This window comes from Quercus lobata, chromosome 6 (assembly GCF_001633185.2).
Source record: "Quercus lobata isolate SW786 chromosome 6, ValleyOak3.0 Primary Assembly, whole genome shotgun sequence".
In the NCBI taxonomy this organism is placed as follows: domain Eukaryota; kingdom Viridiplantae; phylum Streptophyta; class Magnoliopsida; order Fagales; family Fagaceae; genus Quercus; species Quercus lobata.
In genome coordinates, this window is record NC_044909.1 from 15,732,930 (window position 1) to 15,877,108 (window position 144,179).

The window sequence follows — 144,179 nt, forward strand, 5'->3', positions numbered from 1 at the left end:
AGACCAAAATATCAAACAATCAAAACAGAGAGAGAGAGAGTTACCTGGCATTGGCAAGATGAGGATGACGATGAGTTGTTGAACAAAAAACGACGATGGTGATTGGCTATGGAGAGAGGAGAGATGGAGACCCAGAGGACAAAGACATTGACAGTGAGAAATGAGAAAAATATAGAATATTTAGACCTTAGCACTCCCAAATGGCGCCAATGCCTTGTAGCTCAATTAATTAACACCTCCAAGTGTTTTTAAGATATTCTAAGGTTCAAATCTTTCCTCCCTATTGTAATCGTCGCATTGAAAAGAATATAAATAAATAAAATAATTCTCAAATGGAAATCAAAACTCGTTTTAAGTATGCATAAATACGATGATGGTTTTCTTCGAAACTCCAGTTGTCTATAGAATTCAAAAACTCTAACCGAGCACCAAATCAGTTGATGTTGGTTTTGCCCAAATTCCGTTAGCAGTGAAACTGAGAACCATCAGCAGCCATCTGAGGCTATCCTTTCCGATCGGCTACTGAACGCCCTAAATTGTTGTGTGTGAAATGATGGTCACTATGGCAGAAAGCAATTCTTTTATCCACTTAAAAATATAGGCTAATCACGCTTAAAAAGATTCCTCCTTCACATGTTCAAGATGACATTCAAAATAGAATTTCCTACTTTCAACTAGACATTCATGTTTCACATATACAATGTTGCAAACATAATTTTTTTTTTTTTTTTTTTTTAAATTTTTACATATGCTACGTAAGAATGCTCGTTAACTGTCTCACTTCTCACTTTGCATTTGTGTGAGCTAGAATTTGAATTGCCGACACTAACAAAGATATGATGTCTGAAATCAGGAGATTCCTAGAAGCCTAAAACTTTTCTCTTTTTGACTTTCAATCTTAAATCTTCTTCAGATGGGATCTGGGCACTGTCACTTGAGGTTGCACTCCACCATGCCATAAGCTCATCCTGCAAAATGTGATGGCAATTTAACCACTTCACATTGAATGGGTAACAAGCAAGATTCAGAATATTGTCAATCTCACTACTAGGATAGAACCTTGCTAATCACCATCCCTCAACTTTGTGTACAGTAATTGACCCAATTGATCTAAACATTAAGAGTGACCATAAAGGTGAAATGTAATAAAAATTAGCAGTTGATATTATACTATATAATAATCCATTAAGAGATTTACATGATATGTAGCATTTTCAAAGAATTATGTCATCCAGTTCTTGAACTGATCATCATGAGGCATTTTTGACATTATACCGTTAGAATTTGCCAAGTTTGAGAGACAACGCCTGAACTAGCTTTAAGTTGTGACTCCCATGATTTTGAGATTCCATAATCGCTTCCAGTTCAAATGTTAAATTGAGCATTTATGGGTCAAGTTATACCATTTTTTAGGGAAAAAAACAATTTTAGTCCTTAAAAGTTTGGTCCATTTTCTAATTGGTCCCTAGAATTTCAAAAGTAACAATTAAACCCTTAAAATTTTGTAATATGATTCAATTTGGTCAGTAAAGTCTTTCACCGTTTTCCAATTTAGTCAATAAAGTTTCAAAAGTTTGTAAAATGATTACTCCCATTTTTTCCCCTTTTATATTCTTATATTTTCCTCACATATTCTCATAAACCAAACATGGAAATATGGAATAGACAATTATTAAGCAGATTCATATTCAGAAAGTGAAAATTATTATTCTATTTTATTTTATCGTAAATTCCACGTGGTAATAATGAGCCATCATGGTTGCTACATGGCAATTTCTATACACTTGGACTATTAGCATGTAATTTCTAAGCTACATAAACTTTTTTTTATTACATGACACATTAATGTCCAACTTAGAGTGTGGACCAAATTGGATAATTTTATAAACTTCAAGGATTTGATTGCTACTTTTAGACCTCTAGAGATCAAATTGGAAAATGGAGCTAACTTTAAGGACCAAATATGGTGTTTGCCCTCCCCCCACCCTTTTTTTTTTTTTTTAAATGTATACATCTATACCATATTTGACTGAAGGAATCCAAAACATTGCTTTGTTGCAGATATATATATATATGAGATGCTTCTCAAAAATAAAAATAATAATCAGATACATATGAGATGGTTAATACACGCAAAATCAAATATACAAAGAGAATTCCAGATGGATGGTATTTTTGGTGTCATCAATGAACTGGATAAAATGATAACTAAAACTTTAGAAACTGTCGTACACAATGTTCCCTGACTTGGAAACAATGTGCCACTTTAAAAGTACTTCGGAAGGGGGATGAGAAGTAAAAGATAAAACATAACTATTATTTGACTTAGTCATACCATCATGCATTCTAAACACGTGAATGGATGTGTCAATAAGGGAAGAAAACCTCAAGTAGCCATATAAATTTTATGTAATGCTGTTAAATATTTCAAGCTTGAAAGATCTAGAGAATAATAAGTGAATTGAGCTTGAAACTGAATACTAGTAGCTTAGAAGCATATAGACAAATATAGTGTGAGGAAAAACTGATATGCTGTCAGATTATTACTTACCTCAAGGAAATCATGGTTGGAGACATATTGACTCTCAACCAAACCTTTGATTCCCCCTAAGTTTACATAGATAGAATTTTTTGCATTTTGTGGCGCTTTCTCTCTTTGCTTCCCTGTGCGTCCAGAAAAATAAAAACGAGTCAATTATAAAAGTAGGTCTTAAAGAAGTGCATTATGATGATCCACAAATTTGTTAACAAGTATGCAAATTATCTCCCTATCAAATTGATTAGTTATACAACACGATAACAAAATAAAGAATTAGTTCAACTTATACCAGTTATGTAAGCCACATGGTACCTAGTTCCACCTAGTCCTTCTTGCCACTTCCGAAGCCGTAGACGCAAGAAAAAACCATCAAGAGGTGATAGTGACATATGGGAATTCATCCATCTGGTGGCCATGCAACATAGAAAAAATCATTTTTTTTTTTCATTGCACATAGAGAATATCAATTACAGAGACGATGTACTACAGCAAGAATTAAGTTTCAAAGTCAGCCCTTGCAAGTGCAGTACTCTAAACTATGCATCTACTAGAAGAACGAGTTCTACCACAATAAACCAAAATTCAAGATTGAAGAAAGAGGCAATTTGTAATTTGGTTGATACCAAAAAGGTATTTTTGGAAGACAAGCATTTCATTAAAATTGAAGAGTAGCAATTAAAATTAATCCTCCCACTGATAATGGGGTTTCTGATGTCCCTTTTTGTCATGTAGACATGCAACAGTTTTTCTAGACAGCTAGCATTACTATGTCATCCCAACCATAAAAATAGGCTTAATTTATGTAAAACGAAAAAAGAAAAGAAAAAAGTGCTCCAGAAAAATAGGAAAACTCTATTGCCTACCATATACAAAGAATGACACACAAGCACAGGTGTACTCATGCCACAGATGAAAACTGAGGATCCTGAGGACTCAAAAGAATTGAGAAAAGATCAGATCAAAAGCACAAAAAAGACCACCATATCTGTTTAGCTTGAATTTACATGTTTGTAAATCTCCTATGCATCAAACATACATTTATAGGCTGACTACTGTATGGCGTTCATATCATAAAGGGATACTTAAGCAAATTGTTAATTTTGCTGTATCCTTGAAATGCATGTGCAAACTGTCAGGGTTAATATCAACTGTAATTGAACATACTACTTGCCATATATAAACGGAAATTCCAATCAAACGAGCAATTAATAATGTGAGTTTACCAATGACAGGTTAATTAGTATGATCTACTTACTTTAGGATATCTGAGCGAGACAAACGAAGGCTTTTTATGGCGTTAAAGATTCCTTTTGGTACATCAGAAAGTTTCCTATTGATAGGCATGATCTGATTTTCTTTTGAATAGTTTTCCACAGGACTTGAAGCAATGTACTTCTTCAATGAATTTGCATTAGATCCTATTTCTTCAGGGGCTATCATTTCATTTGGTTTCCAATTAAAATTATGGTCTGATATTCTTAGAGCACTCCCATTACAAGCAGCTTGAAATTGACTCTTCCAACCAGTTAGCAGCTTTGAGTTTTCTTTACCTTCCGTTTTATGCTGCATTTCTCTAGTACCAACCAAAGAAGTACCACATCTTGTTTGATGTTGCCCTCTTGAGGATGTACTGGGACATGCAACAGCCCAATGACTGAACTGGAAACATCTAATGCACAAGCAAGGCGATTCTTCTGCCCCAATATAGGAATCGATATTCCTTAGAAGATCCTCAATCTCACTTTCTGTTATCTCAGAACACTCTTGTAAATGGTGACCCTTTATGCCACAATAGAAACAGGTTACAGTATCTTTTACATCTGATGGTATGATGTGTTTTAAGGCATCCAATCTTCTTGCAAAGATAGAAGCCATTGCCTCTGAACTTTTAAACTTTGGAGAAGGCAATTTAGGGTTCAATTTATTTACAGATTTCTGATCATTGTGGCCTTTGATCCAATTAAAACCAACAACTTCATCAGTATCAGCAGGACACTTCTGTGATTCCTTGCCCAAAGCAAGCATTGGACCTTCAGCAGAGAGCTCCCTTACTGCCACACTTTTGTGGTTTTTGGAAAAGCCAACATAATTCTCAGGACAAGGAAGAGGTCTTGTGCAATCGGTGGAGCACTCAAGACCGACACCAATACTCTGGATGCGATCATCCACGTTTAACACAGGGCCAGAAGTTTTTGCACAAAACCGAGTTATCCACAAGCTATTTCTGTAATCATTAGTTGTCTTCCCTTCAGCTAGCAGATCAGAATCAATGTTCTCAGCACTGATAGTTCTACGTTTACCAAGAGAAGAATTGGAGCTTATTCCATCTTTCTCATTTCCAAAGTCCAAGTTGCATGACTTTTTATTCTCCCCGGAGTTAATCTTGCTATCTTCCTTACTGGAAACAGATGTCACTGGAAATGTTTTAGGCTGGTTTAATGAATCTGCTCCATCTCCAGAGGTTGATTCATCAAGCTTATCATTTGGCAGCAGAATTTGTCTGCATATTTTATCACCATCCCCACAAATGGATATTGGAGTAGCATTAATGTTGCACATCTTGTTATCCAGCTCATGCTCCTTAGATCCTTCTCCAGTTTGATAATTGGCATTAAACAACGTTGTTTCTCCTCCTGCCTTTGGACAATATAAGGACTGAAAAATTGACTGAAAACCATTATTTTTGAATCCTGGATCATGATTCTTGTTGCATGTGAGAAGATTCTGATGTCCATGATCAGGATGTGCAATAGCAAGAGCACGAGCAGGTGCCTCACCTTGCATTGGTTTTGAGAAACCCTTCATCATGTTCGATATCCAATTCATAAAGGAGCTATCTTGTTTTACATAGGATGTTGAACCGGGTGTATCTTGAATTTGGCTTTTGATTCTTTTACTCCCAACAATCATGTGTCCTTCAACGCTCCACCTCTTCTTGCCTGTTGAAAACAACCCACTGTTGCAGCTTTCAACACTCTCATGGCTATCATCTTCCTCTTTTGACAATCTTCGATCAATATCTCCATTAGATAAAGCCTTTTCCTTGCCTTTCCTTCGAGGCATACGGATTCTGCTGTTAGTTAAGAAGACTTCAATCGGAACAGCCTTGTTTATGTGAAGTACAACTTTGTGTGGCTGAAAGCCAGTTTTACCTTCATTGAACTCTGATTCTACAATCTTATTCGCTGCACCACAAGCGCTATCACCAGTCAGAGTTCGTAAATCATTCTCAGCAGTGAACTCCAGCATTTCCAAAGGTCTTTTGCCTGGGGAACTAAGATTCTGGACTGAAGTTTCAGAAGCTTTGCATTTATCCACAGGGAGAACATCAGAAGCCAAATTGATATTCTTTCCCAATATTTGATTGCCACTTCCAAAATCTCTGCCTCCACCTCTAGAGTCCTCAGAAAATGGTTCATTTGCCACCATGTCAGGTTTAGGTTCAACTATTTCGGTTGGTATAATATCAGATGTTCCTCCATACCCCAGACCTGTTGGTAAATCAGCAGGTTAAATCATGTCAGATGTCAAGAAAATAATGAATGCTCCATCAACTTTGAGAAAAGTAAGATATAAATAAAATGTCCACTTAACATGGAAGGAAAAACAGTTTGCATGGCTTGTGCGTTTGAGGCGAAATAGGAAGTGCCAAATATTTTGATGGCTCTTGCAGAAAGCATATGACCCATTCCTTTTGTAAAAATAGAAATAAGAAAATAAAGAGATGTACAAGGAGAGAAGGTAGAACTGTAGAAGCAAGGAGAATTAATGTGGTTTAGCCTAATGGTACGTCCTTTGTGGAAAACCCATAGCAGCTACATTTTTGCCATTTAGAATTGTGTATTACAAGAATCCAATATAGGGTATATACACACAATGGTTGACTTAGGGCCATTGATTATGCCTGGGATCAAGGAACTAAGGTACGTACATAGTAAAACGTAGAGAGTCAAACAAAGCATGTGCACATACTAACACCCACCTCAAACTCAAGGGGAATTATAATCTCACTAGCCGCGAACCAACGCGTTGCGCGTGATAATTATTTTTATGGTGGTTTTATTAAATTTTTTTTTTACAATTTAAACTAATCTAATAATGAGTAATGTATTTCGTAATTATATTTTTATTTATTATAGGAACAATCCAAAACACCAAAAAAACGTAAACTAAAAAAAATTAATACAACTTAACAATGATTAATTGAACCAATATTAGGATAAAATTTTGTTTTTGATAATCTATTAAGGTTATTTTTTTGTAGAAATTATAATTTCGGCTGCCCAAAACATATTATCAAATAAACAATTATTAGCAAAATCTAAGAATTAAATTTCTATACATGCATTGTTATAAAATAATAATAATAAAAATAAAATTGCAAAAGTTAAAATTTGTCAACTATCCGATTATTTTCGTTTGGCTAACCTTTGCTTTTCTTTAAATAAATGGTATTATAGAGTACTTCTAATACAACTATTAAGAGTACTTTGTCCACCACAAAGGATTAAAAAATAAACAAAAATTAGTAAAGTCTCATAATTTAACATCTAAATTGAGCACTATAAAAAACCATGCTATGTAATAGCATATTATTATTTTTTTATATGCTATATTTAATTCTTTAGAATGCAATAGGATAACATTTAACAATCAAAGAGAATTAAAAAAAAAAAAAAACAACAACCAACAACAACAACAACAATAGCAATTTAAAAAACAAAACAAAATCATATTAACCCAAAATAGAGTTTTAAAGAATATAAAAAATTATCAATCTAAAGTAGAGATGCAAGAAAAATAAAAAAATCCACCAAAATATTTAGAGAGAGAGAGAGAGAGGGAACCTTTTTTTTTGTGGGGGAAAACTATACATAGAATAAAAGAGATAGTAACAAATTTATAGTAAGAAGGTGTGAATAAGAAGAGACAAAAATAAAGGAAGATGAAGGAAAAAAGGAAGAATGATATTAATGTAGAAGGTAGTGAGGAGATGAAAAGGTAAGGGTGGAAGAAAGATTGAAGAAATAGTGGGGAGATGAAATGGTAAGGGAGAGAAAAAGGTTGAAGAAGTGTAAATATTAAAAAAAATAAATGTTAAAAACAATTATAAGAAAATTGGAAAAAAAACAAAAAAACCCAAAAGCTTGAAAGGCTTCAACATTTTGTTTGTTTGTTTGTTTTTGTTTTTTTTTTTTTTTCCTTCCTTCCTTTAAGCTGAAAATGCTCACACTAAACCCTAAAGCTAAACTGAAAAGGTTTTGGGTTGGGCTTGATAGTGGAACTAAATAAATAAAAAGTGGGTTGGATTATTTATACAGATTTATTATAGGGTGATAGTGGAAGTAAATAAATAAATAGTGGGCTGGATTTATTATAGGGTGATAGTGGAAGTAAATAAATAAGTAGTGGGCTGAATTTATTATAGAGTGATGGGCTGAATTTATTATAGAGTGATAGTGGAAGTAAATAAATAAATAGTGGACTGCATTTATAAGGCTGAAAATTGTAAAAATCATTTTAAAATTGTAAGACAAATTATATTTAAAAAAAAAAAAAAAAAAAGAATGACGTGGCAGCTGATGTGGCGCAACGTGAGTGCAGCAACATTAAATGTTACGCTTCAACTTTTAGTAATATATAGATATAGATGAGGAAAACCATGACCATGAATGACCGGATTTGATATAGAATGGACCAGGCATAATGTGGAATGAATGTGCGAAATGCTGACAATAGTTGATGGCAACTACCAATGACAATCGGCAACCAGAGAACAGTTGCACCAGTGACCAAAAAGTAGCTCCTATGGTCGAAGAATGGCTACACTGGTGGCCTGAGGAATATCAACAGAGGATAACATTGTGGTGAAGCATGTGAGCAATTTGGTGGGTTTCACATAGATTGAACCTAAAAAGAATGAGTGATATACCAATTAGTGTGACTTTGGAGCCTCAAATGGGGAGATAGAACCCAAAATCGGAATCTATGTGAAAAATGGACTAGGAAGGAGGTTGGGACAGTGGCTGGCAATGACTGGTCCAAATGATGATCAGCAGTGCTATCTGAGCGATGGTCGGCAGTGGACTACTTGAATCTTATTTAAGGCCACAGAAAAGTGCCTCTCATACCATGCTAAAATAGAAATAAGAAAATGAGGTGATGTAAAAAGCAAGAAAGTGGAACCAAAGAGAATTAACATAATTCAGCCTAACAACCTACATCCAAAGCCAAAACTCTTAGCAGCTACATTGCTATTCAGAATTGTGTATTACAAAAACCCAATACAGAATAAATATACACATAATGGTTGACCTATAGGGGCCATTGATTATGCATAGATCAAGGATAATTGATATATCTTGATTCAAGGTATAATAAAAGGCCATGATGAAGGTACATACACAATAAAACACAGAGAGCAGATACATTAAGTCGTATAAAATAAGTGCATATACTACCATGTTTCTAGAACAATAGAAATAGATCGGTTGTAGACCAAAGACCAGAGTAACTTGAAAGGACTACCTAGAACTATCTTCTGGGAAAAAAGAGTCAAAAGATACGGGCATGCACCTGGCACACTAGGAGAATTGTTTTCTCTGGTCTCAGATATTTCAGCCATTTGAATATCGATTGGGGCACAAATATCATCACCTTCACTCTTTCTTAGATCCTCCTTTCGAGTAACTTGTAGAACAGATGATCCTACCATGGTGTTCACTTCCTCCATATTACGAACAGGTCCTGCCAAACAAGAGTCCTCAGGTTTTGTTAAACCGGTTTCGAGGGGAAAACATGAAACAATACATATAAAAGATTGATCTTGATAGGTCCACATTCATCAGTATACAACTTAATACCTATTCATAAACTTTTTCTCCATTACTAAGAAAAATTTAGACCAAATATCTAGCCCAACCCCACGTACCCTACAATTTAACATAAAAAATAATTTACCTAACCTGTCTTATGTTCATGATTTGGCTGACATTCTGGCATGCCACCACCAGCACTTGTAAGAGATGCATTTGAAGTAATTGCACCAGCAAAATCATCCTTTGTATGACTTGCCACTTGTGGTGTAATGACTTCATCTACAGGTTTGTCAGTTGTAGAACTCCCGCCCATAAAGCTTTGAGGTGCTGGAAAATCCACATCGCTTGGTCCTGCACCCCACAGAAGTGAGGGTTTTTTATCGGCAAAGCTGGAATCAGCACGTTTGAGACTCAAACCTTTATGAGGAGACCAAACTAGTTCAGAAAGGGGACCAGAGGCCACAAATGTCATGTCTATCCTTGAACCTGCATTTGCACCTGCACCTGCACCTGAATCAATGTTCATTGGTCTCTGAATACACTGATTAGAATAACTCGGTGCAAGTCCTGATTCAGTCACTGGTTCTATGTTCTCATTGTCCACATTCATGTTTGGTTGGATGGATTAATAGGCAATCCTGAAATGCCAACAGGGACCAATTAGTCTGCTAAACATGTGAATCATTAACAATCACATCAATCGCCTTTTTTTTTCTCTCTCTCTCTAGTTTTTAAATGGGGAATGCAAATATCACAATATAAGGTGAATAATTGGAGTTTCCAGATTAAACATACTGTAGCAGCATTGCTTTGAAATGTGTCTCGCAAGTATAGGAGATGAATTAATCTTAATCTGTTTGTAAACCTTTTAGACAGAAGGTTAATAAGATTACAAAGACCCTACTAAAGAGAGGTGAAACTTATAATCCAATTTATGGAAGGAGATGCCTTAGTAACTTTCTCTTCCTTCTCTTAAGAGAGAAGAGCCAGAAAATAAACAGGACCTATATAGCACATCAAAAAAACAAAACCTCATTAAATGCATCTTCGACTGTGAGAATTTGATATGCCAGGCGAACGTGTTGAAAGTATGAAAATCAAATGTAAATGACATTTGACAAAGATGTTATCTTAGAATATTATAATGGCAGGAATTGGCATATTGACAACGTATTGAGTTTGTACAGTGAAAACAAAAACCCGTTTCAAGAAAAAACTTTGATTGAGACATAGATTAGCGTATCAATCACTAGATTGCATCCATAAATAGAGAGAGAGTGAATAGTCATATTAACAGCCATTGAGGATAATCATGATACTAATTTCTAATAAATGAAAACCCATTAAGTCAACCCACAGTTTTCTACTATTCTGTTGCTCTCATGCATATAAGCAATAATCCAAATTGCTTATGCAATCATTTTCCATTTTACCTTCTCATTCAATAGAAGAAGCATTTCAGAGAAAAATGTTTTGAATAAATATGAAGAGAGTAATTATGATTTAGCATGTAGTACGGTGAGGAATCCTTAAGATAGTAGAGAAAGGCATAACTTTGAATTCGCACAGTGACATTACGATATCAAAATACTGCAGGACAAATAATTCAAAAAATAACATGGAGCATCTTTTGCAGACAGAAGTAAAAATTAAATTTAAATAAAAAAATTACAGACAAACATTAGGGGAAGTACGAAGGTCCTTTGAGGGTACACATTATCCTTTGAATAACAAAACATAGGACTAAAATAAATTAATACTGAGGAAATTCATAGGGAAAGTTCGAAGATTTCAACAAAAGTATAAAAAGATTGTCTGAAAATTTTGGAATTAAATTAAAATAGCAAACATAGGAAAGGAAAAGGGATTGTGGCCATGCAACTTGATTCAGAAGAGAAAGCCATTCTTATATTAGTTAAGATATCCTTCAAACTTCAAAGGATACTATAAGTATTACTTACAAGTAATTTAATTGTTGGGAAATTTAGGGGAAATCAAATGAAAGAACACAAGAACAAACAGGCCTACAGGCACGGACGAATAATTATCTTGAAGAAATTATTTTCCCCCACTTGAATGAGTTTCCTAATGGGTTGCAGGCAAATTGTCCTTAGTATACAATACGCCAAGATTTCTACCACAGCAAACTTGGAGAATCCTATGAATTTCTCTCTAATAGTGTGCAAAATCTGTAAAATCTTAAAATTTCTTTTTCAAAATTATGTAAATAAATAAATAAATATAAATGCTTATTTATAACTAATGAAGAGTTGCCAATAAAAAGTCACCTTTGAAATGTCACCCACGATAGGAATGAAGAGTTTCCAAAGAAAAGTCACATTTAAATGTCATTTAATAATGGGTTTAGCACCCTAAAACGTTGCCGATGCTATTACTAGCTGTTAGGAACTCAAACAGGTTCATTTTCCTTATTTTTCCACATAATTATGCTGAAAACATACTTTCTGCAACTATTGCGCTCAAGCAAGATGAAGTGAAAATGCACTTCGCTCGGGCAAGCTGCCCTGCTTGCTTGAGTGAACGCTTCAGTAACCAAAATAAAACTCTAACAAAAAGTTTCGCTTGTCCCTTGCTTATCTCTTGCCTGTCCCTCGCTTGGGCGAACTTCAATCTTGCTCAAGGGAGATTCTTAAAACCAGTTTTTTATTACCTTTAATCTTTTGCCATTCTTCTACTTTTCTAGTAGAATCTTCTCATGTATAACAACCTACATGTGAATATCTATATATACAAGTACAACAATCCCCCACTAGGTTGTAATATCCATATCCAACTTAGGTTGACACTATGTCACGCATAAAGGTGTTTTTCAACTTAAACCTCCCACTAGTTTAGTGCTCTCATGACTCCAAGAAGACTCATAGAAGTTAATGATGGTCAAAGCTCAAAGCAAAACTATTTGCCTCAAAGCAAGAGAAAACATGCATATGAAAGCATCCTTTACACCAAAAACTCACATCTTGTTAACACTATTATGGCTATGTGCTACTCCATGGAATCCTAACTCCAGTTTAAAAATGGCACTTTATGCTCACATAAGTGGAATGTCCTATGATGTCCCTGTTACACAAAAATTTAAATGTATATTGACCTTCATTAAGAGTATAAAGTCACCCTCTATAACGTAACAGTAAGCATTAATCTATTTTGAATGTGACTTCAAAATTTTAGTTCTCAACTAACCACTTATGAACATGCTGTTGCTACCCTTTAAACCTCTTTAGATTGGATCTATTTGAGGTTCATTTCTTGCTATTGGTAGTTCTATTCAAAGGATTTTGGTCCCATTCAAATGGATATGGTATACCAATTCTCAAGACACAATTGATAGATGGGTCTATTAAGTTGCTTTTAGATTTTACATAGACAACGGATAATCCCATTAACTATTACTTTTCTAGTTATTCTTGTCTGAGATTCATATGTCTAAAGTTCATTCATTTAACTATAGTGGATGACTACACTAAATGCACATATATTTACTTAATGAAACATTAATCAAATACCTATTCGGCTATTCCCTTTTATAATCTTTTGTCCAACTCATTGAGTTGTCAAAATCATCCATAGCGATAACAGACCAAAATTTGACATTCCTTTATATCATTCCTCTAAAGGCAATATACATGAAACTAGTTGCACTACTCTTTCAGGGCCACCTACCTAAATATTTTTGGTATTTGATCAATAGGACATGCATAGCCCTCCTAAAATTGTTTTAGGTCCAGCCCTCTTATAACCACTTAAAAGTTTATAGTTGCCTTGGTTTCGCCTCCACCCACTTCCAAAAACCCTCAAAATTGATGCATGTGCTACGCAGTGCATTCTCCTTGGTTATCTTGTGGCCAAAAGAGAAATTACCTTTGTCTCTCGGGATGTCCTCTTTTTTGAAGACCATTTTCCCTTCTCTCTTACAACTTCCCCCTCATTATCACTTCCATTGTCCTTCCCTTTTGACAATCCCGACATCACCCACCCCACTAAGCACCATACTCATGACATCTTTACCCCTATCCCTGCCCCTCCCTGAAAATCATCATAATCCACCAAGCTTCCTACTTACTTGCACGTAGGGGTGACAATTCATGTTCGCATTGTCGGGTTTGTGTTGTGTCGAGCCATGAGTATTCGACTATATGGGTTGACCTGAACCCAACTTTTTTTAGTAAACGTGTCAGAAATCCTCAATCCTAACACAACCTGTCTATTAAACAAGTCAATTCTACATAACACGTTTAACCCGTTTAATTAACAAGTCATGTAAAGGTCAATACAAATGACCTGTTTAATAACCTATTGGATTAATAGGCCATATCTAATCCAAATAACATGTTATCAATTCTCTAATATCTAAAATTAAAATACAATACAACAATAAATATAGTAATAAAAATATAATTACATCCATAAATTAAGCAATAATAACAAAATAATAATAACAAAAACTAATATATTTACACGCTAAATAGATCAAACGGGTTCGCATGTTGAACATAAACATGACTCGTTTATTAAACGGGTCAGCCATGTCAACCCAAATATGACCCGAATCCATTTAACCTTAACCCATGACTTGTTTATAAATGGGTTAGTCGTGTCGGGTTTACTGGTCATGTCGGATTTTCCCACCCCTACTTGCACAATTTCCACCTTGGTCAATCTCTCTTGACTCGGCCCACTCCCTCATCCGACTTAGCTTTAATTAGCTCCTCTGGTATTTCTTACCCCTCCTCTCTCATATGATGATTTATTGCTCTCACCAGGCTTTCACATTTTATCTCTCTCTAGAAAAAACCTAAGTTTTTCTTGCAAGCTATGCAAGATCCAAAGTGAAAAAATGCCATGTGCGCCGAAATTGATGCCCTTAAAGCCAACAACACAAGGACTCTCACTGATTCTCCACCCAAAAAAAAGCCCAATGACTGCAAATGAGTTACAAGATCAAGTACCATCCTTATGGCTCTATGGAACGTTATAAGGCTCTCTTGATTGCTAAAGGATACAATCAACAAGAGGTCCTTGCGTACTTTGAGACTTTCACCCCAGTTGCCAAGTTAGTCACTATCTGTGTCTTCCTTGTCCTAGCCACCACACACAATTGGCACCTTCACTAGCCAGATGTCAAAAATGACTTTCTATACGACGATCTTGATGAGAATGTCTATGTGCACCTTCCTCCTAGTTCTGAACAAAAGTGGAGATAAGAGTATGTAAACTCAATAAATCTCCAAATGGTCACAAACAAGCTTCCCAACAATGGTTTGCAAAGGTTTTTTCAACTATTCTGGATTACAAGAAATCCAAAGCAGATTAATTGTTAGTTCGATCCTACTAACATGAGTTTACCTTGCCCTTATTTATGTTAATGACATCATTCTAACAAGGAACATTTTGGAGCATATAAGACTCAAGAAACAAGAAATCCAAAGCAGATTACTCATTGTTAGTTCGATCCTACTAACATGAGTTTACCTCTGCCCTTATTTATGTTAATGACATCATTCTACATCAAGGAACATTTTGGGAGCTAAATATTATGGGGAAGACCAAGAAATAAACAAATGTTTAACCTTCATCAGCTGAGGTAGAATACAAATCCATGGAGACTTCTTGTTGTAGGAAACAACTCTTGGTAGACCCAATGTCTCACACCTAAAACCATCTAAGTTATACTACGATAACAACCCCGTCATTCATTTAGCTTCAAACCAAGCCTTTCATGAATGCACAAAACATATCTAGAGAAATCGTCATGTGATGATAGAAAACTCCAAGTTGGCTCATCCAAATTGCACATGTCTCTACAAATCAACGGCTAGCAAATTTGTTCACTAAAGCACTTGAGCATTTACAAGCTGAATTTCTACTTTGCAAGTTGGGTGTCCTGAATTTTCACTTCAACTTGATGGGGAGTGTTGAAGATCAAACATATAAGCAAAACTCACCCACCAAATTTGTTAAGGAAGGCTAGATCAGTATGGAAAGTTCACCAACCACATCAACATCTCCATGTAATTAGCAAAATCAAGCTTATATGGAAACTAACGGCAATATCAATCAAAGTAGATTTCACAAGAGTAGGGATTTTGTTTGTAAGAAACATGTATATATAGAAACCTATAGAATAGAACAAAGCATTGCAAAATAGAAAATAACACTAACTTTGTGGATGTAGGCTTGGCTTTCATAGCCGAATTACGTGCTCCCTTTCTTCATAGTCATATATGTTTTACAGCTTCACCATTATTGTACCAGGAAAATGGCTCAGAAAGGTCATGACCACAACTCTATAGATCGGAATGAAAAAGTCCTATTTTATGGTTCTCTTAAGATAACCAAGAATTCTATTGATCGATTTCCAATGATCAACACTAGGATTATTGTACTTTGAAAGTTTGCATGCTGTGAAGACTATGAATAGGAGCATCCACAATAGTGGTGCTAAAAAGCTAAAAAGCTATTTTTAGCACCACTATACACAAAAAAGGCACTATAATAGTGGTGCTATAGGTAAATATTTTACCTATCTTGCTACAATGCACAACTATATATGGTTGTGCACTATAGTTGAAAGCTAAAAAAAAAAAAACTTAATTTTTTATTCTACCTTTGATTAAAATATTATTATTTTTTTTTTTTTTCAAAACTCTCACAACTCTCAACTTTCAGACCTCTCACGCCGCCGCCGCCCCTAACCCACGCCACCAACTCACACCGCTACAAACCCAGCTCGCCTGCCCAGCTTCGACCCACCCCTTCCGCTGCCCAGCTCGCCGACCCAAGCCCCAAGTCCCAAGCCGAGAGAGAGATGTGCAAGTAGAGCAATGAGATCGAAGATTGTGTTAGCATATTCGGAAACCAAAGCATCGGCGAGGGTGTTGACAGCATGGGCAGCATCGATGCGGGGTTGATTCTCCACTGAACCCACAGTAACATTAGCTCCAGCTCGTCGCAGAACATCAATGGTAATTTTGTTTGTAATTGGTGATTTTGTTTGTGATTGGTGATTTTTGATGGTCTGGGTTGAGGAAAAAGATTGGGGATTTAGGTTGGTGGTTTTTTTTTTCCTACTGTGGACTAGTGGTGGTGGTGGTGGTGGTTGTGGGTGTGGTTGTGGCTGATGGTGGAGGTGGTTGTGGTTGGTTACTGAAGTTTGCTATGGATGTTTTTATTATTATTCTAATGAGTTATTTGTATTATTTTAATCAAATAGCTAAAAATATAGATCCACTGATGTTGGGTGTAAAGAGGTAAAATAGATAAAGTGGCTTTTATAGGTGCCAAATAGCTAAATTTTTAACTCCACTGCTGTGGATGCTCTAATATAGTACAATGCATAGCATACACCATGCTACCTATAGCACTAGCATACTTGAGATTTACTATAACCCTCCAACGATTCTCACTTAACTTACTTTATGCTGGAATCAAAAGGTGTATTCACCTCTTTTATCTTGAGATATTCAGATCTAGTAAGCACTTTCTCAATATAATGAGATTGATATAGCGAAAAACCTCCACCATATTTCTTTACTTTAATTCCCATAATAGTATCCACTTCAGTAAGATCTTTCATCTTAAACATAGAAGTCAAACATTTAGGTCTGTTTAGGAATAGCTAATTTAGTTGAAACTGAAAACTTTTTGTTGAAAGTACTATAGATAAAACTAAAAATTAGCTGAGATAGTACAATGAAACCCATAATAGTACCAAAAAGTGCAATAAAGCCTATAAGCAGTAGCAAAAATAAGCTAAATGGTAAGAGAAGCTGTCCAATATAAGCTATCCCAAACATGACCTTATAGTTTCACATCCATCTTCAAAGTCAGTTCCAAATATAAGCATATTATCGTATCATTAACATAAAAGACACAATGAACTTGTAAGCTTTATGGTATTTAAACTTGGAAACTTAGGGCTAAACTAGCTTATTGTCCTTAAACCTATTCCTGATTACATTTTAATTAGTGGTAAAAGAACAAGATGATTGCAAGTAGAGTCAGAAAACCTGACCTTTACTACTAACAAAAATTTTCTGAAACACTGAGAGCACAACCATGACTTAAAAAGGCAAGATACTACAATTGATTTGCTAATGCTAATGGGCTGCATTAATTTAGCGTAAGATTATACTTGGACCTTATAAAATGAAAATCTATGATCTAAGTCTAACCCCTACTTTCATAGCTAAAATTTGAACTTCATGAATAATAGTACACAAAACCTCACACACACATAAACTATACATTGATTATTTATATATAATTTATTAATTTAGCGGTCGGGTGAATCTAGCGTAGGTTCTCTTGCTTCTTGTTCAGAATTAAAGCCCTGACTTAGAAATAAGGGAAAGATCATACAAGAAAACCATTGTTATTTGAAGAAATGGAAGTTTCAGAAGCTATACAGGATCAAAGCAATGCACTTGTGGCAAAAGCAACAGAATTAAGGAATATCCATTAAGTAAAGCATGATTTTTGGATACCCACATACCTGTTTTTCCTTAAATCAATGGAACTTGCTTTCCTTCTGTCACTTCTTTGTGCTGCTTATGCAGGATACTATAAATACGCTGCACTCCAGAAGGCTTAGTACAAACTATAAGAAGAAAAAATATATATGAAAGATTGTAGGAGAACAAAGAGTGAGTGAGAGAGAGAGAATGTGAATCTTTTTTCTTTAGAGAGAAAGAGAAAGAGATGAGACCAAACCAGTCACATTAGTCTTCGCAAATGCCATGCGTCATGATAGCGAAGTTACATGAAGCTCACAGCCTTTTCCTTAAGATTCTGAGGTATAAGGTTAACAAAATGCCACGCGGCTCATTGTCTGCCAATATTGTTTATTCTGTAGTAACATATTTAATAATTAATATATTATTACTAAGTGAGTACTGTCTACTGTGTATAATATTATCAGCTGTCAAAAGTTCGCGTTTCCATTTTTAGTATATATATATATATATATATATGTGGGTCCAATTAATGTGTGCTGTAAGAAGCACACGTTAACAAATTTATTTTTGAAAATGTTTTATTGAGAATTTAAAGAGTTATCAAAAAATTTTCAGTTTCTAATAAAATTTTTTTAAAATTAATTTATTATTATGTACTTTAAGAACACACATTAGTAAAATCTTATATATATAATTAATATATGTGACTCGTATGCATATTGCATTCTCTCAATTAACAAACCATCTCGGGAATGCCATCTTTTTAACGTTATTTGACTCTAGGCTCAAAAGCAAGCAAGTAGTTTTTATTTTTTGGTTACAACTATCATTACCTCCGAATCTAAAGTACAGATTTTGTCATTAACAAAATGATGGTGATTGTCAAAATAATTAATATATATATATATATAGGGAGTTCTTTTTAGATACCACTTATTTTGTTAAAATTGAAAATTTATTGTTTAAAGTAATGTAGATAAATGTAAAAATTATTTGAAATTGTACAATAAGGCTATGAATAATATCAAAAAATATAATAAAACCTATAAATAATAACAAAAATAAACTAAATAGTAAAATAGTTTTCATTTTTAAGGGGTTTTCAAAAGGGGAAAAATGATTGAAATATTTAGAGAATCATCTAAACAGGATTTTGGTTTCGGGATGGGAAATTATTTTAGTTTTTAGTTTTGGACATCCATGTTAAAATATATATATATATATATATATATTAGTTTTTATTTAAAGGGTAAATTACCCTTCTAAGAAAAAAAAATCATGGATAAATTATCATTTTGGTCATGTATTAATTTAGTTTCTAATGTTATAAGGGCCATGTTAACAGTGTTCTTAGGACAATTGTGGGAAGACTTTCGTCTCGGCCCCTAATCAGGTATTGTCCTCTTTGGAAATGGCGTTGAGCCTTAATCCTCAAGGATTTGCTCAATCCCATATCGGGGAAAGACGCCTCCCACTCATGCCTTATAAGCCTTTGACCTAAGGATAAGGATACCACTACTACACATGCGAAGTAGAGCAAGTCTCAAAAACTGTTAGCTCATGCTGTGGTAGTGCACTCCTTCGGGTCACACATAAACCTACGAAGGGGGAAGGTGGGGGTTTCCCCATAAACCCCAAAAGACGCCTTTTTGTGGGAGGACTTTCATAAAACTCCCTCTTGGAGACTTGAACCGCGGCCTTTACCCCCTACACCCCATAAACACTTATACTTGTAGAGTGACTATCGCACCAAGGATATGCAGTGGTGTCTATTTGTCTATTTGAGACATCTACAACACTAAAACTGATAAATTCTCTTAAAAGCAGCTCCAAGGACATTATCTAACCCATCCAAATTGTTATAGATGTCACCAACTACAACGCTTGAGCTGAAAGCATGTTTCTGTCTCTTTGCGGTCAAAATTTTTGAGATTATGTCACTTGGGTAGAAAAGTTCTTGGTTTTTACCTCTGATCAATGGCAGGTTTAGAAAATTTTTCCATATAAAATCTTATAATTTCCTTCTACTATTTTTTTTTTTTTGAAATTATTGCATAATAGTTTCACATTATCAATGTTGCAAGTTACATTTTTTTCAAAATTTTAGTTCAATAAAATTTTTCTTGGACTTTACCTATTTGTTTGTAAGGGTTTAATATATTATTAAGTAAATTAAAGTTTAATGACAAAGTTTGGTATAAACTTAGTTATAACCTAAGGCTACAACTCTCACTAAAAAAATTAACATGACTACATATTATGAAGATCTAATCGTTACATTGCATGTTCTTTATGTTTTTAAAACACAACTAAATTTCTTGCCAATCGGATGTTGTTTACTATTTTATCCATAAACTTATTCTATATGTATAATTTTAGACTACGAAAACTAGAAATTTAAACATTTGATTGATGATATAGCTATTGATTTTTGATTTTATTAAAATTTTGCAAGTATGCAGGATTCAAGAAGAAAATGTAATTCAATGGTGAATTTGTCAAAATTCACAATCAATAAAAAAAATTAAAAAAAAAAATTAAGTTGAGTTGTAGTCTTAGTCTAAACCAAATTTGTTGCAAGATTTTGTTCAAAGTTTAATTATGTTGGGCCTAAAAAAATTATAAAAATTTTAAGTTTATATATAATAATCATTTTTTCCCCAGTCAGGGTGGTCCTATGACAATGTGGAGCCGCCCTTACCTTTAATGAATTTGAAAGTTCCAACTCATTTGTGTTTGTAGTTGAAAAGTTATGGGTGAGTTTGGCTATAGATTTTTGCTTTTTGTCAAAGTTTCATTTCAAATAATCTGATTTTTAGTTTTTTATAAATAAATTAAATTTTTATTTATTATATTTTTATCTCATATTATGTAAAATAAGCTGCCAGAAGTAAATTGTTTCCAAATAGACATATATTACTAAATAATCTCTTGATTTGCTAATACCTCTATTATTTTCGTTGGTATCACTTTTGGCAGCTTCCACGCCTCCAATGATACACCAGAGTTCGGAGTCTTTTGGCTAAAAATTGCAAAAAATGGAGTTTATTGTTGTTATAAGTACTGTTCAAAGTTATTTGGCAAAATGAGGAGAGAGACTGAATTTCAACAACGATGTTGCCGAAATTGCAAGAAAAAGTACAATGTGTCAGGGGAGAGAGAAAATTGAATTTCAGTAATGAGATTACCGAAATTCTTGTCCAGTCCGCACTACTCGAAATGGAAACCAATTGTGGCAATGGCATTGCCGAAAATGGGAGAAAAAAAAAAAAGAATTGTGGCAACTAAGTTGCCGAAAATGGAGGGGAAAAAAAAAAATGCTACGTCCACGACATTTTTCACAACAAATTACAGGTGGTTAGTTGTTATTAGTTCAAATTTGAATCTAACATTAAGATTACTTTTTTGCCCCCAACAATAATATTCAGTAACAATCTGCCACTTAGGATTTGTTGTAAAAATGTTGTGGACGTATTATTTCTTTAAAAAAAATTGTTGTGTCGAAATAGAAGGAAAAAAAAAAAAGTGGCAAATTGTTTTTTTTTTCCCTCTATTTCAGCAATGACATTGCCACAAAATAATTTGCCACTTTTTTTTTTCCATCTCTTTCGGCACCATAATTTTTTTTAGAAATGATACGTCCACAACGTTTTCATAACATTTTTACAACAAATTCTAAGTGGTAGGTTGTTACTGATTGTTATTATTGGGGCAAAAAAGTAATTTCAGTGTTAGGTTCAAATTTGAACCAATAACAACTAATCATCTGTAATTTGTTGTGAAAATGTTGTGAACGTAGCATCTTTTTTTTCCCCCTCCATTTTCGGCAACTTAGTTGCCACAATTCTTTTTTTTTTTTTCCCATTTTTGGCAATGCCATTGCCACAATTGGTTTCTATTTCAGGCAGTGTAGGACAAGAATCTCATTACCGAAATTCAATTTTTTCTCTCCCCTAACACATTGTACTTTTTCTTGCAATTTCGGCAACACCGTTGCCGAAATTCAGTCTCTCTCCTCATTTTGTCAAATAACTTTGAACAGTACCTATAACAACAATAAACTTCATTTTTTGCAATTTTTAGCCAAAAGACTCTCAGAGTTTGTGATGTTTGAAGGAAAATGGAAATGAAAAATTTTCTTTATTTTTTAATTTTAATTTTATTTTGACTGGCTTTTGTTTTTTAATTAATCTGACTGTGGCAGTCTATGGGGCATCCTATATGACATAAGAATTATTTTTTATGCATCTTATATGACATAATAATAATTTTTTATTTTGATTGTTATTCATATTAGCATTTTACTATTCATTATTTAATGCAGAAACCATTTGCACATAATACAAAAATGTTAGAGAATAGATTGATACATTTAAAATATAGAAATTATTAACAGGTGTACTAAAAACATTGGTTTATTCCTATCAAAAAAAAAAAAAAAAAAACATTGGTTTATAATATATTTATAAAAAAATTATGAGAAAAGAGATAATATTTAATTTTTTTAATAATTTTTTATATTTATCATGAAAATGATGTCAAAATTTTCTTAAAATAATTTATTAATAATTGTTGTGGGAGGACTTTCGTCTCGGCCCCCAATCAGGTATGATCACACACACTACGGTACACCCTTCCTTAGGCCAAAGGCTTATAAGACAAGGGTGGGAGGCGTGGGATTGAGAAAATTCATGCGGGTGGGACGTAGGTCGATCCTTGCCCATCCCAAAGCGAACAATACCTGATTGGGGGCCAAGAGGAAAGTCCTCCCACATTTATATATATGGAAAATTTTACAATAAGCTCACATGTGATCATTAGGCCTATTTTAATACTATCTACATGTGGTTTGATCTTTATCACTTTATTCACCTGAGGTATCCTCCATAACCCACCTCAACTTCTCATTGTTTAAAAAAAAAAAAAACCCATAAATAAATAAAGATCAAATAGGTAGGGGCAATTTGGAGGATTGGAGATGGAAGAACGACTGAAATCTGGGGTGACAAGTGGCTACCAGTAAAACACTCACCAAAGATTGTGTCTCTACGGGTTAACATGCTAGCAAAATCAAAGGTTAGCAAATTGATAGACCAAGACAGATGCTGCTAGAACAGGGAGGTTATCAAGGCAACACAGCTACCTTTTGAGGCTGAGTTTGTTCAAAAAATTCCCCTTTGCAATATGGACCAACCTGATACACTCACATGGCCTTTCAATCCCATTGGAGAGTATACCGTCAAGTCGGGGTACAAATTTCTACAGACTAAACTCTAGAACACACGACCAGGGCAGTTTGATGGCTCTTGGCTAAGCCCCCTGTGGCAGACAGTGTGGAGTCTCACAGTACCGAGTAAGGTTCGAAATTTAACTTGGAGAGCAGCAACGAATTCTTTACCTATTGAGTAGAATTTGGTCAAGAGAAAAATAATGGGGCTAGCTGTGATATATGTCATAACAGTCGAGAGGATGTGCAACATGCTTTATACAAATACCCAAAACTGGAAGCTCTGTGGCATAAGGTTCCCATCTAGAATCATAGCAGCATGAGACAGTCCACTTCCTTTATAGACTTGTTGGGGTGTGTTTTTGCAAAAAATAGGGAACCTGCATTGTTCTCAATGGTCATCTGGGCTTTGTGGACTCGACGGAATAACCTTAGACTGGGAAAGAGTGTTGGCACGCTGGATCAGCTCCTGAATCAAGCCCGAGACAAGTTGCATGAGTTCCAAATGCACAACATGGTAACTAGGGGTGTCAAATGGGTGAGTTTTGGTGGGTTTGGGGTGGGCATAATTGGGTTGGGTATATAAAACCCATTTACCCATTAAAACTCATTTAACTAATTGCTTCTAACCCAAATCTAGTCCAGCCCAATTATTATGGGTAAACCCCAACTCACCCAATTACCCAATTATTTAAATTACCAAAATGCCATTAAAATGAAAACCCTAACACTTTCTTGGATTTTCTTTTCTACTCTCTCTAGTCTCCATTCTTGGGATTTAAAAATTCCACATAAGCACGTCCACATCAGCAATTATATTAAAAATCTAAACAAAAAATATTTTCTTTTCTTTTCTATTTTCTCTCACTTTCTTGGCAACCAAACAGTGCAACAAATACAAAGAAATATCATTTCAAGCTCAAAACTTTCTACTGAAAATGACGCAGTGTTGGACAGGATCAGTAATCTACTAGAATGTCTACTCATTTCACATCCTATATTTCTTCCAACCAAAGAGTCAATGGCCACTAGCATCTTGTTAAAGAGGTGGAAGCTCCTTTGGAGTTTGGTACCAAAACTCGAAATCAACAAATTCTGTGAATCTGCAGATCATTTTTCCAGATTTTTCAATCTACACAAAGCACCATACCTCCGGACTTGTCGCATTACATATGACTTTGCTGATTGCTGTTTCAATCTTGTTGATACATGGGTTAATAATGTTGCTGCGCGTGAAGGTCTCCGATGACGTACGAATCAGCAATTACAGTGACATGTACGAAAACGGCGTTGTTTTGAGTGGCGGAGGATTAGGATACAGTGTTGGTTACGATGCGGTGGAGAAGAAAGTGATGGACGACGGTGATGATAGGGTTAAGGTGGTGGCGTCGAGGCCGGTAGAGAGGAAAGATTCAATGGAGCTTTTGTTTTTGAATAATGAGAATGAGAAACCGCCGATTTCTGTGAGATTCGCTCACCAAAAAGCTGTGAAAGCTAGTCCTGAAGGTTCTAATTGCTTTAATCATGAGTTCCATTAGATTAAAGCAATCTCTAAAGCTTTTGAGCTGCTGGGTTTCCGATTATTATTATTTTTTTTTGGAGAGGTTGGGTTTCCTTTTAAAACATGATTAAAGGCCAAGAAAATGAAAGAAAATTTGAAAATCCTAGTGAAATCGTCTGAGGGCTGGGTTTTTTTTTATTATTATTTTTTTTATGGGAAGGGTTGGGTTGGATTTGAGTATATTGTTTTTGGGTTAAATGGCCCCCAATGGGTTTAGAGTTAAAACCTAATAATTACTGGGTCTGATTGGGTTGATGTCCATTTAACCCAAATAATAATTGGGTGGGTTTGGGTTTAATTAGAATGGGTGGGTTTGGGTGGGCAAATGGGTTTGGGCTTATTTTGCCACCCCTAATGGTAACGAGTACCCCACCGAGACATCCTTCTCCAAAGTGGCATCCACCAGGAAAACTCCAATACAAAATAAATTTCGACAGCGCCCTGTTTCAAGCAGAAAACTGTGCTGGCATAAGGGTGGTTATTAGGAACGAATGTGGACAGGTAATGGTATCTCTTTCTCAAAACATTCCCCTGCCATTTACTACTGTTGAAGTGGAAGCTCTGGCAGCACGTAGGGGTCTTGAACCAGCATTAGAAACGGGGTTAGGAAAGTAGTCCTCGAGGGTGATTCAAAGATCCTTATCACAGCACTCAAAGAACACACACACAGCTTAGCAAATTTTGGTCACATTGCACATGACATTCAGTACCTTGCCTCACATTTTTCATCGATAGAGTATACACATGTCCGTAGGCAATGTGATAACGTAGCTCATTTGTTAGCAAGATCAGCAGTTTCTTATTCACAATTCCAAGTCTGGATGGAAGATGTACCACCAGATATCTCTCACGTACTACAGGCTGATGTTAACGGCCTTCATTAATAATATTCAAGTTCTTGTTTCTCAAAAAAAAAAAAAACTAGGGTTAGGTAAAAATCAAGAACAAACCCATTTTCTTTCAAGAAAAAAATTGAATCTCAAGCACATACTCAAGATTCATTTCATTCCCTGAGGCAGTAACTCTCTCACTCACTATTTCATTTCATCAAACACCACTCAAACAAAAGATACGTTTGTCTTCTATCAAAATTTATTTCATTTGTCTTCTAACAAACCCAAAGGTTCATCCATTCATTCAAATCCATTTTATAATTCTTCTAGGGTATATATCCAATCCTTTTTTCTTTCTAATTTTTGGAGTTTGATTTAATTCCAAATTTCCTTCTAATTTTTTAAATTATCATTGATATATGATCAAATTTATTACTCTATTTATTTCAGCAATGCATTATTTATTTTGCTTGTAGAAAATTGCTTCCAAAAATTTGAGAAATCCAACAAGAAACCAAACCCACAAAGAAAAAGTGAGAGAAATTGAAAGAGAAAAAGTCTGAGATGAAATTGGTGGTGGAAAAGACTGTGAAGTTTGGAACCCAGGAGGAATATAGCAATACCAATGCTGCTCTAAACCCAAACCCAACACCACAACCATGAGGGTGATAGCAGTGGCAAGTGATTGAGGTGGATGGTGAGGGCTTGGGACTTTCAGCCGTGGAGGCCCAGTTTGATTCTTGAGAGAGAGAGAGTTCCAAAGACCGATTTGCATTTTTTGGTTGGCCTTTCTATAATAGTCAATTTTGTGATGTCTTGGAGGTGGATTTGGCCGGTTGTGGATGAAGGTTGGTGGCAGAGATTAGGGATTAAGGTTCTTCTTGTATGGGTGGAGGAGAGAGACATAAAAGGTGAGTAAAATGATATATTTACCCCTCGCTATTAACAGTAAGAAGTTGAGATTGGTTACAGAGGTGTGAGAAGTTAAGATTAGTTACAGAGGCATAACGAAGGATATTAGGACATCACAAGTGGGTAAAATGTTAAAGTCTAAATCATGGATAGAACATCACAAGTGGGTAAAATGTTAAAGTCTAAATCATGGGTAGACACTATTAAAATAGGCTTAACCACATGTGGGTTTATAGTAACTTCCCCTATATATAATGATGAAATATGAACATATAATGAGATTTATAATCTCAAATGACCAATAGTTAGTGGGTTCCTATTAACTCAAGTGGTAAAATCTTTGATGATTGAATAAGAGATCTAAGGTTCAATCCTCACCTACACCAAAAACTGATTTAAAGAGTGCAATAATCATAAGAGGACCTAATAGGCTGAAACTCTATAAAAATAAAAATAAAAAACACACGGTTAACTATTAGTGTTGAAAAAAAAAAAAACTTAAACTAGAAACAAATGTTAAACAAACTTTTAGTTAGACAATATCCATTCAAGATATAAATATTAGTAAATAGTTGGAAATTGGGAGGTCAAATGTGGATTCATGTTCAATGAAACTTAATTCATTATATGGTTTTCTTATTTATTTTATTTTTTTTTAAATAAAGCAAGTGTCTATTTTATTGTAAAACCCTCCATTTAGGGGAAACGTATTTTAGGTGGGCTTCCCACATTAAGGGATGTTAATCACGATCTCACCCACTCTCACACTATATAAGATCCAAAACCAAAAGTCATGTTTAGTAATTAGTTAATGCCAACTTATCATGTCCCTTCTAGTATGTTTTGGTCATTACCTAACAGCTTCAAACAATAATTGGTTGCCTGAATTTTTACGTTCAAGTTAGCCAACCTAATATTTAAATAAAACATTAAATACTTACATGCACTATTAAATAAAACAACCATGATAAGTACTTACATGCACTATTAAATACTTTAACACTAGATTACAAAGGTGGTCAATATCATTGACAACTTTCACAACCACCAAAATCCAAACCTTTTATGGCGAAAGAAACTTTGTATTGTGGATTATTCAACAACAACAGCAAATATACAGGTTCGTGCCTCACGCACTGTCTGAGTGGATAGAGTAGACAAAGCTTGAAAGAGACTATCGCACTGTCATACAAATAACATATGTAATGAACAAAGCATCTAAGTGGTAACACAATGGGTGTGGTAAGTAAAAAAAAAAAAAACACAATGGGTGTGGCTTGATAGTAGAGTCTTTGACCCAGTACCTAGAGATGAGCGGTTCGAGCGATAGTCCCAATCCACACATAATTTTAATCATTGCAAAAATATTAGCAAAAATAAACTGAATAGTAAAATAAGTTGACTTTTTAAGTTAGAGCTAAACATATACCAAGTGTGCGTTTGAAACGCACGTTTTTCATGTGTTCCCGTGTTTTGCTGAAAAACAGTGGGTTTCGTGCACTGTTCACGGGACCCACAAATACTTTTTTCAACAAAAAAAAACTTTAAAACTGAATCTAACGATACTATTTACACATTTAAAAATTATTTTGTTACAATATTTTTAGATTTCTGTAATAAATTGAATCATTAAAAAAGAAAAAAAAGAAAAGAAAAGGGAGGAGTAAAGTCTGGTGTTGAATGGACACACTCAGACAAGGTTGGCGGTCGATATTGGCTTGGGCCCCAAGACCCTAATCTTGAAAAAAATAATTGGGTTGGATTTCATTTCATTAGAAATGGGGGACCCACCTTGAGCATTATCTAAATTATTTGTAGAGATCAAATTCCTATTTCAAATTGCCAAATTGCTTGTCTTATCATTTCTTCTGGATCCCTCAATTACATCAAAGCTTTAAATGGACACGACGTTTAATATCTTTTTTTTTTTGGTAAACACGACGTTTAATATCCACTTTTTATGAAATGCTTCTTGTCTTCTTTTTTCCGTCATCAATAACTGACAAAGTAAGGGCAGGCCAGGGGCACATGACCCGTTTGACTATACACCCCTTCCTTACAATTCTTCTTCTTTAAACCAAAAATATTAATATTAATTACAATTAAATTGTTTGTGGGGGTTGTTCTCTTAAGTCTCAATACTTTTCAAAAATCTTCTTAGAAAAAAAATACTGATCCAAAAACAAGTGCTAGCTTCTTTATTTATTTATTTATTTATTTTTTGTTCCACTAATTATAATTTATTATGTATATATATATATATATATTTTTTTTTTTTTTTTATATAGTCCCAACTTTTCACTCGTAGACTCTGGTCGTGCTACCGGGGATGGGCTTGAGAAGGACTGGCCCATTTTCTTGAAGGGCTCTTACTGGGCCATCAGAAATGGTGTGTGAACATGTGAGTTTGGCAAGGATTCTCACAAAAGTTGTTTGGTAGGGGAATTTGAATAATGTTGTTTAAGTATTTTTGATATACGTGTGAGTAAAAAAATGTGTGAAAATGTGTTTTAATATGTTTAAAATACTCTAAAAATTGCTTGAAATGATCTATCAAACAGGCCTTTGTCCGAGTTTTACTACCCCAACAAGACAATTTGTACTTAAAGATCTCCTCCTGGGCCATTGACAAGTTGTGAGTTGGTTGTTCTCTTTATTCAGACAACCTTGGGTTTTGTGACCGGCCCAATGAAACAATTTGGCATGATTCCCCAAATGGAAAATTTGGGCTTAAATCAACTTATTTACTCTTTAAAAAAAAAAATTAATAATTATTGGAACTTATACTCGTTAGTTACATTAGTATTTCTAATGACGTTCCTTTAGTTGCCTATATTGGGACTTTTGTTTTGTTTTAGATATATTAACTATTGGGCTTACAATATACTCAGTTGGGCCATTAATTGTAAGTGAAATAAACCCATAAATATTTCTTCTCTTTTTGATTGGATTTCCTCCTTCCCCTCTCCCCTTACTTTTGATATATATATCCTTAATTATAAAAATATTAAAAAGTATGGACAACCTCTACAGGGAAGTTCTTTCTTTGGCTTCATCATGTACACAAATATCATGGTTGGGAAAGCCATAACTTCTAGAGGTCTGAATATATCTCCATTGTGTACACGGGGTGGCTGGGGTACAAAATTAGTTATTCATCTATTGAGTGATTGTTGCGTCTAGAACATTTTGGAACCAACTAGGATCCTGGGGCACAAGAGTATCTCCTTTTGAGCTTTCTCTTCTAGTGTGGTCGCAAGCTAATTGCAAGTCTGTGGCCCTTTTTCATTAGCACCAAGAGCCTCAGTAATCATTTGGACTTGTAAGTTAGCTTGTTGATAAATGATTTCACAAGACCTCTGCATTCTTTTCTGTTTCGGAATTATCTCTGAACCCCTATTGCCTAGAACCTACTGTTGTTATGGGACCTCACCTAGACGGGTTGGTCAAGTTAAATATTGAGGTAATCTAGGACTAACGAGTGGTGGTGACTGGTGAGGGTCATTAGTGATTGCTGTGGTCAATGGATTTGTGGATTCTTACGCTATATAGCCTATATTGCCACGAGTTCTAATGTCAATAGTGATGTTACATTAATATTAATATTAATCACAATCTGTCACCTCAATTGTTCTAAAATTTTTCGTGGGTGGTATTGTTGAAACTTTAAACCAGAGATTTGGAATTCATTATTGAAAAAATCCAAAACAAGTTGGCTGGTTGGACAGCCAACCTCCACCAGAGTTGGTATCTGGTATAATGGCATTTATTGACAAATTGAAAGTTATCCTAAAGAATCTAATACTGCCCTACTTGCTAAGCCCTGCTGGCGAGTGAATCAGAGGAAACTGAATCCCATTGGTTTGCTAAAATGATCATCCATAAAGTACTAGCAAATAGGTCCATTCGGGCCTTTATCTAACCAACGAGTAAAATCTTGCAATAATTAGGCTACGTTAAATTGCTTTCTGGAATGGTTTTTGGAATAAGCTTGGCATTTCTGCATATTGCATTCAATCCTTTGGAGAGTCTTTTCAGAAACGGGTTTGTTTCCATTGTCAATTTTTACTGCCTCCCATAACTTTGCCCAACCTTGTAAATTTGCCTTTTCCATTTGGCCTTGGTGGGTGTTGCTTAACCATAACAACAGAAATTTTCAACCTGATCAAATTAATCGTGGCCTGGTTGCCTCTCTTGCATTAATAGAGCTGTTGAAAAAATGTTCCTTAGCTAATTCGCTGCCTATACAAAAACCTATGATTGAGATAAGGTTGAAATGGAACAAACCACACCCTAGTTGGTCTAACCTCGTTACAGGTAGATCTTCCTAGGGAAACCAGGCTTGGCAAGGAGTAAGAGGGAGGGTACAAAATGAAAATACATGGTCTCTGGAAGCTTAGATGCTTTGAGATGATTGTCAAGCCAAGCCAAGCCAAGCCAATCAACCCCGGTAACATGTCATTCCTAACTCTCCAAATTGCCATGTACCTTGGGAAAGTGGTGCTAGCATCTCAATCTACAAGAGTAAATAAATGAACTATTGCAAGCAATTGATAGTAAAACCATAGCAAACTGAAGGGGCATATAACTCGGTCTGCATAACAATTTATGATTTATCCCAGCATACTTGCACAGTTAGCGCGCACACACCACGATAAAAGCCAAAAAAATTACTTAAAAAAAAAATTTATATAATCTCAATAAATAACAATCAATGTGTTAAAATGTAATTTTCATGATTCCTCAAAACAGATAGAAATACAATGTCTCTTCTCCTAGGTTAACTCTCACCTTCGTGCAACTCTCTGCCCTGCTCCAAGTAACAAGGCTTTCCCTATTGCACCAGAGTGAAGTCCAAGAACCAGAGCCACAGTTCCACCGACAGCTAACCATTTCCAATCAATGCCTTGATCTTTTTCTCTCCTATTGACCACGCCTAGATTTGTTTCCTCTTCATCAGAAGCTTGCTCTAAATAGTCCATGCTTCCGCCCAAAGAAATCTTTGTGGTGAATCCTGCCATCCGTGCACATCTAGACAAAGGAGCCCCAGACTTCCTCGCATTCTGGTATGCCCTCATGCCAGAGTGCAATTTCTTGACAGCTCCCCACATTCCATGACGGACCCCCAACTTTGCCACATCCTTGGGAATCCCCATGTCTTCGTAATGTAAAAGTGTAACCTCACATGCAGACAACTGTCCATCACCCTTACGAGATTCCACTGCATAGATTTTCCAAATTCAGCAAATGAGGCAGCAGCACTAATTTATCACTTAACTTTGCTCACCAACTTGTTGCAAGAACCAATTAATGATTAACAATTCTTACCAGCCCTAATAATCCAACTGGAGAAATAAAGCTCAACACGTCTAGGCTTGTCTTGCTTGGGCAAACCTGGAAAGGGCACCCCCTGCAATATTGTAGCTCACATATTAAAACACCGTCTGTATGCTGGAAACACAGCATGCATCAGCAACATCAACATCATGCATAAAAATGGGATTCAAGAATGTTTGTGAAGATTTAATACCAACAGGTGAATTATGGTTGGAGACTTGGAGCAAGGAGTCCAAACTAGGAAACACAGATACAGACAGAGGACACCGGTACAGTATGATACAGATAAGGCGAGATGGTAGGACATGACATAACAGGGATACAGTAATCAATACATATAATTTTAGGTAAATTTTATTTTAACTTTAGGTCTGAAGGATAAATTAGAATAATCAAAGTGTATGAAAACACACAATTGGCCGTTGCTTTATATATATATATATATATATATATATATTTAATGTTTAAATACATTAACTAGCACTAATAGCATCCTTTGTGGTGCCCCATGTCTATGATTTAAACCCCATCTCCCCCCTTCCCCACTATCAACCTATCAAAATGGCAGCTCCTCAATGATGGACTCCAACATCCAAGTCCAATACACTTCACGTAACTCCACCATCCACCTTTTCAACTGATCACTTAATGGTTGTCAAAAATGATCCAAATATGTGTAGAATGATCCAATCCTGTCCATAAAAATGATTCAAATCTGGGTATAATCTTTCATGAAGTAGGTCTGCATGGGATTGCAATCCTGGATGATGGAATGTAACATCCTAAAATCCTACTCTATAGAATCCTTATGATCTACCCCATAGAATCAATTTAGATCGGTATAGAATTTTTCTTAAAGCCTCTAAGCAACAAAACCGACATCCATTAAAATTATGTCTCTCTATGGTGAGATTAGGATTGTCCAGCCCAATTGATGAAGTTGTAATGGGTTTTGAAGGGCTTGGTATTTCTCATTATCTTAATACAATTAAAACATTTGCAAAATCTTTATAACTTTGGAATCGGGATGATTTTATTTTAGCAGTCAATGACAGATTTGTTAATTTAGAACATTATGTGTATTTTTTATATTAGAACTTGGAACTTGTAAGTTTGAAATTTAAAGTTGTCATTTATTCATGTATTGGTAATTTGGTATTAAGTAGTTAGTATCTTTTATGAGTAATTTGTGTCACATTTGCTTTTTTTCTTATGACTCTTTAACATATATTATCATTACTGATGACTTTTCATTAGGTTTTATTTTTTTATTTTATTTTACTTTATGGAAAGTAGAATCTTACAATTCTCGATCTGATCCTACAATCTGATCCATGAAACCCTCTCACCAATCACAGCAGGATCCCAATCCTGACTACTTTGATTCCTGTACCCTCCCTCAGCATGCTGACCCTCGATAAAACAGTTACTTATGTCAACTCCACCATCTCTCTCTCTCTAATATCTCTGCATGCTGGCACTAATTCCGCCAGTCACTTAAGTCAACTCCACCTCTCTCTGATTCATCCGTTTCAGGATAAGAAAAGAAAGCACCCAAATTAGAATGCAGCAGTATTGCTGCTGAGAATGATGTCGACAATGGCAGTGCTGCTTCTTGTGGGCCTATGATCAAAATCGCTGTATCCCACGGCTCAGTCAACCACAAGAGAGAGAGGGCTTTTGAGTTCTGAATGTTCAAACAAAAAAAAGCTATCCCTAAATCCCTCCTTGCATCCTGACCTTATCCACCCATATCTGAAATTAAAAACATTTTGTCACCTGAAACCGCTCAGACATGGAGATGCAAGGAGGTTGCTATGTCTGTTCTTCCTAGCCTCCACATAAGAACTATGTGCAGTATTTTCACCTCCAAAAGGAATAACAACAACAACAACAACAACCAAGCCTTAGTCCCAAATTTTGGGGTCAGTTATGATTCCCCAACAAGCTAGTCAGGGTCTCCCACATGACTTCTTTTCCACCATGCTATTATATAAAAAAGGCAATTATATGATAAAAAGAAGAAGGCTCTATGGGAGAAGGTCTTTAAAACTTGTCAACGGAACAAAATAAAAATTCCCTGATAATTAGTAAGACAAGTCCCAGTAACAAAATTATTCCATAGCTAGGCCAAGTGAGAAAAAACGCAAAATAAATAGTGAACGCAAGTTTCTGTAAAGAATGGCACAAAATAAGAAATTCCTTGACAAAGAAGGCCAACAAGGTCGACTCATAAACACTATATTAGGATAAATTGGTAAAGGCCAGTAGCTTAAAAATCGTTTTACAGGAACAAATCTGTTATAACTTATACGAGTTTATCTTCTTTGTCATATAATTGCCGCTGGTCCTTTCTCCTTATGGATGGATTTTAACCACCATTTGGGATCGGACATATAACATTTTATTCCCTATTGTAGATTTACTGATACGTTAGACTAAGGATAAAGAGGAGCAACCCAATCCTTATGGTCATAACATGCTACAAGGGCCCTTTCCCAAGTGGGAGGTAAAGAAGCAATAGAGGATAAAAATATCTATGTTCAAATGTAAATGATCAGAAGATGCAACCAATACCTTTGTCACGCAATAATACGTTTTCCCAGACTCCCATATTCTTCGACCAATGATATATTCTCGATCACTGCAGAAGAAAGGGAACTGCATAGAGGAGGGAAAAAAAATTAAGGTATTATATGCTGTCTGAACTAAAAAGTGGTATTATGAAACCAAGATACACAAACAATCGTGCAAATCCTGTGATCTACAAACCTTTTTTATCCAGTGAACAACTGATGTCCCTGTATGTGGACATTCATCCAATATTTTGAAGTATGCAAGCATGGTATCCCATTTAGGTCGAAACTCATCATCCCAGAAGAAATCTCTAACCACCTCTGGAGTTGCATCCTCAAAGACCGTTCTACTGCGGTAAACTGTTAGGCCTGTCTGATAACAAACTCACCATCAGATATTGATAGACTATTCAGTCAAACAACAAGAATGGGAAGGACACACAAAATTCTGAAGAGAATTACAATAAAGAGATTCATGATTATACATGGGATAGTATTATCAGACAAGAAACAAATAAATGTGGCAATGTTGGCACTGAAGCACCAAGCTTCTCAGGCATCATTGAACCTCACAAATTCACACGTTAAAATATGGATAAAGAAAGTAACATACGTATACCTTCTGCCAGACTAGAAGCCCAATGATTTCAATGAGAAACAAACACCATGCTTTTCATATGATCTCAGAATGAGTAGTCCCAGCATAAAGGAACATTTCACTAAATGCAAGCCATGCATGCAGAACACAAAGATCAACTGAAGATTGCAATGAAAATGAAAAAAGAAAAATAATAAAGAGGCAGATGAACAAATTAAGCATGCCTTTTATCATTAGCAAATTTCTCCATGACTTAAAAACATAGCCAATGTTCTTCTTGTTTACACTAGATTCAAAAAATACTAGTATGCATCATATCAGCACATTAAGGATGATTTTTCATGTATGTCAGTCAGAATCTACCTCTGGCTCATGGCGCCAAGCTTGGTATGACATGTTAGGAGTAGACCTCTCCATCATACTTTGCCATTCCATCTCTCCGTCCCTCCCAAAAAGATGCAATAGGTGTTCTAAATCATTCTCTGTGACAATGTCCTGCTCTCTCTCCTCAGCTGTTGTGCTTGGGCTGCAATAAATTTAAGGTATCATTAACCAATTAATCCAAGAATAAGAGACGTCATTACTCAAGCATTAATAAGTCATTCTGATAACAACAGTATTTTAAGGCAACTGAAAATTCATGATACTACTAAGACAGGAGGATCATGAATTGACTTACCTACCCTTAATGGTCAAAGCACACCCTTTCATTCTGAATTAAAGATTATTTTTTTAAGCATAGAATAAAAAAATAAAATGCAACAGGAACTGTTTAAGCTCCAATGGGAGCAAATGCTGGGTGCACTCTGGTTATATGTGTCTTCTGTCAATCCAATTCTCATACGAGATTGTAAATTCATGGAAGGTGAAAAACTGCAGAGCATACATTCACAAGAAGTTTCAAATGCATATCGTATTGCCTAATTCTGTGGCTTATCTCATTAGAAGATCCAATCTTTCCTTCACAAAAGTATCTTATTAACCAACGCAAAAACAAGATATACCAAACTTGCCAGCTGCTTACATGATTACCATATTAATCCAGAAAAATTACTAAATGAAATCTTCTTAATCCAGATGAACGATTAGCAACAAAATTGTGATTTTACTTTAAAGAAATATCTCAATTTTATTTTATATGTATGTTTCCTAGGGAAAAATGTCTCAAATCTTTTTTTTTTTTTACTAAACATCTACAAGGTATTGCCACTTGCTGCACCACACAGAACGCAATAGCATCACCTTCAATGGATCACAAATTAATTACGTATTGTTAAAAAGAGAGTGCATCCTCAGTCTATCGAATCATTGATTGTAGACCCAGTACACAGACAGTAACCATCAATTCTTACCACCGACCAATTCACATTCAAAACAAGTAAACTTAATTCCAAATTTCTCAGAAAGATAGAAGTAGCACAGTATCCATTTCATAAGGCACGAGTCATATTCCAAGATATTTCATTTAAGAGCCAGACAAGCCTTATCAGCAATATATCTCATATCTTTTTGTAGTCATATTTCTTTGAGAAGGTTCACATCTCAATCTTCCCAGGTCCTAATCTCTCATAGCATTATGCGTGAGCAACCTGACTGTGCGTTACATGTGCTAAATTAAAGCATTGGAAGCTCCCACACAGTAAACCTAGTGTCGTCATTGATAAAAAAAATATGTAGAATCCAATACACCAAGGCCAGCCCACAGTTCTATATATCAATACATCAACCGTACACATTCAATATACATCTTCCAAGCCAGGGTAACCATTGGATAGGAAATTCAAGCACCAAACTTTGACTTTAGCTCTAACTTTATACGACAAAGAAGCACCAACTATCCCCCATCTCCCACTTCCCACAAATAGACATTATCACACGCCCAAGCATTATACATATGTCTTGGTTACTAAACCCTGTCAATCTCAATAGCTTGTTAAAGCATTCGCGATTTCCCCCCAACTATGCGCAAAATTATCTGCTCTCAAAGCAGCCAATCCCCTCTCTTTTTTTCTTTTACTTTTTTTGATAATTCAATTGTCACAATGAGTAAGAGAGTTTGGATTTGAACCCTGGTTCTCATATAGAAGACCAGGCAATGCCACTGAGCCACAAGACTCTTAGCGCTAACTTTCGAAAACAGCTACCCCATTAAAGCTTTAACATAAATCCAATCTTCTACCCAAAAAAAAAAAAACCTTCCACAACCCAATCCCAGATATTAATTAACAACATTATTAGCTCAATTCTAATAGCAGACAATGATTCTCACTAAAGATCAAAATTTGCTTTATTTACTAAACAACCTTAAACAAACCCGGAATTGAATTACACAAAAAACACTCACCCAACAGAGTCGCCATCACCTTGGTTGTTGCAAACCTTGGAAGTCGCTTGTTGCGGCGAATCTTTTCTTCGTCTGTCATTGAAATTGGACCAAATGGTGCGGCAAACAGAAAAGGCAGAGAGAGCAGTAAAGGCGAGCCATAACCGCCGAGCTCCGAAACCCGGCGGAGCCGTCCACAGAAACCGGAATTTAGAACGCAAACCTAAGAAGACGAGGCCGGTCCACCTGGGGCGCCACGACCACCCAATAACCAGTCCAATCATGACAGCTAGCCATATGGGCACTGTGCAAAGCAAAATGTCGACGAATGTTTCAGCGATCCATGGCTTCTTTAAAAAATCCACCAGATCAAACAAAGGCTCCCCCATTAACATCGACTTTTTTGAAAAGCTTTCCCCTACCCTCCACGGCCCTCACAAGAAGAAACAAAAAGAGTTGATCCTGCGAAAGTGAGGGCTCTTATCTCGCCTTCTTCTAAGAATCGATCTACATGGATTATGGACAGATATCATATCAATACCAAGATCGTAGATTGATTGATAGATAGAGAGACTTTTGTTTAGGAGAGAGAGAGAAAGCTGTTGAGGGTGGGTTACGCGGCTGACGTGGACGTGGACGTGGACGTGGAAATAGTATGGCCGTCGAATGGGAATGATTTGATGGGAGGTGTAGTTCACGCAATTGGAGGGAGCGTTGGGCTGGGAGGGGTGGTTTTTTGTTTTTTTGGAGAATCAGGTGGTTTTTTAAATTAAGGAACAGTTAGTTTTGAGGATAAGGTTTACGTATGGTTTTGTTTTTTTACTAGTAGTAGATATTTTTTATACTTATCCGTATTTTTTAGGAAGATGTTTTTTCTGTTTTGAACAGTTGCTGTTGGAGTCGGAAGATATTTCTCTCTCTGTGTGTCGGATTTTTTTTAGATTGGGTGATATCTTGTGAATGGTCATTTTTAGGTGGTTTTACCACTTATATTTGCCACGTGGCAAGGAAGTATAACCATTTTTTTTTTTTTTGGTAAGTGGTATAAAATACAAAAAATTTATCCATTTTGGATTAATACTATGTAGTATTACCGAGACTTTTTCAAAAACTCTAATTCAAAGCACACTTTAACGAAATTTGAAAGTTAACTAGTGTCTAAACAGTCAATGTTGATAAATCAACTAAAAATTGAGAAGAAACTTGAAGTTTTCAAATACTGATAAGTGACACTTATGTTTAGAGAGATAAATTGGATATTTATAATAACATTTGGTAATAATATCTGTCATTAACTTAATGATAGTTTTTATATTTTATTCTTTCAATTTTTAAAAATATGTTCCTATACTTTTATTTAAGGGCTTTCAAGCTGTGGATTTCAAGCTCGTTTACAACCATGAATTCTAAAGTTGCTAAAAATTAGATCATTATCTATCTATTTTATGCTACTATTTAAGGATTTTCAAGCCATGTACTTTAAAGTTGCTAAAAATTAGGACATTATCTATTTGGTCCTAAATTTTAATTTTTCAAAAAGAAAACTATCAGCCTTATCCCTTAACTACAAAGAAACGAGCAATCCCACTAAATCAGCAATTTTTTTTTTACAAGACTTATCCTTTTTTTTTTTTTTTTTTTTTTTTTTTTTTTTTTTTTTTTAAAAAAAATCCTAGTCAACTAAACGGCTAAAATTTCCTATTAAAAAAAAACTAAAGAGTTAAAGCTTTTTTTTTTTTTTTTTTGGGCTAAAGCTAAACCACTACACTACCTACAAAATAGATCCACTCTCCCACTAATCCATGTCTTCAAAACAACATTACTTATCAAAAAAATCAAATTACTCAAAAAAAAAAGTCTATACTACTAATTTATGATTTATTGTTAAATACAACCAAACATGCATGTGAAGCTACTTAAAAAGAAAACACTTCGATTGCCAAGAGCTTTTGGTAAGCACCAAATGCCTTTTTATTTTACATTCTCTAAAAAAAAAAATTATTTTTAAATTGGGTAAAATACAAATATCATCCTAAGATTTTGGCTAATACTGAATACTAATAAGCCTTTTCAAAAATATTTAATTTACTTCTAAAATACAAATGACACATAACACTGTTGAAAGCTCCCTACTCCAATTCCCTTGCTTCCTGCCAATAGCTTGCCTTGATTGCATAGTGTCTGCATTATAAAAATGGGTTGTTGATGAGCACTATCTTTTTACCATTAGATCAAGACACTAATGGATTTTGTAGATAATATTGTATATATAGATATATACACGGATAAGTTGTAATAATGATGTTTGAGTTTGGAGAATATTGTTTCATAAAGTGGAAATTCAAGTTCAGAAATTTTCTAAGTGAAAATTCAAAATTCAGCATTTTCAATCAATTGACTCTTTGACTCGATCGATCGAAAAGGGTAAGAAAATAATCCTGGAGTCTTTGAATGTCTCGATCAATGTTTGATTCTTGTTTGATCGATTGAAGAGAGCACTCGATCAATCAAAAGGAACTTTCGATTGATCGAAAGTTGAAAATTAGGATTTTCTGCAAAATTTTATGACGACTGTTTAGAAAATGTTGAAAAGGACTCAAGCCTTGTAAACGGTTTCATGAAACATTTTAACTCTCTATACATGCCTTTTAATAAAATATAACCCTATGAGTATAAATAGAGACTTATATTCACTTGAAAAATAAATAACTCCACAAAATAGTAAGTTGGAGAGAAATATAAGAAATCCTGTGGTCATTCTCCAAAATTGCTATCTGTAGAACCCAACATCTTGGTTGTATCCTAGGGAAAATTTGTAATAACCCTTTAACAATAATAGTGTGAGGGGCAAATATTGTCTAAGGAAAACGATATTGTGTTTTCAAGTTATCTATTTTTTGTTTGTCTTTTGTGTTAACCTTGTTATTTCATTATTAATATGTGTAATATCCTCAACAATCTTAGACAATATTTCCTACAATGGAAGAAATAAGTGATATTTCAGCGTTGAAGATGTTGAATCATGAGTTGGTGAAATTGGATTGCTTTGATAGAACCAATTTCTCTCAATGGAAAGACAAGATGAAATTCCTACTTATTGCATTGAAATTTTTCTATGTCTTGGACCCGAATTTGATGTCATTTCCTATTGCGAGTAATGAAGACACTGATGAAATAAAGGTACAAAGAAAGAAACGAGAGGAAGATGAATTGATATACAGAGGGCACATTCTCAATACTCTTTCAGATCATCTTCATGATCTCTACACATCAATGAAGTCACCCAAGGAGATTTGGAATGCTTTGAAGGCAAAGTACAAAACTGAGAAAGTAGGTACGAAAAAGTTTATTATTCAAAAGTATTTTGATTATAAAATACTTGATAATATCTCAGTTTTGGATCAAGTGCATGATTTATAGATTTTGGTCAATAAACTCTGTGATTTGTCAATCAATATTCCTGAATCATTCCAAGTGAGTGCAATCATTGCGAAACTTTCACCAAGTTGGAATAGTTTTAAGAAGAAGCTTTTGCATATGTTGGAAAATCTCACTTTAGAACAATTTGGACAACATCTTCGAATTGAAGAAGAAAGTTAGGTTAGAGATGGGACTAACACTGATTCTAAAGTGAATGTGAACAATGTGAGCAATGTTTAAAGTGGGAGTTTGAGTAAGAAGGATAAGCACTTGAAAGTAAACAAAAGTGGGAGTAGTTTCAAGAAGAACAAATCCAAGAATCCCAACAAGGACAAGAAGAACCGTGCTTGTTTCCATTCTGGAAAGAAAGGCCATTACATTCGCGAATGTAAACTCTTAAAAAACATAAAAAATGATGAAGAAGGTAATGTCATTGAAACGAATGTCATTGAGGACATTGTTGCTATGGTAAGTGGCATACATATTGATATGATTACTAAAGTTTATATGGCTGTGATTGCAAATCCTTTTAATTGTTGGTTCGATTTGGGTGCAACGGTGCACGTGTGTAACAACGAGCAATTCAAGACTTATAATAAGTCTTCCATGGAACAACAAGTGCTGATGGGCAACCACAATAAAGCAAAGGTTCTTAGAAAGAGCACCGTTGAAGTGAAAACGTGTTCCTCCAAGATGTTGATCTTGACCAATGTTTTCCATGTACCCAATATCAAGAAGAATCTAGTTTCTGCTAATTTGTTATGTAAGAGTGGTAGCTGTACTTGAATAGGACAAGTTAATCTTGTCTAAGAATGAGATATTTGTAGGAAAATGATATGCTACTGATGACATGTACAAACTAAGTATAATTAATAAAGAAGTTTCTGGTTGTGCTTATATTGTTGATTCTTCATATTTGTGGCATGCTAGATTAGGACATTTAAATTTCAAATAGTTGAAGTTTATGTCAAAACATGGTGTGATTTCATATAAGCATGATGATAAAAAGAAATGTGAGATTTGTATTCAAGCAAAGATAACAAAGAAACCATTTTCTAAGTCAGATAGAAATTCTATTATGCTTGAACTTGTACATTCTGATGTATGTGAATTGAATAGTGTATTAACTAGATGAGGTAAAAGATACTTCATTACATTCATTGATGATTTCTCTAGATTTATATATGTGTTGAGAAATAAAGATGAATCATTTGACATGTTCAAACGCTATAAAACTGAAGTAGAAAATCAAAGGAATAGGAAAATAAAGATCCTACGAAGTGATAGAGGTAGTGAATATTTTCCTAATGAATTTTTTATGTTTTGTGAGTAACATGGTATAATACATCAAATTTTAGCTCCTTATACACCTCAACAAAATGGTTTAGCTGGAAAAAAAAAAAAAAAAGACTTTTGTAGACATGGTAAATGCTATGATCTTAAGTGCAGAGCTTTCTTTTAGTTTAGGGGGAGAACCATTGCTTACAGCATGTCATGTGCACAATAGAGTACCTTCCAAGAAGATTAAAGTATCTTCATATGAGTTATGGAATAGAAGGAAACCAAGCCTTGATTATATCAAAATGTGGGGGTGTTTAGCCTTTTATAGAGTGGTTGATCCAAAAAGAACAAAGTTAGGATCAAGAGCTATGAAAAGTGTGTTTGTAGGTTATGCTGAAAATTCAAAGGCATATAGATTATTAGACTTAAGCTCTAATACGGTGGTGGAATCAAGAGATGTTGAATTTATTAAGGATAAATTTAGTACAGATTCCATGGATGCTTTGATACCTACTCAAACACAACAAGGTGACTCTAATCCTAATACTACTTTATGTGGTATTAAAAAGATTGAAAGTGGTTCACCAAGTGAACAAAGAAAGAGTCAAAGGATAAGAAAAGTAAAGGACTGTAGTCCATATTTCATTTCTTATCAAGCTCAATTGTATCTTGTTGATCGTAATAGACAAATGGTCCTAAATAAAATAACTATAGTGTTTAACACAGATGATGATCCTAAAACATTTGAGAAAATTATGACTTTTAAAGATTCAGCTTTCTAAAAAGAAGTTGTAAATGATGAAGTTGACTTAATATTATCCAATAATACTTGGGTCCTAGTGGATCTACCAACTAGTTCTAAACCAATTAGTTGTAAATGGGTATTTAGAAGAAAATATAATACTAATGGATCAATACAAACTTTTAGAGCAAGGTTAGTGGCAAAAGACTTTAAACAAAGGAAATGAGTAGACTACTTTGATACCTATGCACCGGTGGTTAGGATCACATCTATTCGTGTGTTGTTAGCACTTGCATCCATATATAAGTTGATTGTACATCAAATGGATGTAAAGACAGCTTTCCTAAATGGTGATCTTGATAAAGAAGTTTACATGGAACAATCTGAGGGTTTTGTATCTCCTAGAAATGAAAAGAAAGTTTTCAAATTAGTCAAGTCTTTGTATGGCTTGAAACAAGCTCCAAAACAATGGTATGAGAAGTTTGAATCAACAATTTTGTCGGATGGCTTTGTGCACAATAGTTCCGACAAATGTATGTATTCCAAATTCGCAAAGGAATATGGAGTCATTGTATGTCTTTATATGGATGATATGCTTATATTTGGTACAAATATAAAAGGTGTATGTGAAATCAAAATGTATCTTTCTTCTATGTTTCAAATGAAAGATTTAAACGAAGTAGATACTATTTTGGGAATTAAAATTAAAAGACATAGTGAAAGATTTGCACTGTGTCAATCTCATTATGTTGAGAAAGTGCTTCAAAAATTTGAACATCTTAATATAAAGGAAGCAAATACAGATTTTGATCGAAGCATAAAATTGGGTGAAAACACTAGAAGAGTAATTGCATAACTCGAGTATGCTAGTGCTATTGGTAGTATGATGTATGTTATGCATTGTACAAGACCAGATATATGATTTTTAATGGGTAAACTTTCTATATTTACAAGTAATCCAAGTGTGGATCACTTGAAAGCAATTGGTAGAGTTCTTGGTTATTTAATGAAAACTATAAATTTGAAACTCTTTTATTCTGAATTTCCAGCTATGTTGAAAGGTTATTTAGATGCTAGTTGGATTACTAGTGTGAGTGATAACAAATCCACATATGGTTGGATATTCACTCTTGGTGGAGGTGTCATCTCTTGGGCATCAAAAAAACAAATGTGTATTTCACACTCCACCATGGAATTAGAATTTCTAGCCTTGGCAACAGCAAGCAAAGAAGCAGAATGACTAAGAAATATATTGTTAGACATAGAGTTGTGGCCACAACCAATACCAGCCATTTCAGTGTACTACAATAGTGAAGCCACCTTGGGCATAGCATATGGTAAAATGTATAATGGAAAGTCTAGACATATAGGTCTAAGACATGATTACATAAGATATGGTTAGGTTAACATCCATTGAAATTGGATTAAAACCCTTTTACTTAGAGAATCACCAATAGTGGGAACCCAATCTCGAATTGATTTAACCTAAGAGGTTTAAAGGGTAACAACATGCTATTAATAAGAGTACTAATTTTATGTCTCATTCAGGATGGATTAGTGCAGACTGTTACAATGAAATTGAGGATGAGTTTTACACTCTTAATGAAGTTCATAAAGTATAAATGTCTGTGTAACAGGAACATAAGAAGAAACTTCACCTTTGTGAACATAGAAGTGGTGCCGCCTCTAGCAAGAGTAAATGGTTTTCTCTTGTAAATGTTCACTAAACCGAGAAGAGCATAAGGCCATAATAGTGCTAAGAACAGTGGATTTCTAAATGTGTTGTGGATGTTCTCATGTGTGTGTTGTTTTCAGTTTCAACATATAAGAGTTTTGGTTTAAGCACCAAGCCACCATTAACTTTGTTGATTTCTTAAGCAATTGCACTAAAGGGAGGTTTAAGTTGAAAGACACTTTCCATTATGCATGATAGGATATCAATCAAGTGAAACATATATTATTCCAACATAGTGGGGGATTGTTGTATATATAGGTATATACATGGATAGGTTGTAATAATGATATTTGAGTTTGGAGAATATTGTTTCATAAAGTGGAAATTCAAATTCTGAAATTTTCTAAGTGAAAATTTGAAATTTAGCATTTTCGATCAGTCGAGATCTTTGGCCCGATCGATCAAAAATGGTAAGAAAATAATCCTAGAGTCTTTGGATGTCTTGATTGATGTTCGATTGATCGAAGAGAGCACTCGATCGGTTGAAAGTCGAAAATCAAAATTTTCTATAGAATTTTCTAGTGACTGTTCAAAAAGGTTGAAAAGGATTTAAGTCTTGTGAACGGTTTCATGAAACATTTTAACTTTTCATACGTGCCTTTTGATGAAATATAACCCTATGGGTATAAACTCCACAAAATAGTAAGTTAAAAAGAAACACAAGAAATCTTGTGGTCATTTTCCAGAATTTCTATTTGTAGAACCCAACATCTTGGTTGTATCATAAGGATAAATTTGCAATAATTCTTTAGTAACAGAAAACGATATTGTGCTTCCAAGTTATCTATTTTATGTTTGTTTTTTGTGTTAACCTTGTGCTTCTATTATTACTTTGTTTAATATCCCAACAGATAAAATTCAATTACAATTTTTATTTGACAATAGGAAACTTTACTAGTTGAACTTGATCTTAATTCTGCGGTTGCATATCATGTTTCCTTTATTCTTTTTTGGTACAAGATACATAGTAATGCATGTTGGTGGTGGATATAAATTCTAGACATATTTAGCATTCCGGACACCCCCTTGACATTGACTTTAAGATGAATCAAGAGCTATCAAGAACAAAAAATGAGGTTGAGCTGACCTGTGTACCAAAAAATAATCCAAAGAATTGTGGGATTGACTTTAAGAGGCGTGTCCCCTGGATTTACTCCCCAATCTGAATCCTAATTGCAGTCAAATATCAAGAATAGTTGGATTTACCCTTAAAAATCAACCACCACACACCTTTTTATGTAAGGGTACATTGGCATCGATCTAAATTAAGCACAAAAAACCTTAGACATCATCTTGTAAGACAAAAAAACCTTAGATCCGATCTGGTGCTATTTTCTCCCTTAATTCAGTTATTCATTAATCAAGGTCAGATAGTACCATCAACAAGTATGACAATGTATAAGGGCACCAAACTACTTTTTAGTGTGAATTAATTGCGAAACATGTGTTTCTATTAAAAAAAATAATTCATGTAATTGCAATGAGTTTTAGTACTACATAAAAGAACAAAACAAAAGTCCTTGTCTAATAGATTTTTTACGCAAATTATGGCTTTTTGAGTTGTGAACAAGATAGAATCTTGAACGTGATTCGTAATCTGACCAAAAAAGAAAAGAAAAAAAGATCAAGTTGTTTACGTGAAGAAGTTGGTACAAGATCTAGAATAGAATGCCTCCTATTCCTATACAAGAAGAAATTATTGAGGGATTCCTTCACCTCTGATCACATGAGAGGTGAACCCCACTGGACGGACCTAATAATTTCGCTACTATACTATAGTTTATATTAACGTTTGCTGATGTAAGGTATACAGATCCGATTCAGGTTTTTTACTTACGTGGCTAATCTTTCGAAAAACTTTGACATTGTTAATTTGTTTTTCTTGGGACAAAATGATTGTATGACTGTTGTTCTTTAAAGTGTGTCAAAGTGATCATAGGGCCATCAGAGGGATTTCGTGTAAGAAACAATATGGGTTTGAATAATGATAATTAAATATATGCATTACGTACCAATCGTGTGCCCAATTTCATTATGATTTGTATCCAATCTAAACAGGTGTTCGATACTTGAGGTCGAAGATATGTTTGAATCGATCTTACAATCATGCGGATCATTATTTGCATGTTGTCTTCCATGTTCAACACTTTTTTTTTTTTTTTTGATAATCTGCAATGATATTAAGAAAAAAAGGGAATACAAGAGGGCAATCTTCCTTACAGACTGACTTGATGACATTTGGAAGATTGCCTTTATTGAAAAAGAAAAACAGCCTAGATTGAATAACGTATCTAGCGGCCACATGAGCTGCTGAATTGCAACATTTGCGCACCCAACAGAAAATAACACAAGGGAAAGACATAGACTGGTGGAATTTTCTCTCTGTCTCTCTCAATCAATTTGGCTTTGTTAAATGAAGTCACACGTGGTTCTCACATGATTATTCTGTTAGTGACTTAAACGACAATCTAATTAACAAGTGCATTTATTTGGTACATATGTAAAGTTTAGGGAGTAAATTGGCTAAAATATGAGTTTAGGTGGTGTAATGGCCACTACCCCAATGTTTAGGGAGTCTCTTGGCATTTTTCCCTCATGTGGATCATTATTTGCATATTGTCTTTCATGTTCAACACATAAACTAATGATTAATTGACACTTCTCAGTGCTTCTTCAATTGACATATTTTTAATAATTTCAATAAAAATGTGTAATATTCAAATTCCCTTTTTTTCTTCTTTAAGATGTTTAAAAAAAACAGCTGACACATTAAAATGGTGCATGCTCACTGCAGCATACAAGTAGAATATATAAATTTTTTTTTGGCTGAATATACAAGTAGAATATATTGATGCATTATATATCAAGCGCAATGATTATGAACTACCCCCTATATCCATCAAGAAATCCCTTGACGCTATTGATTTACTCTAAAATGTTAGTGGACTTTTATAACTTCGAAGAGAGACTTGCTGTGACAAGCTTTCCATATGCTAAATAGCTAGGTCGGTGAATTACAGCTAGTGTAAGGTAATAACTAGTGTAGTGAGAATATAGAATTAATGTATCAAAAGGGAAAGGGGGAAGTATCTGTGTTGCTAAAACAATGTACTTTGTGCTTGCAAAAAATGGTGATTGTGATGGCCATTAAAATTTCTCTTTCACTCTTTTAAAATGGACTTTTCCAAGGATTTCCGATTTGCTGTTGAATGCTTTATAGAGTTTAGAAATTAATGGTCAAGTCACTAAAAAAAGTGACTAAAAGTAGTGTTTGGGAACCCATCTACTATATTGAGAAGGAATTCCACATATATAGCTTTATCGAGCATAGGAATTACTTTTTGTCATGAATACTCAAGATGTCTCTCTTCTCTTTTGACTCCTCTCTTTGGGGATCTCAAGCCAATTTTGCGAGTCATGGCTAGTATCTAAGAATCCAAAATAATTAATGCCATTTCTTATTGATTGTACGGATACATTATGGTTTAGAAAATCAATGAAAAGGCTAAAGCAAGATTTGTCCGCTATGATTTTCGTTTCATGTACGCTACTTCAATTATTCACCCATTCATTTCATGCTATGATTTCCTTTTCATATACTGTATTTCAATTCATCCATTTCAACAGACAACAATAAATAACCTAGTGTTGTTGCTACGTACTTATAATTTCCTTTGATGTAATACCCACGAAATGCAAGCCTCTTTGACGGTTCAATACTAATTTTTTGGCCTAAAGTCCTTATTTGATTATGGTTAATTATTAATTAAAGCAATACATAAATGTCCAAAGTGACTGATATTATTATCATTATTAACTATATATGATGGATTTGAAAAATATACATTGTGGCACCTTGTTGGAACCAGCTGTGGTGATGCGTACACGCTAACTAGTTTAGTATTTAATCGTCGTTTTTTGACATTTCTTCCAAGTTGTAATTCTTGGTCATGTGGCAACAAACATGTGTAATAAATGTTTCGAATGACAAATCAAAACAAAGGAAATGTACGTTGCCTATTGACCAATTTCCATGTGCCAAAGTTTCATTTGAATTCCAACAAAATGCATAAACTCATCATATCATATCATATTCATATATATATATATATATATATATATATATTTTAGAAACCACATTCATATATATAAATGGGTCACTCTCGATATAGTAACTATAAATTTAGAATATAATTTTTTAATGTCCACTTTTCTACACTTTCAAAAACAATTCTATTATCTAATTAAAATTGAGACAAATTAAGATTATAAAGATAAATTGAAAATTTTAAAATTATTAACTTTGAAATATTATATTTTTATTAAAAAATAAAATAAAAATATGAAGCGTTTCTGAACATGCGTATAATATATTTTTATCTTCCACCAAGATATGAAAACACTAGAAATCTAGAATATTAACAATGAAGTTTAGAAAACTTAGGCCCCTTTGTAATTGTACTCTAGTTAAATAATAACTACAGTGGTTAAATAATATAATATAAACCCGATTTAAAATACTAATATTATTATTCTTGTATGTATTCTAATAAGTATTATTGTTTACTCAAAAAAAGTTTAGAAAACCTATTGGATGCCCTACTTTTAGTAACCCTATGTTAAAGTGGCTTCTCAGTTTCTCCAAATCCTAGAGACAAAGATGGAATGGAAGTACATAATCAATTTTAATTTCTTACGAACTTGTAGAGTCAAATTCACAAAAGATTACTAGTTATACACATCAGAACTTTTTGTCTGTAATTTTTGTTTCTTCTTAAATTTCGCACATTCAAGTGACATATTGGTATCGTCTTTATGACTTGTATATGAACCTTTTTGATAAGGTGTTAAATACTTTCACATGCATGTATGAGCCACACAGTAGAAAATAGTGGGGCATAGCCTAAGAGTAAGATCCAGTAAGAACAGACCCACATGGTAGTATAGGATTTTCATGCACAACCCTGACCCACATGAAGTTAAAAAGTGAGAAACGGGCTTAGACTAAGGAGATGGTTATGATGGCAGTCTTAAGGTGAAAAAGGAGTTAATTCAAAGCTCAACTTTGATGGATACACCCAAAGAATATCTCCCCTCCCCTCCCCTCATGCAACACATAAAGTGAAAGCTCCCAAGCTTATATTCTTTGCAACTCCCTGCAAGCAAAGCCAATTTGGCTAAAATTCAACCACAAAAAGATAAAACACAACTTTGTTTTCATTCATTTGTTTTTTTTATATACTTTTCTGTCATTTTTTCACACTAGCACAGTTTTTTCAACGAATTTGGTAAAATCAAATATATGGTGTGCAGACTAGGGGAGCATTAATTTGAATCTCCTAGAAAGTATGATTTGACAATGGTTTGTTAAGTGATCTTCCTGACCTTTTCAATGAGTTGAAATAGTGAAGCTGAAACAGATGACTTCAAGAAATTTCTTTCGCTTCTCTCTTTCCAAATATAGTCTGTGCATTCTCTTGTGAGACTTAAATGACCCCTAGTTTCTAGCAACTTGCATGATAAAGTCTTTCTTTTGATCAGGAAAAAAACAAAACTAAGAAAAAATAGCTTCAATAATACAATTCAATTTTATTTAAAAGCAATGGTCTTGGTAGACTACATCCCTTTTGAGACTAGAGTTTTGGTGCACTTCTAGTTGCATGTTTCGAAGGAAAAAAATGATTTTAATTTTTTTTTTTATAAAATCACGTTGAAAATTCCAGGAATCATTGAAAGTGATGCTTCCTAGCTAGGCCATGATATTTACCTGTTCGGATGGTGAACTCCAATTGCAGCTTGCCTCCCTCCTTAGAAAAAAGAAAAAGAAAAAGGAAGAGATGCATAGTATGTATAAATACAGTTGAAATAAAAAGAAGAAGCTAAAACTTACATGTTAAAACAGGAAATGATATTGGATCCTTTGATGTTAGGCCTTGCGAATATAAATGAATATTGATGCGTGAAGGGTTTAGAGCTAAGTGGTGAATGCGGCAGAGTAATTTATGAGTTGGGGGGAATGAAGCCTGGTCCGAGATCATTTGAAGGATGCTCTCTGTGAGCTTCAGAAGAAATGGTCTCGAACCAGACAGCATTCCCCTCAACAATTTTCATGAAGAGAGAGAGAGAGAGAGAAAAAGAGAGAGAAGACTGTTTTATTTTGATTTGGCCATGCATAGTTTTTTCATGGGCCCTTATATACGTGGGAAGGAGTAGGGTGTCTTTTGCGAGTCAGCTGGCTGGGAGTCCCACATTCTACAGCTCCCCCTATCTAACTTTTCACCCTATCAAGTATAAATTAGATTAAGGCTGTGTTTGGCTGAGTACCACCTAGATGGGTTATTATTATATATAAGGAAATCGTGTATCATCCTTTTGGTTGAACTATTCCAATTTCTATTTGCTAATAGCTCGAAAATTCCACAAACTAATAGTATGATAGATGAAACTTGGAATCTTAAGAGTTATACTCACTATTTGGATATTTCCAAAATGATAATAATTGAGTTATTCTTTTGTATAACAATAGCATGTCAACATCTCTCTCACATGGGTGTAAACCTCACAAATATAAGATCTATTCTTATGTGAGAGGAATTTATATGCAATTTTAGAGCGAATAATACATACACATGTACACACTCTACCTAATTTTTTTAACATGGCTCTCCTTTAGTCACCTGGTTGGTCTTCTATTTGCTACACCAAAATTGTCATCTTGCATGCGTGGACAAATCAAAGAAATTCTCTAAAGTCAATGTTGATTTTTATAAACAGGGCCAAACAAACGTTTAAATTAGGGCAATAGATAATAAGATGTCAAAATGATTTATTGAAAAAGAAAATAGAATTATAGTTTGGTGAGAGAAGTTAAAACCACTTAGCATTGATAATAAATTTGGTCACATCTCTGAAGGATTAGTGCAAAATCGAGGTCAAAGCAAAGAGCTTTTAGAATCTAAAAAAAGACTACCAAAAGCTCTATTCTAACCCCCCATACCCTCTTTCAAAAGCATTGCCTTACAATTCCTCCAATTAAAACATGTGGCATAGCTTATCTCCATCCGATGGGCCAATCTTATCACAACATTGATCATAATTGCTTAGAGATTTGAAGTTATTGTTGAAACAGAATGGAGCTTAAAGGAAGAGATTTGTGTATGATGATCTTGACATGGGTGCTTAAAGGAGGTCTCTTTTGCTTCCCACTTGAAGAAAAGGGGGAATATGAGAGTTGGTAGAACCGACATTCATGAAGGGCACGCCCCAAATAGTACGATTCCAAGCTTAAATGAAAAGAAATAGAGGTTGGCCTATAAAGCTTAAGCAGAGCCAACATAGAAAAAGAAGAAATGGAAGTGGCCATTGGAAATAAAAGTAGAAAAGTTCATGAAGTGATGCCACTGATAATATTCATCTTTCTATGGTAAATAACTTGCTAATTTTTTTTAGAAAAAAGAAATCGAAAATTAATGAGGATATTGGTATAAAACTTTGAGATAATAATAATCCATCCCAACAAATAACCTATATTAGAGGGTCATAAACATTAGGAGAAAATGAATTGAGATCAAATCAACCAAATGCGGCACTGAGTAGAATATCTCTTAGTGACTAGTTTTCAGAAGGGTGGGGATGTTAATAGACAGATCAGTGGTACAAGTGAGACCGACTTGCATTATTAGAATGGTACTACATGGCCTATCTTGCATTACAAGCTACCATGTACTCTCCAACATAAGGCCCGTTACTCAAAGTTGTCCTCAAAAGGCAAATTAAATGTTCAATTGTAATTACTATCATACTACGTACATGCGCCCTCCACTATCGCCTTGCATTAAATGAGAAATGGCCTATCCCCCCCAAGTTGGAATTCCCAAAACCCACATGGCCGCACCTCCCAATCTGGCTAGGGCAGCCATTTTGACTATGGTATTTTCTGATAACATGCAAGATCTCTCTGGAGTGGAATTTCTCAATTGTTGGAGCCTTCCTGATCAAAAGAACCATCATCCACCCATAACTAGCATTACAATTCACCTGCGTTGAGTTTAGTTTTAAGGTTGGCAAATCATGAGCAAAATATGTCTTGTATGTTGTTTAGAAGTAAGTTTGTTGAAAATAAGACAACTGCCTAGTTTTGCATTTCGAATTCAAGTTTTTGTGAGTTTGACAGCTTTTTGATAGTTGTTCAATAGATCAAACATATTCCGATTGATCGAGCCTATTTTGGATTGATAAAATTGCGCAATTCATAAACGCAAATTAAGCCCATTCAACCCATCAAGTTACTAGGGTGTCATGCAAGGCTGTAAATAAACCAAGCTGATCATGAACAACTCGAGCTCAGTTCAGTAAAAAGCTTATTCATGTTTGTTTGTTTATAAATAAGCCAAGCTTGAGCCTTAGTTTTAGGCTCGTTTAATAAACAAGCCGAGCCCAAGCAAAAAAATTTGTTCACAAACAAGCTTGTGAGTTATTAAGCTTGTGAGTTATTAGGCTTGATACACAACAATTCAAGCATAGACTCATTAATAAGTTTATATGTGTTAGCTAAATTTACTCATTACACGTATCTTAATAATGACATAACCAACATGAGACCACTACCTATATTACTTTAATTTTTTCCTTCCCTTTAAACTGATCAAGAACCACTTTAGACTACAATTACATTTAAAAATAATTAATTAATTAAATAGGCCACATATGATCCTTCCCTATCAATCATCTAAAGTAAAGTTATAAACTATGTTAGTATTTTCTCATTCATAATAGTTACAAACACGTATTTTTCTAGTCCTTTACCATTTAACATGAATGTAAAAATTGTATTTTGAACAATTGTTGAAGCTGTAGACAAGAAATGATGAATGAATGAATTTAACTATATAAATTATTAATTTGAATAATGGCTAATCATAAGTAGAACTAGATGCATGATAAAATAAGTATACTATTTTCTTTTTCTTTTTTCTTAATTTTATAGATTTAAGCATTTAATAATGAAATTCTTTTAGATCTCAAGCTTAAAAACTTGACCTGAGCTTAAGTTTAAGCTTGATATTAAGCTTGATTTTGGCTTGACTAATTGATCAAGCCAAGCCAAACCAAACTCAAACTTTTGGCTTCAAGCTCAAACACTATTTTTAGGCTTGTCACAAGCTCAAACCAAGCTCGGGTTTTTGATTTTTCCTGACGAGCTAAACTTGAACATACACTACTCGACAAAGCTTAGCTCGTTTACAGCCCTACATGTTTTCTAAGCCTAAGATATTAAGAAAGCCCTAGAGAACGTGAAAAAGGCTTTTGGAGAGCTATTGATTGTAAATCTGAAGGTTTTGTGCCTCTTGCTCTCAAAAGCCTCTACCAGTGATCAAGATTGAAGCAAATTCAGATCTGGTGGTATTGAAGTTGCTGCAAATTCTAGAAGATCAAGTGTTGGGCCATAATCTTTAAGTGGGTAATTGAAGTAGTGAATGGAAGTTTATGTGCAACAAACTCCATAACTAAAGAGTCAATGGATTCGAAGCTATGTTGGGTAACGTCAGTAAATACTACTAGGTTGTAGCAATTTATTATATGGTTATTCTACAATTGTAAAATTTCAATTCAATTAGTAGATTTCTTTTGCCTTAAGGTTAGTAAGGTCAAGTCCTCCCAGTGATTTTTAGTTCGGAACAATTGTTGTATTGGTTTTCTTTGGGTCACCATATTATGTGCTATTTCTCTGCTGCTATTTATTTTGGTGCACAATATTAGTTGTTTTACTCTAACCAAAGGTTGTTCATAATTGGATTAGTTAATTACTTAGCCTTAAAATTGGTTAACCAGTGCTTCTAAGGCCTAAAAAACTAACAACATACTTCACTTAAATTACATCTTAACTTTAGGCTTCATTTGGGAGTTCATAAATGAATGGAATGGAAATAAATAATCTTAAAGAAATAGAATGAATGAAATATATTTAAGTAAAGGAAAGGAATGGAAAAAAAAATGAATAGAATGAAATTAAGTAATCTTGTTTTGATGTTTTAAAATAAAAGAATGAAATGTAAGTAACCTTATTTAGGAGTAACATAGAAAGAAATAAATGGAATCATTTTATGACAATATTACCATTAAGCTCCTATTTTAAAATAAATGGTTAAATATATAGGGGTATTTTGATAGTTTTAGTAAAAAAAATTCATTAAATTTAATTTCATTCCTTCCAATTTCTCCCACTTTTGGAGGGAATAAAAATTTGAGGTTTTAAGAGAATAGAGAGGAATGAGTATTCTCTCCTACTCATTCCATTCCCTCCGCTTAAACTTTTAAACAAAGGAATGAACTTTTCATTCTCTCCATTAAAACTCTCAAACATGAAAATGGAAGAGTATTCTAAAATTATTCATTTCTTTTCCATTTTCTCCTTCCAAACAAGGGCTACGGAAAAATTGAATTCCAATTATTAATCCATTTTACATTGACTCCCTAAAAGCTGGCAATCTGCTGGCTTCGTAGCCAGTACTGGCGATGTTGATGGTAGGTGAGCATACAGGGAGTTAGGACAGGCAGTAAACTTGTGATGGAGGCTTGCTACAGCCTTTTGAGGGTGGGGTAGTTAACTATAGGCCATGCCTGCACTTCATCTAGAGCCTTTCCCTTTCCCAAAGGTTGGTCCAGGGAGTTTAATAAGTCACTCATGCAGTGCCAAGTCGAATTATGGGTGCAGAGTCAGCTAAAGAGGAGGAGAAAGTAGGCTAAACGGCAAAATCTCTGCCATTCTCCAATCATCAAACTGTCATTTTTAAACAATTTAACATCATGCACAACAGCACAACTCGGTTTCAGCCTAATATTTATAAAAAAAATTAAAAAAAAAATTCCAAATAATTGATTAGATTTAGCAAATTGGAGTTCCAAAATGTCTTAAAAACATTAGAATCAAACACACCCTATAGGTGGGAATCAAGAGCTATTTTCATAAAAAAAAAAAAAAAAGGAATCAAGAGCTTAAAGTAGAGCGTATTTTGGAACCAGCATCCTTTTTGACCAACAATTTTGCTTCCACAAATGGGACATGGTCGGCTCAGAAAGTAATCTTTTGCTGCGTGATTGACTGATAGTAACTTAGAAGCTTTAAGTCTTAAACACTAGGCGCTTTACGCTCCATGGCATCTTTTATTTATTTATTTATTTTTTCTTTTGCTTTAAGACCTTTTCATAATGAGGCTTACCATAATTACGCAAAATAAGGATTTCCAACCCAGCAAAGCACAACTTTTTAAAGGGTCCCTTAACTTAACTTTAAATCCCTCTTTCAATCATGGAACATTAAGCTAACATTACTTCTCGCACACTACCAAGCAAATTGCTTACACAATCTTCATTGAAAACAAAAAAATTCATCATTATGTTACAAGTACTATTTTGTACAATATCCCAAACCACCAAAAGAAAAAATTTTGAATCCTTGTCAGACCATCCCTTCTGTCCAGAAAAAAATAATTACACCACTCTGGGGGCCTATGTACGTAATGCCCTTGGCTGTTGTTTTTGGTGGATAGCCATTTGTACAGTAACACTTTCATTTCCACTCAGGCAAATGAAAATTCAATAATTTTTACAGCCAAAATGAGGAATAACTCTTTATATATATAAATGGACATAACTTACAGAATTTACACATCATACATTAAATAAAGCACCGCAACAAGTCCTTGGCAAGTTGAAGGAAATAAATTACACATTTTTGAGAGCAGTCACAAGAAAACTAGAGAAAATGAAGTCCATTTCCTCTTATAAATTATAAACTCACCAGAAACTCAAGACTGGACAGCAATGTCCACATTTCCCTGACCATTTATCTTGGTCACAATTGATTCGTTTATCTCTTCCACTTTGTTGGATTCATCTTTGATTTTGTAAATGGCATTACCATTGTGGATGTTGCTCTGATCCTTAATAATGGTGGAACCGTTGGTGGTGATCTCTTCTTTGTAAATACCAAGACTTCGACGACTTCCCAGAGCACCTGCTGTTTTAACCTTGTCTCCCTGGGATGAATTGACCGCATCACCGAAGCTCTTCCTTCGGCCCAGCTTTGGTGATTTTGCACGAGTTGGTGGCAGCTATCATTCATGCAAAGCAAAAAAATCAAATTTTAAGCTGCCATAAAATACTCATTTACTGTCTTCCTCTTTTTTTTTTTAAAGTAAGGCCCCAAGGGAAGGGGGAATGGAAGATTCAAACTAGTAATCTCCACTTTATGAGTCGTGGTCCCTAGCCAATTGTGTTACCCCTTAGGGTTTCATTTTCTGTCATTTTTATCCACTGAGAGTTTAGAGGTTCAAATACTAGCTTAAAATCCTATATTTTCATGTTGTGACAAGTGAATTTCTTTAGAACTGAAACAAGGTGACACCACTTAAAGAACAGAAGAGAGAAGAGCCAAGGACAAACCAAGAACAAAAATAAAGGAGCAATGAAAATTAAACACGTAGAGAATCTAGAGATTCTTATGAAATTCAAGAGGCCAATCTACATTCTGGACAAGAGCCGTACTTCTTTAGTTCTTTAGGACAGCATAAGAATGAGAAAGGTCTATGAAGTACCTTTTTGAGTTCAACCTTTGGTGGAGGTCCCTCATGGTAGAAGCTTGGCATTGGATTTGCCTTAAACGTTAAACTCTTCCTCAGTTGTTTAATAGCTGCCTCTTTCTCTTCCTTAAAATTTCAAAATTGATGAAGAGGACAAAGGCAAAGTAAATAATTTTAGACTTTAATGTCATAGCCATACAACATTAATAGCCAAAAACGAGTTGAGAGAAGCAATGGAAGAAGAAACACTATCAATTCACCATCATGAGAGAGGGGGAGAGAGTAATATATATTCTGGTAGACAGATACTTGAGAAAGTATCCTACCTTTGTTCTTGCTTCACTTTGAGATTTCTGAGCCTCCAATGCTTGGTGTTTCTCCTCTAATTTTGTATAAAACTGAAATGTGGCAACATGATAGGGGCATGCAGTTTTGCATTTAGGTTATGTCATCGACACAATACTTAAAAATTCAAACATAGAAGGAACTTCACATAGATATTTTTCATGAACTACCTCCTTCCGTTTTTCTGCACGTTCAGTGCATCTAAATGTTGGAGCTGATGAAGCAGTTGCCTTGGACTTAATTGTCTGCGTAGAAGCTGCAGTGCTGTGCATAGGCAAGGGAGAAATCGAATTCAAAAACTGAGAGTGAGGGAGACAATAGACAACTAAGAAAGAAATCAAAGTAAAACGAGTAACTCAGACGAGGGAGACAGTAGACAACTAAGAAAGAAATCAAAGTAAAACAAGTAACTCAGACTGCAGGGTGTAAGAGCATACGAGGAAGCAACAGAACAAGAATCTTCTTCATCAGGATGTTTCTTGTTATCAGGCTGCAGTGGCTTCCTTGATACCATATGAGATATTTGCTGCATAAACATACAGAAGTTTCAAGATCATATAAAAACAAATTCTAAGCCTATTGTATAAAATCTATGTTTTACCAACCAGAGAGCTACAATTTATTTATAATTTGAGGCTTGTGATCCTATGAAATTCCTTTTTTCAAATCCTTGGTCAAAAAGGAGAATCAAGAATTTTACAAGAAAACCAGAATCAGTCAGCAGTTACCTGACTGGGCTTTGCGGTATTTGGATGTCGCACATTGTTTGCACTAGACAATTTATTCACACCAGTGCTTGCATCAGGTTGAATGCCAGTAGGACGAGTTCCAATGGAGGCACGCTTTTCAGTTGCTAGGGCAAATGGCTGTGGAACAGTGTGTTTTGTTCGAACATTTGCAGCAACAGGTCTAGATGCTTGCTTGATAGAAACTCGTGACTTATTATTGTCCTTTTTATTTTGGGTTTCTGATTTTTCCTTTTCCTTAGGCAGGCAAGCCTTTAAGTGTGAGTTTACCGCATTCTCCTCTTCATCATATTTCTCATTTTGATGGAGTTCAGATACCTCAACAGTATTTTCAGTGGTACATTCCTTCACTTCATATTCCTTTGCTTCAGTGCTCTCTTCTGAACTTTGGATTTCAGGAGCCTCATTAATATGCTCATATGTGTCTGAACCATCATGATGATTGGGAGCAGTTTCATGATTTGAATCATTGGAAATACCATTTGAATAAAATGTTATACAATCTGGCTCCTTGTCCGTACAAACATCTGAAACTTCTACCCCCATTGCACTGCAATAAAGAAACGTAAGAATTATATTCTCATTCATTTGGTCATGCTATTCAGTGACACAAATATCTCTGCACACCAAAACTCCCAATCATTACTTTTCCTAATTCAATTTTGTTTTGATTTCCAAGTTACTATCTCAAGCCTATTTAAATCATAACATTTCATATCATTTCTTTTATATGCTATAAAAAAAAATTAATCCTATTGACCGAGAAAAAACTTATGTTATAGAGACTGTAATTAAGGGAAGATTGTGATATAATTTATAAGATTACGGATTACAAGAACATACAAGGTGCACATCAAGTAATACACCAAGAAATTTAAGAAGGTTTTGGATTTCCATTTTTAGTTTAAATGACTTGAATAGAGCAGGAAATGACCATTTTTTTCTGTTGATGAAATTTGTGGATGTATTTGAGCTTTATTAACATGGACTAGGTGTAACATGTCAACTCAAATCCATAACATGACTAGTGTTTTTGTTTGAGTAAAATCTTCAAAAATCATATAATTGCATATAAAATAATATACAAGATATTGTTCTTCAAATCCTTCCCCCCAAACCAAAACCAAAGGTAAAGAAAGCAATCTACAAAGCATTATGTCTCCGGTTGATGCTTATGCACTAACTGATGTTTTTCTTTCATTTTTTATAGGTAAGTTACACTCATACTCTACACGATCCAAGGAGGTATTCTTGACAGCTCAGTTCCTATGGGCTCTACTAAAGCCGTTACCATGGAGGAAGCTAACTCTTGCTAATACCACCCTCATTGCTAGCCAAGAGGAAAGAGAAGTAAAAAAGAAACTTAAGAATTAAAGCAAAACTTAAGAATTAAAGCCTCATAATGAAAAGTGGAGTTTAGAACATTCTTAAGCAAGATTCAGCACAAATAACAGACAACAGGCGCACAATGAATTTTAAAAGCTAATGTGTACAGAGATAATAGGAAAATATGATATTCATATAAACGTATATTCACCCAAGGCAACGAATTAGCGAGGTCAAAGGACCGTGTAGACAGAGAGAGTCTTGTGGCCCAATTGCCATATTGTGGTGTTTCCAACGAAGATGTCCAAATTCAAATCTCCCCTACCCAAACTATTAACTTAATAAAAAAAAGACTGTAGGCCACTGTCTTTATAAGAAAAAAATCTGAAATCAGATTGCAAAATAGGAAAGAATGTACAAAGAAAGGACACGAGGAAACTCTATGCATAAGTAACCCATAACACATAGACAGGGACGCCAAACTACAGACAACAGGCAACGAAATCCCAAAACAGTAGGAAAATCTTAAACTACTGTTTAATTGTTTCTTGCTAATGTTGCCTGCATGGGCAATTGCGTGTGCATCTGTGATAAGGAAGACAAAAATGGGCTATTCACATTGACAAAAGACAATAGCATTGAGAAAAAAACAGATTATTGTAGGGGTGAAAATATTAAGGACCATCATGGCTTTACAAAACACAAAAAAAAAATATGTTGACTATTTAACAAAAAGAAGCCACCAACAGAGTCATTTCCCATCAAAACATTGGAAAAGCCCGGGTGTGTTAAATGTTGGGGAAAGAAAAAAAACCCCCCAAAGCTAAGGCAAATCATGGAGGTGAGTATGCTCAAACCAAAATTTCTATAATGAGCCTAATATAAGACTCGGCAGAGCATCAATATCCAATTATCCGGGGGTGCCATCATGATCCAAAATTATGATAATGAGTCTAATATAGATTCAACGGAGTATCAATGTCCAATTATCCAGGAACCCCATCAAGAAAAAGTCAAAATTTTTGAATTTTGACAAGGTCAATGACTACGAGAAGCACTAATAGCTTAAAATATAGTCATAGCAACAAAGAAATTGCCGTATTACTGAATCCAATCTTTCACCAATTCTATGACTGACTAATTAAGAGATAGCAATCACCCATCCACTAAGTGCAACTTTAAATAAATCAATCTAGAAACTAATAAAAGCCATAGCTCAAATTTGTACCCGAATCTGAATCTCTACAAAATACACAACTAAACCAAATAGATGCATTTTCTTTTTTCCAAACCCAAGATTGATTAATAAACTTAATCAGAATTTAGAAACTTGCATTAGTTTCCCAATAATAGAAAATCGAATCACAAATCTTATATTATGTTTATAATTTAAAAATAATTCAAACCCACATACATTAAGAAAAATCTCAATACAACTAAAGCTAAAAAGCTTGCTCTCTTAGCCCCTAAACAATTCAAATTTATTTATTTTAAAAAAAAATTCACAATCTTTTTTCTCAGCAACCAAACAAAGCAATAAGTAAACTTTTTTCTTTTTTTTTTCCAAAACGAGAGCATTACAGATCGAACAGGCATTGAGGTTTGAATTTATAGTAAATTGAGTTTAGAGCTACATTATTAGTAGTAGTGCATGCAAAGAGGATATCAGATCGGTAAAGCAGATCGAGAGGCAGAGGTAGAAGAAGAAGAAGAAGAAGAAGAAGCAGAATGTAGTAAAAACAACTCACGATTTCGGTTTCGGTATCGGTTGGATCTGTGAAGAGATGAGGTTTGTTTGAGTCTCTTGTTGTTGTTGCCTTATCGAGCTGTGTGTGAGAGAGTGTTTGTTTTTTTTGCGTCTCTCTTTCTCTGTGTCTTTTGTGTATGTTATACTTTAATAATGTTTCTGTTTCTGGCTTTTATATGTGTGCACAGTACCTCGTCGGTGTTTCACGCCGTTACTTCACGGCCTAACCATAGCGCAATTATTTTCAAATTATATACAGAAATCGCTATACGGTAAAAAGAGAGGGATTTTCCGAGAGGGACGCATAAAATATGATTTTTTTTTTCTTCTTACTGAAAAAATATGATGGTGATTAATAACTGCCCCCCTTGATTTTTTTTTTAATTTGTTCTAGAATTTTTTTTAATCAAAAATTGAATAAAAATATATTTGTAGATTATAATTTGTAAAATCATAAGATTATATATTCTCTTTTATGATGAAACCAAATTGGTTTAAGATTTTGTTTTATATATTTAGTTACAACAATAAAAGAAGAGAGAGATTTAAATTTTCGATATTTATATTGAAATAGTGGCGGTTCTAAGAATCTTTTTCAGGATGTTTCTTAAGAAATAGAAATTCTACAATCTAATAAAAAAAGAAATTCATATATTAACAATAATAATAAAAAAAAATACGCAAATACATAAAGTTTACAATTGTCTTCTACAAGTTTTCATATTTTGAAATCATTGCATGATAGTCTCATTATCATTTATCAATGTTATAAGCTACACCTTTTTCAATATACACAACCAAGTAATCATTTATCCACTGAATGTAGAACAAATTATAGAGCAAAATTTAATTTTGTTGGAATAAAAAAACTAAGTGTTCCCAAATTTTTTTTTTTGAAGGGTACACAAATAAATTTTTTTTAATTATTATATATAAATTTTTTTTTTTTAGGTCAGGGTGGTCCTGGGACCACCCTGACCTTAAGGTGGCGCCACCCCTGTGTTGAAAATAATAAAAGATATCAATCGATTTACAAAAATTTTGATGCTTCAAGACTCATTTTGATAAATGAAATAGAACTATAATGGACTAAAGGAGAGATCCTCCAAATAATAGTTTCAAGTAATTTATATATGTTACTAATCAAACTGAGTCCCCCCTTATTTAAAACAATAGTCTTTTAAGGTTAGTAGTATCTCATAAAAAGATTAAAAATGTATCAAACAAATTTTATAAAGTCAATTGAATTTTTTTTTTTTTTTTTTTTTGTAGAATTTAATAGTAAAATAATTTTCCAGTAATTCTTACACGATTATATTTATGATATTTGGCTTAAGAAAATTATTTTTTAAAATCCAAAATAAAATGATAATTTTTCATAGGTGCAAAGTCGTATGAGATGTTTTCTTTTTCTTTTTCTTTTTTTAAGGAAAAGTCGTATGATATTTTTTTTTTTTTTTTTTGATAGGAGGTCGTATGAGATGTTAATTGAGTAAGAAGATCAAGTTTTTTCGGGAAAAAAAAATCTTGAATTATATTAATTTTTTTAAATGACTCATAATTGGTGCATTGATTGTTATTTGTGGGGTCGAATGGTTTGATTTTTTGGGGGGTAAAAAGAGGCTTTTCAACTAAACAAAATCAAAGGAGTTTACAAAACAATCATACAAAACATCTCCAGAATTTAAACTTAGCCGCAGAGAACCTAAGAAGGAGGGTCATGAGCTCGTGATAAATCACAAAATCTTTGGAAAGAAGAGCTCCACGTCTAGCTAGTACATCTCATAATTATTGGCTTCCCTGTAACAATGCTAAACTTTGACCAAGGAAATTTTTTTGAGGCCTTCCTTACGATCTAAAAATGGTTGTTACATTACATATGGTGTATTCTATAAAAAATAAAGTTTGACTATAATCTTAGTTGTAATTTAAGTGTACAGCTCATGCTAAAAAATTAACATGGTTATATATTTCGAAAATCGAACCATTGGATTTAATGTTTTTTGTTTTCTAAACAAATATGCCAGATTTCGTTTCAATTAAATATTATTTACTATTTGATCTATAAACTTATTTTTTATGTATAATTTTAAACTATAAAAAACTTGAAATTTAAATATTTGATTGATAACATAGCTAGGAGTGTTCGCAGTACGGTGCGATGCGGTTTTGGATCATTTTTAGCACTGCACTTTGCGGTGTGATTTAGCTAAAACTATAACTGCACTGTACCTTATTTTTGCGGTCACATATGCGGTGTGGTGCGGTTTAAAGTTTAGCCAAAACCATAACCGCACCGCATCTCATTTTTGCGGTCACATATGCGGTGCGGTGTATATGATGCGGTTTGAATGATTTGAAATTGATATATATTTCGAATTTTGGGCTTTTTTTACCAAGCCCAAAACTAATTTTTCCCTTTATTTTTGTCCAAGTTTTAAACTATTGAGCTAGTTTTTCTTTATTTTAGGTTGGCTTTCTTAATCAACACTCGCTAGGGTTATCAAAATTTTTTTTTTTTTTTTGGAAAACTAGGGTTATTAAACTATTAATAATATATTTAATATTAAAAATAAGTAAATATATTAATATATAGAGAGGGTGCGGTGCGGTGCAGTTTGTGCGGTTTTCTTATTATAAAACCGCAAACCGCACTGCACCATGCGGTGTGGTGTGGTGCGGTGCACTATTACTTGCGGTGCGGTTATGCTATTTTGCAGGTGGTTTAGATGCGGTTTTTGCGGTTTGTGTGGTTTATGCGGTTTGGTGAACACCCCTAAACATAGCTATTGATTTTTTATTTTTTGAAAATTTTACAAGTATAGAGGATATAAAAAGAAAATGTAATATAATGATAGATTTGTCATAATTTATATCAAATAAAAAGTCAAAAAGATATTAAGTGGAATTGTAACCTTAGACTATAACTAAATTTATTGACAAACTTTGTCCTTCTATAAATATGTTAGTATTGTGAGTAATAAATGAATTTTATTTTTGAAATTAAAATATAAATTTTTTTTTTTTGAGGGGGAAAATAGCTGAAACTTTATTAATGTAAAAGAGCCAAATCAGCTTGTACAATAGATTGAATGTGTGATGGAACATCCTCCATCCAAGCTAAAAAATCTGGTATGCGTAGAGCATATTTTGCCAGACTATGTGCTACAACATTGCCATCTCTTTTTGTATGAGAATATAGCAATAAATCAAAATTTTGGGACAAACTTCTGACATCCTCAAGCAGTAAACCCGTAGGTGTTAATGTCTCTGTTTTTTCCAATAGAGCTTGTATTACTTCCAGTGAGTCTCCTTCCAGAATAATGTGCTGAAAGCCGAGATCTTTTACAAATGTTAGGGTTGTAACAGCTACCATAGCCTCAATCTCCACTGCCTTAAAAGACTGATGTATTTTCTTCGCACATGAAGCTAGAACCAAACCGTTAACATCTCGAGCCACCACTCCAACTCCAGACGTTTTCTCCTGTGAACAAGTCGCCCCATCAAAATTTACTTTAACCACTTCCCTTGGAGGAGGACGCCAGTGGTTTTGGGCTGTATGAGCAGCCCGTCGCCTCTGAGAGTCCCGTCTCTGTATTGACCTGTGAAAATCATCCAAACTGGATTTTGCAGCAACTACTACTTGCTGAAGATCAGTGGCAGATTCTTGTACCCGAGCCCGGTTCCGTTGGTTCCAAACTGACCACGCCGTGAGTGCAAAAAGATCCAATTGCTTCCCTTCTGTGATTAACCAAGATACCAGGTCTTTGAAGTCCAAAAAACCAGTGGAGTTTCTGAAATCCCACTCTGCGTGGTCAGCCCAGACGACATCAAGCTTGGTGCAAGTCCATAATGCATGAAGAGGGTCTTCGACATCGGTTTGGCAGCGTTCACATATGGAATCTCCAGTGATAGTGCGTCTCATCAACGCGTGTTTTGTCGGCATTGCATTTCGACAGGCCCTCCATATAAACATTTTAACCTTCTGTGGAACTTGAATCGGCCAAATTGCTTTCCATATATGTTTATCTCGAAGAGGTGGAACCTAGTTTGTGACTTCCTTTTCAGCTTCTTCCTTGAGGAATCGGTAGCCGAATTTGCATGTATAAACCCCATTCTTTGTGTACGACCAGAACATGATGTCCTCTGCTTCAACATGGCTCAGTGGAACTGACTTGACTAGCTCAACATCTTCTTCATTGAATAGCCCATCCACCAAGTTTTCCCTCCATTGCCGCGTGGATTGATCAATCAAGCAAGACACCGAGGAGTTTTCAAAGTCCTGTATGGGGCAAATAGGTAGGTATGGAGGATGTTTCCTTGGCAGCCACCTTTGCTGCCATATGTTGATTTTCTCCCCATTTCCAACCCTCCATCTAGCTCCCCTTTGAATAATATCCCTTCCTCTAAGAATACTCTTCCATGCATACGAACCCATTCTTGAGTCAACAGCTTCCATGATTGTAGTATTTGGGAAAAATCGGTCCTTGAAAACCTTGTAGAAAAGAGATGTTTTATTGTGCAAAAGTTGCCATGCTTGCTTTGCTAGTAGTGAGTCATTGTACATGGTTAAATCCCGAAAGCCCATTCCACCCACTGATTTGGATTTTGTCATTTCCTCCCACTTAATCCAATGAATCTTTCTACGATCACCACGTTGCCCCCACCAAATTTTTTTAATTAGAGCTTCAATTTCATGACACAAGCCAATGGGTAATTTAAAACAACCCATTGTGTAGGTGGGGATAGCTTGTATGATTGATTTTAGTAGCACCTCCCTACCTGCTTGCGAGAGCAATTTACCTTCCCAACCTTGTAACTTCCTCCATATTTTTTCTTTGATGTAGTTAAAGCTTGCTTTTTTCCTTTTAACCACAAAGGAAGGTAGACCCAAATACCTCTCATATTGCATGATCTTCGGAACACCAAAAGCCACCTTTATTTCATGCCTCACATCACTTGGAGTGCATTTGCTAAAGAATAATGCAGTTTTGTTTTTATTGACTTTTTGCCCCGATGCCTCCTCATACATATTCAAGACCTCCAACACCTTTTCACATTCTTCTATGGTTGCCCTGCAAAAAAGAAGACTATCATCTGCAAAAAGCAGATGGGTTAGTTTGGGCCCTCTCCTACACAGTGAAAAACTGTGTATTTCTCCATTATTTTCCGCTCTCTTGATTAGCCCATTTAGGCCTTCAGTACAAAGCAAGAAAAGAAAAGGTGATAGAAGATCGCCTTGTCTTATCCCACGAGTAGGCTGGATCATACCACAAGGCTCTCCATTGACCAACACTGAATACGAAACAGTTTTAACACACCCCATTATCAGTTGGATCCACCTTTCATTAAAACCCATTTGTCTCATCAGTTTTTCCAAGAAATTCCAATCAACCCGATCGTAAGCCTTACTCATATCCAATTTAATAGCCATAAAACCATGAGTACTAGACTTAAAATTTTGCAAACTATGAAGGGTCTCAAATGCAACAAGGATATTATCATAAATTAATCTATCTTTTGTAAAAGCTAATTGGTGCTCAATGATAATAGATGGTAATAATTTTTTCAAACGGTTGGCCAATACTTTGGAATATACTTTGTAAAGTACATTACAAAGACTAATAGGGCGGAATTGATGAGCATATTCAGGCTTATTTATTTTTGGTATGAGAGTGATAAAAGTGTGGTTGAGGGGGGATGGTAGAGTACCTGAATTCAACCATGCCAGGATGGAGGAAGTGACATCCTCCCTTATTGTGTCCCAAAAATGCTGGTAAAAAAGGGGTGGCATTCCATCGGGCCCAGGAGCTTTAAGTGGTGCCATTTGGTGTAGAGCTTCCTCTACTTCTTTCTCATCAAATTCTTGGCTTAGGGCGGCATTCATCTCATCATCAATGATAGGATCTACACATGATAATACATGTTGGGGCATAGTGTGCTCAGTTGAGGTAAAAAGATTCTTGAAATAATTTACCAGAATTGTGGCAATATCAGTCGGTTGGTCTCTCCATCTATCCTCCTCATCTCTAATTCCTTCAATCAGATTTTTCCTATATCTCCTTGTAGCACAACTATGGAAATATTTGGTATTTCTATCCCCTTGCCTTGCCCATAGTACCCTTGATCTTTGGGCCCACATAATGGCTTCTCTCTCCAACAACACCTCAATCTCCCTTTTTAACTGCCTCACTTGATGGTTGTTGCCACTAGCCATAGCTTCAACTTCGGCCTTTGCTAAGTTTTTCTTCAATCGGTCCAAATCCTTCCTCACACTACCAAAGACATTTTTATTCCACCAACACAAATCTTTCCCACACTTTTCAACCTTTGCTAGAATAGATCCTTCAAACCCGAAATCACCAACACTAGTCCATGCAGCCTGCACCACCTTTTCACATCCCATATGTGACAGCCACATCTCTTCAAATCGAAACAATTTTTTCCGGGAAGGTGGATCAATTCTTGAAAAAACAATATGGAGAGGGATATGATCTGAAGAATCACATCTGAGATGATATACTTTTGTTCCCGGAAACCTCAAAAACCAGCTGTTAGTTGCCAAACATCTATCTAATCTTTCCCATATTGAATTACCATTCTCGAAGTGTCTACTCCAAGTATATTTTGGACCCAAAAAGTCCAAATCCATAAAACCGCACTCATCAATCACATCTCTGAACTGTTGCATCTGGTTATGGGAACGAATTGCTCCTCCCAGCTTTTCATCCTGACGAACTATTTCATTGAAATCGCCACAACACAACCATGGCCTCTCTGGACTTGAATTCAATCTCCTAAGTTTATCCCATGCTTCAGACCGTCTTCCTGTTTCAGGTTCACCATAAAATCCTGTGAAAAACCATTCACTTTCCAAACCTTGGTCAATAACAGCATGAATAAAATTTTTATCTGATCCTTCTATAGTCAAATTAATTGATGATCTCCAGTAAAGAACCAGACCACCACTGCGCCCCACTTTTGGAACTACCCATCGATGATCAAAATTGATACTATTTTGAATGAACTCTAGCCTTGCTTCGTCTGTAAGTGTTTTGGCTAATAACACTACAGATGGATCTTTTGCCCGTATTAATTCCACGAGCTCTCTTCCTGTACGTAGGTTTCCAAGCCCACGACAGTTCCATGCTAGGCAACTCATTGTTGTTGGCGGGGCTAACTTTCAGCCTCCACCAATAAAGAAGTTGATTGCTCATCAATATTAGATACTTGAATGCGTTTCGAAGGCACCTCAAACTGACATTCTGCTTCATCATTTGTTCTTTTTTGCCCTGAGATTTTTTGCTTTGTAACTGGTCCCACTGAGCTAACCGGTCTGCTTTTGTGTGTCCAGCTATGAGGGCTGCGTGCTTTCACAGTTGATGGTGAAGCCCTAGATGAATCCTGATCAACACGTGATTTTCTTAGTTGTGGGTTGGTGTCTTTTAAGTATTCACGTGAGCTAGAGTCCTTTATTACTTTAGTTGCTGAGTCACACTCCTTTTCCAAACATAACTCTTTAGCAAAATCTTCATCAATATTACTTTGCACCGTTTGGACCTCATTAGGACCCTTAAATGCTCCTCCAATCACGGTATTAGCTGGATATGATTGCTGATTTTCAGTTTCAGCCGAGGTGTTTACTCCAGAGAATCCGTTGCACTTTAATGGTGAATTAATGTTTCCCACGTAACGTTCATCCTCACTGCACGCACGGTCCAGCCCTCTTCCCCTCCCCTGCTGTGGCGGCTTGCCTGAAGCTTGGCCTGCCGTGGTGGTCGTGCTTCCTCTATTTAAGAGGTTAAAAGTTTCAATAAAGCAAAAAATAAAAAATAAACACACACACAACAAGTGAATAAGATTAAATATCTTTCATGAAATACCATGTAAATGTTATTTTTATATAAAATTTATAAATCTTTCAATTACTTAATAATATAATAATATATGACTTACTCAACTTTATATAAAAAAATAAAAATAAAAACCAACTAATCAGAATTTATGATATTAACAAAATCTTAGAAAAATTTAAATCAATAATTTCTCTATTAATATTAGTTTAATCATCTCTCATAAAGTATGAAATCTTTTACTCACAATTTCAAGTAAATCGCAAACACACATAAATATATTTTTATTTGAGTTTTATATGATTGCATTTTAGTACTAGAGATTGGCCCTATCAAAGAAAATTTTCTAGTTTCGTCTTTGCATTAAATTCTACTTGCAAAATAAAGTAGGGAAATAAATTGGTCAATAAATAGTAAAAATTCATATATGTGGTTGTAATAATCATTTGAATCATTCATTTCAATTTTGAATTCTAAATTTTTATGTAAGGAAACGATATGAAACTAAAATAATATGTTCAAATAATGATCAAAAGAATTGTGAGAGTATTAAGAATTTATGATTAAATTGTGCAGTCATTAAAATAATTTTTTTAAGGTCATAAGAAAGTAGGAAAAATAAAAGACTAATGCCCAGTCCATTTAAACTCTGAACTGATTTACAAAAATAAGCACTCCTTTTTTCTTTTTTCTTTTTTTGCCTTATAAAGATAGGCAAAAGGTACGAATTAAGTTTTAATTTTTAGGCAAGGCTGGGACCTATGAAAGGCTCTTAAGCTCCCAATGTTGGTGTCTAATAAAAGATGCAAAATTATACTTATTTATCTGATTGAGTTTATTAATAATGACTTATGTCCTTAGAAGTGCTTTTAAAGTATCAATATCCTTACTTACTAATTACTATTACCAATATATATATATATATATCCTTACTTACCTTTTACTCAACAAAAAAAAAAAAGTATCTATATCTCTTTCAAGATTGGAAAATGTCAATTCTCCTGAGCTCATTTTTCTATCACAAATTCACAACACATTTCCAATTCCTTCTGAATCACATCTCATCCTTCAATTCTACCATAAAGATTTTAAGAAATTATTTTATTTTATTTCTTTTATTTTATATATAAAAAAAAGAAGAAGAAGTATTTTGTACCTTTCTCAATTCTTGTCTTTTGGTTTGGTAGTCTAATATATTATTATATTATTAGACAACAAAGTTAACGCTACAATAAATAAGTTAACGATGCTAGTTGGAATGCATTCCTGCATTATATATATTGCAATGCAACCCTGATCTAGTTGGAGACCTTTGAAATTTGAACACCCGAAGTTCAAAGTAATTCAAATGAAGAACCGCCCTTTCTTAAATGAGAAATTTGGGAATCATATTCTTCAGGACAAAGTACAAATCATCATTCCAATGTCCTATTATATTATTTTATCAGAATATTTTCTTAGTCCCACTCCCACATCACTTGTTATTAAAAAAAAAAAAAAATGATTGTTTATTTTTCAAACTTTTGTTTATCTTTTCTAAGTTATATATGCCTGCTCGAGAATTGTGGGGCCACAACCTGAAAATTGTGAGCTGCTCTCCAACACAATTAGAGCTTGATTTAGCATATGGTTCAAAAGATATGTGATGTAGTTATAAAGGCAATTTTCGCAATATTTCTTATTTAGGACATTATAGCCATGAATTGTAGTACTCATGGTTGTTTAAACACAGGTTTGGCTTCAAATAGTAAATGGCAAATGTCTAATTTGACTGAGACATATATTTGAAGTTTTGTCTCCCTTGGGTTGTGTAGGCCAGTATTTATCCCTTTAATTACTATATCTTAATCTATATTTAGGTTCATATATTTTTTGATGTAATATGACCAATTCTAAACGGGACGTTTTGGGCGCTTTCACAATTAAAGTCAGATTGTAATGAAGATAATCTCATAATTATAGCTTAACCAAAAAGCAAGGAAAAGAGAAGAGGTTCCATCCAATAATTGCTTAGACCCCATCCTTGATTATTCCTGCTAACCCTTTTGATAAAGCCCTAACACCCTCTAATTAATATAATTACCTGTCCATTTTTTGTTACATGCCCAATTTACCCTTGCTTATTCTCTCACACGACAATATAAATGTATTCACCAAAATAAGTTAGGTACTTGTCTTCTCCTTATTTCGACCTCCAAATTTGTCCCATTTTTTGAGCCAACTCCAAGCAACAATATCACAACATTGGCCTACATTTTCAGCCCTATATTCTGTCCCCATATTACATGCACATAATATTAGTGGGCATGAGTTTTACGCAAACAGAAAAAGAAAACAGAACTATCTAGGGTAGACATGATATTAGTGGTTAATTGAAGGGCTATTATGGATAAGAAAGATTATGGAGAAGATAATGTAGGACACAATGAGCCTGTGTGTGTGTGTGTGTGTATTTGTGAGCTGTGAGGCTATGACATTGTGGTGGTGGGGTTGGATTGTGAATGGAGTAGAAGAAAGGGTGCAATTTAAGGCATTGTATACATGAACAAAAATAATAGGTGTATGGGACACGGTGCGATTGAGGACCCCACCCATCCCTATATCACGCATTAATCTTCACTAAGAAGTGAATGATCAGGAGGTCCCCCATCGGATATTGTACATGCCAACGGCCAACGTTGATGTCTAGTATCTACCATCATCCCACTGGTTTATTATACCTCATTTCTAGTCCAACAAAATTAAATACACAGTACTATTATTAGTGAGAAAACAATTTTGTATGCTGATTCGAATCTCCTACTCTTGTAAGCCCGGACTTAGCGAATAGGGTGTTAGTATGATCACGCCCAAATAAAAAACGTTAACTCAAATCGCTCTCTATCTATTTTTTATTCATAAAAAAAATTAAAAAAAAAAAAAAAAACCACCTGTCTACCTTCATTTTTCCTTCTTTCTTTTTTCTTGGGTGATGAAGAATCAAGGCCATGTCAACTTCACACGTTTCTCACATCTCATTTGTGTAATACATCAATAGCTATTTTGGTGCTGAGTTTAATCATGAATTAGACTCATCAGGGAGTTCAGGGTCAACTGTCTTTTTTTATATTACCTTTCAGACAAGTCAAGTGCTCCTGTTCATAGTAAATTTAAATTACTACCAACCAATGCCCGACACCAATCATTAGGATTTTTATTAATGTGTGATTGGTTATCAAACTTTAAAGTCAGTTGTTCAGCAAAAAAGTCAGTTTTTTTTTCGTCTACCCTTCAAGAGGTCATACTATATCTAGAACCAAAAATACAAATTCAGGGGTTTTGTTAAGTGTGGGAGAGTGTTAGACACCTCATAACGCCTAATCATAATTGGTACGTAATTTTGATCATCTTTTACTCATTTTGTACATTGCAATATACATTGAAGACTTGACCAATTTTGGGGATGGTAGACGTGTCAAGATTGGTATATGAGATATGATATCAATGGTTTTTATATATATTTTATAAGAAGACAAAATAGTCTTGGTTTTGAAAATTATTTTGAAAAAATCATGGGAAAATTACACTTGACTATCCTAAACTATACCTTATATTACACTTTACACCATAAATTTTTCGAATACACGTTTTGCACCCTAAACCATGACTCATATTACACTCTGCAAACCGACGTTAAGTTTACCGTTAACTTTGATGGAAATCCAAAATTTAGGGTACAAGGTGTAATCAAGAATATAGTTTTGAGTGGTAAAGTGTAATCTCTCTTTATTTTTAAGGGATTGAGAAGAGGGGCAATTTAGACTTTAATGTCATCCAAGTTAACGACAAACTTAACGTCATGGTACAAAGTGTAACAAATGTTATAGTTTAGGGTGCAAAACATGCATTCGAAAGGTTTATGGTGAAAAATATAAGGGATAATTACAAATTACCCATTTGTGGTTTAGCCGAATTTAACTTACCCACCCGTGGTTTTATTTTTGACACTTTACCCACTCGTGGTTCATTCCATTTATGCTTCATAACCCTTCTCTAATTTTTCCTTTACTCTAAGAAGTTTCATCAAAAAATCAAACAAGAAATCAGATCAAACACTCCTTTCCCATGCACTCTCTCACGCTTGCTCACTCACATGAGATCTTAGATGCTACAGTGGCACCCACTTGATTTATTAGTCCGAGAATCATCATTAAAGTCAAAAATCACTTACTATCTTTTCATTACTTCTTATTTTATTTTATTTCTCTCTCTCTCTCTCTCTCTCTCTCTCTCTCTCTCATCTCCCACACTTTGGTTTAGATAGGCGGTAGATTTGGGTCATGGTTGCAACAATGGAGGAGCCAAGGGTGGCTATATGGGTTCGGATTTTGATTTGTGGAGGAGGAGCATGACTGATTTGGGTTTGGGTTTTGAGGAGTGTGATGTGTAGGTTGCGATTTGGGTTTTGGTGGTGGTCAATCTGAGATTTTGGGTTGTTACGGTGGACATTAGCGTGGGGTCGTGGTGCTGTGGGTGGACCTGGGTTCATAGGGCCATGGGTAACAGCTCACCATGGGTCTTGGGATTGATGGATAGAAACCACTCCATCAACCGTGGGTCTTCTCATCAACCACTCCTGCAACGCCCACATCTTCCTCCGCTACGGCATCTTCTTTGCCCACCGGTAGCTCTACTTCCCAATGCTAACTCACTCTAATAATATATGTATTGAGGGTAAATCGGAATTTGATAGTTGGATTTTTCCTCTGTTTACAGAGATGTCAATGATATATTGGATGGATGGACGAAAGAGACAGAGGGGGAAGACAGAGAGAGGATGAGATCGTTGGAGTGGTTGATTTGAGTTTAATTTTTCTGGGTTTGAGAAGTCCTTGAAATATTTGTCTGGATTTGAAATTGGGGTTTCAAATATATGCCTGGGTTTGAATTCATTTGTTCTTAAGTTCCAATAAAGTTCTCTAAGTTTTTTTTTTTTTTTTTTTTTTTTTTTTTCCAACAGAGAAGTTGAAACTGTGATTTTCTCTCTCTGCATGTTAATTTTCAATGTGTTGCTAGCAATTTGTGACTCTTTTTTGTGGGCTTAATTTTGAAGCCAATCTAGTATAAAACGTGGAATCAAATGTTGTGCTATATTTTTCTTCTTTTTTGTTTATTTGATTTAGGGATTGGGTTTCTTTTGGTTGTTGGGGTTTGAAAAATGAGATTTGAGGCATGGTTACTGATGGATCCGTGGGTTTGGATGTGTATGGGTGTGTTGATGTTTGTATTTTGATAGATCTGTGGTTTGTACTTAGATGGTATTGCTTGATTTGATTTGTATTAGTTTTCTGGGTGTATGTTCTTCATGTTTGTGTATGTTCTTCATGTTTGTGAATTGTGAGAAACTAATACCATATTTTAATCTTTTTTTTTTGGTTTTGGGAGGAGAGAGACATAAAATGGGTGTAAAAAGACTTATTTACCCCTCTTTTTTAATAGAGGCGGGTTACGGAGTATAAACGGAATGAACCACAAGTGGGTAAAGTGTAAAAAATGAAACCACGGGTAGGTAAGTTAAATTCAGGCTAAACCACAGGTGGGTAATCTGTAATTATCTCAAAATATAATTTGGAATATAGTGTAGGGTGGTAAAATTTAATTTTCCAAAAATATGGATTGGTAAAGGGATGGTATCACACTTGAAATCTCAACATTGCCCCTGGACCTATTTTCTCCTACATTGCTCATAATTCCAATAACTCTCCACAATATATGAAATTTTGCATTTATGTAAAATGATAATTTTGTCACTTGGTTATATTTAACCCTAAAATGGGGGGGTTTATGGTTGCAAAATGGAGAATTTACATAAAATAATTTCAAATTTGAAAGATTATAAGGATTTGAGTTCCATTAGGCAACCTCCCCAAACACCAAGGAAAGGTTGACTTTGCATCCTTAAAGCTGTTCCAAAAATCGAGGTTGAATACATGTAATATATGAGTAATGCTATAAACACGAACTATTTTACAACATTTTTACAAACTGCTGATGTGGTTTTAGTAATTTTCAAATAATCATTGATAAATATATATGTGATGTTAGTGGTGGACCCATATTATAACTAATAAGAATTTGTCATATCAATAGTTTGTAAAAATGTTGTAAAATAGTTTGTGACTATAGCATTACTCATAATATATATAGGGTTATATTAACAGATACTGCAATTATTAATAGACCATATTAGGACAGTTTTGACACCATTATAATGGGAAATGTAAAAAGCTATCAAAAAAAATTAATTGTTTTATCATTTTTCCATAAAATGTTTATAAAATAATTATTAAACCAATGCTCTTATAGCATTCATTAACATATATATATATATATATATATATATATATAAACAAAGTAACAAACACAAGAGAGAAATGATGAGGTTTTAAGACAAAAGTATGTCACAAACTCCACTTATAAGTCATTGTAACTTTTAAAAGAATGTAAGACAAGTTATACTATATACAACACTCTTTTTTAAGTATCCATTACATATATAATTGCTAATTGAATAGAATTTTTTTTTTAATACAAGATAAAATTTCTACTCTAATTTAATCTTAGTGTATATGTGTGTGAAGTTCTAGGCCTCTTAGAGACTTGAACCCCAGCTCTTACCCTCACACCCCACAAGCACTTATACTAATGAAGTAATCATCGTACAAAAGGTGTGCAATGTTATGATTGAATAGAATTGATTTGCCACTGTAAATATTGTTTTTCCTCGTTTCTAGCACAATATAAGGACATTGTTTGATGGTCTTTGGACAAATCTTCCAAGGCTTAAATGAGATGCACCATAATTTATATTAAGTTAAGCCTAACAGTGGGGCAAGTTGTTTAACATAACATGTAGGACATGGCATTGTGTACTTTGGCAAATTGTGCCATTGTGGTATGTAATAATAACGTGCGAAGCATTATCATTGGGGATGCAAAAAAAAAAAAAATCTATTTTGCATCCTCCAATATTACTTTATTTATTTTACTAATCTATTTTACAATATACCTTACATTTCAATTTTTATTTTTACATATAATCCAATAAAATAATATAAAATATTATTGTCTCTTTTCCTCTCATTCACTTTTTCTCTTCATACACAACCACATATTAAAATAATATAAAATATTATTGTCTCTTTTCCTCTCATTCACTTTTTCTCTTCATACACAACCACATATTAAAATAATAATTTTTTTTACAACCTATGAACAGTAAGGTTGCATATATATATATATATATATATATGCAACCTTACTGTTCATAAGTTGCAAATTTTTTTAAGTTAACAAACCCAGATGGAGTAGGATTTGAGTAGCTTAGTTGTAAAATAGTAACTTGGGGTGTTTACACTCCAATGTTAGTGCTAAGGAATCGAACACAACCCGTGGTAGAGGACGGTCCTTTTTTTTTTTTTTTTTTTTTTTTTGTGCTGGGTTAAAGCACTCAGAGAAAACGATGGTGAGGGTCCAAACCGCTCCCATTCACAACGACAAGTGACCGCTAGAAGAAGGTTGAGGGTTCCTTTCTGCTGTTGTTCCTTCCTTACCTTTACAAATGCTATAATGGGCTCACTCACCTATCAAATGTTCATATAACTCAGCCCAAAAAAGAAACATTTATATAAACTTTGGCATGGCCTGTTTTGGGGGAGCCTATTGAGAATTGAGTGAGTTTGCGCAAGGGTCTAATATCTATATTATCCAATTTTTTTAACTGAATCTAGATTCTTTTCCTACTATGGCCCAGTCACACACATGATGACATTGTAGATTGACCACACTCACACTGTAAAAACTCTTCATTTTTCACAATCTTAGGCTCTCGGCCATTAAGAATGATTGCATTAGCTGCAATGCCCAAGATATTGGATTGAGTCTAAATTCTTATGATTCAAAGTATAATAAAATTTAGGGTCTAAATTTTGTCATCTCATTAACGCTAATTTAATTTAACTATAGTTAAATTGTAAATGAGTTGACAAAAGTTAAACCATCAGGGACGGAGCCACCTTATGCATTGGGGGGGAGGGGGGGTCATGGCCCCTCCAATTTTTTTTGAAACCTCCCTAATTATAGGTAAAACTAGGCTAGAATCATTTTGAGTTAAGAGTTGCCCCCCACAAGATTAAAAGATTGGCCCCCCTCCAACACGCCACTCATAAAATTCTTCCCACCCCAAATCCCAACTGTGCAATCATAAAAATTAACTCCCTTTGTCTTTTCCATTCTTCTCTAAAGCATGATAGCCACATCCATATTTTTTTAGTTTTTAGTTATTCAATTTTTGTAAAGGGATAAAACTAAGGTGTAGTACATCAGATTACCTGATTAAAATCATATGTATTGAATTTAATTGTCCTTAAAAATAATAACATTATTTGTATGTTATTGGTCATTTTAAACATATGCTTGAATTTAATTGAAAAACCTAATATATTACATTTAGGATATTGTACTTAAGTTTTGCACTTTTTCAAAACTATTACAAAATCCCTTTCCACTTAAAAACCACTGAAAAGACTCTTCTCATCACTTGGTGCTCTCTCTTCAGTTACTCTTCATTAACTCTTCCATGGGATGCTCTCACATAATCACATTTTCATTAGTTTCTCCCTCTTCCTTAACAAATTTTTCTTATTTAAAGCTAATCAAATATTGAGAAATACCAACTTCTTCTTTTTCTTCTTCTTCTACAGTTTTGTTGTATACTTATATTTGATTTCTATGAATGTTATGGACTTATGGTTTTTCAAAAGAATAGGAGAAACTCAAGAAAAAAAGACTTAGGATGCTTAATTGGTCAATTAACTTGTTAGTATTTTGATATTTGAGTGCAATAGAATTACGCCAACAAAAAAATTCTATCAATAATCTTGTGTTATAAATATACTGTACTTTGAGTTTTTCGTTGAATTGCAAATCAAAATGATAGTTTTACCTTGGCCTTTCAAGTAAAAATTCCTAGCTACGACCCTGTAAACCATAGATTTATATATGTGGAAACAACCCTAAGGAGAGGAGCTAGATATTGATAAGGAGAGGGTATTTTTTTTATTTTCTAAGCACTCTAAGTAAAAGAGGGAAAGGTACAAGCTGTCCCACTATCTACAATGACAATGAAGGAGATCGAGCGGTCCTTTCTGCTGTTGCTTCTTTGCCTTAACAAATGCCATAATGGGCTCACCTCTCAAATTTTGATATTATAAAATTTGACATGGGCTATTTTAGAGGAGCCTATTAGTGTGGTTACGTATGGGGCTAATTTTCATATTCTCCAAATTTTGCTAATCAAATCCGGATTCTCTTTTGACTATGGCCCTCAACCAAGCTATGTGCCTATTCCAAAAATATAAGCCCAATGCATAATGGCCCGTATCAACAGACATAGCAACAGCTAGAGCCTTCTTTTTTTTCTTTTTTCTTTTTTGGATAATTAATATTGAAAAGACTTTATTGAGAGCGAGAAATGGATTACAAAAAGAGAGCCGACTGGGGCTGCTCCTTAACAATAACAATAACATCAACAAAAATATCTGGAGCTGCACCTAATACAAAACAATTGGAAAATCTATTACTAAAACATGAGTAGCTCTATTGGACTCTTTGGGGGTCTACTTAAATTCCATTCTGCATGCCCAGGACTCTAACGTTAACGTGTGCCGAGTTAGAACTGAAATTTTCCATGGATATGCAGAAATTGGGTTTACTGAGAGCATCTACACATATCTCTGCATCACTCTCGGTAATTGCAGCTTCAATACATGTGACACCACTCGAAGAGTCGCCCAATTAATTTCTTTTACTTTCGCTTGGATAGGTATGGTGGTTTTCAGTTTCCACTCATTTAAAGAATGAAAAAACCAATGTCCCTTCTCCAATCTCTAGCGTCAATCACAATATAGGACTAGATATTGCCCGTGGTTGCATCACAATTGACTTTGACCCTGAAGCACGGGTGCGTTTTTGGATTCAAGTGCAGGTGCGGGTGTGGGTGCGGGTGCAGGTGCGAGTGTGAGACTCGGTAATTTTTGAAAAAGTAGGGTGCGGGTACGACGGGGTGCGGTGATTAAAAAATTATTAAAAATATTTTTATATAATGATTTTAATATTTTTTATATAAAAAATTCAAATAAAGGGTAGAGTTTATTATTAAAAAGCAATTATTCATGATTTATTTTTAATAAAATCAATATTTTTGGTAATTGTAAACAAAAAACCACATTTCAAGAAGGTTCATTTACTCTTTTTCCAATTCTCAAGCCCAGCCACATGAAACAATTGACTTTCCCATCTACTTAATTTATATTCTTTTGTTATATATCTTTATTCTTCTTCTTCACATGTTCTAACCATTTCTTTGTGTCTTCTCATTTTTTTCTTTCTTTCTTTTTTTCACAAGGCCACATGAAGCAGAAAAATGGCAGCCAGCTGCCCATTTCAGCTTGTTTCGGCAGTCATATCGGTCTATTTCGACGGCCGTTTAAGTTGAAATTGAACCGATTCAGCCGTTTCGGCTCCCGTTTCCGCCGGAATTGGGCCGAATCAGGCTGAATCGGCGTGAACCAGGCCGAATCGACTCGAATCGAAAAAAAAAAGAAAAAAAAAAAGGAGGCGAATCAGCACGTCGAGATGAGTTCGATGCTGGTGTGGCGACCTTGGAGCCACACTTGTGCTTTCTTGCTTTGACTACACCTTGTTTTTGGATTGGACCAGAGGGAAGATATAATTGGAGATAATTTTTGATGGCTCAGCTGAATTGCCGTTGAGAACTCTTGGCTACAAGACACTGTATTTTGCCTAGCTTGTATGGACATATATAATTGGGATCTCTCAAATAAGGCCATATTTCTCGCCTTCAATGGCTGTTATGCACAGGACGGAGCCAAGACTTGGAGTTAGGAGGTAGAAGTATAAACAATTTTTTTTTTTTTTTTTTGAAACTCCAAATAAGCATTCATTTAGAAAGTTAAGTTTTTATTTTATTTTATTTATTTATTTATTTTTAAGTGTCTTGCTCTTTAGCTGCTTAAACCCTTTCTCTTTTTCTTTTTTTTTGGTGTATTGTCAGATATGTCTGGGTGTTCACTTAGACTAGTTAGAATCGGCTTAGGTATTTTTTATTTTATTTTATTTTTTGTTTGCGTCTTGCATTGGTTTGTTTTGGGGTGTTGTTTGGGCTTAAGTTTGTTATTGGTAAATTTTGTTGTTGAGCTTGTTAAATTTATTTCAAATTTTAGATCAATAAAATTTTTTATAGCCTTTAAAAAGATCAATAATATGTTTGAAGGGGGCAAAGTGCAAATTTATTGAAACAAATTGCTAAAATTAATATATATATATACACGCTAAAAAAAATTTTGAAAAAATTTGGGGGCACTACCCCCAGGTCCAAGTATAGTTCCATCACTGGTTATGCAATTATTGAATCCAAGGTTAAAAATTGGACCTTCTTATGAGAGTTTAGGCTCTAGATGGATGTAGTTGGGATCAACATCTCAATAAAATCTTCTTGAATTTCATAAAAATAAATAAATAAGTTATAGAGGTTCCTTTTTTTACCCAACTAGACACACAGACATCCATAAAAACTAAAAATAAAAATAAGTAAAAAAAAATTAAGTAAATTACATTTCTATACCTTATACATTTTACAACTAGTCTGGAGTGATAATTGAAATACAATTCTTCTATCCCGTTTTTTTTTTTTAATGACAATTGGAATTTAGAGATTGCTTTTTGATAATTGAGTTTCGACAAGATCTCCCTTTAACTCACTCTGATTCCCGATTAGCTCCTTTTCTTCTCCCAACTCTCCCAATTTACACAAAACAACTTGATCCTAAAGTGTTTTGACTCTGAAGTAAATTATCTATGAACATAGCATTAGATTTTCTTCCTCCTTCAACATGTCAATCCTCTAATAAGCTTAGGATTAGCTTTCACCATTTCAACCGTGTTCTTACGAATTTCATTCTTTCTATTATCAAGAAGTCTATGGACAATTCTTTTTTATAACAAATTTAACATCTCCATTTTCATGTGGAATGATGTCGCATCCTATACACTAATACACATTCAAATTTATAATATTTAATCTTAAATATGAATTGAGTACATCTCAAGTGATGTTGTAGTCAATCAAAACCGGTCTTATGTGCTATTGTGGCGAGAGATTGGAGAGGGACATTGGTTTTTGCTATGTCCAAAAGGGTGGTGCATTTCTCACAAAATATATAGTTTAACTGGGTTCCAAGAGAAGCAAATGGTTGGCAAGAACAGATTCTCAATCAAAATAGAAAGTAATTGTCATCATAAACATATTAATGGGTGGATTAACGATGGTGCAACCTTGTGAATTTTTGTGACATACTTTCTACAAATCTCCTCAGTCTCCTTTTCACAATCACATAAGAGCCGCAACTTCTGCTCCAAGAAACAAAGAAGGAAATTAAATAATAAATAGTGTGATTATAACTAAGCAAGTAACTCGGTGAGTTAGAAACTGACTGCTTCTTTTTTGGATTATCGTCTAATTGTCTATTTCTTTACATATTCTTTCCAACTCGTTTTGAAGTGGGTTAGGAAGTGAGCTCATAGTCCTAATGTTTGACAAATGTATTCCCAAGCCAATCATAGCTTGATTTAAAAGCTTAACAAGGTTCTCAACTGCTTGTGTAGGAGTTTGCGTGACGAAATATTTCATTACCGTAGACATCCGCGCCTAAAAATTTATTGGGCACCAGTTTTTCCATGGCATATAGTGTGACAAAAGGAAGTTTTGTCATGAAAATAAGTTTCGTCACCAATTATTATATCTTCAACGACGAAAATATGATTTAATTGTCATTTTTATGTATTTTTTAATATTTGGTGAAATATTTTATTTCCTCACTGAATGTTGCTATTTGGTGACTAAGGGTCCATTTGGATACCGCTTATTTTGCTGAAAATTGAAAATACTATAACAAAATAATTTTTAAAATGTGTGAATAGTGTTGTGGGACCCATTTTTAATGAAAAAGTTGTTAAAAAAAGAAGTTTGTAAGTCTCATGAACAGTGCACGAGACCCACTGATGTGACACAATTTAGTGCTGTGTTTGGATGTGATAAGAGGTAGTGGGTCCCGTGCACTAGGTCTGTGTTCACGTGCTTCTCAATTAAAAAAAAAAAAAAAAAGGGCATGAAACTCCAAAAATGCAGACGCAACAATTTTAATTGGTACACAAACGTATACTAAATTTGTTTTCCTACTAGATTTTGTCACTATAGGCCAAATTTATTGTAGTGGTGGAATCTGAATTTTTGCTTAAGAAGAATGAACTATAAGAGTTTCTACTTGTAGTTGAAATTGTTACTAAATTGTTACTTAGACATGACTACAGGGTGGCAACTTTACTAAATAGGAAGACATGCTCATTGTAATAGCATGACTTAATACTAGTTTGAGTGCTCATTGTGAATAAGAAAGTTCTTTTAGAAAAGGATAGGCTTCGTCTTGAACAATTGAAAGAGGTTGAGACCTGAGAGATTGCATACAAAAGAAGAAAGATTTGCATTGAAAGTATTAAAGAGAATGAGAGAATTATGACTATAGAAACATGTGGCTTATTCAAACCATAAGATTTTTATCAACAACTCCAAATGAAAATCCTTGCAAGACAAAACAAAATAGGTCTTCTATTTAGATCTTAAATTTTTGGAAAAATTACACTTTATCACCCTAAACTATACGTTAGATTACACTTTGCACCCTAAACTATGACCCTAGTTACACTTTGCATCCTAATGTTAGTTTTACTATTAAGTTAGACAAAAATTAATAGCACATGACTTGCACATGATTTTTACTTAAGTGGCCAAAACACCCTTTTTACAATCAATTAAAAACAAAAGATTTTTTTTCCAGCTCTTTCTCTCTCTCTCTTGCATGCGTACAGGTACATCTCTCTCTCTCTCCAACAACTCTCAAGTGTACCCAATAGCAACACTAACTTCTGAAACAATAGCCAATCCAAAGTATCCAAGGAGAAGAGAATTGGAGTATGTGGAAATGCAAAAGGCCCTAATTGAGAATAAAACCCAGGCCTTGGTCTGTGGTGAACTATACTATGGATTGGGCTTCATATTTGTCCAAACATTGGGATTCATGAGGCTTACCTTTTGGAACCCATATGCTTTTTCGAAATACTGAGAAAACAGTTCCAAAGACCCAAAAAAAAACCCAGAATACCAAAAAGACTCACTGAGCAGAAAACAGAGCCAAAAATACAGTTAAACCCTAAAAACAAACAGACCCAAAATCCCACTGCTTTAATTGTACTCAAAAACCCAAGACAACAGATTCAGAGAATAGAATAATAAAAAATGGGTAAATACCTTTCTCATTCCTTAAAATAAAATCTCTCTGTACATGTTCATAGTTCATACATTATGCCTATGCTATATATACACTTCTCTGTACTCTATACACAATCTCACTCACTCAAAAGTAGAAAATTTCACAAAGACTCAATAACACCTCAACCCCATAACACAAAATATCCAACACGACTTTTATGCGCCAACACATAACCCTCACCCACAATTTACAATCTTCAAAACTTCTAATCTATCAGAGATTAAGGTGGGAAGAAGACTTAGAGCATCAAGAAGATGAATTAGAGCAAAGCAGAGCTATAGAGAGTCCTGGCTAAACAACTTGTAGCTTTAGTCTTTATATTGCTTAAATTGTATGTAGTTTAGTTAGTCTTGTAAATAGCATTAGTGGTGCACGTGTATGTTTAATTTTCTGTTAAGAAGTTTGTTATAGTTGTTAAGTTAGGTAGTTAGTTTTTGCACTGTATATTAGGAACAGACCTGTGTATCATTATGCAAGTTAATGAGAATTTCACTCTTAACAAATCTCATATGGTATTAGAGCCTCATTTGCTCTAATTTTCTTAATTTATAGGGTTTTTTTCTTAAAAGCTTGAAGTTGCTTCAATGGCTTTTGCATCCAATTCTTCTTGTTCTTCATCTAAGCAAGATCCAGCATTGATAGAAGACATCTCAAATCCTCCATTTCTTCACCATGCTAAAAGTCTTGGAGCTATGCTTGTGTCTGAGGCCTTGATTGGTGAGAATTACCATGCTTGGGCTTGATCCATGAAGAAGGATTTGATTGCCAAGAACAAATTTGGTCTTGTCAATGGTTCCATCACTCTCTCTTCTCCATTGATAAAAACTCTAGCAGCAGTTGATTCTTGGATTCACTGTGACAATATGGTAGGTTCTTGGTTGATGAAGGCAGTTTCACCTTAGATCAGAGTCAGTATCACTTACAGAGACACGACATTAGAAATCTGAAATGATCTTAAGGACACGCACTCTCAAGGTAATGGACCTAGGATTTTTCAATTGCAAAAGGACATTGAATCAATTAATCAATGTGATTCTTCGATTACCACCTATTTTACTTAATTGAAAGTGTATTGGGATCAACTTCATAATTTTAGGCCTACTCCAACTAGTTCTTGTGGAAAATGCACTTGCAATATATCACAAAAGATTGAGAATCTTCAATTTCAAGATTTAGTGATGCAATTCTTGAGGAGACTCAATGATTCGTACTCTCAAATCAAAGGACAGATTTTGCTAATGGATCCATTTCCATCCATTAACAAAGTCTATTCCTTACTAATTCAAGAAGAAAGGCAGAGGAATGTGGGAAACAGCTCCAATGTTCACATTGAGTCTACTGCTCTTGCTGTGAAAGGTTCCAATTCCATTGCTCTTAATCCCAATTCTAGTTTCAATTACTCTAGAGGTTCTGGTTTTCTTAGAGGGAAGAATTCAAGAGGCAAAGATAGGCCTATTTGCACTCACTGTGGAAAATTTGGTCATATCATGGAGAAGTGTCTCAAGTTGCATGGTTTCCGTTCAAGCCTAAAGGAAAGATTTCCATGGTAAATCAAGTAGGCATTCAAGATGATTCTGCAGAGAAGGGTCAATCATCCAACACTGTTGCTTAGTTTCCTTTTACTCAAGAGTAATGTTAGCAATTCTTAGCTATGCTAGGAAATTAGATGCAAGCTGCTGCTCAACTCAATATGGGAACCAAGGAAGTCCATATGGCTAGCAGTGTAATCAAGCCTCATTCTGATCTTTAATCAGCTACTTCTACAAGTGCTTCCAACCATGCAGATGCTTTCACAATGGCAGGTATATCCCCTTTTGGCAATATTGATTTGAGGCATTCAATCTTTTCTGCCCATGTAGCAAATAGGACAGCCTTTAATGCAGATACTTAGGTTATTAACACTAGGGCAGCTAATCACATTGTGCATTCTGTTCATTTACTAACCGAATTCACTACTATTAGTTGTGTTGTTGAACTTCCTAATGATGAGATAGCTATGGTAACTCACATAGGTTCCATTTCCCTTTCAGCCACTTTAACTCTTTCCAATGTTCTTTGTGTTCCTTCTTTTTCCTTTAATCTTTTGTCAGTTAGTCAGCTCACAAAATCTTGTTCTTGTTGCCTTATTTTCTTGTCAAATTTTTGTTTTATACAGGACCTTATTTGTTGGAGGACGATTGGTGTGGGTGAAGTTCATGATGGGTTTTATTTGCTGCAACACAACCCCTCAGATGGTTGTACCTTTCCAATCAACTCCAAGGCTCCTAGTTCATCCTTCCAATCCATTTTCAATTCTGTTTTCAAATCTATTTTCAATAATTCTCAATCTCATGTAATCAATAATGTTGTTGTACCTTCTTCTATATGGCATCTTAGGTTAGGTCATCCCTCTGATGCTAAACTTTCTTCCTTAAAGAATGTACTCTTTGATACTGTTTGTACTTTCAATAAAGATTGTGAGATTTGTCCACTTGCAAAGCATAAGAGACTTCCCTTTCCCTTTCCTAATCACTTATCTGATTGGTCATTTGATATTGTTCATTATGATATTTGGGGTCCCTGTATTGTTCCTACTGTTGATGGACACAAATACTTCCTTACTCTTGTTGATGACTATACTAGATCAACTTGTATTTATCTCATGAAGTCCAAGTCTGATACTAGAGCCCTTTTATAGTCTTTTTATGCTGTGGTTAAAACTCAATTCAACAAATCCATTAAAGTTTTTAGAATTGACAATGGTGTTGAATTTCAAATGACTAACGTCTTTAAGACTTATGACATCATACACCAACATAGTTGTGTTGCCACTCCACAACAAAATTCTGTTATGGATAGGAAACATCAGCATATTTTGTGTGTTGCAAGAGCCTTACGAATTCAATCAAATGTTCCTATTACCTATTGGGGTGACTACATTCTCATACTAGTACACCTTATCAATAGACCTCCATCCCATTTTCTTCATAACAAGACACCTTTTGAATTATTTTATGGTAAAGTTCCTGATTACACTTCCCTTAGAGTTTTTGGTTGTTTGTGTTTTGCCTCCACTCTAGCTCATAGTAGACTTAAATTTGATCCTAGAGCCATCAAGTGTGTTTTCTTAGGTTATCCTTTTGCTATCAAGGGATACAAATTACTTGATTTGCATTCTAAAAGAATTTTCATTTCAAGGGATGTCACCTTTTATGAGTCCATTTTTCCTTTTCAATCTATTCCTTCTTCCACGTCCCCTTCTTCTTTTGACCCTTTGTCTCAGATTTGCACTTTAGATGCTTTACCTTTACCTATTAGTGATCCTATTCAACATTCAAAGTCAGTTCCTCTTGTGGATTGCTCACATCCTTCTTCTGAACATGTTTCTGATCCTAAATTTAACATTCATGAAGATAATTTCTTTGATCTTCTAGAAGACTTGTCTGTTTACTTACCTGATGATATAGTTGATGATCCTATCTTGCATCCTGATCCATTGCCTTCTTCTATGCCTATTCCTTCATCTGTTCCTTCACTTAGAAGGTCTGCTAGAGTGTCCAAACCACCTATATATCTTCAATCCTATAAATGCAATACTTTTTCCACTAGATATCCTATTGCCAACTATGTTTCTCATAAAAAATTGTCTCTTAGTTATTCTCATTTCTGCAATAGTATTTCTGCTCTCAAGGAATCTCAGCTTTACCATCAAGCTATTGGTGATCCTAATTGGGAAGCTGTTATGGCAGTAGAAATTGAAGCTTTAGAACAAAATCACATTTGGTCTCTTGTTCCTTTGCCACCCAACAAAAGGGTTGTTGGATGTAAATTGGTTTTTTAAATCAAGGACAAATCTGATGGTAGTATTGAGAGATATAAGGCCTGTCTTGTGGCTAAAGGATATACTCAGCAGGAAGGGCTGGACTATACTGAGACTTTTTCTCCAGTGGCTAAAATGGTCACAATTAAACTTTTCTTGGCTTTGGTTGCTATGCAAGGCTAGGTTCTTCAACAATTACATGTGAATAATGCATTTCTTAATGGTGATCTCCATGGGGAGGTGTATTTGTCTCTTCCTCCAAGCATGCACAGCAAGAGAGAGATTGTTTGCAAGTTGCACAAGTCATTGTATGGACTCAAACAAGTAGGGGTGTATAGAAAACCCACCAACCTGCCAAACCTAACCTGACCCGCCGAGTTGGGTCGGTTTTTAGGGCTTGTTGGGTTGGGTTACAAATTTTTTTTTTTAATAGCGGGTCGAGTTGGATTTGGGTCATAAAATCACAAACCCACCAAACTCGACCTGACCCGACCTACCCATATTTAATATATATTTAAAATATATTATATATTTAATAAATTTTTTTTAAAAAAAAACCGGCTGTAGGGTACTTCGGTTCCTACTATCATATATATTATATATTTAATAATTTTTAAAAAAAAACCAGTTGTAGAGCACTTGCACTTCCTCGGTTCCTCTTACTAATACTATTATATATATTATATAATATAAAATCCTATGGCTATTAGTTCTTTTAATATATATTTAAATATATTATATAATTAATAAAAAAAAATTTAAAACTAGCTGTCTAGCACTTCCTTGATTTCCTCCTATCATATATAACATCCTATTAGTTCACAATCACACAAATGACAAACCTAATGTGTTGCCTCCCTCTTCCCCTCCCCTCTCAGTTTCTCACACAGCCACACTTCACTCCCATTTGAACTCTAACACTCTCTCCCTCTGTTGAGCCACTGCCGTCCATCAGCTATCATCACCGCCTCGACGGTGGTTCTATCTTTCCAGTGGTAGCTATCTCTTCCAGTGTTAGGTAAAGTTTCTCAATATTTTCTCTCTCTCACTCACTCTATCTATTTATCTCTCTTGCTGTGGTGGATCAATGTTTAGCTTTTGCTTTGTTGATTTCTTAGTTTTCTTTTGGCTAATTTTTAAATGTTTTTGCTTTGTCTTAACCTATAGGTGTTTTCTTACTCTACAATATTTTCTCTTGTCGACTTGCTATGTCCCTTTCTCTCTATCTTGCTTTGTAGGTTTGTCTCTATTTGGCCCTCTCCCTATTGTTTTTACTATTGTTGTTTAGTCATTAGTGCTGTTTGTCTTTAAGGAGTTACATTATACTAATCTTTGGGTTTTTTTTTTTTTTTTTTTTTTTTTTTAAATATATTTATATTTATAGATGGCATCTGAAACTCAATGCAGCATAAATGAGGTTCCTGTGGCACCCACTCCCACAAATAAGGCTCCTCAAATGGTGGCAATGGACACTAGTGCTGCTGCCTCAAGTCTCCCTCCCATAGAAGCAAAAGGTATAAAAAAACTTAACATTATATGTATGGGGTCACTTCATCTTATTAGAAGGTGAGAGAGCTGAATGTAAGTGTTATGGCAAAAGTTATGCTGCTGGGTCAAAAACTTATGGCACTACTAACTTAAGAACTCATTTGGAAGCTCAGTGTAAAAAATATCCTTATGGTAAGAATAAGAAAGAGGATAAGACTCAAATGACTTTAGCCTTCAGACCTAAAAAGAGTGATGATGCGGAGGGTGCTAATAGTAATAGTTTTATTGCTGTAAGCTACAATGAGAGCATGTGTAGGGAAGCACTCACTAGGATGATTATTGTGGATGAATTGCCATTTAAATTTGTTGAGCATGAAAGGTTTAGGTACTATAGTAATGTGTTGTAGCCTAGGTTCACTGTCCTAACTCGCACTACTGTTGCGAGAGATTGCATAAGAATTTATTCAATAGAGAGGGATAGGTTGAAAATATTTTTGGAAAAATCTACTCAAAGGATTTCCCTCACCACTAACACTTGGACTTCAATCCAAAATATTAATTACATGTGCCTTACTGTTCATTTCATTGATGATGATTGGCACAAAAGGATTTTAAATTTTCGTCAAGTCCCTAATCATAAAGGTGAAACCATTGGAAATGTGGTGGAGTCATTGTTGCTTAGTTGGCGCATTGATAAAATTTTCACCCTCACAATTGACAATGCAGCCTCTAACAGTGGGACCGTAACCTACTTGAATAGGATAACTAAAGAGTGGGTGCTTCTATCTTGGGTGGTGAGTTTATGCACATGAGATGTTGTGCACACATTGTGAACCTTATTGTGTTGGAAGGTTTGAAAAGCCTTCATGAGTCAATTGTCAAAGTCCGTAATGCGGTAAGGTATGTGAGGTCCTCTCCATCTAGGTATGATAAGTTTAAAGCATGTGTTTAAGTAAAGATTGCTAGCAAGGGTTGTGTATGTCTTGATGTTCCAACTAGATGGAACTCAACCTACATGATGCTAGAGAATGCAGAAAAATTTCAAAGGGCATTTGAAAGATTACATATTAATGATGCACAATATATTCATTACTTCTTGGATGATGGAAGTGGGAAAAAAATATTAGGACTACCTGATTTTGAGGATTGGGATAATGTGAAGGTGTTTGTGAAATTTTTGAAGTTGTTTTATGAAGTTACATCACGATTTTTTGATTCTCTATATGTCACATCTAATGTATTTTTTCATGAACTTTGTGTGATAAAGACTGAATTGACAAACTTGTGTGAAAGTGAAGATTCTCTTTTGAGTATGATGGCAAGGGATATGCATGAGAAATTTGATAAGTATTGGGGGGACATTGAGAGGCTTAATTTGATAATGTTTGTTGCTATTGTACTAGAGCCGAGGTACAAGTTGAGGTTTGTAAATCTTTGGTTTACCAAATGGAATCCAGGAGTAGTGGCAAAGAACATGACAAAAAATGTTAAAAAGGCTCTTGTTCGTATGTCTGGGCACTATTGTGACTGTGATGGGTATTCAAAAGGGCAAGGTCAGGATGGCTCTTTTTCAAACAATGTTGAGACTAGACTTGTGCAAGATCCCCATGCATTGATGAAATCTATTTATAAGATGCATTTGACAATGGATAGTTTGGAAAGCAAATCAGAGGTGGAAAGATATTTGGCTGATTGTGTGGAAGAAGATTCTCCAAATTTTTGTATTTTGAATTGGTGGAAAGTGAATTCCTCAAAATATCGGCTTCTCTCAAAAGTAGCTTGTGATGTGTTAGCCATTCCTCTCTCTACAGTTGCCTCTGAGTTCACATTTAGTATTGGGAATCATGTGTTGGATCCATTTCAAAGCTCTTTGTTGCCTAACACAGTTGAAATGCTGATTTGTGCTCAAAATTGGTTAAGAGTTACTGATATAATTGATCTTCAAGAATCAATGAAAGAAGTTGAATCCTATGAGGGTCTTGAGTTAGGTGATTTTTCAACAAAGTAATTTTTTAATTGCTATATAAGCCTTTTGGGTTTTGAAATTCCACTGTATAATTTATTGTCTTCTTTTTTTCTTTTTTTTGATTTGTCTCAAAGTTTGCATCTCAAAGCACCATAACAGTGGAAGAGGAAGATTAGTTGGAAATTGGAATGCTAGATAGCTTGGATATTTTGGTTCTTAGTGGGACTAGTATAGAATTCTTTTGAAATCCCCTCATAGAACTAGTTCTGTATATTTTGTTTTATAAACTCAGTTTGATATATATTGTTTATAACTGAGTTAGGAACTTAGGATACTAGTTCTGTATATTTTGTTTACCAACTCAGTTACATATATTTTGTTTATAACTAAGTCAAGAACTTAGGACACTAGTTCAATAGTTCATATATATATATTTTGTTTATCAACTCAGTTAGATATATTTTGTTTATAAGTGGATTAGGATACTAGTTCATTTATATTTTGTTTATCAACTCAGTTGGATACTTGACATATTTTGTTTACAACTAAGTTGAAATATTAGTTTATATATTAATGTATATTTTGTTTATTAACTCAGGTAGCAAGTGTGATATATTTTTTTCTGCTCAATTTAATAATAATAGTACTAAAAAAAAAAATTTCCAACCCATGGGTTCAACTCGACCCATGTGGGTTGGGTTGGGTTGAATTTTTTTTGACCCACCATGGTAGTTTGGGTCAAAAAATCTCCTCAACCTGACCTAACCCGACCCATGCACACCCCTACAAACAAGCATTAGGACATTGGTTTTCAAAATTTTCAATCACATTACTATAGCATGGGTTTGTACAATCCAAGGCAGATTACTCCTTATTCATTAAGTAGAATGATAGATTTTTCATGGCACTTTTGGTTTATGTTGATGACATACTTATTGCTGGTAATTAATCTAAAGATGTGGAAGATCTCAAGTTGTTTCTAGATAAGCATTTCAAGCCAAAGGATTTAGGCGATTTGAAGTATTTCTTGGGTTTGGAAGTGGCAAGATCAAGGAAGAATATCTCATTGTGTCAAAGGAAGTATGCACTTGAAATTGTTCATGATGTTGGGATGCTTGGATGTAAACCTATTAGAACTCCTATGGAAGTCAATCTAAAGTTAAGCAAGGATGATGGTGAGTTGTTACATGATGCTGGGATGTATAGAAGGTTAATAAGTAGACTATTGTTGTTAACCATTACTCGGCCAGATATTACATATTATGTGCATAGGTTAAGTCAATTTATGTCTAAGCCTAGAAAGCCTCATTTGAAAGCAGCATATGGGTCATTCAATACATCAAAGGAACTACAGGCCAAGGTTTGTTTTTCCCATCAAACTCTCCACTGCATATAAAGGCTTTTGCAGATGTAGATTGGGCAACTTATTAAGATTTTAGAAGGTCTATTACAGGGTTTTGTATATTTCTCGGTGACTCATTGATCTCTTGGAAGTCTAAGAAGCAACATACTGTATCTAGATCTACTGCAGAAGCAGGTCAATGGCTGTGGCTGTATGTGGGGTGACTTGGATTCTATATTTACTTAAAGATTTGAATGTGAAACGTGACAAAGCTGCTCTATTGTTCAATGACAGTGAGACAGCAATTCACATAGGATCCAATCTTGTGTTCCATGAACGTACAAAACATATTGAAATAGATTGTCACATTGTGAGAGATAAAGTACAAGCTGGGGTTATAAGGTTGATGGATATTAGAAGTCAATCTCAATTGGCAGACTTGTTAACAAAAGCTTTAAATTTGAATCAATTTTCAGCCTTTATTGTCAAGATGGGGATCCTAAATATTCATTCTTATAGTGCCCATCTTGAGGGGGGGAGTATCAGAGATTAAGGCAGCAAGAAGACTTAGAGCAGCAAGAAGAGGAATTAGAGTAGAGCAGAGCTATAGAGAGCCGCTTTGGTCTTTATATTGCTTAAACTGTATAGTTTAGTTAGTCTTGTAAATAGCATTAGTGGTGCATGTGTATGTTTAATTTTCTGTTAAGAAGTTAGTTATAGCTATTAAGTTAGGTAGTTAGTTTCTGCACTGTATATAAGGATTAGACCCGTGTATCATTATGCAAGTTAATGAGAATTTCACTCTTAACAAATCTCATATAATCCTTGAATCCATTAACTGGAAAAAAGAAAAAGAAAAAAGAAAAAAAGCTTATGCACGCAAGAGAGAGAAAGAGCTAAATAAGTAAATAAAAAAAACCTTTGTTTTTAATTGCTTGTGGAAAGGGTGGTTTAGTCTTTAAACAGTGTGTTACCTAAGCAAAAATCATATGCTATTAATTTCTGTCTAACTTAATAGTAAAACTAACTTCGATGTGTAAAGTGTAATAAAGGTCATAGTTTAGGGTGCAAAGCGTGCATTCAAATAGTTTAAGGTGCAAAGTGTAATATAAAGTATAGTTTAGGGTGATAAAATGTAATTTTCTCTAAAAAATTTATTTGATAATAATGAATTTTACCAATTGAGCCAACTGTAACTCACATTTGAAGTGTTTTTCTATGTTTAAAAACTGTCTTTAGTTTTTTTATTCATTCCTCTTAACTTAAATGGGGAAATTACAGTAAACCCACCTGTGGGTGGCTAGGCCCGTTTTCACTTTACCTACCCGTGATTTAAAACTTAACACTTTGCCAATCTGAGTTAACTTCCGTTAGGGATCTGTTATCCACCTCTCCCTTTGCTGTTAGAAAAACATATTTTTAGGGAAAAACAAACATAACAAAAATAAAAAAAGTTAGGGCTTTTGATTGCTTAAGAACTTCATCCAAAGACTTTTCATCATCTATTAAATCCACTTCATCCAAGGACTTTTTATCATCTGTTAAATCCACTTCATCCAAAGACTAACCATTGGTACTCTCTTCCACATGTTCATCAATAACATTTTGTTGATTAGAAACCCTTTGTGATTGTCTATGTCCTACAACTTCTTCAACATACCATTCAATTTTGAAGCCTCCCTTGACCCAGAACTCAAATTCCCACTACTACTCAACCCAACATCAGATTTGCTTGTTGGCATAAAAACCGCATCTAATCAAGACCTCGGCCTCAGCATATCGCCGAAGAGCAATGCCAATGTTTCTAAAGGATTGTGTGTAAGAGACATGAGCAGCTGCTAGAGCATAACTTGAATCAATGGTCTGCTTGATGAATCTCTTCTGTTCTTTGCAGAGGCACAAAGCTTCATTTTTATCAATTTTGGAGTTAGCACAACCCATTTTCTCAAAATCCAAACACTACCCCCACTACAACTGAACAAAAATCACTACATCAATAAGACCACCAAAAGCCATGGCAATCTAGTCCTTGAAACAAACCCCATTATCAGAGCCTTCACGGTGAAATGAATCATTCAAAAAAATATTAAAAACCCACTTGAACAAAAGCTAGTGAAACTAAAAATATGGACAACGAATATATTAAATCCGAAATTTCACTGCAATAGAACCACCAAGAGGCTTAAAAAACCCAACTTTCCACCCACTTCATGAAACTGATAAAAATGAAGCTTTGCGTCTTTGTTCAGATGGGGTTTTTCGTGTTTCTAGGGCTCGTGAGAAAAAGTTTCAATGGTTTGTGTTTTTGATCCGTTTTATGTTCATATTTGTATTAAAAATGTGTTTTTCTAACGTCTAAGGGTGAGGTGAGTAATGGAGAGCAAACGAATTGAAGTTCAGGTGGGCAAAGTGTTAAATTTTAAACCATAGGTAGACAAAGTGAAAACAAGCCAAACTACAGGTAGGTTTACTGTAATTTCCCCCAACTTAAATTCATAGAACCATATGGCATGAGAGATGCTAAGATTTTTTTTTTTTTTTAATGGGTTAAAAATGGTGTAAAATGTGAAGGACTGATGGAATACTGACATTGACAACTTTATAAATGGGTCCAAATTGTAAGATCATATGGTCAAACGCCTAAATTTAAAACTTCTAATTGCATTTTTAGCCTTTTTATTATCTCATTTCTTTCCAAAATTTTTTTTTGGTCTTTTCCTTCCTTTTATCATTAGACCTTAAAAATTAGACAAAAAAGTTAAGGCTCATAAAAAACAAATTTGACATTAGAGTAAGATCCAAAACACTATTGATTTAAACAAAAATATGAAACTTGTACAAATAGCATGAAAATAATTAATTAAAACATTTTTTGAATCACGTGTTCAAATTGAGAATTCTGACTAAACAAAAGTGAAAATTGATGTAAATGAATCATGAATCAAGGTGTCAATAAAAACAAAATTAAGAGCAACAACATGCAAATTTTTTTTAAAATTAATGACACATGAAAGAGAGGTTGGAGCTTTTAGGTGTATTGTTTAATTTGTACATTATTGAGGTATCATACACGTAGGTGTATGCATCAAATTGAAGAACGAGAACAATGATGACAACACTTGATATTTTTGTATTAGAAAATTGTAGAAGTTAACCACTATGCTAAAAAGCAAAACACACTAACATATGTTCTCAAGCATAGGATTTGAAGTGACCTGGTAAGTCCTCGTGTTGCACCCCTTTCTTTGTTTCGCCCAAAAAAAAAAAAAAAAAAAAAAAAAAAAAAAATCTGCTACATCAAAACAGGGAACATTAGTTAAATTTTATTGTTCTGATATGGTTGAAATTTATTGATCAATTTTTTTTTTTGATAGGTAGGTAGTGGGGAGGGAGAGATGTGGGAATGTGAACCACAAATATATCGCATTACAAATGATGTTGTTACCATTGAGTTATCACTTAATTTTCTGAGCAAACTTAATACAAAAGGACCAGCATTTCAGAGCATTTGGAGGCAATATTTCACAATTTTCTTTCTATGTCAAAGAGGAAATCAAATTTATCAATGACACTGTATGATTGGTAAGCTTATATCTTTTTTTGATAAGTAGTAAGCTTATATCATATAACAAGGCTACTCTAGCATGGAATACATTCAAATGATTTATGAAAAGTATCCCTACTACACATCCTATGATGAAGGAAGTACGCGGTGCACCCTTGTATTCAATCTTAACTATGGATGATGGCTCAGTTCAGAGACAACTTTGCAAGGGTCAGTGCTAATACCTTCACCCCATTTGCTATATCCTGATGGGAGGCATATTCTTCAGGCTTGTGGCTGTAACCTGCAAAATCAATTACTTATGTACAGGGACGGAACCAGGATCTAAATTTTTTTTTTTTTTTTGGGGGGGGGGGGGGGGGAACCTCAATAAAAAAAATTCTTTAAAATACAAATTAGCATATATTTAATGTTAAGAAAATATCAACAAAAGAGATGAGAAATAAAATAATTGTTTATTAATACATTTTACCTTAATCATTTAAAAATAGAATTCAACATTCTTTTAAATAACAAAAATCATCTATAGTTGATTTTGTACTAAACTTTGCAACAATCTCCCTTTCAATACTAATTTTCTTTTAATTAATAATACATGAATTTATAAAAATTTATGTAGTAAAATTTGTAATACTAATGGCTATACAATACACATTAGCACCAATTTATTAACACAACTATTCAATTCCATAATACCCCCCATAAACTTAAACTATTTTACTAATAAACAACCAACAACAACTAGTAAGTAGTAAGTTAAAAAAAAAAAAATTTAATATTTTAAGTTAAAAATTAATAGCCAAACACACCTGACATCCCACCCCACACACTGATTAATGGCCACCCGCGCACCCCACTTCACTCACTACAAGTACATTAACTTGGTTTGTAATTTGTATTCATCTATCTTTCTTCTTTTTCGCTTTGCGCATTTTTTTTTTTCTTTTCAGCAAAAATAGTCATATCTTATTCACAAAAATTCAAATAGTCAATCTTAACACTCATAAAAAAATAGCTTGGATCTAAAAAGAAAGAGTAAGAAATAGCCAATACAATAACACAGATGTTGTGGTATAATTGTTTGCCAGTTGGGTTTTATCATTTTCATGGGCCAATTTGTAACTTATTGAGAGAAGGGGGGCCAAAAATAATTATTTTGGGCTCAATTGTTAAACTATTCATTAAATGTATATACTATTACTATTTTAAAAAAATTCTGGAGGGGGTGGGGGGTAGGGGGCCATGTCCCCCCTCAGCCCCTTACTAGTTCCGTCTCTGCTTATGTTCATAGCTTAAGCACCAAGTTGCAGCAAGTTGACATGCTTACTTGTGTCCATTGGTGGTTCTGTATATGCCTGTGTTACCCCATGCCATTGAGATGTACTTGTGTATATATTTTTGCACTCTTTTTTTATCTTAGTTTGGAAGTTAAGTTTGTTAGCCTATCACACGCATATAATATAGGCGAGCTACAATTCCAACACAAAACCAAAAGATTCAGTGGCAACAGACATGCTTTCCTCAATGACTATCTCAAATACATTAGCCGATGAAAGATGATGTAACTAGTTGTTTCAAATACAAAAGCAAAAGATTCAATGGCTACAGACATGCTTTCCTCAATGACTATCTCAAATACATTAGCTGATGAAAGATGATGTAACTAGTTGTTTCAGATAGGTTCCTAATAATTTGAAACAATATCTTAAAGAAAAGTACCATTGGTTTTCTAAGAAAAATAAAGGAAATGTGGTATCACAGCATTTGATGTAGGAAAAGAGAAAACGGTCCATACCTTTGTAACATGGGATAAATATCATGCCCATTGGGGATACTCTGCATGAATGTTAAAATGCATGATCAGCAGCTATTTGTAGTAAGATAAGAGCAATGACATGTTTTTATCATCTGAATTCCCTAAAAAACACATATTGCACAATTATTTATTGCGTCTGTATCACATCTAAGTCATAAAAATTCGAGCACCTTTATTGCAGTGGCACATCTTTTGTAGCACACACACTCAAAGGTTGCCTCACATGGCATAATGTTAACAAGTCTGGTATTGGCTATTTTGGACTATAAATTCCAGCATTTTTTCACCAGCCTTATAAAATGATCCCTTCATTGAAAAAAATCTGATAATTGCATTGTCTAAATAAAATAATTCTGATTTATCTAAATGAGATATTGGAGATATCTGATTAATAAGGTACATGATTTTCAATATGAAAGCCATGTGTAGATAAAGTGTGGTGCCTCTGTCTCTCTCCCTCATAAGTCATACCTGGCCATAAATAGTGAATCATGGTAAGCTCTGCTAATCATCAGCTTGTGTGGTAGGTTTAACTCCTTTGATGCAGCTTCCATTGCCTCGGTTATTGATTTATCAGAAAGTGCTGGTGGATCCTGATTTACAATTTTAAATTCGGATAGCCTGACCCTACGGTCTTTTTCTATTTTAATTGCAGACTGATAAATCTTCTCAATTACATTGTTTCTTCGTTGTTCATCAATGTCTCTTGTGTCTGCCAAAACAAAGGGTGGGGGGGGGGGGTGGTGAATCAAAATAGAGATATCAAAGCAATTATATAAATTAACACCTAATGCAGTATTTGGGGCAGGAACAGCATGATTGGATCATATTTAATCATATCTATGAACACTTTATACCAACTAAAAAACCATTAAGAACAAGATAAGGTAATAAAAACCATGGACAAAAACATTCTCAATATACTGGTATAAATAGTACCAATTTCTAGGTGTGATTTACTCGGGATGCTGTTAATTGCTCCAGGATGCAGCTCCAAAATACCTTGGAAACAGGAAGTATAAATTTATACAAAGGTCTACAATAATAAATATAGCAAAAAAAGAGGAAACTGCTTTGCAAAATATGCAATTTAAATTATAAAATAAATAAATAAATAAATAAAAAACACCAACAACAACAACAACAAAAGCCAATACCTAGTTACAAAGAAAGCGTGGCTTACCAACTGTACCAACAGTATCAATAGATCCAGATTCTAATACATGTTTCTCAACAGCAAGTGCCAACTCTGCTGCTGCTAGTCCTGCATCATTTCTGATCCAAGTGACGAACACAAAATTAGTAACTGTTGTTGAAACAAACAAGCATAATAATAGATAACATTGTAAAAATGATATAACTCTAGAATAACTCAAAATTTTCCAGCAGGGAATGATTTTTATCAACTCTAACTACACAATTTATTGGAATTACTTTCATTTATAAGGGATTGTTCTTCAAGTGGACAGATAGGGGGGAGGGGGAATAAAAGGAACGAAGATAGCAAACAAGGAACTACGTAATCAACAAATATATATATATATATATATATATCACTGAGGATCTCAAAGTGGAAAAATGCATAAAATATCTCTAGTTCTAGCTATAACAATGATAGAAATATCTTGCAGATGAAAAATTGAAAAAGAAAATATTTAGTGAACTCTGCCATGAGAAAGGTGCATAAGTTCATGGTGTTATTTACTGCAGCCAGGAAAGAAGTGGTCACTTCTAGGCAAATCACCTATTGGGCATTAGGACAGCGCCTGCATGGCCTCCATTGCCTTCAAATTCAACTTTTATACTTGCAGGGGCTGCAATGGCGGTTACTATCCCAATAGAAATATCTGGATTGAAAACAAAATGGATTGATGGGAATTTAAAATACATAGTGAACATAAGGTTAACATCAGCAGTGAAATTATCTTACCTTCTTCTTCCAGAATTGGGCCCTGCTCTATATGCAATTCCACAAAAGCAGAGTAACTTCCTTTCCTTAAAAACACACTGGATAAGTCATCTTGATCTTTAGCATATCCAGCAGCTCTAGCAGCATCTAGAAAGGATTTATTTTGACCATCAACTGTTGTTTGCAGAGCTTTCACAAGTACCTCGCTTCCTGCCAATAAGCGGCTGCACATTTAAGATAATGTATAAGGAACCCCAAACAAGAGAATGGGATGATAAAATCAAACTTCCATCCCAAGACATGAAATTTTTTTGTGGTTTTTAACAATAAATTTAACAAGTTAAAGTTGAGAATATATGGTGAAGGAAAATTCAGAAAAAAGGGTAATTAGAAAACATTAGCACAAGCATTTAGAGAGATATTGTCAATAGAGTGACCTTCCCAAGCAGCCGATCCCAAAGCGAGTAGGCTCTTCTGAGGTGAATAAGATAATTTCCAGTGACCTTCTAGGTTTAAAACCAGATCTGTGGAAACTTCCAGTCAATAAATCATAGAGCAAAATAATAGCCATACATATTAACTTTCAAGGACCAGAAAGTTAAAAGGAACTTGCACATAAACTCAGCTAAGTTTGGAAGTTTTAAGAGAGAGAAGAGTAGATGATAAGAAGGGTTGGGAGAAGAGAAGAGAAGAGAGGGGAGGGAATAGCTATCCATTTCCTTTGTTTGGATATTCTAAAAACCAAAAGGAAGGAGAGAGGAGTATGTATCCCCATCCTTGTTTGGTTGTAGGGCAAAAAACAGATTAGAAGGTAAAATTATTATATAAATTGGCAATAGAATAAAACATGTGATAGAGGTTTATTTAGACAATATTGATATATATATATATATATATTTTGACATCATTTAAATTTTAATATATTATTAAGGGTAAAAGGGAAAGGACAGATCAAAAGTCCTCTCTCTCTAAAAAGGGAAGGGGGTGGAGGGGAGGGCGTTTGAGGTGTTAAGGTACTCCTCCAAATCCTATTAAATTCTTTTCCCCTCAACTCAGAAAAACATCCGAACAAGATTGGGGGCACCCCCAACCTCTTCTCCTCTCCTTTATGGCTTTACCCCCAACTAAACACATTGTTGGAAAGAAGGTTATAAAATTTATAATATCAATAATTTTGCAAAAACATAGAAAAATAAAAAATTATCATTTCAAATTTACGAATTCAGATAACAGGACAGCTGTTTGCATCCTTGGGTTGTCCAGCTATAACTTCAAATGATAGTGGACAAAAAGATGGGCGGGCGGGGGAGTGAGGGGAAAGTGCCAGAATCCAATTTCAGGAGGCTTTTGGGTCATGTTTGGATGAATGGATAGGTCTGCCACCAAGTCAAGATGACCAAACTTTCAAATATCCTGCTGGGTACTTCAAAATTAGCAGGTCATGCTGTCATTAACTCTCCTTTTAGGACTCCACTTTTTCTAGTTTTGGTGATGTTCATGTAATTATCAGCTCAATCCCAGGATTACCATGGCACAGAATATATGTATATTAAATATGCATATCTTATATGGTTAACAGATTTGTGTTTTAATTCAAGTTGCTAAATCTATCAGGTTCGCCTGCACAGAAATATTCTTAAGATTATAATTGATTTTTATTATTTTAGAAGACCCACTTTAACATCAAACAGAAAGTTACAAACCTCTTTAGTGAATTGATAGCTTCTATAGCACCTAAAACACCAACGACTCCGTCATACTTTCCAGAGTATGGGATAGCATCGATGTGAGAACCTGTTGCTACTGCAGGAAGGTTTGGCTCATACCCATCCCTGCATTATATAGCTTAGTCAAAGCCATTTAATAAATGGAAAAACTTAAGTATGGTACCTTTGGTGCATTACATTTGGTTCCCCAATTAAATTTAGACACGTGGTTGTATTGACCAATGAAACACAAACAATATTTTCTTTTCTAAAGACAATTAAATTCAATGCAACTATTTGTTTGTATTTAATTGGGGAGCCTAATGTACTACACCCATAGTATTGTACCTAAGTTTGACCCTTTAATAATATATTATGATAATGAACAATTTTACAAGTAAATCAAGGCAGAGATGCAAATACGAGCTTAAATATGCACAAAAAAGCTAATTATAAAACTCTGATTTCAGTTTTGGCTGTGGAGAGAAGAACAACCAACCCTTAGTCTGACAATTTTGGGGTTGGCTATCTGTGGTGAGCAACTTAAATTATAGTAAAGCTTAAGTATCATGAAATACCAGCAGATGGAGCTAAAAGTTAGACCACTTATAAGAAAATGGAAAATAAGTGACAATGACATATGCTGATGACTTTACATTTTTCGGTGTCAATTTAAGATTCCTACTGGCCAAGAAACCTGAAGTAATCTCAAATAGAAGAAAAATAACGCTTTACATATGTGACAAGGTGGTGCCGTTCTACACTATTAATCTTGAAATCGCAACCTACTTGTCTAGCCAAACCTCAAGTAGTAGGAACTTAGTAATTTTTTTAGTTGAATGCAGTTTAGATGAGGGCCCTACAATATATCTTTCACATTTTAGCATGGCAAACAGTTAATTACAACTATCTTTTAAAGATATAGTCATACACTCACCAACGGCCAAATATGTTACCAACAGCATCTTCTCTGACAGAGAGACCAGAGATCCCCATCAAGTTTTTGATGTACCTGCAGTTAATTGTTACAAATAAATCATATGAAGATGGATCCTAGGTATGAATTTCAAGAAAATCCCAAGAAAAAAAAAATAGTAGAGGGAAGGAAAAGCCCCATGACAAGAAGAATCTAGAATTTTTATTACCATGTAAAACACAAAGTGTCTTTTTGTTTTCTTTGTCCCCAATGTTATCGATATTGAAGAATATATATTCACTTTGATTACATGCAGAGTTTAGTCCTAAATAAACTTTACCATGTTTGTAAAAAAGACCTACCTAGTAAACAAGGCTATTTATTGCACAGTTGTACTCATATACACTAATATTGCTACAATATTCCACATCTAGTGATGCTAAATAATCAATCTATTAAATTGTATACACAGTATATACATCAAAACATGCTTGATATTCCAAGACCAGAAAAGACTCCTCTGCTAGGGTGCATTTTGTGATACCCCAGATTATATGGATTGGATCATATGAGTGTGTTGTGCGGGTGTGTGCTAAGTTTGACATTGGGTTTTTACAAGATGGATCTTGGATATACAAGTGACTACAAAGAGCCCCAAGTACAACTTGACCGGTCCTTTTGGGGAATAAGTACAAATGTGGTTGGCGCTTTCCTTGAGTCGTTACATATTTGGTCATCCTATAAACATTTACCTCATTCATCAAAAAAAAAAAATAATAATAATGAAATTGAAATGTATGAACTTATCATTTCTAATTAAATGACTCAAGGAAATTGGAATCACTACCAAAATTAATAGCGTGTGATCATTTTTATGGAAAAAAAATGTTAAGGCCAATTATAATCGATTGCCCATTGCACATTGATTAGGCCACATGTCACATGCATAACCCAAACCTTAACATGGTGCCAAACACAACATGGTGTTAAGTACAGGGATATGTATGGACCAATCAGCATGAGAGATCATGATTGCCGGAGGGAACTATAAATCATAGCACTCCTGTTTTTATGATTTAACTAGGACACATATCAAGTTCTTACTCAGGTAGTATGTAAGTGGCTGCTGTTTCAGAAATAGCCCAATTCAAGGTGGTGATCACAAATACCTCCTACATGAAATAAAAATGGGGCAATTCAATCTTCATCGGATCCCAACCTTCCCTGAGATTCTCTGCTTAGGCAACTCAACAACAAGCCAGTGGCCTGTAGGCCAACTAGCACTTCCTAATGTTTCCAACGAATACATAGATTCAAGTCCCCCTCCCCCACCTAAGATGTATCAAAATTATAAAAATAAAAGCAATAACAAACGAACTATTTCCTCACACATACTTAACAAACAAACTACAACCTTTTGTAGCATGCCAGACTTTGTAGTATATGTTTAGACAAAACAACTTATTAGTGTCATTTAAAGTGAAATTCATTTGTTGAAATCAAAATCAGAAAATGAATTTCTTATTCATGCATTTGACTCCTTGTATATCAAGGCCTTGTTGTGTCAAGTTGCATACCTGCGTGCCAAAACATCCTTCTCAGTGTACAGGATCCTAGTCACTGATGGGGCAGGAGTATCCGAGAAAGTCGCGAGTTCATCGATCTAATGAACATATTTTGCATCATTAATAACTCTAAAGACTAATCAACAACACACACACACACACACACTATGAGTGTCACGTCACACTCATAGTCATATAAAACCCCTCAGAAGAAAACCCAGCAAGTTAAACTGTGAAGCAAATGAAAACCCATAGCAATGAACCCATATACAAATTTCCGTTCCGTACCTGGTTCTGTAAACTTTCAGTGTCAACAGACAGTGAAGAAGAAGCAAAGTTTTGGATGAAAGAGTGATGGTCGTGAATTGGGTAGCCAGAAAAATCCTCCATGGTTTGGGTTGTGGAATCCTCATGTTGATGAGCTATGCCTATGATTGATGCAGAGGAGCAAAGACAGAGCACAAGAAATGGAAGAAGAGGGAATCTCTGGGCCATGGTTTTTGGGTTTCTGGGTTGATTATTATGCACTGATTAGCAGCTATAATATATTTAGGCGTAATTAAATTACATACCTGCAGGGCCTAGGTGCGCAAAAGAACATGCTGAGACAGATATCCTCGGTGCAAATCTGATGCTGGCGTTATTTTGTCCTTTTTTGCGTGAACAAAAAAATATCTTTTTTGGTTTTGTACTTTTGTTATAGTTATCTTTATTAAAAAAAAAAAAAAAAAAAAAATTTACTTCCTAAGTGAAAAATATATTTGAAAAAAAGGAAAAAAAAAAAAAAAAAAAGAGTGTTTGGTATGCAATTTTGGGTTCTTGAAATCTAAGAGCGGTTTGGCAGAGAAATTTGAATAATGTTGTTTGTAATTTTTTGAAATATGTATATGGGAAAATATATATAATATTGTTTAAAAACTGAAAATGAGTTGTTTAATAACTCTACTAAATAGGGCCTAATTTGTTAGAATACTTTTATTTATTTATTTATTTTTATCTCATTTTCTAAAACAAAAATGAGAATACCCAAGATGAGGATTCTCCTTTGAGTTGTTTTAAGACCACACATTTTTTTATCATTTTTTTTATCACAATTCTAACATAGCAAATTATGAATGATTGTTTATCACTTACATATGGATCTATTTTTTTTTTTCATCACTCATACTCTGTTATATAACAATTATGGCAAAAAAGTTGATAAATAAATTGCAATAGTAGATTTTCTTTTCTCATTTTTCAGTTATATTCAAATTTGTGCTGAAGTTCTCATATGACAACATAAAAATTTATGCACAAAGTTCTATATTTCCCCTCTTTCCCCTTTTCTTTTCCAAATCTTCTTCTCTCCTTCGTTGTGCTCCTCCTTTTTGTGGCAATATAATAAAAAATCCTTTTACCAAATACACTTCTAAGTATTTTTTTGTCCACTCCTGGGCAACCTCTTCCACTTTGAACCCTTTACAAAACTTTTATAAATTGAATCAACCTAAGATCACACACAAACTTATACCTAATTTCATATGCTTAGGTATTAATCTGTGATTGGATTTAAGTATTTACACATGCAATTATCATGAGTTCTTGTTGAAAAAAAATAAAATTTAGATGCACCTATCACAAGGTGACATTTAAACTTCTTGTGGAATTAGATATGCATTTAGGCATGTTTCTAAACTTATTCTTATCTGCTACCTCTTATGAGAGTTGAGTATTTTTGCAAGTAAAATGAAAAAAACTAAAAAAGGGAATCCCATTGATGAAGTCCTCCAAATGGTTTGAAATAACCATATGAGAGGATCCATTTAGCAAAATAGAATAGGAATATAATATGTAGTAGTCTAGTAGATAGTAGATAGGAATAGGAATCGTTCATTAAAAAAAAAAGTTCATAAAAAAGAAAAAGAAAAGATAGGAATAGGAATCCTCTGCCAGGTTGATCCCTTGGACCGTATCCTTAAAAAGGCTTGCTTTTTTTTTTTTTTTTTTTTTTTTTTTTTTTTTGGGGTTGGGGGATGTATATAGTACCAAAAAAATAAAAAAAATAAAGCATTTTCTTAATTCTTAAAATTAATGCGTTGCCCATCAAATAATAATAATAATAATAATAATAATGCGTTGCTCTATCTTATCGATTCTTGAATTCTTCTAGTTCTAACTTTCTAATGGCTTTTCCTCAAACAAAAAAAAAAAAAAAAATTCTAATAGCTAAAATCCACTTCTTTTTAAAAAAAAAAAAAAAATTGTAGATGACTAAATGGTGACAAAAGTTTTTTTTTTTTTTTTTTTTGGAAATTTCAAATTTAAGTCCATCCCAGCTAGTATATTTCATTATTTTGTCATTTTTATTTTTAATTTTTACTTTAATAACTCTAATAATAATCTCAATTTTGAATTGGGTTGTTTTATTTAAACTATTTGTTTTCCAAAAAAAAAAAAAAAACTATTTAATAAAGATTTTTCCCCCTCAAATACCACCATAGAGTGGTTTTAAAAACCACGAGTTACGAGTACGACCAAATGAAATCAGTTTGTGCGGAAGAAGCTATTGCTACCTAGTGATTGAAAAGGCGGGAAAGACTCTCACACTCTCTCTCTCAAAATCTGATTACTACATATAGAACAGAAATGGAGGAAGAGAGACACACATGCCTAAAGCTGGTGCCCCAAGACAGCGACCCAATCTTCGTGAAGGGCAGCTGGTTCCCCTCCCATTTCCACCTCTCCATCACCGACGGCCTCCACACCTGGATCTGCCATGCCTCCCAAGACGACGTCCGAGACCGAGCCGCTCTTTGGGACCAACCCGTCTCCGACTACGTTCTCTTGGCCGAGCGCTACCTAGGGTTTCAGCAACCCGGCTCTGTCTATCGCTTCACCGATGCTGGAGACTCCAACAAAAGGGTTAGTCACTGCTCTCACAACACAAACAATTTTTTGAAATCAATGCCCACAATATATATTGTAAAGGTTTATATTTTTATTTTAAATTTTGGAGTTTATATATGTATGGTTGTGGATGAATCATATTGTAATTCAAACAAATGAGAGTGCTAAATATAATTTAAAAAAAAAAAAAAAAAAACTGCACATAATTGATAATACATGTAAACAAACAGCTTGGCTGGTTTGAAGAGAATGTATGTTTCTATGGGGGTTGAATTATGGTGATTAAGAACACTCTATTGAGCCTACCTACTTATTATCTATCCCTGTTGCCTATCCTAATGAGTGTCGCTTGGCTTGGCATATTGAGAAGTTACAGCGGGATTTATGATAGGGAGGGGTGGGAGATGAGTTTAATTATCACTTCGTTGGTTGGAGGAGGGTTTTTGAACCAATTCAAAATGGGGGACTAGGTATTTATGATTTGGTCTTGTTTAATTAGGCTTTGTTTGGTAAAATGGCTGTGGCGGTTTGCAATGTGAGAGGGATGTTTTGTGGTGAGTGGATGTGGGGGTGGGTGCTCTAATACTGTGCAGGGGCCTTATGGAGTTTGCCTTTGGAAGAGTACCAAGAAAGGGTGGGACACTTTTCTTCAATTTGTTAATTTTTAGGTGGATGTGGGGGGCATGATTCGTAGTGTGGGGGACTTCCTCTTAAAGATAACTTCCCAAAACTCAATGGCATTGCTTGTAATAGGGATGCTTCAGTGGCTGAGCTGTTATCTCTCTCAGGGGATTGTTATTACTGGAATGTCATTGGGAGTTGGAGTTGGAGTCGGTTGCCTCCTTCTTTGCTGGAAAACCTCTTCCAGGCAGGTTTTTGATTTTAGTCCTATTATAGGGTTTTGCATTCCACTGCCCAACTTTCTATTCCATGGAAGACTTTATGGATGCCAAAAGTCTAACAAAGGTTTGTTTCTTCCTTTTGACTGCAGCACTGGGGAAGATTTTAACCACCGATAATTTGTAGAGGTGTCAAGATGCTTTGATTTATTGGTGTTGCATGTAAAAGGGATGAGGAGACTACTGATCATTTACTTATACACTGCCCTATAGCTAGAGAGTTGTCGAATATGTTGTTTTCATTGTTTGAGGTTCATTGGGTTATGCCAAGTAGGGTTGTGAACTTTTAGCTAGCTGGTCAAGCAAGTTTAGGCATAAATATGTGGTGATTTGGGGCATGATCCCTCATTGCCTTATGTGGAGTATTTGGAGAGAGAAGAATGCTTGTGATTTTAAAGGATGTGAGAGATCTATTCCTGACTTAAAGTTGTCTTTCTTCCTGATTTTGTTTTAGTGGACAAATGCTTCGGGTGTTTATAGTTTTAATTCAAGACTATCAAAGAGTTTTAATTCAAGACTTTGTTTATAGTTTTAATTCAAGAAACCTTAACTTTCCAAGAAACCTCTTTTAGGACAAATGCTTCTAGTAATTAGAGTATTGCCAGCGGACCCTCTTTGATTGGTCTCAATGTTGGGGATATTCGGATTGTTCTGCCCTTTTGGATTTTCTTTCATCTATTAGAATAGATTAGGGGCTGCTTCTGTCTTTTTGTTCCCTTTTTTCCTTTGTTCACTACCTTGAACTCTTTGTGTTTCTCTTGCTATTCTTTTATTAATAATATTCTCTTCTTACTTATAAAGAAGAAGAAGAAGAAGTATAGAAGTGCAATAATCCCTATAAATAGTGTGATGGTGTAGCCTTTGTAGGGTGCATGAGAGTTAGAAGACAATTTTGTCCAGTGAGAGTGTTAGAGACTAAGTTTTGTCAAGTGTGTTAGTGGGAGGGCACTTTTGGGTGTATTAGGGTTTCTAGCTATTTTTTGTTTTGGTTAGTTTATGTTTGTGAGTTTTGTAAGAGGTTATGCCTGGTTGTAATTCTTACTATTCATAGTGGATTTTAGTTGGCATTGCTCATAGATGTAGATATAGAGTTTGTTGAATCATGTTTGTGTGCTGTGGTACTTAATATTTTATAGTTTGCGTGTCTTTTCCTTTTTCTTTTACATCAACTTGGTATCAAAGTTATTGGTTTGAGATTCTAAAGATGAGTTTTTGAGTTATGTGTGGTTGTAATTCTTAAGGCACTCATCCTGAATTTTTGAGTTAGGCAACTCTGATTGAAAAACAACTTTAGTTTTATTTATAACAAAAGAGTCCACACTCCAAACAAGAAAATAACACACCAAGGAATGTTATGATGCTGAGAACAAGAGGGAGAAGTTCCATTTGAATGCAACCATTCAATAACATGCTTGAAAAGGCAAGAAATTAACACAAAAGGAATCTCAATTCTATTCCAAAATGTCTTAAAAAAAACAATATTTTAAGACACAAGTGATAGACAAATCTCCCTGTTATAGCCAAGAGTCTTGTAGGTCAATCGGTATCTTCTGGTGTTTCCAACGGAGACGTCTAGAGTTTAAATTCTCCCACCTCCAACTATTAAATTGTATATAAAAAAAAAAAAAAAGGCAAAAGAAAAAATCTCTCTATTGTAAGAGGAGTAGTGTTGATCAAAACCCCTTGTACCCAATATTTATCTAACTGGAATACTATTAAAAGAGCAAAGCTAAAGAACAGTTCAGATTCTCTCAGTCGTGTTAGCCATCCAAATCCAAAATATGAGAAAGGAAGAGGATTGGAAAGGATTTAAACCTTTTGCAAGAGGGTAGGCAGAATTTAAAGAGAAATTTCTATCTTTGCTAAGAGACCAAGCAAAAGCATTATTTCCTTTGGTTGAGAGATTCAAAGGAACGGCCTGAATAGTTTGGATGATGTTGATTGGTAGTACAAAAGAGAGTGCAATCCAATCCAACTCTTGGAATCATTAGACACATGACTTACATAGATGTCATCTTCCCCTTGTTAAAAAGCCCAAAATTACGCGACACGAAGAGGCCCTTAGACAGACCGGTGATCTCTCCAAAGAAATCAGATTCCCCATTTTTTACTATTCTTCTTAGCCTTTTTTCCACTAAAGGATTAGCTGCCTTGCAAGCAGCCCAAGTTCTTGAACAAAAGCTGTTTGTGTTCCAGGGGCCATGAACATTCTTAGCCTTTATCACATGGGTTCAGAGGCATCCTCTTCATTGAGTAACCTCCAGTTGAGTTTGGATAGAAGAGCCACATTCCAGGGTCTTGAGTCTCTTGACGCAGCTAAACCCAGACCCCCACTCTCTCTTGGCAAATTTACTTTATCCCATTTAACCATATGTAGCTTTCCTTTCTCTTGTGTAGAGCCCCAGAGAAAGTTTCTGTTTTCACTATCAACTTCCTTATGACATATTCCCGAGTGGAACTTGTGGTAGATTTTCTAAGAATCCTCCTTCCTGCCAAGGAAAGGGGATTTGCTTTCCATCCTACCAACTTGTCTTGGACTTTTTGAACTGCTAAATCGAAATTCTTCTGGCCACAGTCAACATATTTTAATGGAAAGCCCAAACACCTATTGAATTTCTTTGTTACCAAACTTTCCAAAGCTGTACAAACAGCTTCTTATACTGCAGTGGAGGTGTTTCTAAAGAATAGGTCACCAGACTTGTCTTTACTCTTTGACATAAGATCATCTGCAAAGATCTTGTGCCTAAATTTTCACATCTTTCTAAGATCCATTTGAATGCTTTTTCATAAATGAGAATGCCCAAATATTCCAGGCTCAAGATAAATAGGTAAAGGGATAGAGGATCCTTTTGCCTAATACCTAATAGGAAGAAAAGATTAAAGTCTACCCCCATTAAAAAAGATAGAAAATGAGGTTGAAGAAATACAAATCATGATAATGGTGACTAACTCGGGTGGGAAATTGAACTGTAGAAGGATCTTCTAACAAATCCCCACTCCAATCTGTCAAAAGTTTTTTCAAGATCAATCTTCAAAGCCATAATCCCAGTCTTCCCTGTTTTTCTTTTTTCTTTTGCATAGTGTGTAGTATCTCTTGAGTGATGATCATGTTGTCAAGTCGTTGTGGGAGTGTGTCACATGAGAAGAATGATAGGGAGAGGTTATGATCAAAATATGGACCTAGGAAGGATATTAATGACGTGGAGTGCTACATATTCCTGGGGCATTATCAATATCAATGCAAGAAGTTTTCTAGTTAAGTTAGAAGGGTTCAGGAAAACTCTTGATTGTCAAAGGTCCCCGATGCAACAATTGTTGTAGCAAATGGTGAGGATGAAGATTGTGGTGATGTTCTTTTATGTTGGTCAGTAATATAGAACTTGTGGGGATCTTATAGTTACAATTAAAGTTAAAAAGATGTTTGATGGGAGTATGATGACCTTGGGTAATGTGAGACATGTGCTTGAGCTTGGAAGAAATTTGAATTCTTTAGGCTGATTGGTTTTTTTTATGGATTTTACCTATAAAAAAAAAAGGTTTTTTTATGGATAATTTGCAAAAGTTGGAATTATGAAAGTTACCAAAGGAGCTTTAGTAGTGATGAAGGGAGAGAAGGTTTTCACACCCACAAGGGAGGATGAGACAGTTAAATTTGTAGTGCATGGTAGAGAAAAAGCAAAGATGAGCTTTTGGTCAAAGCACTACAAAGGAAAGATAATCATGGATGGAAGAGAGTGATATTTACTGAGAGCGTGATTAATACGGTTGTGAAGCCAAGTTCAAATGACAAGTTCAAGCGTTGCTTGCACTCAATTGATCATATTTCTTTTTGAGGACGTGATGGAGCACCCCTACCCATAAAAAGGGTGCAAGGAGAGTACTTAAGGGTTGCAAAGAGAGTACCAAAGGATTACTAGTGAAGACACTTCATGGGCTGGAGGTGGAGATTTGTTAAGTTCAACCCAAGTTGGAATACTTTATAGGTTTCTTAGTTAGTTTTAGAATCCTATATTGGCTAGAAGAGTAATAAGGAGGTGCATAAATTCCTATTTTTTTTTTTTTTTTTTTTTTTTTTTTTTTTTTTTTTTTTTAAGATTTCCTATTAATAAATTCCTGTTAGAACTGTCAGTCCCACATTGATAAGAAAAGAAGCAGGGAAGTGTAATAGTCCCTATAAATAGAGTCATGTTGTAACTTTATAGGGTGTGTGAGAGTTAGAGGACAAAAGTTTTGTCTAGTGAGAGAATTAGAGATTAAGTTTTTTCTAGTGTGTTAGTGTAAGTGCCTTTGGCTATATTGGAGTTTTGAGTTAGTTTATGTTTGTGAGTTTTGTGAGAGGTTATGTGTGGTTGTAATTCCTATTATTTTGATTGTGTTTTTTTTGTTGGCGTTGTCTTTCAATGTAGGCATAGAGTTGCTGAACCATGTAAAATTTTGTGTTCAGGTACTTGCTACTTATTTTTTTGCATATTGTTTACAACATATTTCTTTGTAGTTGTCGTGGACTTTTGAGAAAGAAGGGACCAAGCTAGAATGGCGATGGAAGTGTCAGCCGTCGCCTAATAGTAAGGAAACTACAGCAGGGATATTGGACTTTCTCATGGATGCAAATATAAGGCTAAGTGTATGGTTGCACATATTTTTCTTATTGTCATATGCAATATTGCAATGTCATTTTCATAGAATTCTTCTTAATATTTGGAGTTTACTTAGCTGCTGAGACTTTTGACTAAATTCAGATGTTAGCAGTTAGTTATTATAATTGTTGCTTTAGATATGTGGCTATTGCTGTCAACATGGATAAATTTTCTAGGCTATCTTAGTAATTTAAGTTGACATGATATGAAGATGACTTTCATCATTCATGAAAGAAATATAGCATCTGTCAAGTATAGAAGTCAACATCTGCAATACTGACTACTGAGAGCATTGCTTTAAAAACTTTGATAATTAAAATAAAGGATGTAAAAGCAAAAGCCTGAATAGTGAGGTTATCAAGTGCAGTTCTCTTTAAAGTCTTGCATTGAGTTTTTTAGAAATGTGATTCATGAGATATCTGTAGCTTGTTGTTGTTGTTGTTGTTGTTGTTGTTGTTGTTGTTGTTTTTTTTTTTTTTTTTTTTTTTTTTTTTTTTTTTTTTTGTGTGTAATAAAGTATATTAAACCGAACAATTGTGTCTAGATCTAGAATGTTGGGGAGTTGTGAGACAAGCTATAGAGTCATGATATACCTCAGGTAGTATGTGTCACAATAATGAAGGTCCATCTGCAGTGCTGCACAAACGACGAATAAGTAGCTATATACAGGCTGCTTGAGTAATTGAATTAGCTAAACACTTCTATAGTTATAACTTATAAGTTATGGAACATAAAGAAGCCTAGGCAGGATTGATGTTCCTGGCCCAAATATATACCAAAAGCTAAGCTACTTTTCTAGCACCAAACTTCCTTATGGATCCTGCAAATGAGCCTATGATTTGAACCTGTTGGGCTGGTGGGCGTGGTCTAAAATTGCCAGTCATACAGGATAGGGGTTTGTTCAAATCTGTGGTAAGGATTCTTTGGGATTAGTAGATACAATGCTGAGATTTGTTGAGATTCAATACTGATTTATACTTTCTCTAAAGCTCTTTGTTCAGCATAACTTTCCCCCCTCTGGTGCAAAGTGGAGATCACTATTACTTTCATGCAATATTTGGGGGAAAGGAGTGAAAATTTTTTTGGAGATTGGAAACATCACAATAAGTTGCTTGCATTCAATTTTTTGTTGATTGAATCGTGAAACATTATGGAAACTATGAATTAGCCTATATTTGCATAATGTTAAGATGGACTCTTCTGGGTTTTTCTAAGCAGTCATACAAATTCAATGTGGCATAAGTGCCTTAGTAAGATGTTCTTGAAATTCTGGCTTTGTCATTTGATACAATGCATAATGAAGGAAATCATTTATTACTAGATTGATGGATAACTTCGAGACTATTGTAAGGAACTAAGGATTCCAAATTAGATTGTGGTATGTGTAGATCAAAATAAATCTGGGTTAAACATGTTACAAGAAATATATTTGTGTCAGTATAACTGAGTCCCTTATGATCGGTTGTGATGCATCAATTTACAGTTACGTATTCCATGTTACACAACTCAAAACTTCAGAGTTTGATAAAAGATCTTAATTCACTAGCTATTGCTTGAAATGTTTAATTGACTCTCAGATAAGTTGGGATAATATCAGACTAAGGAGTCACATGGGATGATGAAAGCATTGTCATATATGAGATGCTGCTGTGTGTTGTAGCGTTGTTTGAATGTTTTCTGTTTCTTTAATAAATTTATGCTCATTCATCAAAAAAAGAAAAAAAAATCTAAATTCAAATTGAAATTTGAAGCTTGTTCCATGTTAGAAGTGATTACTCACTTTTTTCCCTGGTTTCCTTTGGTAAAATGGAATTGGTAGGTATCTTGCATAGTTTAGTAACTTGTTTGTTTGATATATATGATGGTACTCTTTGTATGTATAATAGGAAGAAGTTGTCAGAAAAACTCAATCTTTTGAGATGCTGAAAGTGGAAGCTGAGAAGTGTTTAGCACAGAGTGAGAGAATTAACAAAGAGAGGGTGGATTTTGAATCTGAAATATATGCAAAGGTGTGCATATTATGTTATCTTATCATTTATATAGCATCTTTACTTTTTAGTATTTAAATTTTTACTTGATTTTGCAAATTGAACTCCAATTAGAAGTTATCATATAATAATTCTTTTCAATATATTTTAGTTTAATATTTTGTTGATTGTAATGCTCTGGAAATTGATTATATTGATGTAACCATGAGAGACTACTACTATCAAAGAAAAGAAAAGGATATAATTTTTTGAGACTCCATTGATTATACTGTTTATGAATTATGAGTGAAAATGTTTGTTAACATTTTAGCTCTATTAAAAGGTGAATCCAATGTTATGCTTTGTTAGGCAACATTTTGTTTTTCCTTTTTCATTTCTTGGTGTAGCAACTTTGTCTTCGGAATTTAAGTCTCCTCAGTTCTCTACCAATTGTGTTTGTTTAACAACAACACTTATACCAGTTAATTTGGTTTATTTTTTATTTATGATTCAATAGTTGGGAGAGGGGGGATTTGAACCCTGACTGTCTCCATTTGAAACCCAAGGAGGTGCCAACTAGTTGAGTTACAAGGCTTTTGGCAGTCAATTTGATTTTTTGAAGAGAGATTAATTGCACACACTATCCAATAGGTATAAATGTGATTATCTTTTCTTTTTAGATATGGCTGTATCTGTCATGAAGGAATTGAAAATAAGCACAAAGCCAGGAACAGTGGGATTGAGTTGGTGAAAAAAAGTGGCAAACAGCTGGAATTATTTTAAAACCCTTGAATACCTAAAAACTTCAAACCGCACACGCCCCCTGCCCCGCCAAGTATTCCTTCTTTAACAAATACATAAGAGCACTTTTGTTTGGCATCCAATAGCCTCATGTTTAATATTTTTATCAGAAAGAATCGTTCCTCTTCCAGGATTAATAATCTTTCGATGCTACCTGATTTATTACTATATCAATCTAGTACATAGGCAATGAATTAATTTCCAAGATTTCTGCCTCTCTTATTCTTTTTTTGTAATATGTAATATTTGGTTAAAAGATAAAAGATTGAATGAATGCCATTTTGGGGTTAATGCTTGGTTCTTGTTGTTATATTGGATGAATGCCATTGAGGTCAGGCAATGTTTTGGTGAAATGGGAAAGGTCAATAATAGATGCAATGTTTTGGTTTAATTGTTTTTTAATATAAGTGAATTTATATAAATTTTTTGGTTTGATTTTCTGATATTTTTCAAAATACATAATAAGTGATTTTTCAACCACATATTTATCATGATGTTTTGATCAATATCATCATATAATCATATGCAATGGATTTTTCCTAGCTACGTTTATTAACTAGAGAGAATCATCATCTTGCAATCTTTTTCCAAACATTAGGAATGACTTTTCCTTTTTCTGCTTCTAGTTTCTTGGGGTCTTGAATTCAAAGAAAGCAAAACTAAGAGATCTTCGAGATCAGATTTCAAATAAAAAGGCTGCTGGGAAATTGCCTGAAGAAGAGGAAGAAGGATCCACTGACAAAACTGAAAGTTTTGATGATGGAAGTGACAATGAGACAAGTGAGGAAGAACCTGCAGAAAAAGTTTCAGGCACTTCAAAGGATATTCTAGTGAGTAAGCCTCGTGGCCGAAAGAGGATTGCACGCATTTAGTACCTCACAGGTCAAGTGTATATTCTGCCATGTTAGGCATTGCCTTTCTCCCTTCTCTGCCATTTCTGTTTTATATACTTTTTTTTTTTTTTTAAGGGCGGGGAGGGCAGTTGTGCATTGAATTTTGTAAAGGTTTTCAACATGTATTGAGATTTTTAGGTAGTATACAAACTTATCCGCGTGCCAGAATTGCATCTCTATTTTGTCCTTGTATATCTTAGAAAATATTCCCTGTCATGTGAAGCATCAAGTGTTATCTTAGTTTCTAAACTTTTCTCAAAAAAAGTGTTGTCTTAGTTATTGAGGCCTTTATTTGAGAAAAAAGGGATCATTTCAAATTATTTAGCCTTTTAAAAAGCAATTTTCTGGGAGTACCATAGTATCAGATCATAGGATCAGAGCAGCAGGCAAGAAGTCCTTAAGTTCCTATATTGAGTTGTTTAACCATCTACCATGTTTGATTTTTGCTTATTTGTGTTAAATATTCAAAAGTTAAGAGAGAAAGATGAAGTGCTTCTGTTCATTACAGACATTTTACAAATAGAATATCTATAATTTTAAACCTAAGAATTATGGGCTCCCAAATGCACTAAACGAATTTTCAAACTTCTGCATATGTGACCAAATCAGTAAGAGATACCACATTATCTCTAAATATCAAATATACCATCCACAAATGGTTTGCTTGTTTTCTTCTATCATTACAATTGACTGTCAAGGTGATCTGTTATACTCAACAACTTTCTAGTTGCTTTGAACCATGGGTGGCTCTCTCTTTTTCTTCGTTGAGTCAAAATCTTTTGAATTCTCTGTTGAAAAAGGGGGTTCTTTTTTCTTATTGCGTATCTTTGAGAGAAGTAGAGATTCTCTCCGATCAGTGTTCTTGGGCAAAGAGAGTGCTAAGAGATTGTTATCTTTAATGGAGAATTTTATTTACTCTGAATCCCCTGGTCACTATGCTCGTACTGTTAGAGAGGGAGAGACGGTGTTTATTCTTCAATCAGGCTCCAATGCTCATGGTTCTTTTCTTATGATTTCTGAACTTTTACATGGTAGTCGGAAAGGTTTCTTGGTAGTCCCGGAAGGAAGAATGGGCAATGGTTGGAGAGGTTTTGTTGGGCATTTGAAGAAGGTTTTAGCTCCGGGGAATATTGCCATTAATCTGCCCCCTAAACTCCTACCTAGGTCTGAACTTCAAGCCTCCAAATCCTTTGCAGTAGCGGTGGTACAAGGCCGTTGGAGTGAACCCAAAGCTCACAGGTTGGCAGCGGTGGAGCTTCCTCAGACCCAGGATTCTCGCGACAAAGTAAATCCTAGGCATTTATTGTTGGACTCTCGAAATCCTAACTTAGCAATTTTGGGTTCTCAGACCCAGGATTCTCGCGAGAGCTTCCTTGGGAAGGAGAAAAATCTGATCAGGACGAAGCTCCCTCCTGTCTCTTCTGATGGGATTGAAGGTGAGGTGCAATTAGATATTTATTTTAGACTGGTTCGTGGGCCTCTTGGTACGTGGGAGATCAGTTGCTCCAATGTCACTAAGGTGGACTCCCCACTTAGCCAACCCTCTAACCCAAAACCCACTGATCCCTTTAAGCCCAAACTTCCTACAGTTGGCCGAAACTCAACCCCCAAGCCTTTTCAAGCCTCAAACCCAAAGCCCATCTCAAGCCCAAACCCAAAGCCCATCTCAAACCCAAAGCCTAAGCCTTTCTCAAACACAAAGCCCACTCAAACCAGAGCTTTCGGGTGGCCTAATTCTAAACCCAAAGCCCTTCCAGCCTCTAACCCAAAGCCCAATATTAAACCCTCCTATATATGGAAGCCCAAACCCCACCGGACCTCTTTGACTCAATTCCAGACTCATCTTTTCTCCTCGCATGTCCCTCCCACTCTCCCTTTCTCTCCGTCACCTTCATTCACGAGTAGCGAGATGTCCGACGCGATGCTGCCTCTGACCCACATGGATCCGACAGGCACCGACAAGCTTCTCTTAGTCCTTGACAGCTCCGACGCCTTCGTCACTGAGTCTATGGCCTCCGATGGTTCCTTAAATGATTCCTGGTGCTCCAATGATGATGTGGATTTGCATCGTAACATCCAACAGATCATTCAGCAGCACTCAGACGATGTCATTAGGAAATGGGGAAATTCCGAGCAGTGGGTTCTCGAATTACGAGATGGGAAGAGGGTGGCAGTTCCGATTCATATTTCTTTGCCTCCGGGAGATGACGTTGTCGAAGTGGACAACTCAAACCATTAAGCGATAGTTCCGGCGAAGGATTCGAAATCTAAGGAGCTTAATTCTGAGTCAGAAAAAGGGATTGATGTTATTGTGGAGGATTGGTCTTTAGATTTTTCCTCCGAGAATGCCTCTCAATTCACTGATTCTTCGCCACCCCTCAATGTCGATCCTCTGGCTTTCTCTTTACCTTTGGGTGCCACAGATGTTTCTGATCAGCCAGCAACTCTGGTAGTAGAGACTTTGCTGGGTAAGGGCAGTTACTCGGAATGGTTTCAGGTTAAATTCCGTGGCTTTGATGATTTTCTTGGGACTTCCCTTAAAGGCTTAGAAGAGCCAGCAACCAAATTCTTGTTGGCTGTTGAAACTGAGATACAGCAGAGGGACTTTAAGGATAAAACTGACAAAGCCAAGAAGAGCTCAGGGAGGAAAGGAATAAGAGAATTAAGGGGCTTATTCAGCTTTGTCAATTATGGTTCTGCGTCTTCAAGACGCTCTAGTGCTGGTAAGGACAGGACTCTTATTATTTCCCAATGAATCTGAAGATTATATCCTGGAATGTTAGAGGTTTGAATGACAAAGATAAACGGCTCAAGATTCGCAATTTTTTACGCTCTTGGAGGGCTGATATTGTTTGTTTGCAAGAGACAAAACTGGAATGGGTTACTAGAGGCCTAGTTAGAAGCATTTGGAGTTGTCCCTTCATTGATTGGTTATATTTAGGCTCTGAGGGTGCTTCCGGTGGTATCCTTCTCATGTGGGATAGAAGGGTGGTGGAAAAGTTAGAGGAAGCAGTGGAGAATTTTTCGATTTCGTGTAGGTTCAAAAATGTCTTTGATCATTTTGAGTGGGCCTTCTCTGGTATCTATGGTCCAAATTTAAACAGGAATCGTCATCTTATGTGGGAAGAGCTGGCAGGCTTGATCAGTTGGTGGAATTTGCCTTGGTGTTTGGGAGGTGATTTTAATGTCATCCGCTTTCCTTTGGAGAGATTAGGGGCGGGAAGATTCTCTCGCTGCATGTATGACTTCTCGGATTTTATTGCTCTTCATGGGCTTATGGATATTCCTTTAGGGGGAGGTCTCTTCTCTTGGTCTAACTCCACCTCAGCCTCTAGAATTGATCAGTTTCTCTTCTCTCCGACTCTAGTAGATCACTTCACTCACTTCTCCCAAAAAAGGCTTCCTAGAGTGTTATCCGATCACTTCCCTATTCTTTTGGAGAGTGGGAGTCATCGAAGAGGGCGAATCCCTTTTCGTTTTGAGAATATGTGGTTGAAGGCGGAAGGGTTCTTAGATAAGGTGAAGTTCTGGTGGGAGAATTACCATTTTCAAGGGACCCCTAGTTTCATTCTTGCCAAGAAGTTGACTGCTCTAAAATCGGACCTAAAGAAGTGGAACGAGTCCGATTTCGGCAATATCACAGCAAAGAAGCAGCTGCTATGGAGTAAGTTGAATGCTTTAGATGTCAAAGAGGACTTTCAACCCTTATCTGAAGAGGAAAAATTGGATCAAGCTTCCTTTCACGCCGATCTTGAGAAGGCTGCCTTGCTTGAGGAGATTAGTTGGAGGCAAAAGTCCAAAATGTTATTTTTAAAGGAGGGCGACTCCAATACGAGTTTTTTTCATAGAATGGCTAATTCTAATAGAAGAAATAATTGTATTGAAACCCTTATGATTGATGGGACTGTGACTACCAACCAGGATAGGATTGTTGACCATGTTGAACAATTCTTTATAAACCTATACTTTGAGCAGCAAGTGCAGCACCCTTTTCCGGAAGTATTGGATTTCCCATGTATTTCTGGGGACAATGTGGATTGGTTAGAAAAACCTTTTGAGGAATCTGAGGTTTTAGAAGTCATCAAGGAGTTCAATGGGGATAAATCTCCTGGGCCTGACGGTTTTTCGATGGCTTTCTTTCAAGCTTGCTGGGGGATTCTCAAAACAGACATCATGGCAGTGTTCCATCACTTCCATGTCACTGGCCAGTTTGAAAAAAGCTTGAATGCAACCTTCATTGCTCTCATTCCTAAAAAAGCCGCAGCTGTGGAAATAAAAGACTTTCGACCTATTAGCCTTGTTGGGGGAGTTTATAAAATTCTTGCTAAAGTTTTGGCTTCTCGTCTTCACTTGGTTTTAGGCGAGATCATCTCTGCTCCTCAAAATGCCTTTATTCTTAATAGGCAAATTCTCGACTCTGTTCTTATTGCTAATGAGTGTCTTGATAGTAGATTGAAGTCTGGTCAAATTGGGTTGTTATGTAAACTGGACATTGAGAAAGCCTTCGATCATGTGAACTGGAGTTTTCTTACTCTCTTGCTTGAGCATTGTGGTTTTCCTGATAAATGGAGGCGATGGATCTCTTTTTGTTTATCTACTGTTCGTTTTTCTATCCTTATTAATGGTACTCCCCATGGGTTCTTTGGAAGTTCTAGGGGGTTGCGGCAAGGTGATCCTTTGTCCCCCTTATTATTTGTTCTGGTTATGGAGGCAGTCAGTCGAATGTTGGATAAGGCTGTCCATGAAGGTCGCTTGTCAGGTTTTAATGCAAGTGCTTCTGTTGGTAGATCTTTGATGGTTTCTCATCTCCTTTTTGCTGATGATACTCTAATTTTCTGTGATGCTAATATTGATCAAATGTTGATTCTCTGTATGGTGCTCATTTGGTTTGAGGCTGCGTCTGGATTGAAGGTCAATTTGGGTAAGTCTGAGCTGGTGGCTGTGGGGGCTGTTCATAACATGTATCTTTTGGTGGCTATCTTAGGCTGCAAACAAGGGTCTCTCCCAATGAAATATTTGGGTCTTCCTTTGGGGGCAAAATTCAAAGACAAGTCTATTTGGAATCCAATTCTTGAGAAGATGGAAAGAAAATTAGCAGGCTGGAAAAAATTATATTTATCTAAGGGAGGTAGAGTCACTTTAATTAAAAGCACGCTCTCTAACCTTCCTACTTATTTTCTCTCTTTATTCCCTATTCCTGCCTCTGTGGCCAACCGTATTGCTAGACTTCAGCGAGACTTCCTGTGGGGTGGCCTAGGAGATGAGCCCAAATTTCATTTGGTTGATTGGTCTACGGTGTGTACCCCGCTTTCTTCAGGTGGTTTAGGGATTAGGAACCTGAGAACTTTCAACATAGCTCTTTTAGGGAAATGGCTTTGGAGATTCGGGCAAGAAAGGGATGCTCTCTGGCGTCAAGTGATAGAGGTAAAGTATGGTTGTGATTGGGGTGGTTGGTGTTCTAGCTCTTCCTCTAGTCCTTATGGTGTCAGTTTGTGGAAAAATATTAGCAGGGGGTGGCACTCTTTATCTCGGTTTATTATGTATAATATTGGAGATGGTTCAAAAGTGCAGTTTTGGCTAGATCGTTGGTGTGGGACTTTCTCTCTCGCTATCCGCTATCCCGATTTATATAGGATTAGCTGTAGCAAAGGGGCAAGTGTGGTGGATCTTATGAGATTCTCCAATGGAGTCCTCCATTGGGAGATTTAGTTTTGTAGGGAGGTGCATAATAGTGAATTGGAAGCTTTCAGGAGCTTCATCAACTCCATTTATAGCACTCCTGTAAGGGGAATCGAGGAGGATAAGAGATTTTGGCTGCCTTGTAAGAGTAAGGGGTTCACGGTTAGTACTTACTACCATCTTCTTGTTGGCCATAGTGAGCATATTTTCCCTTGGAAAAGTAGTTGGAAGCAGAAGATCCCCTCTAGAGTGGCTTTTTTTGTCTGGACCGCAGCCTTGGGGAAATGTTTGACTATTGACAATCTAAGGAAAAGAAAGGTTTGCATTTTGGATTGGTGTTATATGTGCAAGTGTAGTAGTGAAAGTGTTGACCATCTTTTCCTTCATTGCCTGGTTGCTTCGGAGTTATGGGATATGGTTTTTGGTTTATTTGGAGTGTGTTGGATCATGCCTTCGTCTGTTGTTGGTCTCTTTGCTTGCTGGCAAGGTCACTTTGGTCGCCTCCGCAATGGAGTTATTTGGAAGGTCATTCCTCTTTGTTTGATGTGGTGTATTTGGAAGGAGAGGAATAGTAGATGCTTTGAAGACTTTGAACGTGCTATGCCTGACCTCAAGCTTCTTTTCATCTGAACCTTACTTGAATGGTTCTCTGTGTGGAGAAACCATCCTTTTTCTATTTTGGATTTACTTGACTTTTGTAATTTTCGTTCTTGACTTGCTCCCCCATGTATACTCCCTGTGTGCTTGGGTGTATCTTTTTTATTATTAATGAATTCTTATTACTTATCAAAAAAAAAAAAAAAAACAAACTTATCTGCATGTCATTAACATACCACAGGCTACTTTTCTTCACAGCCGTTTCTGCTACTGTAAGAGGATTTAGTAACAACAATCACAACACAAGAATTAGACATAGGCAATATTTGGTTACAAACTGAATCTCTGCCAGTGTAATGCTACAGTTATCTGCAGAAGAATGATCTCAGTAAGAGTGATCTGGTAGAAGTAGATGCTAGAATTGCTTGAAAATAGATTGTTATAGGACAAGTAAGAGTAGGAGTGGTACTTGGGAATTTAAAATGGAAATTTAACCTGTTAGTTAATTTTCTAATTTCTAAATATATTTGTTTTAAGCAAGGAAATTTAAATTGATGGTACTAAAATTTCTTTCTATTTAAATTGATGAGATTGAAAATAGCATCAATTTAAAATATAACTTCCGTTAGAGCATTCTCATTAAGCCTCCTAAATGTTATAAATCTTATTTTTTAGCAGCTAAACCCCAAAACATGCACCCCATCGAAACTGGTATATTGTAAAAAATTTACAATATTGCTACAATGTGCTCTCATTTTTGAGACTGCACTGTAGCAAGCTACTATCTTTTTTTTAATATTTTTTCTCTCTGTTAAGACTATCCTCTGACTCTCTCATTCTTGTTCTCTCTCATCTCTCTTTCTGAGATTCTCCCTCTAGTGGGTCTAATGGGTCTTGATGACTGCAAGTGGGTCTGGGTCTGACGGTGGTTGGGGTTGGTTGAGACCATGGGTTGAGTTGGTTGAGGCCATGGGTTGAAGACCGGGGTTGAGGTGAGGATCGGGGTTGCTGGGGTGGTGGGTTTTGTGGCGGTTTTGTGGTGGGTTTTCACTACGGTTTGTGCCGTGGGTTTTATTTTTTATTTTATATATATATATATATATATATATATATTTTTTTTTTTTTTTTGGTGGTTGGGGGTTGAGGTTGTGGTTGGTGGTGGTGGTTGTGGCTATGGCCATGGTTAGAGGTGATGAGCTTGAAAAGCTCAGGCCATGGAGGTTTTGAGAGCAAATATCAGAGAGAGGGAGAAGCTTCTCGGTTTGTGCCATGGGTTTTTTTTTTGGTGGTTGGGGGTTAAAGTTGTGGTTGGTGGTGGTGGCTGTGGCTGTGGCTGTGGCTGTGGTAGTGGCCGTGGTTTATCGGTGATGAGCTTGAAAAGCTCAGGCCATGGAGGTTTTGAGATCAAATATCAAAGGGAGGGAGAAGCTTCACCGGGTTGAGAAAGATGGAAAGACAGTGGGAGAGAGAGACAAAGGGAGAGTGAGAAATTAAAAAAAAAAAAATGAATAAAAAATAATAAAGAAAGAATATTTAAATGAAGTGTTAAAAAAATAGAAATTTTGATGTGAGGAATATTGTAAAGTAGTGTGTTATATGTAATAAATATAGGTTTTGAGATGGTAAATGCTAAATTTTTTAGAAGTCTTGATAAGAGTGCTCTTAGTTTGAAAATTTTAAGTTTCATCCAAACAAAATTCTAGAACTTTATTTCGGGTTCAAAGATTTCACTTGCTACTGTTTGGTTGGCGTGAATTTGGATTCCTATGAATCTAAAGATTCCCAAGAGTTTAAACTTTTGGTTTTAATTGTTTAAATTCTTGAACGATTGGTTGATGATCCTGAGAATTAGTTTTAGAATTCTTGAAAGTTTAATGTAGGTTGTTAGGTTTAACTTGGATTTTATTGAAAAGAAAATAACTGGGCATTTATATTCGTAAGAATGTTAAGACATTCATACATATGGACAAACATTTTACGTTTGGGTATCTAATAATTTTTGGTAGTTTATTTGCATATCATTTATTAAAAAACTAGCCTTACCACACATGTTACGCACGTGCGATGAGGTTTATTTTTTAGCAAAAAAAAAAAAAACCTGTGTTTTTATTTTACATATATAATTTTTATTTTAAGAATCTAATTTTAAGTGGATAAAGCAAATTTGAAAATTAACAGAAGAATACTATTTTTTAGGTAATGTTTTAGTAGGTGTTGGAATTGCATTTTTACTGTTCTTTAGTTTTGTCTCTACTTAAACATAGAGATATAAGGACATTTTTGAACTAAAAAATGAGGAATCCAAACAGGAGAAACCCTTTAAATAGTAATATAGATATAGTTTTTGGTGCCTTTTATGTTAAATGTGTGACAAAAATCTAAAACTTAATTTATTATTTAAAAAATAGTTTTCTTATTTAAAAAAAAAAAAAAAAACTGAGACAAAAAGTAAAATGAAGAAACTTTTGCCAAACAAACACTCAATTGCATCAATAATGGAGCAAAAAAATATAATTCATAAAAGCATATAGTAGATATCTATGATTTTTTTTTTCTTTGACAACGTATAAAGATCATCTCTTTTGATAATCTGCAATTTTATTCAAAAAGAAAGAACTAGGAAACAAGAGGACAATCTGCCATATAAGCAAGCCTTAAGGGTAGAGGCAGATTGTTTGAACTAAAACAAAAGGAAAAATCAGCAGAGCTAACTTAGCAGCAGTATGTGTTGGGATGTTACAAAGTCTTCTCACCCACAAGAAAGTGCAGCTAACAAAGGAAGGGGTCAGACTCTTGATGTTGTCAATGATATTCATGATGGACCAATTTGCAGAAGAAGGTGTAGACGAAAGCGCATCAAAACAAAGCTTCGCATCTCCTTCAATAAGGATGTTAGTCCAGGTCTCAGAAATGGCTAATTGAGCAACCCAAAGGATAGCTATGGCTTCAGCTTGAATAGGTGAGCACAAGGGGATAGATTTTGCCCAAACTTTGATGACTGCTCCATCATGGTTGCGAGCCACGGCAGCTATGGAAGCTTTGAGATCAGAATGTGCAGCGTCAACTTGATCTCAATGCAGTTGAATGGTGGGGGGGTCCAACTCAATAGGGAGGGCGGAGGTGTGGTGTAGGTATTGGGGGCTGCTATCCTTGAAAACTCCACAAGTCTAAACTGAATTTGTTGTGTAGCTGCTTGTATATCAGCTTTATCTTCATGAAAAAGAACTTGGTTATGCAGATTCCATATTCCATCTAGCGTGAGAGCCATGTTGAGGGAGACTCTCCATGATTCACTGTTTGGGCAAATGGATGTTAGAGGTTCAAGAACTAACTTGATGATGTCTTCAGAAGATTGGATATGGGCTTCATATGCTCTAAAGCCCCAACAAGCCGAATGCCATAAAGCTCTTGCTACAGTACAAGTGAAGAAAACATGAATGGCTGATTCAGGATCTGCACCGCAATGAACACATGAGGAATCTACTACATCAAATCTCTTCAGCAGATTTTCTCTAGTGGGGAGGACATTTACCCCAATTCTCCAAAGGAACATTTTCAAATGTTCAGGAGCATTAAGATTCCAAATCTTTTTCCATGGGGCAGATGGGGGGTTGGGGAGGTATTTGTTAGTGATAGAATGATAGGCAGATTTCACAGTGAACACTCCCTTGGCATTTGGGACCCAAATGGATTTATCTTCTTTGTGCCTCATAGGGAGGGGAATGGAAAGAATGGCTGGGACATCAGCAGGGTCAAAGAGCTCTCTAATCATGGATTCCTTCCAAGCATGTCTCTAATGGTTGATAAGCTGATAAGCCATAATGGGGAGTTGGGTGAAGGATTGTACTCTCGGCCTGGGCTTGAAGTTTTGAATCCAAGGGACCCACAGGTCCATCCATATGTTAATAGAGGCTCCATCGCCTATGAGATAGCAAGCACCCTTAATGACAACTTTCTTGACGTTTTCAATCGCCTTCCAAATAGGAGAGGCCATATTAGATGGATTTTTATGCAGCTAATCAGATTTGACTTTGTACTTGGATCGAAGAATCTGCATGCATAAGCTGTCTCTTTTAGATGCTATCATCCATGCGAGTTTAGAAAGTAACGCAGTGTTGAAATCCTTTACTTTTCTGAATCCTAAACCACCATTCTTGATGGGTTGGCACAATTTATCCCAAGCTTTCCAAGCTAGATACTTCCCTTCTTTCTCCTTAGGCTTCCACCAAAATCTTCTGGTTATAGCATCCATTTTATCACATATTATGTTAGGCACATTAAAAGAAGACAGAGTGTAGTTGGGGATTGCTTGGGCAACTGATTTGATGAGAGTGCTCCTACCTGCCCATGATAAGCACTTACTCCTCCATCCAGAAAGCCTTGATTCAAGTTTGTCAAGAAGGAACTTGAAGTCCTTGGAGGGGGAATTAGATAGATGTAGAGGGGCTCCTAAATATATTGCATCCTTCTTCGGACTTTTCATATGGAGCACGCTTTTAACCAGCCTGCGGCTTTGAGATGGGGTGTTTTTTGAGAAAAACACACCGGATTTGCCCCTATTTAGCTGCTGACTTGACCAGGAGCAGTATTTTTTGATACACTGATTAATATTTACTGCCTCCTTCTTGTTCACCTTCGCAAAAAGCATTATATCATCCGCATACATGACATGGGTGATTGCTGGGCTTCTTATGCTAGCTTTAAACCCGCTTATGTTATTGGCTGCAAGCTCATGATCTAGTATTCTGGATAAAACCTCTTGGCCCAAGATGAAAAGATATGATGATAAAGGGTCCCCTTGACGCAACCCTCTACTCGGTTTGAATTGTTCTGATTTGCCCCCATTTACGATGACTTCAAAAGACACAGATGAGAGACATGCTGTGATCCAACTGATGAAAATATCCCTGAACCCAAAGCGACTAAGGACAGATTGGATGAACTTCCAGTTGACCTTGTCGTAGGCTTTTTGGAGGTCTAATTTAATGGCCATAAGACCAATTTTTACTTTCCTGGTCTTGAAGCTATGCAGCATCTCTTAGACAATGACTTGATTTTCGGCGATCCAACAATCAGGGACAAAAACGGATTAACATGGAGAGATGATCTTGTGAAGAAGAGGTCATATCTTGTTTACCAAAAGCTTGGATATGATTTTATATATGACATTGCATAAGCTTATGGGCCTGTAATGATCCATAGATGATGGGTTAGAAATCTTTGGGATAAGGAAAATGAGAGAGTTGTTTACCTCTTTTGGCATACTACCGAAGTTGAAGAAGGAGGTGACTGCTTTGATAACATCATCCCCTACAGTTGGCCAGTATTCCTTATCGAAAAGAACAGGAAAACCGTCAGGACCAGGCGCTTTAAGGTCTTACATATTGAACAGTGTTAATCTGATCTCTTCTGGTGTGGGAGTGCAACACAGGTCGTAATTCTCATCATCTGTGATACATGGCTTGATAAGATTGTCTAGGTGGTCAGGGAAGGAGACCTCTTCTTCTTTGTATAACTCCTTGAAATGCTGCAAAAACTTCTCGCGGATTCTGTTAGACCCTGTGACCCAATTTCCATTCTCTCCTTTAATTGCATCAATATGATTATGTCTTCTGCGGATTATGGTTGAGAGGTGGAAAAATTTTGAATTATTGTCTCTTTCTTTTAGCCTCAATTCCCTAGATTTTTGCCGCCACAAAATCTCGCTTCTAAGGAGCCACTTAGATAGCTCAGATAGCAAAGTAGCTTTAGATAATCCATTATCCGCAGAGTCATCATTGCTTTGGATGTCTTTGATTTTTTGAAGCAGCAAGTTAATTCTAGATTGGCAGTTGTCAAAAACTTCTTTGTTCCACTTGCGGAGAGCGTCTCTAGTGCCAGCTTGTTTTTTATACAGCTTGACAAAATCTGATCCTCTGACTTCTTTAATCCAAGCCTTTTCTACCACTGTGGCACATCTATCATCTCTAATCCACACTGCTTCAAATCTGAAAGGTCTGTGGGCAAAGGTATCTTCTGGATTTGTTTCTAGGAGAATAGGAGCATGATCTGAATTAATGGCTCCTAGATGAGCTATAGATGCATTTGGGAAGGCTAGTCTCCACGAAATGCTGGATATGCCACTATCAAGCCTTCTTTTGACCGCTGAATTTCCCTATTGACCTTTCGCCCAAGTGAACTTACTTCTTGAAAAGCCTAAGTCAATTGCACCAAACTCCAGCATAAGCTCTTTAAGATAGTTTGGAGCTGACGATTCACCGCTTTTTTTATTGGATGATTCATTCTCATTGATGATGAAATTGAAATCTCCTAGACATATCCAAGGGCCTTGGAAGGAGTTAAGGAGAGCAAAGAGATTTTCCCAGGATTTCTTTTTCTTGGCTGGGTAGGGAGGGCCATAGAAACCAACTATTATCCAGTCACATATTGGGTCAGAAACTCTGATGGCAATCAGATTTTTATTGAACTCAACACAATGGGCAGAGATTCCTGCCTTCCACATCATACATAAACCTCCAGCAGAGCCCTTAGATTCAACCACAATGCTTTCATTAAAACCAATAGAACTTTTAACAAAATCCATACGAACCAAATCAGCTTTAGTTTCACACAAGAACACTATATCGGGTTTGGACCCTTTTATTTGAGCCTTTAAGGCTCGAATTGTTGAGGCATTGCAGATGCCTTAACAGTTCCATCCTAATGTTTTCATTGAGGAGTTGGGGGCATGGTAAGGCCCGCCTCCTCAGCCATAAAAACAATAGATGAACAAGATATAGAATTAGGAGAAACACTGCAAGTGGTAGATTGAGATGTGTTTTTTCGAGCTCGGGATTTTAGGGACTCACCTCGAATTTTTGGGGGACAGTGATTGTTGGATTTATCTTTCTCAGTGAGCATGAAATTCTCAAGCTGGGATTGTGGGATCAGCGTGGTTGTCTTCGGATCAAAGTAGATAACTTCAGGTCCCTCAATCGAGATTTTCAAACGCTTGGTAAAGGTTTCAAGTTCTTCTTTGGTGACCTTTCTTTTGAGGGGATTTGACTTTTGGGTGTCGAGGTTAGAGGTAGATGAAGAAGAACTATCTTAAGATCAGACTATCTGCCAAAAAGCGGTGAATTGGTGAAAAAAAAAATGCTGGAGTTTGGCTCTTTCTCTCAAAGAAAAATGCCAAAAGAATGTTAAGATCAGACATAAGTTTCATAAATTAAAAAAATAAAATAAAATAAAAATAAAAAAGAAGATCAGACATAAGTTCAGTTTTGAAAATTTTGATGAATAGAAATAACAATTGTTAGCAAAAGTAAATTTTTGGGTTTAGTACAGAGGATGGAAAATTGAAATGAATGAAAATAAATATAAATTTTTTTTGTTTGGTTGAAAAGAAAATGGGAGGGAAAAAAAAGGATAATTTGTTATAATTTATTATCATGTTCCTGTTACATAAGAAGTAATTCCTTTTTGATAGATAGATATGAGAGGTTTGACATCACACACCACAAAGAGTATCACTACAGTTGGATTATCAATTGAACCTTAATAAGAAGTAATTTTTTATTATTATATAACAAAATAATGTTACTATTTTTTTTAGAGAAATAATGTTATTAATTGAATTAATCAAAGATGACATCTTATAAGAGTGAACATATCATATTTATTAAATCCATTTGTTTCTCTTTAACAATAATTCATAAATATATTGAATATTTAGACCTTAAAAAAAATAGAAAAAAAAATGCAATTATGTATATTCAAGGTACACAAATTTTCAAATCATGTACATAATTTTGTATATTGAAAGTACATAATTTTTCAAACACAAGTTGGCTTTATTATGGACAAAAATTCATACCCTTGGATAAAGCTTTTCATTCGAAATACAAGATTGGAGTTTTGGTATAAAAACTAGAATGGAGCAATGCTTTTAGGTCCTAGACACCCTAGTCGTAGTTTTCTTGTCAAAACAAGTTAGTCTTATTACAGACTCAATATACACAATTTTGTATATTCAATGTAAACAATTTTTTAAAAAAGTACAAAATTTTGTATATTCAATGTAAACAATTAAAAAAAAAAAAAATACACAATTTTGTCTATTCAAAACACAATTTTTTGATGGTGGACATTTTTTTTCACAAATTATTGAGAGTGTTAGGTTTGTATATTCAATATTCAAAAAATATACACAATTCTATATATTTGTTGTACATAGATTTTTAAATAATGTACACAATTCTATATATTCAATAAACACAAAGTTTCAAAGAACATACACAATTATGTATATTAAATGCACACAATTTTTGAAGTGTGGACATTTGTTTTTTCACAATTTACCAAGGGTATAAGGTCTGGACATTAAATATCAAAACATTTTTTAGGGAAATCAAAACACTTCTAAGAATGTCTTGAAACTTGATTTTAACCCTACGGGCTCAAGCCTTTAATAATTATATCAGTTACATCATCAGACACCAAATCATCAAGTCTTGAGTTTCACCAATCATCTTTATCTTGTTATTGTCATTTATCAACACATTATATAATTAACACCAAGAGGTTGGTCCAATATCTTTTAAGGTCTCATGAGATTCATGAGATTCTAGATTTGAAACTTTTAATTAGCATATTAGGGCCACACTTGAGAGCTCCCCCCTCCCTCGATTAATGATTTGGTGTGTGTGAGACAGGAAACTATATAGGGCTATCCACGGGTCAGGTCAAATCAAGTTTGGGCCTAACCCACATCTGACTTGGCCTGATCGGGTGGAGTAGCCATCATCAACTCTCCTCCAACCGAGAGATTGATCAAATCGGGCGAATCAAACCTCCAACGAATGGTGGGTGGGTCGATTGGGATTAAAGATTTGATGAACGGTGAGAAATTAGTGAGATTTCACAAGATCTGGTGGAAATCTCACCGGATTCGATGAGATTTTGCCAAAGTCGGTCAAAATCTCACCAAATCTACCTAAGATCTTGCCAGGATTTGAAAATTTTCGCTATAAATATCTTAGTAAGTCAGTCAGTTTGGGTTTTTCGATTTTTGGGGGAGGAAAACCTAAATCGGCCCTCGCCAACCGCCGGAGTATTTAGGTCAATCGTTGGTCAACTCGGATTCGATTGATTTCTTCTAGTGGATCGAGTCTCCAATTGGGTTGGATAGCCTTAAAACTATAAACGCCGGAGGGAATAATGTCAATATGTGAGTGTGGTTGGGTAAAACATTTGAATTGCACTATCGACTTTACATTCATCACATAAACCTTTAATCAAAAGTACTTATTATCACCATGTCTATTCATAATCTTCCCAAGCACACCATATCCACTATAGTGACCCAAAAGGAAGGCTTACAATTCATGGAATCCCATATTGCCTACGTGTGGTAAAGTGGAAGGCCTTATATGTGGGTTCAATATTTAAAATGTTAACTATGCGTTTTCCCTTACTCTGTGCTTTGGAAGAACAAATGTTTGAGGGGTATGAGCCCCAAAGTAGACAATTTTATTGACATAAGGATTAGGCTATTAAAATGTTTTAAGCACAAAGTAGGGGAAAAACATAATGTTAACATTTTAGATATTAAAAAACAAGTAGTTATTTCAATCATAACTTTTTGGGTTCAAGGAATTATTTTCCAAATTGGTTTGGAAGTAAACTTGATTAGTTATATTTTTGGTCGGTCTTGCATGGAGAGAATTATGTAAATTGAACGAAAAAAAAAAATCTAAGACCACACCATTTTTTGCTACTACTTTGTTACAATTTTGACATGACAAGCTGTGAGTAGTAAAGAAAAAGTTGTGGGTTCATGTGAAAGTGACAACCAATCACAATATGTGATATAAAATAATTGTGAAAATGGTGTAAGACCATTCACAGCAATTCAAAATACTACTTTATTTATTTTAACACACTACTTTATAATATACCCAACATCAAAAGTTTTATTTTTTTACTACTTCATTTAAATATTCTTTCTTTATTCTTTTTTTTTTTAATTCATCATCTATTTCTTTTTCTTTCTCTTCCTTTCCATCTCTCTCTCTCTCTTTCTCTCTCTCTTTTTGGAAGCAATAACAACTAGAACAACCGCTTACCACCACCACGCACAACCATTGCCAACAAAACTAGCTGCCACAACCCATGGTCATAAACTCACCATCCTAGAAAATATTCCATATCACAAACCCAACCATCCACTAAAAACCTAGCACCCAAACCACAACCACCACAAACCCTAACCACCCACCAAAAACCTAGCACCCATACCATAACCACCACAAACCCACCACATAAACCCAACCACCCATCAAAAACCCACAACCTATACCATGACCACCACAAACCCCACCACCAAAAACCACCACTGCCACCACTCACTCTCACAACCAATCGATCTCAACAACCTGTGGCCCACGAATTAAGGACACCAATATCATCGCTAATTTATCACCACTGCACATCCTTAAGCAAGAAGAGAGATGGTCTTGGTGGAGAGAGAGAGAGAGAGAGAGAGAGAGAGATGGAGATGAGAGGAAAAGAAAAGAGAGAGAAAAGGCTGAATGAAGAAAGAGAGATACGTGAAAAAAAAAATTGTATTTGTGTATAACTTCTAGCTATTATAGACTACCAAAGATGACAGTTTACTATAGCTAAGTATTAAAAAATTTTAAGTTTTAGCAACTTTGATGTTGAGGGTCTTTTGGGTATTTTTGTTACTAAAATAAATATTTAGTTATTTTAGTATTTTTAGCGTGAATGCTCTAAATTTGATGGGCAAGATTGAAAGTTAAAAAAAACCTTACTTTAATCTCAACTCTAAGACCAAAACTTTTAACTTTTTAAACATTATAGCTTCCCTCCTTTTTCCTTTCACAATTACATTGAAAAATGACATGTGAAAGTGATAAACGTTCCTAACTTTTCCTTACTCAAATTTTTAATATAAGATAGAAATTCTACTGTACCTTAATCTAAGTATATATATGTAAAATTCTCTCCTAAAGACTTAAACCTTAGCCTTTATCGCCACACTCCACACACCACAAACAATTATACTTATGAAGTAACGATCACACGTTGCACTAAGTGTGTGGTAGTTATTGTTTTAAATAAGAAAACGGCGTCGTAAATATTCACTCGCGCGCGCTACATCGCACTCTCCCAGTCTCCCGCTCTCTCACTCTCTCTCGGCTACACCACCATGGCCGAAACCGGTAAGTTTCTTCTTCTTCTTCTTCTTCTTCTTCTTCTTCCTGAATTTGTTCTGTTCGGAGAATTTCATAGCTTTCCTGAAACCTTTAAACTAGTAGAACTTAAATATTCTCTTAGTTTCTTCAATGTCCATTGTTGTTGGGCTTTGATTAGATTTGATGTTTATGGAATCCAAAACCTAGATTTGGAATTTGGGTTTCATTTTTTACTGAGGGATTTTTTGGGCTTTACCTATGGGAAGTTGAATGGAATGGATGAGAGATTGAAGTTTTGCTCTAGGTGGTTGGGATTTTAAAAAAAAAATATTTTTTTGATTGATTGAGTAAATGACGTGATTTGTAATAATTGTTCTAGACAATGCTGTATATTTTTTTGTTTGATTTTTCCTTAGTATCAATGGAAATGGAATCTCTTTTATCTCTGTTTCTGTAGATGAAAATGCAAGCACAGGAGAGCAAGCAGGTCGAGAACGTTCGGGTTCTACTTCTGGTGATGAACTGGCTGCCCTATCTCATGCTCATAGTAAGAGGGTACCAACTGAGGGTCAGAAAACAGGTTCAGAAGTTCAAAGTGAGAGGGATATCAAGGTACCGGGCCATTGTCTAGTTCATAACTGTTTTTTTTTTTTTTGGTGTCTTGATGCATTATTTTTCTATGCTTACAAGTTAAATGTTTATGTTTTTACTTGAAGGGTGTATCTTTCTGGGAACCTAAAGTTTGAGATTCTTTATCTTGGCGAAAGCAGAAAAGTCAAAATCTATTGCCTATCTCAGCTGCAGTGTCGAGTTTTAATAAGTTTGACAATGATGGAAGCTTTATGCACAAATTTCTTCTGCTGCAAAATGATGAAGCTAATAAACTTATGGTAAGAGTGAAAGGCATTTCTATATCTCATCCTAATTAGTGTCAAATTTATGTTTTCCTACATTTGGAGTGGTATATTTAGAAATTGAAGGTGACCTTTATTAGTTAAACACTAACAATACAGACTGAGAATGTTTTTCATAAAAAAAGTTGTTGATGCAAACTTCTGCTCCAATGGGGGTGGGTAGGAAAGCATTCATATTTTGAATATAGTTATCGTAATTGGTAAATTAGTTATTAAGAACATGAACTCGTGCTTCAGTGATTAATTGGAGTTAATCTTGTTATTTGTTCTTTGTATTAACAATGGCCAGGTAGAGGAAGACAAGACTCGAAAGATCGGTGGAGGTGATCACAAGGGTACCCATCAACAAGAGCTCTGTGTTTTCTGCCTTGAGAATGCTAAATGGACAAACCATCTTATTGTATCAATAGCTAATTTCACGTATTTGATGTTGCCACATTCGAAGCCTGTGGTGCCTGGTCATTGCTGCATTTTGCCACTGCAGGTGAGATTAAATTGGTTCCTTCTCCTAAATGTTAAATTAGTTTATTTCCTGTTAAATTTATTGATTTTTTCAATATGAAAAATATTTTTCCCCTAATGGATAGCTATTTGCCATGCAGCATGAATTAGCCACAAGAACTGTTGATAATAATGTGTGGGAAGAAATTCGCAATTTCAAAAAATGCCTCATTATGATGTTTGCAAAGCAAGGGAGGGATGTAGTGTTCCTTGAAACAGTGTTGGGGTTGGCGCAACAACGCCGCCATTGCTTGATTGATTGTGTTCCATTGCCCCCAACAGATTGCCAAACAAGCTCCTTTATATTTTAAAAAGGCATTTTCCTTTTCCTAATTTTGTTATGATTGCAGCATTTGAAATTTGATTGCTTGTTATTTCTTGAGCTAGTGTCTGTGAAGTTGTTTGTGCGAAATAAAAAGTTGTACCATTCTTTCTTTCAACCCCTGCCTTATGGGTGTGCAATGAATTATCTTTGTGCTTTAAGTTAGTGAAAGGCTCGGTATTCAAAAATAGCTTAGAAATCAAGTGGCAACTATTTAGCAGGGCAGGGAAGCTAGAAAAAAGTGTGTTTTATTTAAGCAGTGCTATCACTTTGGACAAATCATTGGAGAGCAACTTTGACAAATTTCATACATTTTTTTTTTTTTTTTGAGAATCTGACAAATTTCATACATTTGTGTTAATCATGCTTGTTGAGAAAATGTCAACATGAAACTGGAGTTAAACATAAAACTTAAAAAACCTTTTGAACATTTTTTTTAATGAGTGAGTTTGGCCTTAAGAGAAAGGGGAGGGGAATATCATTTTAATGGACTTCACTGATTGTGCTACCTATTGGGGTTCCCAAAAAAAAACTGGCTTCAGTTTGTGGGTAATATACTTGTGTTTTCATAAGGGTAATGTTCTTCTTCTACATCTTGATGGCATAAGTGGTAAATTTTACTATGCATATTTTTTGAGTGCAAAGAAGAAAAAGATGGAACCTGTGTTTCAAGATAAAATTAATAAGCCACTTAAAAATAAAAATAAAAATAAAAATTAAGGAGAGAAAAATAATAAGGCAGAAAATTCTGCAGCATACATATTCACTCCAATTATTTATAATTACATCTGTTTGGAAACTTTTGTGAGTTTTGGACTTCAGTTTTATATAACCAATTGACACTTCCATGCAATACTTCATTTGTGTTCATTATTTGTCCATGGCGTTTTTATTTTTTTTCTTTTTTAAATGTTTGATAATGATATTATTATGTCCTTGTAAACCCAATAAGAAAAATCACAATTCTTCACAAGAAGGTGATAATCGGCATTTATCACTATTTTATATATATATATATATATATATCTGTGTGTCCCTGTTTGATTTTGAATTACTGTATTTATGTATATGTTTTACAATTTTCTAAAAGTACTTTGTTTTAGGCAATTGATGAAGCAGAAGACAAGTGGAGCCAACACAATGCAAAGAAGCTTATTGACACAACTGAAAAGGAGCTGCAAGCCTCAATTCCCTAGGACTTTCCATACTTTCATGTTCAGTTTGGTCTGAACAAAGGGTTTCTACATGTCATTGATAACGAAGATGAATTTAAAAGCAGCCATGGCATTAATGTCATTAGAGGGATGCTCCAATTGCCAGTGGAAGATATGCATGGTCAGCGGAGATATGATTCTGTTGAGGTTCAAAAGGAAGCAGTTAAAAGCTTTGTCCAAGACTGGGAACCTTTTGATTGGACAAAACAGCTTCACCACTCGTGATTGCATCTGCTCTCATTTAGAGGTTGCTTGCAGTTTAAAACTGATATTATGAATTAGTTATAGGTGAGTCGGTGACTGAAATTGACATAAACAATTTTGTTTTTGTTTAGTTCTAAAAAGTCAATATTCAGACAATACTGTATATAAATGTATAGTTTATATAATGTTTTTGTTTGATTTGATCAAATTTGATTCAGATACTTGTACACCCTAACATCTTTAGGACTAAATAGCACCCAATTACTTGAATCTATTATAGTTCTGCAAAGTAAATTCTTCTTTACCCCAGGCACATGATACTTCTCCAAAGGTACTTGCTTAGCATTGAAGTGAGGTGTGAGCAACAACTTGCCAATGTGAGGTATCGGAAGCCTTGTACTAATCTCTTTACTAAATACTTGGACATGTTCTGCATTTCTTCTTGTCGCCAGTCATATGGTTTGAGCATCTCGAATAAATGATCCAATCTTTTCTATAATTAACTTATTGTAGCATCATCTCTTCGCCTTCTTCCACCATAGACATTATTGTCATTTCTTCTTCTTCTTCTTCAGCAAGCCTTGTCACAGCAATGGACGCTTTAACATCCCATTCTTTGCTATATTCTTCTTAGTTGCTGGAATTCGCCATATTTCCTTGATCAAATAGTAAATAGCAAACTACCTTGGGATCTATAGCCGACTAACTACAATATCTTGGAACTAAGACTTGATCGTTGTTTAAAAAATTGAAGAAATGTATCTTGAAAATCTGGATGATGATATGAGCTCCCACTCTTTAAAATCAAAGTGGCTTTCACATTGACAAGTTTTTTTTTTTTTTTACTTAATTTTTTAATTTTATCTTTTTAAGTTATAAATATTACTGTGGGATCTGAAATTCACAATATTGTTAGAGATTTTGGTTATGTTTTCTACATTCCAATTAGATTATCGTGGATATGTTGAAGCATAAACCTTATCAAAATAGTTTTCAAAACTCAAAAACATTATTAAAAAGAAAAACCGTCAAATAAATTGATACAATGAACAACAGGTATATGGCATTTCATGGTCATATAATGAAATATATATATATATATATATATATATCTAAACAAGTTATCAAGCTTATCATTTAAAAGAAAAGAGCAACGAAGCCAAAAATAAAAGGAAAAAAAAAAAAAATCAAAGAAAACTGCAGCTAAAGTCAAAGCACCTCATGGTGAAAGACTAGAAGTTATGTCAATATATGACAGCTTAATTGTCCTTTGAAGCTATCTCAAAGGACAATTAAGCTGTCATATATATCTAGAAAGTCAATAATGACAAACCACACGCTAATGTAATGATACTCTACTCTATAAATACTCCCATCTCTTCACCATATCAATTCATCACAAACACAAACAGGCATTAACAATAATACAAGAGAGTGAAAGAAGAAGGAAGAAAAATGTCATCATCAGAGTGCAAAGGTAATGATCGTATACAAAGAGTTAGTGAATATATGCGTATATATATATATATATATATGCATGCCACTTACATTACATATTATATATATATATATATAAATATAAATATATATATATATATATATTTATACCTATGATCTATCTTTGATTTGATACAAGTTTTATATATGCGTGCATGCATGGCTGTGTAGGTAAGAGTTCATGGCCCGAGCTAGTTGGAGTGCAAGGGACAGTTGCAGAGGCAACTATCGAGAGGGAGAATTCTTATGTTGATGCTGTGATTGTACCAGAAGGATCATCTGTCATATTGGACTTCCGCTGCGACAGGGTTTGGGTTTGGGTTGATAAAAATGGCATTGTTTATAGGGTCCCTACCATTGGTTAGAGGCCATTCCTACTCAAATGAATAAGGAGTTCCTATTATCCATGCGTGGCATTGTGTTGGAAACTAAATAAGAGATCGTATTCTTCGTGATGTAACTTTTAAGTATATTCAAAGTTAAATAATATACAAGTTATTCGTTACCTTTGGTAATTCTGATATGTAACTCATTGTCTAAATAAGCTGGCTGTGCAACGTACGCTAGCTTCTAGTATTGGCATTTGCGCATTGAGTATTGAGTCGAGTCTATTGACTAGATAAGGTGACCGTACTTTTTGAAGTAAAAACTGGTCTGTCTCTATTAACATATCCTTTTAATTAGAGTAATATGAAGAACAAAAAGAGTATTTAATTATTTCTAAACGAAGATTAAATTTATTTATTTTTAAAAACCCGGACTTAGAAATGATAAGTACTAGATTGCAAATTAATGACATAAGTTGTTTTAATTTTTATCGCTTTTATTTATAATATATTACACTTCATCCTTTTATTTTTTGAGGTGTCTTTTGATTTTGGCACCATCCGATGGAATAGATTTTCAGTTTCAAAAGGTTAAAAATATTTATAATTCCATTATCTAGTAGTTCATATCCCTTGTTCCATCATCTTTATTTATAGAATGTTTAAGTTTCATTTGTTTTTTTTTTTTTCTATTTTAAAGTATACATAAGATGTTAATTTATGGCCTTGTAACTCAATAATATTGCTTCATTTTATTTTTTTTAAGAACCAAAGTTCAAATCTTCAATTTCTGCGTGTTATAATAATCAAAACAATGAATTTATAGATCAAATAATAAAATAACATTCGATTAAAACAAAATTTAACTTGCATATTAGAAAGATTGAAAACATATGATCTAATTGTGAATATATTAAAATATTAATTGAACAATAAATTATTGAGTGATATTATATTTTAAAAGACTTACAGCAGGTGTAATTTAATATTGAACTCAAATTCAAACACTCAATTAATTTCAGACCAAAGAAATATTTAGGAAATAATATTTTTAAGACCATATATATATAATGGTATGTTTTGATAGTGATAGCACCCATCAGTAGTTTCTTCTATTCATACGTATTAGTTTGACCTTTAAATTTTTATTTCCATAATAATTTTTTGGAAAAAAGGGTAAAAAATATAAATTATAAACTCATTAAGTTTAATTGATTGTCATTTTAGTTATTTAAGTTTACATCTACTGTTTGGTTACATGTATCCTTCTGTCATAAAACTACGGTTAACAACTGAAAAATAAAAACATTTTTGAACATTAAAAACTATTAATTTTAATAAAAAAAAAACATAAGAGAACAAGAGACTATATAGGGGCTCTTAAGCAGCACAATAATGATCAGTTACCTCTAAAACCCAAACCCATAGGATAGAGCTGTGATTCATAGCAATAGGTCAGCGTTTTTTATGCAAATGAAGCCCGTTGACTATGACGTTGTTTGAAATGGCGATACGTACAGGATGTGCAGGTGGTGTTGTGGGCTGAGAAACTCCACCCAAACTATTTGTAGATTTTTTTTTTCTTTTTTTTTTTAAGGTGATGATCATCATTTGAAATTTGACTTAATAAATAATCTCATAATCAACTTTATGCTGAGAAGTGAGAACCCCTTCATGTGAGAATATTTGATTGACAACAAGCACCATAGGGTCACTAATAAACGTTTATTTTTTATTCGAACACAAATATGAGACGGCATAATTCAAAAAAGAGGTCATTTTCGTTAGTCTATCATTAAAAACATGTTGATGGCCACTTTTGTTAAAAACCCTACAAGGCTGCATAAAGCAAAGTCCAAATTCTTGGTTGGCATGATATTTCTTGATAGGTTATAAATTGAACATGGTTAATTAAATAAATTACCCAAGTTGATTAATTAGATCAAATTTCATACAATATCGTGGAAGCATGAACAAATTACCAAATAATCTAGAGTGCAGAGGAAAGTAAATTTGACATGGTGATTTGTTGACTAATGAGGAAAACCTTCACAACGCAAAAACCCCATTAGAGGAATTTCAAGTCACCACTCCTAACAATCTATTAATCAAAATCAAGTGATTACAAGTATAAGAAATCTTACTCTCTTAGCCTATACCATAGTACCTACCTACAGTAAAATACTTATGCTCCCAATTAAACTTGATTTTGTAAAGACTTAATCCCTTTGCATGGATCATAGTACATGACTAACTCCCAACAACTTGTAACTTGTTGTTGGATGCAAATTTTTTCACTACACACTTGTAGAACGCTTGGTCACAAAACCCTAAGGCGTATAAGAACGTAGTAGCTTCACAATGAGTATATAGAATCTCTATATGAGTCTCTGTGTATGATGACGACTATAAAATAATCATTTTATATCATCTAGTAGGTTAGAGAATGAAACCCTAGAAAGCCAAGTCATCATGAGTCGAAAATCAAATCTGAAAATTCTGGATTTGCAAAACTCAACAGATCGAGAAGTATCGAGATTCATTAATTTTTAATAGATACGTGTATCGAGCCAGGTGTTAAGCCACCAATTTTCAGCATTTCACACTTGTTTCTTTGTGCAGTTTTCATGTATTCAATACTACTACTTGTAAAATTTATTTAACATATTTCATGATATTTTTTAATCCACTTAAAACTACCTAAATACAAATAAAGTATATTTTATCAAAGGATATGTCAACTACATAAAAGTATGACCCAAACATCCCTATTTGCAACATTTAAAGCCTAGGATCCATGAGGAAGTTTATGTGCTAGCCACAAACACAACATTTGGCCTTATTGTATTGCCCACAAAATTCGAAACTATCATAAAACTCGAAGGAAGCACCTTAAGCTAAAAAAAATAGGTTGCCATTTATTTAATGTGTTCTGATAACATCCCATAAATTTAGCAGATTCCTTAGGAGTGTTTCTCTTCAATAAAACCTACAAAATGAGATTGATCAAAGAATTACCGGAAATAATCATTAAATGTTTAAACAACTAATTCTATTATCCAACCATGCTGGCTCCCCACGCTAGCTTCTTATTATTTGATGAGTGATGACCGCGATTGCACGAAGAATATCTCGTGCTCGCTTTTTAAGACTAAACTTATCTAACCAGATTTGGATGGCTCAAATGGACATATACCTCTTTTCCAAGTTTGACATTTCCTGTTTTTCAAAAAAAAAAAAAAAAATTGACATTTCCTACTTTATTGTCGATAAGATCCACCGCCGGTAAGTACACATTTCGTACGCAATATCTTACAATTATACACCATTGACTTTGTTCTTAAGTTGTGTATGAATCAAAGTTATTTTTAGGCTACATGTTTTGTATGTAGGCCTTTTAGAATGCATTGAAGTCTGAAGAATAGACCACCTTGGCGATAAGGTTTTGTAATCTATAAACAAAGAAAAATCCTTCGGTGGCCGGCCAGCTGCTAAACGAAGATAAATTGATGAATGTCCTTCCAGTCATCAATATTATTGGGTTGAAACATCGCTTATCTTTTGTTTTCTCTTATGCGAATTCACTAGATCGTCAAAGCTCGTGAGCATATATATATATATATATATATATATATGTATGAAAGGAGTACGGTCAATAATCACATTTTTCTTCTTTCATTTTAATTTTTAATGTTTGAACGACAATAATTTTTTCTTGAATTTTCCTTCAGCAAGCAAACCGTTGCAATCAGTGACCTCAAAAGACAGCTTAATTATCTTTGAAACCACATTCAAACAGGGGACCGGAAAAAGAAAAAGAAAAATCAAAACCCAATGCATGAAATTCATCAAGTCAAAAATGATCAACCACAAGCTATCGTAATGATGCTCTATATATACCCCATCTCTTCACCATAGCAATACATCACATATTGAAACACTGACAACAAAAGAGCTAAAGTGAAGCAAAAAGGAAACAATGACCAGTTGCGAAGGTAAAGAACATGAACATGTATTAAGAGTTGTGAATATATGCCAGTTACATCAGTATTATATTGTCTTTGATCCATTATAATTTTTTTTTGGTCTATGAGTAGGTAAGAATTCATGGCCGGAGCTTGTGGGAGTGCAAGGGACGGTGGCTGAGGCAACAATTGAAAGAGAGAATCCTTCTGTTGATGCTATAATCGTTGAAGACGGCTCGGTTGTCACACCAGACTTCCGTTGTGATAGGGTTTGGGTTAGGGGTGGCTCAACATAATTTGGGGCCTAAGGCGAAAAATTTATGCTGGGCCTTTAACATGTAAATATTAATTAAATAAAATTATTTAATACTAATCTAATTAAGGTTAATTTGATACAATAAATACATAAATAATACTAACTGGACTAATGTTAATTTTATATAGTGAATTGAATATCGTAGTTGAATTATAAATATTAATAAAAAGAAACAAAAATATATTGCGATTGAAAAAATACTTTATTTTGGATATAAGACGATGCATAATTAAATAAAGTTGTAATCTAATTTTTAATTTTATATTTTGATTTTAAGAGAGAGAGAGAGAGAGAGAGATATTATTTGGTGTATGATTTTGTAGGATATTAATTTACAAAAATCAAAGTTTCAAACTATTAGGGGAAATTAATCTATAATTGATGATTTAACACATTTGCAACATTTTTTTAAAATATTTTAGGGTTTCAATTGAGTTAAGGTTCTATTAGTCTTATACTTTGAGAGTCTTAATAGAAATGAAAAGAAAAAAACGCTAATTAAAAGCACTATAAAATGTTCAAAATATAATGTGATATTGTCTCTCATTGATGAACTTCATCAATTTAACTAATGAATATTTATATTACTTTTTTGTGATTAATAACATGACAATTTGTAAGCCAATAGTAAAATTTGTACATCACTAATAAAAAAAATGTACAACCTTTAGAAAATATATATAATTTTATAAAAATTTGGGTCTTTAACTATGAAAAGTTGAGTCTTTTTTTTCAAAGAAATTTTTTTTTGTTGGTGGGGCCTTAGGCCTAGGCCTTGAGCCGGCCCTGGTTTGGGTTGGGTCCGCACAGATGGCACTGTTTCCAAGGTCCCCGTCATTGGTTAGGACTCAAACGGCTTGCACTACTTGATGGGCAAAAATGGCCCATTACCATCAATTTTGGAAATAATTTGCTCAGAAATACTGTTTCCGAACTATATAGCAATCTACCACTTTTTCGGGCCTATAGTGGCGTTTTCCTGAAAAAAAAAATTTATAAGTCCCATAACAGGTTCAAGGGGCCCTATAGTGGCGTTTTTAAGCCCTATAGTAACGTTTTTGGGCCCTATAGCGGCGTTTTCCTGCAAAATTTTTTTGTAAGTCCCATAACGGTTTCAAGGGGCCCTATAGAGGCGTTTTAAGCCCTATAGTGACGTTTTTGGGCCCTATAGCGGCGTTTTCCTGCAAAAAAAATTTTTATAAGTCCCCATAACAAGTTCAAGGGGTCCTGTAGTGGCGTTTTTTAAGCCCTATAGTGACGTTTTCGGGCCCTATAGCGGCGTTTTCGGAAAAAATGGTATTTCCCTAATTATTTCCGAAACAGTGCTCTGTTGCTAAATATTTCAAAAATTAATGCTAATGGGCCATTTTTGCCCTACTTGATGGCTACTACTTATTATTATTCTCATAGCAATGTTATTCTTATACTATGAATTCCTACTCAAATAAAATGTTATTATTATTATTTAATCAAGTTCAAAGGACCTTTGTGCATTTGTATTGCTTATGAAGTTAACTAATAAGACTGGTTCTATAAAGTTGATGGCCATGTTTTTGGATTTTGTTCAAATCTCCTATACTGCATGCCTGTTTGAGGAATAGATACGAATAAATATTCAAGAAGCTCCGTTCAGAATCTATATATGCCTTCTCCTGATCTAGCACGAAGTGAAAACATTACTTCATACATTTTTTTTTTTTTAATGCAAGTCAAAACATTACTTAACAAAAAGTGAATATGGAAAAGAAAAACAAAGTTAAGATGTCACAAGTATGAGCGGAAACATGTAATCTTTATCATTGACGTAAAAAATATGCATTCGCTAGCAACAATCTTGTAATATATGCAACTTCACTTTTAAAAGGTG

General features: G+C 34.8%; 9 protein-coding genes, 1 long non-coding RNA gene and 1 pseudogene across 19 annotated transcripts; 4 read left to right on the forward strand and 7 right to left on the reverse strand.

Moving 5' to 3' along the window:
* Positions 1–313: 313 nt before the first annotated feature.
* On the reverse strand, positions 314–18,135 carry LOC115994004. Of its 9 annotated transcripts, none has more exons than XM_031118007.1 (8): positions 18,091–18,135; positions 17,873–17,977; positions 9,505–9,995; positions 9,068–9,286; positions 3,795–6,030; positions 2,829–2,944; positions 2,552–2,664; positions 314–995 (listed from the first exon to the last, which is right to left on the reverse strand). In XM_031118007.1, the coding sequence occupies exons 3-8, from the start codon at positions 9,965–9,967 to the stop codon at positions 861–863; spliced, it is 3,282 nt and encodes a 1,093-aa protein (XP_030973867.1). In that variant the 5' UTR covers positions 9,968–9,995; positions 17,873–17,977; positions 18,091–18,135; the 3' UTR covers positions 314–860. The 9 variants fall into 9 exon arrangements, with proteins under 9 accessions (XP_030973867.1, XP_030973870.1, XP_030973871.1 ...); XM_031118010.1 differs by lacking the exon at positions 18,091–18,135 and having other exon boundaries at positions 9,505–9,708; positions 9,775–9,995; positions 17,873–18,053; XM_031118011.1 differs by lacking the exon at positions 18,091–18,135 and having other exon boundaries at positions 314–968; positions 9,116–9,286; positions 17,873–18,053.
* A 12,902-nt stretch (positions 18,136–31,037) lies between these two features.
* Positions 31,038–37,818, reverse strand: LOC115995375. Its single transcript, XM_031119925.1, has 6 exons — positions 37,223–37,818; positions 35,242–35,404; positions 34,477–34,653; positions 34,282–34,365; positions 31,696–31,777; positions 31,038–31,588 (listed from the first exon to the last, which is right to left on the reverse strand). Exons 1-6 carry the CDS (start codon positions 37,594–37,596, stop codon positions 31,155–31,157), a joined length of 1,314 nt encoding a protein of 437 aa, XP_030975785.1. The 5' UTR covers positions 37,597–37,818; the 3' UTR covers positions 31,038–31,154.
* Positions 37,819–55,996: 18,178 nt separating this feature from the next.
* Positions 55,997–61,262, reverse strand: LOC115950802 (protein WVD2-like 3). The gene is made up of 7 exons (XM_031068047.1): positions 61,126–61,262; positions 58,034–58,601; positions 57,743–57,831; positions 57,476–57,569; positions 57,287–57,358; positions 56,976–57,086; positions 55,997–56,492 (listed from the first exon to the last, which is right to left on the reverse strand). The coding sequence occupies exons 2-7, from the start codon at positions 58,595–58,597 to the stop codon at positions 56,187–56,189; spliced, it is 1,236 nt and encodes a 411-aa protein (XP_030923907.1). The 5' UTR covers positions 58,598–58,601; positions 61,126–61,262; the 3' UTR covers positions 55,997–56,186.
* A 34,173-nt stretch (positions 61,263–95,435) lies between these two features.
* LOC115995431 (ureidoglycolate hydrolase) lies at positions 95,436–104,116 on the reverse strand. The gene is made up of 12 exons (XM_031119997.1): positions 103,782–104,116; positions 103,506–103,591; positions 101,950–102,024; positions 101,010–101,138; positions 99,744–99,830; positions 99,328–99,530; positions 99,142–99,244; positions 98,581–98,672; positions 98,337–98,399; positions 97,869–98,109; positions 97,377–97,417; positions 95,436–95,864 (listed from the first exon to the last, which is right to left on the reverse strand). The coding sequence occupies exons 1-12, from the start codon at positions 103,986–103,988 to the stop codon at positions 95,767–95,769; spliced, it is 1,425 nt and encodes a 474-aa protein (XP_030975857.1). The 5' UTR covers positions 103,989–104,116; the 3' UTR covers positions 95,436–95,766.
* A 1,886-nt stretch (positions 104,117–106,002) lies between these two features.
* LOC115993576 (DNA repair protein XRCC4) lies at positions 106,003–115,801 on the forward strand. Of its 2 annotated transcripts, XM_031117511.1 has the most exons (4): positions 106,003–106,397; positions 111,777–111,905; positions 113,805–113,927; positions 115,313–115,801. In XM_031117511.1, exons 1-4 carry the CDS (start codon positions 106,122–106,124, stop codon positions 115,556–115,558), a joined length of 774 nt encoding a protein of 257 aa, XP_030973371.1. In that variant the 5' UTR covers positions 106,003–106,121; the 3' UTR covers positions 115,559–115,801. The 2 variants fall into 2 exon arrangements, with proteins under 2 accessions (XP_030973371.1, XP_030973372.1); XM_031117512.1 differs by lacking the exon at positions 111,777–111,905.
* Positions 115,802–124,883: 9,082 nt separating this feature from the next.
* LOC115949893 lies at positions 124,884–125,627 on the reverse strand. The gene has a single exon (XM_031067158.1). The coding sequence runs from the start codon at positions 125,625–125,627 to the stop codon at positions 124,884–124,886; it is 744 nt and encodes a 247-aa protein (XP_030923018.1).
* Positions 125,628–125,870: 243 nt separating this feature from the next.
* Positions 125,871–126,890, reverse strand: LOC115949894. The gene has a single exon (XM_031067159.1). It carries the CDS (start codon positions 126,888–126,890, stop codon positions 125,871–125,873), a length of 1,020 nt encoding a protein of 339 aa, XP_030923019.1.
* A 342-nt stretch (positions 126,891–127,232) lies between these two features.
* On the reverse strand, positions 127,233–128,438 carry LOC115949895. Its single transcript, XM_031067160.1, has 2 exons — positions 128,039–128,438; positions 127,233–127,927 (listed from the first exon to the last, which is right to left on the reverse strand). Exons 1-2 carry the CDS (start codon positions 128,436–128,438, stop codon positions 127,233–127,235), a joined length of 1,095 nt encoding a protein of 364 aa, XP_030923020.1.
* Positions 128,439–133,009: 4,571 nt separating this feature from the next.
* LOC115950532 lies at positions 133,010–136,611 on the forward strand (annotated as a pseudogene).
* Positions 136,612–137,591: 980 nt separating this feature from the next.
* LOC115950933 lies at positions 137,592–138,220 on the forward strand. Its single transcript, XR_004083152.1, has 2 exons — positions 137,592–137,685; positions 137,877–138,220. It is a non-coding gene; the product is annotated as an uncharacterized LOC115950933 (long non-coding RNA).
* A 3,737-nt stretch (positions 138,221–141,957) lies between these two features.
* LOC115994022 (glu S.griseus protease inhibitor-like) lies at positions 141,958–143,848 on the forward strand. The gene is made up of 4 exons (XM_031118034.1): positions 141,958–142,026; positions 142,129–142,274; positions 143,110–143,174; positions 143,687–143,848. The coding sequence occupies exons 1-3, from the start codon at positions 142,011–142,013 to the stop codon at positions 143,155–143,157; spliced, it is 210 nt and encodes a 69-aa protein (XP_030973894.1). The 5' UTR covers positions 141,958–142,010; the 3' UTR covers positions 143,158–143,174; positions 143,687–143,848.
* The last annotated feature ends 331 nt before the right edge of the window (positions 143,849–144,179 follow it).

Coding starts and splice junctions, on each gene's coding strand:
- LOC115994004 (XM_031118007.1), bottom strand. CDS start 9,967: ATGAATGTGGACAATGAGAACATAGAACCAGTGACTGAATCAGGACTT. Junction 2,945..3,794: donor TCTCGCTCAGATATCCTAAA/GTAAGTAGATCA, acceptor CATGGCCACCAG/ATGGATGAATTCCCATATGT. Junction 2,665..2,828: donor CCATGTGGCTTACATAACTG/GTATAAGTTGAA, acceptor CTGGACGCACAG/GGAAGCAAAGAGAGAAAGCG.
- LOC115995375 (XM_031119925.1), bottom strand. CDS start 37,596: ATGTTAATGGGGGAGCCTTTGTTTGATCTGGTGGATTTTTTAAAGAAG. Junction 31,778..34,281: donor CGTATTATTGCGTGACAAAG/GTATTGGTTGCA, acceptor ACAATATTGCAG/GGGGTGCCCTTTCCAGGTTT. Junction 31,589..31,695: donor CAGTTGGATTATTAGGGCTG/GTAAGAATTGTT, acceptor AAATCTATGCAG/TGGAATCTCGTAAGGGTGAT.
- LOC115950802 (XM_031068047.1), bottom strand. CDS start 58,597: ATGGGGGTAGAAGTTTCAGATGTTTGTACGGACAAGGAGCCAGATTGT. Junction 57,570..57,742: donor TCTTGTTCTGTTGCTTCCTC/GTATGCTCTTAC, acceptor GCCTATGCACAG/CACTGCAGCTTCTACGCAGA. Junction 56,493..56,975: donor CAAAGGTTGAACTCAAAAAG/GTACTTCATAGA, acceptor CATGAATGATAG/CTGCCACCAACTCGTGCAAA.
- LOC115995431 (XM_031119997.1), bottom strand. CDS start 103,988: ATGGCCCAGAGATTCCCTCTTCTTCCATTTCTTGTGCTCTGTCTTTGC. Junction 98,110..98,336: donor TAAATCACACCTAGAAATTG/GTACTATTTATA, acceptor TTGTTTTGGCAG/ACACAAGAGACATTGATGAA. Junction 95,865..97,376: donor ATTTATCCCATGTTACAAAG/GTATGGACCGTT, acceptor TTGATTTTGCAG/GTTACAGCCACAAGCCTGAA.
- LOC115993576 (XM_031117511.1), top strand. CDS start 106,122: ATGGAGGAAGAGAGACACACATGCCTAAAGCTGGTGCCCCAAGACAGC. Junction 111,906..113,804: donor ATGCAAATATAAGGCTAAGT/GTATGGTTGCAC, acceptor TATGTATAATAG/GAAGAAGTTGTCAGAAAAAC. Junction 113,928..115,312: donor AATCTGAAATATATGCAAAG/GTGTGCATATTA, acceptor TTCTGCTTCTAG/TTTCTTGGGGTCTTGAATTC.
- LOC115949893 (XM_031067158.1), bottom strand. CDS start 125,627: ATGATTAGAGAGCTCTTTGACCCTGCTGATGTCCCAGCCATTCTTTCC.
- LOC115949894 (XM_031067159.1), bottom strand. CDS start 126,890: ATGCTGCATAGCTTCAAGACCAGGAAAGTAAAAATTGGTCTTATGGCC.
- LOC115949895 (XM_031067160.1), bottom strand. CDS start 128,438: ATGGATTTTGTTAAAAGTTCTATTGGTTTTAATGAAAGCATTGTGGTT. Junction 127,928..128,038: donor TGACTTAGGCTTTTCAAGAA/GTAAGTTCACTT, acceptor ATGCATCTATAG/CTCATCTAGGAGCCATTAAT.
- LOC115994022 (XM_031118034.1), top strand. Junction 142,275..143,109: donor GTTGTGATAGGGTTTGGGTT/AGGGGTGGCTCA, acceptor CCTGGTTTGGGT/TGGGTCCGCACAGATGGCAC.